Below are 109,272 nucleotides of genomic sequence, written 5' to 3' on the forward strand. Positions count from 1 at the left end.
CAAGGCCTGTTTGGGCCTGTGTCTCTGGTTTTACCGTCCTTGTGGGGAAACCTCACCAGGCAGGGAAGACTCACCCAGTGGGGAGGTCTCGCTGGTCAGTTTCCTCCTAGAGGTTCCCCTCAATTTACAGCTACTGCTTGGGCTGGGCTGCCTTCCTCTGCAAAGTTTCCAGGGGCCCGGCCCTACCTCCTGGGCCTGGGAGCCTCACCCTTCGCAGATGAATCTCCTTAGGCTGCCCCTCCTCAGAGAATTTGCCCATAGGCCTGGAACCTTCGCTCCGCCCTAAGCCTGTCTCTGTGCGGCTCTTCCACCCAGAAGCCTCCTAGATCCTGGGACCCTGTTCTGCACCTAATCGCCTGGCTGCGTGGCCCCTCCTCTGAGCAGCCACCTGTGGCCCCGAACAATCGCTCTGAGTCCCAGAGACCTGCCACAGGCCTCTTCCTCCAGACAGCCGCCCAGTATGCCGGTGCGGTCACTAGGAGTCCAAGAAACTCACTTCGTGCCTCCTCCTCCCACCAACCACCCGTAGCCCGGGGCAATCAATCACTCCAAGTCGAAGTGACCCTGCCCGTTCCTCCTCCTTCTCCAGATAACCCCCCGGGTGTTCAGGAGCAGTCCCTCTGAGTGGCTCTGAATCCACGTGACCCGCTGCACGGGTCCTCTGGGCAACCGCCCGGAGCTCTGGTGTGGCCCCTCAAGACCAAGCGTCCCACCACGCTTCTCCTCCAGGCAGCCCCCCTGTGTTCAGGAGCTGTCACTTTAAGACCAAACAACTCACCACTCGCCTTCTCCTCTGAGCAGCCGCCTGGAGCGCTAATGCAGTCACTGCGAGTCCAAAGGACCCGCCGCGCTCCTTCTCCTCCTTCTCCTACTCCTCCGGGCTGGCCCCGGGGTTCAGAAGTGGTCAGAGTCCAAACAGCTCGCCACGCAGCCCCTTCTCTGGCAACCGCCTGTAGTTCCCGTGTAGTCACCCGAATCCAAGCGGCCGCTCCTCTTCCTCCTTGTCCTCAGGGCAGGCCCCGGTGTTCAGAAGCGTCGTTCTGATTCCAAACAGCTCGCCACGCGGCTTCTCCTCTGGCAACCGCCTGCAGCTCTGGCGCAGTCTCTCCGAATCCAAGTGGCCACGCTCCTCTCCTCCTCCTCAGGGCAGGCCCCGGTGTCCTGAGTCCACACAGTTCTCCCCGCCACTCCTCCCCCGGGCAGCCGCCGGAGCCCCAGTGGCTGCTCCGAGTCCCAGCGCTGTGCCGAGCGGCCTCCTCTATGGCGCTCCAGCGGGGGGAGGGGCGTCTCGCCGGCAGTTCTACTTCACAAAGTTTCCTGCGTTCCGGGACCCCCGTCCCATCCGGGATGCCCCCCCAGGGGGTGAGAGTCACCCGGCTACTTTGAGTTGGTCCCAAGCGTCTCAATATCTCCTCTCTTGAATCTTGAGTTCTGGAGCAACACGTAATGCAGCCACCCTCTAGGCCGCCATCTTGAAACCTTCATAGTGTAGTTTTTCTTTCTTTTTTCTTCTCCTTTTTGAAAATTTTAAAGTTTTTATTTCTTTACTTTTCTTGCTCTCTTTTCCTTTTGTTTACCTGTTCCCTCAGAGTTTCTTTCTCCCTTTTTTGCATGCTAACATCCAATTTCTTTTGATTACACTCTCACATTTCTATTATCTAGAACTTCTGTATATTCTTTTCTTATCCCATTAACAGCTACATTCTACATCCCTCTGCATCTTCTTTGTCCTCCATTAGAAACTGAAAACCTTATTGCAAATCTATTTGTTTTACTGAAGATAATATTTAAACTCATTCTGTTTACTATGACAATATTGTTATTGTCCTCATAGAGGCTATTTGGTCTAGGATTGCATAGCCTCTGAATTGGGCACTCCTAATATTGATCTCTCCTTAAAGAAAGGGTTTTGGAAACCCATAGGGCCACTATAAGCCTATAGGGGGAAATCTGCAATACCCCAGATCTGCACTGCTAGAGGGGAAGATACATGAACAACATGAAAAAACAAGGGAAGAAAATGATCCAAACAAATCTAGATTCTATATTAATAGAATCCAATGACAGTATGGTAGAAGAAATGTCAGAAAAGGACTTCAGATTATACATGATTAAGATGATTCGCGAAGCAAAGGATGAGATAAGAGAGCAAATGCAGGCAATGAATGATAATACCAATAAGCTGAAAGAGCAACTGGAGGAAGCAAAAGATCATTTCAACAAAGAGATAGAGATTCTCAAAAAAAACCCAAATGGAAATCCTTGAAATGAAGGAAACAATAAACCAAATAAACTATTCAATGGAAAGCATCACCAAAAGACTAGACCACTTGGAAGACAGAACCTCAGACAATGAAGACAAAATATTTAGTCTTGAAAATAAAGTTGCCCAAACAGAGAAGATGGTAAGAAATCATGAACAGAATCTCCAAGAACTATGGGACATCATGAAAAGACCAAATTTAAGAATTATTGGGATTGAGGAAGGCACAGAGATACAAACCAAAGGAATGAACAACCTATTCAATGAAATAATATCAGAAAATTTCCCAAACCGGAAGAATGAAATGGAAAATCAAATACAAGAGGCTTACAGAAGACCAAATGCACAAAATCACAACAGATCCACACCAAAGCACATTCTAATGAAAATGCCTAGTATTCAAAATAAAGATAGGGTTTTGAAGGCCGTGAGAGAAAAGCATCAGATTACATATAGGGGGAAACCAATATGGATAGCAGCAGACTTCTCAACCCAGACTCTAAAAGCTAGAAGGGCCTGGAACAACATATTTAAGCTCTGAAAAAACATGGTTGCCAACCAAGAATCCTATACCCAGCAAAACTAACCTTCAGATTTGAAGATGAAATAAAATCCTCCCATGATAAACAAAAGTTAAAAGAATTTACAAATAGAAAACCTGCACTACAGAATGTTCTCAACAAAATATTCCATGAGGAGGAAATGAAAAACAACAATGTAGGTCAGCAAAGGGAGGAACTACCTTAGAGAAAAACCACTCAAAGGAGAAACCAAGCCAAATTAAAAACCAAAAATAAGCCCAAATGATGGGGAATACAAATCATATCTCAATAATAACCCTGAACGTTAGTGGCCTAAACTCATCAATCAAAAGACATAGACTGGCAGAATGGATTAAAAAGAAAGACCCAACAATATGCTGCCTGCAAGAGACTCATCTCATAGAAAAAGACATCCACAGACTAAAGGTGAAAGGATGGGAAAAAACCTATCACGCACATGGACTCAGTAAAAAAGCGGGGGTTTCCATCCTTATATCAGATAAAGTGGACTTCAAGCCAAAGTTAGTCAGAAGGGATAAAGAAGGACATTTCATACTGCTTAAGGGAACCATAAATCAGGAATATAACCATAACAATAGTAAATATTTATGCTCCAAAAAATGGTGCATCCCTGTACATCAAACAAATCCTTCTCAATTTCAGGAATCACATAGACCAAAACACAATAATTCTGGGTGACTTTACACACTGCTGTCACTACTGGATAGATCTTCCAAACAAAATCCAACCAAAGAAACCATAGAACTCAATAACACAATCAATAACCTAGACTTAATAGACATATATAGAATATTCCATCCATCAATGAGCGGATTCACTTTCTTCTCAGCAGCACATGGAACGTTCTCGAAAATAGACCATATGTTATGCTACAAAGCAGCCCTTAGAAAATGCAAAAAAATAGAGATACTGCCTTGTGTTCTATCAGATCATAATGGACTGAGAGTAGAAATCAATGACAAAATAAAAAACAGAAATTACTCCAACACCTGGAGACAAATAATATGCTATTGAATGAAACATGGATAACAGAAAACATCAGGGAGGAGATAAAAAAGTTCTTAGAGGTCAATGAGAACGACGATACAACATATCAAAATCTCTGGGACACTATGAAAGCAGTACTGAGAGGAAAATTCATTGCATGGAGCGCATTCCAGAAAGGAATGAAAAGTCAAAAACTAAATGACCTAACATTATAGCTCAAAGCCCTAGAAAAAGAAGAACAGAATAACAGCAAAAGTAGTAGAAGACAGGAAATAATTAAAATCAGAGCTGAAATCAATGAAATTGAAACAAAAGAAACAATTCAAAAAATTGAAAAAACAAAAAGTTGGTTCTTTGAAAAAGTAAACCAAATAGATAAACCCTTAGCCACACTAAGAGAAGGAGAGAGAAAAACTCAAATTACTAAAATTCATGATGAAAAAGGAAATATCACGACAGACACCACTGAGATACATAACGTAATGAGAAGCTACTTTGAAAATCTGTATTCCAACAAAATAGAAAGTACCGAAGACATTGACAAATTTCTAGAGACATATGCTCCTCCCAAACTGAACCTGGAAGACATACACAATTTAAACAGGTCAATATCAAGCAATGAAATAGAAGAAGCCATTAAAAATCTACCATCCAAGAAAAGCCCAGGACCAGACGGATTCTCAGCCGAGTTCTACAAAACCTTCAAAGAAGAACTCATTCCAATACTTCTTAAAGTATTCCAGGAAATAGAAAAGGAGGGTACCGTACCAAACTCATTCTATGAAGCTATTATCACCCTCATACCCAAACCAGGAAAAGACACATCAAGGAAAGAAAATTTTAGACCAATATCCTTGATGAATATAGATGCAAAGATCCTTAACAAAATATTGGAAAACCGTATCCAAAAACATATTCAGAAAATTGTGCACCACGATCAAGTGGGGTTCATCCCTGGAATGCAAGGATGGTTTAACATCCGTAAATCAATAAACGTAATCCATCATGTCAATAGACTGAAGGATAAGAATCATATGGTTATTTCCATTGATGCAGAAAAAGCATTTGACAATATACAACACCCTTTCATGCTGAAAACACTAGAAAACACAGGGATAGTAGGAACATACCTGAACATTGTAAAGGCTATTTATGCTAAGCCCATGGCCAACATCATTCTTAATGGAGAAAAACTGAAACCATTCCCTTTAAAAATGGGAACAAGACAGGGATGTCCTCTTTCACCACTTCTATTCAACATTGTCCTCGAAACTCTAGCCAGAGCAATTAGGCAGACTAAAGAAATTAAAGGGATACGAATAGGAAAAGAGGAACTTAAGCTGTCACTATTTGCTGATGACATGATTCTATATTTAGAGGATCCAAAAACCTCCTCCAGAAAACTTCTAGTCCTCATCAATGAATTCAGCAAAATAGCAGGCTATAAAATCAACATGCATAAATCTACAGCATTTTTATACGCAAGCGATGAAACAGCTGAAAGGGAAATGAGAAAAACAACTCCATTTGCAATAGCCTCAAAAAAAAATAAAATACTTGGGTATCAATCTAACCAAAGAGGTAAAAGATCTCTACAATGAAAACTACAAAACACTGAAGAAAGAAGTTAAGGAAGACCTTAGAAGATGGAAAGATCTCCCATGTTCTTGGATAGGCAGAATTAATATTGTCAAAATGGCCATACTACCAAAAGTGCTATACAGATTCAATGCAATTCCAATTAAAATCCCAATGATGTACCTCACAGAAATAGAGCAAGCAATCATGAAATTCATCTGGAAGAATAAGAAACTCAGAATAGCTAAAGCAATCCTTAGCAGGAAGAATGAAACAGGGGGTATCGCAATACCAGAACTTCAACTCTACTACAAAGCAATAGTAACAAAAACGGCATGGTATTGGCACCAAAATAGACAGGTAGATCAATGGTACAGAATAGAGGACACGGACACAAACCCAAATAAATACAATTTTCTAATACTAGACAAAGGTGCCAAAAATATGCAAGATAGCCTCTTCAACAAATGGTGCTGGGAAAACTGGAAATCCATATGCAACAGAATGAAACTAAACCCCTATCTCTCACCCTGCACAAAAATCAACTCACAATGGATCAAGGACCTTGAAATCAGACCAAAGACCACTGCATCTTATAGAAGAAAAAGTAGGTCCAAATCTTCAACTTGTTGGCTTAGGATCAGACTTCCTTAACAGGACTCCCATAGCACAAGAAATAAAAGCAAGAATCAATAACTGAGATAGATTCAAACTAAATAGTTTTCTCTCAGCAAAGGAAACTATCAGCAATGCGAAGAGAGAGCCTACAGAGTGGGAGAATATCTTTGCCTCTCATACTTCAGATAGAGCACTAATTTCCAGAATATATAAAGAACTCAAAAAACTCTACACTAAGAATACAAATAACCCAATCAACAAATGGGCTAAGAATATGAACAGACACTTCACAGAAGATGATATACAAGCAATCAACAAACATATGAAAAAATGTTCACCATCTTTAGTAATAAGAGAAATGTAAATCAAAACTACACTAAGATTCCATCTCACCCCAATTAGAATGGCGATTATCAAGAATACAAGCAACAATAGGTGTTGGAGAGGATGTGGGGAGAAAGGTACACTCATACATTGCTGGTGGGACTGCAAGTTAGTGCAGCCACTCTGGAAAGCAGTGTGGAGATTCCTTAGAAAACTTGGAATGGAACCACCATTTGACCCAGCTATCCCACTCCTCGGCCTATACCCAAAGGACTTAAAATCAGCACACTACAGAGATATAGCCACATCAATGTTCATAGCTGCTCAATTCACAATAGCCAGAATGTGGAACCAACCTAGATGTCCTTCAACTGATGAATGGATAAAGAAACTGTGATTGATACACACACACACACAATGGAATATTACTCAGCTATAAAGAATAATAAAATTATGGCATTTTCAGGCAAATGGATGAAATTGGGGAATATCATGCTAAGTGAGATAAGCCAATCTCAAAAAACGAAAGGATGAATTATCTCACTGATAAGCAGATGATGACATATAATGAGGTGTGGGAGGGGAGCAAGAATGGAGGAAGGAGGGATTGTATAGAGGGAAAAGAGGGGTGGGAGGAGTGGGGGGGAGGAAAAAATAACAGAATGAATCAAACATCATTACCCTATGTAAATGTATGATTACGCAAATGGTATGCTGTTACTCCATGTACAAACAGAAACAACATGTATCCCATTTGTTTACAATAAAAATAAATTTAAAAAAAGAATATTGGCTCTTGTGTTTATTGAGTAGATAAGTTTTTGGTTAATTGAGTGATATACTGCCAACACCATCCTCTGGCAGTTAACCCTTTTCTCATCCATATGGGACATGGCAGAGAGGCCCCCCACATAGTGCTGACCATTCTTTCATGTGTTTACCAGCCATTGGTTATGTCTTCTCTGGAGGAATGTATATTCAGATCCTTTGCCCAGTTTTTCAAATTAGGTTGTCTCTTTATTATTGAGTTGTAAGAGTCCTTTGTATAGTCTAGATACAGGTTCCTTATCAAATATATGATTTGCAAATATCTTTTTCTGTTCTGTAGATTCTTTTTATTTCCCTCATGGTGTCCTTTGAAGCACAAAAGTTTTACATTTTGGTGAAGTCCGGTTATTTATTTTATTTTTGGTTGCTTGTGTTTTTGGTGTCACGGATAACCTAACCTCACAAAGATTACTCCTATATTTTCTTCTGAAAGTTGTATAGTTTTAGCTCTTATATTTAGGTCTTTGATCTGTTATGAGTTATTTTGGGGGTATAGTGTAAGAAAGCTATTCAACTTCATTCTTTTATATGTGGATATCCAGTTGACCCAGCACCATTTGTGAAAAAAATCATTCTTTGTCCAATTAATTGTTTTGGTACCCTTAGCTGAAAATCAATCAACTGAGAATGCAAGGGTTAATTTTGGATTCTCAATACTATTCCATTAATATACTTGTCTGTCCTGACTTTGGATTACTGTAGATTTCTAAGAAGTTTTAAAGTTGGGAAATGTGGATTCTCCAACTTTGTTCTTTTTCAAGATGGTTTTGGTTATTCTTGGTCTCTTGTCAGTTTTTCAAAGAAGACAGCTGGGATTTTGATAGGGACTATGTTTGCTCCATAGATTCATAAATCCATAAACATGGGGGGCTTGTCTTTCCATTTATTCAGATATTCTTCATTTCTTTCTGCAATGTTTTATAGTTTTCAGAGTATATGCTTTGCACTTTTGTTATATTTATTCCTAGGTATTATATTCTTTTTGATGTTCTTAAAATTGAATTGTTTTCTTAATTTCATTTTTAGATTGTTCATTGATAATATACGTAAGTACAATTTATTTTCAAGTCTAGAGTTACAGCTCAGTGGTAAGAGTGCTTACCTAGTGTGCACAAGGCACTGGGTTTGATTCCAGAACTGGAAAAAAGAAAACAGGTACAATTTATTTTTTATTTTTTTTAATTTCAATTTTTTAGTACTGGAATTAACCCCAGGGGCACTTGGCCACTGAGTTACATCTTCAGCATTTTTAAATTTTTTATTTGGAGACAGGCTCTCACTAAGTTGCTTAGGGCCTCGCTAAGTTACTGAGGCTGGTCTTGACCTTTTGATCCTCCTGCCTCAGCCTCCCAAATTGCTGGATTATAGGTGTGTGCCTCCATGCCTGGCCCAAAGCTAATTCTTTGAGATCAATTGTAATTGTATTACTCAGGGTACTCCAGGGAAATAGAACCAATAGGATAAATGTAGATCTATATGAGAAGATTTATGATAGAAATTGACTCACACAATTAGGGATGCTGAGGAGTTCCATGATATACTATCTGCAAGCTGGGGATTCAGGAAAGCTAGCATGTAAATGAGCCTGGGTTCAAGGGCACAAGAACAAGGACAGCCAATAGTATGATTTCCAGTCGGAAGTCAAAGGTCTGAGAACTGGGGCAGAGGGTAGGGAAAAGGGTGTAAACCCTAGAGTTTAAAGGCCTGAGGATCAGGAGTTCCAGTGTACGAGGGCAGAAGATGGATGTCCTCAAAAAGAGAATTCAACCTTCCTATGCCATTGTGCTTTACCATGCCCTCAAAAATTGAATAAGGGTGGGTTTTTATTCAGTTTTCTGAATTAAATCCTAATCTCTTCTAGAAACACCTTCACAGACACATTCAGAAATAATGAATCTAAGTGTCCCTTAACCCACGCAAGCTGGCAGTCAAATAACCATCACAGCAACAAACCTCTAAAATGAACAGGGGGAAAAAAAGACACAAATCATCAGAAATGAGAAAGGTGGCAATATTATAGAACTATACATACTACAGTGATCATACGTTTATGTCAACAAATACCACAATTTAGATGAAACAGACCAATTTCTTTTCTTTTTCTCTGCCCCCACTCCCCCACCCAGTACTGGGGATTGAACCCAGGGCCTTGTGCATGCTAGGCAAGTGCTCTACCACTCACTGAGATACAGCCTCGAACTGAGTGTGTTTGTGGGTGTGTTACTGAAGAGTGAACCTAGGAGCACTCTACCAGAGACTACATCCCCAGCCCCTTTTTAAATTTTTATTTTGAGACTAAATTGCCCAGGTTGGCCTCCAACTTTCGATCCTCTTCTCTCAGCCTCTGGAGTAGCTGGGATTACAGGCATGCACCATTGCTCCAGGCTTAAACAAATTTCTTTTTTTTTTTTTTTTTTAATGTTTACTTAGTATTGTTTTGTTTTCAGTTGTCAATGGACTTTTTTTATTGATTTATTTATATGTGGTGCTGAGAATCGAACCCAGTGCCTCACATGTGCTAGGCAAGCGCTCTACCACTGAGCCACAACCCCAGCCCCAAATTTCTTGAAAGACAAAAAGTACCATATTTACTCAAGAGGAAATAATTCTGTACAGCCTTTGTCTACTATATAAATTGAATTTGCAGTTTAATAATTTTCCTTCAAAGAAAGCCTCAGTGTCAATACCCAGTGTACATTATCCTCAAATCTTTCTACACAGGCAAAGGGAAGCAGCAGCAACACCATCCTTCAGTTGACATTAAAAACACTTAAATCCATGAGCTAACTGTAAAATGTATGTTATTAGAAAAAGCTAAAAATAGCATGCTACAAATTAAGAAAATGTGCAAGCTAATTATGTCAGCACTAAACAATTTACTAAAAATGAACTCCAGGAATATTTTCAAAACTAGGCCATAAGACTGACTGGATTCCTCTAACATGTGGAAACCGGATCTTGAGAGCTGGCAAAATATCAGTGTAGGAAAGAAAGCACAGAACTATTGTATTTGTTGGGATAAAATTAAAGAAATGGTGACTCATACAAATAAATGGTTTTCTACTTTATAATGAAATACATCTTCTGCCTAAGAAACAGACACTTTTGTGACCCTGTCAAGAACCTTAGCTTTGCCCAGACTCAGCTGCCTTATTTATGAAATATATGATAAAAAGTCTGACTAAAGGCCAAGGTTATACCAAAGGAGTACTCGTACTGGCCTTTCAACTCCAAGAGCTATAATTCTATGAAACCTGCAACACCAATGCTAAATCAGTGTAAGAACATTGCCATCTTTATGCAAAGTCCAATCTCCAAGCATGGTGGCAAATGCCTGTATCCCAGTGGCTCAGGAGACTGAGGCAAGAGGATCCCAAGTTCAAAGCCAGCCTCGGCAATTTAGCAGGAATCTAAGCAATTTAGTGAGTCCCTGTCTCAAAATAAAACACAAGGGGCTGGGGTTGTGGTTCAGTGGTAGAGCGCTTGCCTACGGTGCGTGAGGCACTGGGTTCAATTCCCAGCACCACATAAAAAACGCTAAACAAAATAAAGGTATTGTTTCCATCTACAACTAAAAATATTTAAAAAAAAAATAAAACACAAGACAGGCTGGGGATGAAGCTCAGTGGTAGAGTGCCCCTAAATTCAATCCCAGTACCAAAATAAGTAAATAAATAAAATAAAAAACAAAAAACTAATCACCAATCAGGAGCAATGGACACTGTAGACTTTGGATGTGCTTCCTGTGGAAAGAACACAACATGACTTATGCCACGTGACATGTTCCAGATCAGAAAGCATAACCTGAATCTAGTTTTAAGAAAACATTGGGGGAAAAAAAACAAATGGATGCTGGGTGTGGTGGAACACTCCTGTAATTCCAGCAACTCGGGAGGCTGAGACAGGAGAATCACAAGTTTGAGGCCAGCCTCAGCAAGGCCCTCAGAAACTTAGTGAGAACATGCTTCAAAATTAAAAATTAAAAAGGGGCTGGGAGGCTGAGGATATAGTTCAGTTGGTAGAATGCTTGCCTCACTTACACAAGGCAAAAAAAAAAAAAAATCAACGCGCATTCTCTAACATTCTATAATGTAACTGTCCTATATTGTTTTTAATGTCAATGTCATTAAATAAAAAAGTCTGAGGAACTATTTTATATTAAAGGGATAATCTCAAATGCAACAAAATGTACTATGTAATTCTGGACTGAATACTGTGTGAGGGTAAAAATACTATAAAGGGAATTACTGGGACAATTGACAATTTTGGAGTATGGACTTTAGAGTGCCAATATTAAATTTCCTGAATTTGATAACTGTACCATGGTTATCTTAAGAGAATATTCTTGTTCTTGGGAAGTATGCATTAGAGTATTAAGAGATAAAGAGACCAACTCTCGAATATTTCAGAAAAAATGAATATAGTACATATGTAGAGAGAATAATATGTCAAAATACTAAAAATCAAAAATCTGAGGGCTGGGAATGTGGCTCAGTGGTAGAGCACTTGCCTATCATATGTGAAGCCTGGGTTCAGTCCCCAACACTGAAAAAAAGTTAATAAATCTGGACAAAAAGCACACATAATGGGGTGGTCTCTGTAACTATTTTTGCAATTTTTCAATGAGTTTGAAATTATTTCAAAATAAAAAGATTTTTTAAAGGTACATAGACAGAAGAGGAATAGCCAGACGAGGACCTAGGATACATAAAAACAGTTCCAAGAATCCAGTTACATGCTGACTTGATTGTAGCTTGTCCGCTTTCATTCACTTTCCTAAAAAAAAGGGCTGAGACCCAGTTGCCACATCACCACGGGTCCCCTGACCCCTGGCTTTTCAGCTTCCCAGCACTGCCCTGCTACCCTGTGAAGGGCACCGTCTTCCTTTTGCCTCTGGAAGACTTTCACTTCTTTCTATTTTGTTTTGTTTTGGGCATTGGGGATTGAACTTAGGGGTGCTTTACCACTGAGCTATATCCCCAATCTTTTTCATTTTAAATTTCAAGACAGGGTCTCCCTACGTTATTGAGGCTAGCCTCTAACTTGTGATCCTACTGCCTCAACCACCCAAATTGCTGGGATTACAGGAGTGTGCCACCACACTCGGTCCAATGCCTTTGTTTTCCCGTTTGCTAGAAATTCAATTTCCATGCACCAAAGGCAAGATGGGTAATTAAAACTTCAAATGGCCTCATCCTTCCAACAAGCACTAGATACATAGTATATGATTAATAAAACAGTCCTAATACCCACACCTATAAATGATACACACTTGTCAATAGAAGCAGGTTCGATCCATGTTTAAGAGCCAAGTGAGATAGATGGTCCTAGTATCTTTTTGGGTGGGGGCAGTACTGGGGATTGAACTCAGGGACACTCGACCACTGAGGCACATCCCCAGCCCTATTTCGTATTTTATTTAGGGTCTCCCTGGGTTGCTTAGTGCCTCACTTTTGCTGAGGATGGCTTTAAATTCTAGATCCTCCCGCCTCAGCCTCTTGAGCTGTTGGGATTACAGGCATGCACCACCACACCCAGCGAGATGGTCCTAGTTTTTGATTCCACAACTTATAAACTGTATGACTGAAGCTGGGTGCGATGGAGCACACCTATAATCTCAGCAACTCAGGAGGTTGAGGCCGGAGGGTCACAAATTACAGGCCAACCTTGGTAATTTAGAACGACCATCTTTTAAAATACAAATAAAAAAGGGATGGAGATGTAGCTCAGTGGTGGAGCAGTACTGCATTAAATCCCCAGTACTAGGGGAAACAAAAAAAAAAAAAAAAAAAGGAAAAAGAAAAAAAAGATATATGACTGAGAGTAAGTTAACTGGTACCTGAAGGTCACTAACCATTCACTCAGCCATAGTACCCAACTAGAAAGTACCAGATACCATTGCTGGAGGCAGCAGTACAAAACATCCACTCTGATAGCTTGCATTCTAATTGGGCAAGACAGAAAATTAAAAATAAATACTTAAGAGTATGCTAAATGCTATTCATGCTTTAGAGAAAAACACGGCACATAAGGGGACAGGATCAGCAAGAACAGGAGATGCAAATGTAATTTTAAACACTCAAGGAAGGCTTCACTGGAGAGATGACATCTGAACAAACGCTTAAGGTAATGACGTAGATGGAGGAACACTGAAGCGAAAGAGACATTGTGTGCAGAGGTCCCAGAGCAGAGATGTGCCTTGGGTGAAGGATAACTGAGATGGAATCAGTCCTTCTTTTTTCTTTATTTATTCTTGGTGCCAGGGATTGGACCCAGGGGGTGCTTAACACTGAGCCACATCCCCAGCCTTTTTTATATTTTATCTAGAGGCCACTGTGCCTGGCTGGAATCAGCCCTTCGATGGCAGGAAAGGGAGTTACACCTACCAGGTATTCAAAGGAAAGAGGGAGGGGAGAGGGGAGAGAAAGAAAGAGATACTTTGAGGCTGAATTTTGGGAACAGAGAAAAGAAGCACTAGTGTCATAAAGATGAAGAAAAATAGGCGATTACCTTTTTTTTAGGTCCTGTACTTCTGAACTTCTCTTAATAATGTTTCTCAAATGGAAAAGATTCAAGGAATTTGAAAATTTTTAGTTTTGTTTTTGCTTTATGGCTTTGCTTTGAATTGAAATTCCCCCTTTTAATTATATTTTGAGACATTTTTCAGATATCCAGAATCCTTTAAGATTAGGGTTTGACAAAATTTTTTAAAGATTAGGATTTGAAGTTCATATTAATATTCTCAAAATAATTTTCTCATTTGAAAGTAAAATACCATTTATATAAGGAATGACAAGTTTATAGGAGAATTACTAGTAATTTATTAACAGAAAGACTTTTTTTTTCCCAAATGGACAAGAGAATTGGGTCTGATTTTCATGTCCTTTTGCTGTGGTTTGTACAGTCTGTATTTGCCTCTTCAAGTAACTTTGGATGACTTCTACATGACCACATTATTGTTTTCATAAATGATATTTTTAGGAATTGGAAATAACAAAAAGTTCTGGTAGACTTGCAACTTGTCCTTAATAACTTGTGTAGCTCAATTCTTTCCCAAAAAGTGACTGAGAAGCAACATCAGCCAAGATTTTAAGTGTTAAATGAGGGGGGTGGATGGGGGGGTTGTTTTCTTTGTATTTCTGGGGATGGAACCCAGGCCTCAGACAGGTTAGGCAAGTATTCTACACCCCAGTCCTTAGATGGATGTTTCTATGGAAAACAGTAGCGATTCCAGAAGACAGAACAGTGGTTTAGTTACTGGTTGGTTGTTGCTGCTATTTTTGTTTCTTGTTTTGTTTTTCACAGTACTGGGAATTGAACCCAGGGCCACTTTACCACTAAGCTACATCCCTGGCCCTCTTTATTTTGAGATGGGGTCTTGCTAAGGTGCTGAGGATCTTGCTAAGCTGCCAGGGCTGGCAGGTATCCTTCTCTCTCAGCCTTCCCAGTGGCTGGGATAACAGGTGTGAGCTACCACTCCCAGCTTGTTATTCCTTTAAATCCCCTTTATATATTTATATTTAGTTTAAATTACAGAACTTTCTTTAGGGTGAGGATATTTCAAGGGTGGTAAGTGGACAAGGTTCTGGTCTCAAGACACAATCAGTGCCCATTTTGTCTTTAATGTCACCAAAGAATAGTTAGGCTTTTCTCTCCCCTAAAGAGTTTAGGGGAGTGTGGTGTGGTGGTGCATGCCTGTAATCCCAGTGGAAGGCTAAGACACAAGGATCACAAAATCAAGGATAGCCTCGGCAATTTAGCAAGAACCTAAGCAAATCAGTGAGACCCTGTCTCAAAATAAAAAACAAAAAGGCTGGGGATGAAGCTCAGTAGTAAAGTGCCCCTGGATTAAATCTCCAGTGCCAAAAAATTAAAAAATGAAAATAAATAAAAATAAAAAATAAATTAAAAGGATTGGGGGACTGGGGTTGTAGCTCAGCAGTAGAATGCTACAGGAAAAAAAAAAGGAGGGGCGGGGCTGGGCATGTGGCACAGCAGGGTTAAGTATCCCTGGGTCCACTCCCCAGTGCCAAAAAAAAAAAAAAGTTTTTTTTTTAGAGAAAAAAAATTGTTCCTTTATTTAGCCTTTCCTACCTGCCTTTTGTTTGGATTTTTTTAATACTTTTTTTTAGTTATAGATGTACACATATCTTTATTTACTTATTTTTATGTGGTGCTGAAGATCAAACTCAGTGCCTCACATGTGCTAGGCAAGTGCTATACCACTGAACCACAACCCCAGTCCACTGCCTTTTGTTTAACTAAAGTTCTCCATTATTTGGTTAGAATAAACTTTAAAACATACCAAGGCAATATACTTGAAATTTTAATTTTATTATGCTCCTATTACATAATTCATATTCATTACATAGTAAAAAGAAAAGGCACAAAAGCAAAAGGGGTCAATTTTAAAAATGCCTATTATCTCAACCCAGGGAAAACAATATTCTGGCATAGTTCATTTATCAGCCTTTTCCTATGTACTTCTGAACATTGCTCTGATATTACTAAATATAGTCTCATATCCAGCTTTTTCAACATATTATTTTTCTCATATTAATAAAAATTCTCTGTAAATATAATTTTAATGAAAGAATAACATTGCATACTATGGATATAACTTTTTAAGCATTCTCCTAATGCAGATATTTTAGCGAGGAGATTTAGTGGATTAAAACAGAGAGAAAAGGTTAAGGCTACTTTGTTTCCTAGAAAGGCTTTTTTGAGAACATGGGAGGCTCACAGGTCCTGGCCTAGCCGCTCCAGCTCGTTGAGGAGGAAGTCTATATCAGCACAGGTCAGAGTGGGGTTAGCCACCACCATGCGGAAGAAGTTACCGCGGCTTCCATGGGGCTGGTAGCCGATCATCATGGAGCCCTCCTTTACCATGCGCTCCTTGAGCACAGGGGCTACCTGTGGGCGTGGTAAAGAGAGTCTAGTTGCAGCCGGTCCGGTGAGAAGGCCAGCTGCTTGAACTACCCAGCTGGCCGCAGAGCTGTTTTTCCCTCCCACCCTGCCATCTTCTGGAAATACCTTCACTGCTTAGACCCTCACCTTGGCCCCAGTTTACTTTTCCACCACATCCAACTTGATTGGCCTTCTTCACCTTCTGCTTTATTCCTTATTTCTCCTACCTCCAAGATAGCTATATAGGCAGGGTATCTTCTGCCAAATCCTGACTTTTCTGATTTCAACCTTGCTTCAGTTTACCTCTAAATTTTAGACATCCTGAATGCCGCCTTCTCCCCTTTTCTGGTTCTTGTCCTTTTTTTTTCCCAGGGATTACCTAAGGTTACTTTACCACCAAGCTACATCCCTAGTCCTTTTGTGCTTTTTATTTTTTAATTTGAGACAAGGTCTTGCTAAGTTGCTAAGGGTCTTGCTAAGTTGCTGAGGCTGGCCTCAAACTTGTGATCCTCCTGCCTGAGCCTCCAGAGACACCAATTATAGGTGTGTGCTACCACTCCTGGATCCTGTAATATCTGTAATATCTGATCTGTGCCATGTGATCTAGTATGTAATTTACATAACTGCCTTGAACATACTGGCTTCAAACAGATAACTCTTGCTTTCCACAATAACAACTCCATGAGGGCAAGAGGACTTTTGTCCTTTCAAATCATCTGCAGCATCTAATACTAGTACCCCCATTCTTAGGGACACAGACAGAACATACTTCCTTACCTCTAGAAGGTATGTCAGATTGGCCTTTCTGTGTTTTCTGTCCCCAGCATCATTGAAAAGACTCTTCCTGATATTTCTGCCTTACATCTCTGACCTGGGCCTGAGTTCCCCCCACAGGGGTCTGTGTGCTTCACACTGACTTTTCTGGATTCTCCTGTGATGCCTCTTTCTGTCATCTTATTTCCCAGAAACATACCTTGCTCCTTATCACCACCCCCACAACAAAGGACAAGTTGGTGTTGTCTTCCAGTTGCCTAGCCCCCCTCAGGAGCAAGAGACCAGTACCAGGACCTGAAATATCAGGTATGGGCAGCAGGGGGCAGAAGCGCACCAGCTGCATCAGTTCCCTAACTTGGGTTACCCAGAGCCAGAGAAAGCCTACCTGAGACAGCCTTTCACTGTAATCTGGACTCGCCTGCTTCCCCCGCAAGCTGGGGGGCACGAACCAAAAACACACGTTGACAAACTCAGGCTGAGGGGAATGAGGAAGGGGAAGTATGAGCTGAGAAAAGGGGACCATATTCCCTTTCAGTGCCCCTCTTCTTCCATCAGAGCTTGCCGTGTGGGATAGGCTGGATAGGTAGATGCAAAAGAACATGGGACCATACCTCCATGACCAACTCAAACCCTTCCCTCTTCTTTATTTCCTCCACCAGGTACCTGGAAACAAAAGGCGATAAATTGCAGATGGAGGGGGAAAGGCAGACATGGAAACAGAAGAAAACCACAGAGAAACAGGGAGGAAAGTAATCCCTAGGGCAGAAATGGAGAAATGGTGGACCCTGGGAGGGCATCTGGGACCCCCTTGCCTACCGGGCAAGGGCAAAGGCCTGGTCGATACGATGCTCCAGCCCTTGCCCACCCTGTGCTTTCCACATGAGCCACAGCTTCAGACAGTCTACACGACGGCCACACTGCACCACCTTGTCACCCGTGTCCAGAGCCACATCATAGAACTTGTCTTGCTGGAAGAGGTAGCTGGCTTGGGATCCATGGCAGCGCTTGAGCAGGTTCTATGTGGGGAAGAGGCTGTCAGACCCTAGTCCCTCCACCCAGGCTCTCCCCCAGGGCTGCACCAAGGGTCAACTGCCAGCTGACTGGATCCCTTTCTCTGGACTTTCTCCAACACCCAGAGCCTGTCCCAAACTTTCCCAGGATCCCTCTGTCTGCAACCTTAAGCTGGATACCTTTTCCTTTGCATGAGGGCTCCTGAGGAAGTGAGGGAACCCAATGTAGGGGTAGGGTGGTGCCAGGTGGGATGGTAAATGGGACACAGTAAGTCCTGGTCCCCCTCTCAGGTGAGACAGAGAAGACAACAGGACTCCAGAAAGGATATGGGCCAGGGTCAGGCCAAGGACTGGGGCAGACCCACCGAGGTGTCCTGGAGAAGAAGAGCGGAGCACTGCAGGCCTGCAGCAAGAAGCTTGTGGGGGTTCCAGGCCACGGAGTCAGCCCTGGGTGAGGCAGAACAAAGCCAGGTCAGTGGCTCATCCTCAAGTTACCCAGCCAGAGGTTCTTCTAGACCTCCAGTAGTAGGGTCTCACCCCCACCCCAGCAATCAGAAAGAATTCCCCTGCCTGCCTTCCCAGTCCAAATCAACCATCCCATCTCCAGTCTGTATCCTAGCACCCTCTTCCCTCCACCCCATTCTGAGTTCCCTACTCCACGACTATTCTGAGGATCAAGGATTTGAAGGGTGGGGTTCAGGAAGAAAGGAGCCATATACACCTCTGGATCCCATCCAGAAGATGCCTGTGTGTCTGCGACAGCAGGACGCTCCCTCCCCAGGCAGCCTGTGGAGCAGGAGGAACAATGTGGGCCTTGGCTTCAGTTCAGCTCACCCCACCCACAAGATCCAAATTGCACTCACATCCACATGTAACCACAGTCCATGATGCTGGCACACATCAGCAATTGCATCTAGGGGGTCAAATGCTCCCAACACAGTGGTGCCAGATGTAGCACTGACCAGGAATGGCACAGCACCCTGTGAAAAGAAGATCTGGAGTCACCTTTGGAGCTACCTAGAGCCTAGTGCTGGGACGGAGTACTAAGTTCTTTCCATGCCCTACCTGGCCCGTTTCAACTTTAAACACTGCATTCATGTCCTCTTTCACTTGTATGCAGGAATGCCTTTCTCACATCATACCCCAAAATTAACTCATCAAAGATCAAAGACCTAAACGTAAGAACTAAAATTACAGAACTCTTAGAAGAGAATATAAGAGCAATATTTGTGCATTTGAGTTAGGTTAGCTATGACTCCAAAGCACAAGCGGCCAAAGAAAAAATAGATCAACTGGACTTCATCAAAATGTAAAATATCTGGGCCAAATACAGTGGGGCACACCTGCAATCATAGCTACTCAGGAGGCTAAGACAGGAGGATCTCAAGTTTGAGGCCAGTCTGGGCAATTTAGAGAGATCCTGTCTCAAAATAAAAAATAAAAAGGCTTGGGGTGTAGCTCAGTGGTAGAGCACCCCTGAGTTTGATTCCCAGTACAAAACAACAAAAAAGTGAAGTGTAAGCACTTCAGTAGGATCCCAATAGGACAGCTGCTAGCAAAATAACACAAAAGGAGCTGGGGCTTAGTTCAGTGGTGGAGCATATACATAGCATGTACAAGGCTCTGGGAAGGAAGGGACGGGAGGAAAGGAAGAAGGAAGAAAGAAAATAACAAGTGTTAGGATGTGGAGAAACTAGAACCCTTGTGAAATGCTGGTGGGAACATAAAATGATATAGCTGCTGTAGAAAACAGCAGGGCTGTTCCACTTCTGGGTATGTACGTCCAAAAAACTTAAGTAAGGTGTTACAGTTTGGGTATATGATGGTTTGAACGCATACCCCAAGGATTCCTGTGTTGACATTTAATACCCATTTGAAGATATTAAAAGGGTAGAAATTAAATCTATGGTGTTTTGAGGAGGGGTCTTTGGAGGTGATGAGGATTAGACAAGGTTATCAGGGTACAGGCCCCATGATTGAATCCTGATGGTTTTATAAGAAGAGAGAGACCAGAAGAAATACAAACAGACTCCTGGCTCTCATCATGTGATGCCCTATACTGCCTTGATATTTTGCCAGCAAGAAAGTCATCATCCATTTTGATCCTTGAACCTTAGACCAGAATTGGGAGCCAAAATAAACCTCTTCATAAAATTACTCAGCTTTAGGTATTTCATTATAGTAAAAAAAAATGGACTAATACAGGGTCTTTTTTGGGGGAGGGGGTGCTGAGGATTGAACCTAGGGGTACATGGCCACTGATTCACATTCCAACCTGTTTTTATTTTTTATTTAAAGACAGGGCCTCACTAATTTGCTGAGGCTGACTTTGAACTTGTGATCCTCGAAGTCTCCCAAGCTGCTGGGATTAGAGGCTTGCACCACCATGCCCAGGTGCACAGGGTCTTAAAGAGATATTTTATACACCTGTATTCACTGCATTATTCACAACTGCTAAATCATAGATGCAACCCGAGTTTTCACTGATTGATAAATGGATAAGCACAATGTGGTAAATACATATAATAGATATTAAATTTCAGCACACAAACCATCGGGGAACACATTCAGAGCATATCCAAAACATAGTACCTTGGTTTCCTCTCAATAAATGTAATAATGGTCCCTGGGTCACTCACAGAACAAAACAAAATAAAACAGTTCTACACACTTCCAAATGCTCCCTTGATGACAGGGAGAGTAGGGGTGGAGGCAGCACCAGCCCCAAGCAAGTATTCTAGAATAGGGAAGGTTACCAGTGGTGGGTGGAAACATTCAGGCAAAAAGAGGAAGCTGTCTTGGCTCCATATTTTCAATTCCAGACACATCCCATGTCTTCTGTATAAGCATAAGGTGTTCTTGTCCATCCACAATACCCACCACGTAGTTAATTCCTCGTCTGCCTTCAAGTATCAGCTCAACATCACTTCGTTTTTGGTACCAGGGATTGAACCCAGGGGCACTTAACCACTGAGCCATGTCCCCAACCCCCAATCCCTTTATTTTTTAAATCTTTGAGACAGGGTGTCCCTAAGTTGCTTAAGGGCCTTGCTAAGTTGCTCAGGCTGACTTTGAACTTGAGATTCTCCTGCCTCAGCCTCCTGAGTCACTGGGATTACAGGCATGCACCACCATGCCTGGTTCAACCATCACTTCTACGGAAGGCCTTTGCTGACTCCCTCACCTTCTGATTCCATCAACTCTCCTGTATTATAGCTTCAAAGAGCACCATGCACCTCATGTTCAAAGTACATGTGCAGCTGTTTACATATATATATGAATGTCAGACTTCACTACTGGAATAAAAGCTCTATGAAAATAAAATGGGCAAAAGTTCTGAATAGACCCTTCTCCAAAGATGCGCAAATGCCTAATAAACACATGACAAGATTCTCAACATCATTAATCACCAAGGAAATGCAAATCAAAAGTCTAGTGAGGTACTTAACACCCACTAAATAACTACAATGAAAAAGAATATCAAATATTGGTGAGTATGTGAAGGAACTGGAGCTTTCACATTATTGCTGGAATTGCAAACTGGTACAGTCACTTTGGAAAACAGTTTAGTGGTTCCTCAAAGGTTAAATACAGTTATCATATGATCCAGCAATTCCATTCCTAGGTATATAACTAAGAGTAATGAAAACATGTTCACACGAAAGCCTGTAGGCAAATGTTCATGACAATGTTATTTGTAATAGGCAAAAAATGAAAACATGTCAACTGTCCATCAACTGATTAATGGATATATAAAATATAGTATATCCATATGATGGAATGTTATTCAGTCACAAAAAGAAATGAAATAATTAGTATATGTGACAACAGGATGAACCTTAAAGACATTATGCCAAGTTAAAAGAAGCTCACTGCAAAAGGCCATGTATACTATGAGTCCAGAATCCAGAACAGGTAGACCCACAGAGACACTAAGTAGATTTTTGGTTGCCTTGAAATGAGAAGTTTGGGAGAAATGGAGAGTGATGGCCAATAGGTATGGGATTTCTTTTTTTTTTTTTTTTTTTTTTTTTTTTTTTGCGGTACTGGGGATCGAACTCAGGGCCTTGTGCTTGCAAGGCAAGCACTCTACCAGCTGAGCTATCTCCCCAGCCCTGGGATTTCTTTTTGTGATGATGAAAATGTTCTAACATTAATTGTAGTAATGGTTGCATAACTCTGTAAATATGCTAAAAATCACTGAATTATACATTGTACGTGTATGTATGTGTGTGTGTTATACTGGGGATTGAACCCGGAGTACTCTACTACTGAGCTACATACCCAGTCCTTTTGTTTTAAATTAAAAAATGGAGTGTCACTAAGTTGCCCAAGTTGGCCTCAAAGTTGTGATCCTCCTGCTTCACCTTTGAATTATACATTTGTTTATTACCTGAGTAATATCAATCATATAATAAATCTATGCTAAAATAGGTATATTCAATGTAAAGTGGAACTTCATTATTCTAATTGCTGCCCATACTGCCAACTGCCACATATAAATAAATATATACTGTTCTGAATAACAAAAATAGGCTTATACTGTCCACTGTATACTAAACTTACAATATGTATTTAACATATATAGTGGAGGTATTTTCCTGTTAGTACATATTTTTTCTACTTTATTCTCTTATTTTCATTGATTGATGATTGATTGATTGACTGCAGTACTGAGCATCAAGCACAATGGTGCTCCTACCACTGAGTTATATTCTTACCCTTTTTAATTTTTTATTTTGAAACAGTGTCTTGCTGAGTTGCCCAGGCTGAACTTGAACTTGCAATCCTCTTGACATAGCCTCCTGAGTAGCTGACATTATAGGTATGTACCACTGTACCTGGTGTTTTTTTTTTGTTTGTTTGTTTTGTTTTGTTTTTTCTTTTTGTGGTACCAGAGATTGAACCCAGAGGTGTTTAACCACTGAGTCACATTCCCAGTCCTTTTTCTTTTTTTTTTTTTTTTTTTTTTTTTTCCCATAATTTTGAGACAGGGTCTTGCTAAATTGCTTAGGGCCTTGCTAAATTGCTAAGACTGGCTTTGAACTTGAAATCCTCATGTCGCAGTCTCCTAAACTGCTGGGTAATTATTACAGGCGTGTGCCACCATACCCACCCTACCCAGTTTATTTTTATTTTTTGTAATGCTGGTGATCATACCCAAGGTCTCATGCATACTAGGCAAGTGAGCTATACCTCAGGCCCATCCTACCTTATTCTATATATTTGTTGTTGTTGTAGATGGACAAAATGCCTTTATTTTATTTTTTGTGGTGCTGAAGATCAAACCCAGGGCCTCAAGTGTGCTAGACGGGCACTCTACCACGGAGCCACAACCCCAGCCCCTACCTTATTTAAAACGGCTACATAAGCCAGGCACGATGGTGCACACCTGTAATCCCAGCGGTTCAGGAGGCTAAGGCAGCAGAATCATGACTTCGAAGCCAGTCTCAGTAACTTAGTGAGACCTGTCTCTAAATAAAATATTAAAAAGGGCTAGGGATGTGACTCAGTGGTTAAGTGCCCCTGGGTTCAATCTCTGGTACAAAAAAAATACAGTTACATGATACTCTTATAGCAGTAGTAGGAGTAGTAGTAGCAGAAGCAGCAGCAGCAGCAGTAATGACAACAGCCCACAACAACTAATGTTTATATAATGCATCTACATGCTAGTCACTGTTCTAAGTGCTTGACACACTAATTCATTTTTATTTAACCCTTACAACAACCCTATGTGGTAAGTTCTGTAGTATTTCCATTTTACAAAAGAAGAATAGATACACAGATAATACAATAATTTATCTACTGATATAAACTTTGCTCCAGGAAACATTCTCATGCACAGAATTCTATATACTTGTGATGATGGTTGACAGCACAAATTCTAAGCAGTGGAACTCCGAATAAGCTTAAAATTTATACAGATCATACCCAAATGTGTTCCCAATTAATACTTCAGCCTAGATACCACCTCCAGTGGACACCCCAGCCTGCATCCATCAGTGCCACTGGAATATCTCCCTCAGCTTCTCCCTATACTGACCCCCAGCCCACAGAAACCTTCCACACTATGCTCCGGGTTGCAAACACCCTCCCTGCAGTGCTGCCTGGGTGGTCATCTAGTCAGTCATCTAGTCCCACCTCTCAGAATCCCACCCTGCCTTTGTGTCTTGGCAGAGTCCCCAGGAGCAACATGGTCTCCTTACCCGTCAGGCTTCAGCCCATTGCAGTATGGGCACAGAGATAGAGGAGAGGCACAAAGGGTACCTTGAGCAGGAGGAGCCCAAATAACCATCCACAGAAGGGACAGAGTGGTCCCACTCCACTCACCTCAGCTTCAGCCAGACTAATCTGCCTCTCCAAATCCTCAGGGATCATTTTACCTCTGAAAAAGAAAAATGAGTGAATGGAGAAGTTATAGGTCCTCTAGGCCAGGAGGCATTACCCTGTTGAAGAATGGTAAGGTAAAGTTGGCAATGCAGAAGCCATAATGCTCTACAGGTCTCAGGGCACAGGGCAGGAGACTCTGGCAGGCACTGGGAAGCAGGAGCAGCAATTCTACAGGAAGAGTTAGGGACAGAAATCCACCAGGGATATAGGTCTGAGGCCAGAGTTTTCTGGAGGCAGGAAGGTACACTGTGCCAAGCTGGGTCAGGGCCATGTCGGCAGGACCTTCACCTCTCATCAGCCTTGACCACTCGGACACTGTCAGTGCCAAGTCCCAGAAAAGCAGCTCCCTTGTTGATGGAGTAATGACACTGTGGAAGAATGCAGACGGCAGGTTAGTGTGACCTGGGCTAGGGACCAGAAGGTCGGGAGGATGGGGAGGAGAGTGACTGGAAAAAGTCCAGTGTGAGCTGCAATAGATGGGACCCCAGAGGCCAGGGCTTTTCAAATGTTTATATGTATGAATTGCCTGGGTATCTGGTTAAAATGCAGATAAAGCTTCAGTAGATCTGGGTGGGGCACTTGCTGCTCCTGTCCTCTCCGACCAGAAGGCAAAATGAACATGGCCTCCTTGATTGGAAGGAAGGGTAGGGCAGGAATAGGACCTGAAGGGTCTCTGACTGAGGTGGCTAGAGATGAGAGTCGGGAGCCCAGGGCTGCACCTATACTCTTCCCTACCTCCTCTGATGTGAAGAGGGCCAATGGTGGCAGTGCCCGGAGGCCCCTCTGCTTGCAGTCTGGGTAGCGCTGATAGCGGGCCAGGTTTATGGCATACATGTTGGAGATGGAACCACCTATCACAAGGAGGAAGTGGTAGCAAGAGAGAAGGAAGGTGAGTCAGAATGGAGCTTGCATCCCCTCAACTTTCCACCCAGAAGAACTGACCAAAGCAGTATGTGTTATTGGCTCCCAGGTCACAAATTTCCAGAGCTCTACAAATGGCATGGGAACCCAGAACAAACCGGGATTCAGCAGATCCTCCCAAACACCCCCTACATATCCGGGACTGGCCCTGGAGACAGTCCCTCACCCCTGCCCCCAGAGCAGGCACAAAAGCACTGATCCTAGGGACTGTTGGCAAACACCAGGATAAAGGGGACTGGGCAACCTCCTTGCTGGTCTGGCCCTGGCCCAGCTGGAAAGGAAACAAAGAGGAATCTCCCAGCCAGCAGCTTAAAGCAAGAGAATGGTATGGAAAGAGGAATCATAAGAAAGTCCCCCTCCTCCTCACATACCAGGGCAGAAGATCCCATCCCCAGAGCTCCAGCCCACCAGGGCCCGGAGTTTCTTCAGCACCTCCTCTTCCATGAGTACAAACACAGGGGCGATCTCATATGTGTACCTGCCAGAAATGCAACGATGAGAAAGGGGAAGAGACGGGAGGGACTGCCAGTTCAGGCTCTTAAATTACAAGAGTCAGAGAGAGAAGATGGTAAGATAACCACGGAAGGGTCCCAAAGACAATGAGCTGGTGACTAAGAACCAGCAAAGCACAGATGAGAAAAAACTAGGGTCAGGATGCATGAGAAAGATTGCAGAATCGGAGCCCAAAGGACGGGGGAAAACCACTCTGCCAGAGATATGCCCAGAAAATACAGAGGGGCAAAACCCATTCTTCTCCCCTATCTCTAAGACACCTTCCCGGTAAACCTAAGTTCTCCATGGGCTGGAAGGAGGGGCTTGGGATGGCTCACTGGCTGGTGTTGAGGCTCTCAGTGATAATGCGCCCAGCCAGAGCATGGGGATCCAACCCTGAGAAGAGCTGGTTGAAGAACCGGGGGTGACCTGGAGAAGGGGGAGCAGGGAACGGAACTCAACATGGAGCTGGGTGCAAATGCTGGACACTCCTCCCTTCAGAACCCTAAGCCCACCGGTCTTGACACTGTAGCGAATCACAGCGCGGCAACGCTCCAGGATCTGTTCTTGTGACTCGCCCTGGCTCTGCAGCTCCAGATCCAGCAGCTGCTTGAGCTCCTCAGGCTCCTTCCACTCACAGACCTAGGAGAAGAAGCCAGGGATGCAGGGACCTCAGCCCCTGAGGACTCACTGCCCCAGAAGACACAGGACATTACCAACCTGTACTTCAAACAATTTAAGAACCAATATATTAAATCTATTGTATTTAAATGGAAAAAAAAATTCAAGAATATTTTCAAAATGATACATGAACAAGGGTAAATAAACCTAAGACCCACTATGCAAATTTCTTACTTTTTGGTACTAGGGATTGAACCAGGGGCCCTTTACCACACAGCTATCTCCCCAGCTCTTTCAGTGTTTTACTCTGAGACCAGGTTTTGATAAGTTGCTCAGGGCCTTGCTAAGTTGCTGACCCACCTTCTCAGAGGCACTGGTCCCTTTCCGAATGGCCTCATCCACAACAATCCCAAACACGTCCTGCAGCAAGGTTTCCACAGCCACAGGGTCCCCATCAAGAGAAGGGAGTAGTTTTGAATCAGCCATCAGGATAAGTTCTGTGAGCAGAGTAGGAGTCATTCTCCATTCAGCCTCTGTACCCCACCCAGACCTAACCAGTAAGACCTTCCATCCTGTAATGAGCATGAGACCCCAAGCACTGGTGCTCAGTCCCGGCCTCCAGTGTACAAGGCAAGTGACAGCATCCAGGGAGAAAGCCATAGGACACAGGAGGGAGAAAAAAGGCAATTAATGCTGAGTGGGGGGAATCAGTGGCCACTATCCACCAAAAGCAAAGAGGAAAAGCTTACCTTCTGCTCAAGTCTCCGTTCTGGTGAGCTGGCCACAAGATACACAATTAGCTTTTCAGAATAGTAGGACCAAGACAGCAGAGGGAATGCGATGAAACCAGCAGTCACATGGCCATTGGACAACTCTCATGACCCTTGCCCGAAAGAGAACTTTCACAGATTTGGGACAGGGACAGCAAGTTAAGTTCCCTGAATAATCATTAGCTGACAGAAGGTGTGGGGGGGGGGGGAGACAGGTGGCATATTAACCTCAGGATTGAGGGGTATGGAGAGCCCTCACGTGTGGAAGCAGGGATTCCCACTGAGAATTCAAGAGGCCAGACTAGTGGTGTGGTGGATGTCTGAAGGGTGAAGAGAGCAGCGGGCAGGTTGGGGGGCAGAGCAGGAAGCCCCAAGGGAAGGGGCCTGAGCCATGGAGGCAAAATGGTTTAGGCAGACCTCAGAGATCAATCTCTTTTGTACCCCAATGCTGTGTTTTCTGAACTGTCCTGATTTCTGAAGCCCTCTCCTAGAACAGGAAGGAAAGAATGTTCCACTGAGGAAGAATTACATTACCCAGGTGTAATCCTGAGTCTTTGACCCTACAGGATGACACAGACACACATGCAATAGTTACAGCTCAGGGCGCAGCTGGGGGCTAACCCTAAGTGTCCTCAGAATCAGGAAAGGAGACCCAGGAGACTGAACACTGAGGAAGGCTCATAGTAGATAGGAGCTGTGTCTTAAGAGTGGGCAGGAGAAATGGACAGGTGAAAGGGAGGACAGAAAGTTGAGTTTGGTTAGTAAGGCCCCTGAGTAGGTCCCAGCTACTCAAGACACTGAAGCCAGAGGATCACTTGAGCCAGGAGTTTGAGGCCAGCCTGGGTAGAAAGGAAAGACCCTGTCTGGAAAAACAAAGAGAGAGAAGGGGGGCCGGGGGGGGGGGGGGGGCGCGCCAGGGTAGAAGGGAGGGAAAGAGGAGCACTGGGGTAGGGAGAGGAAGGCCAGCAGCTTTCGAGGGTAGTGAGCAGGGTAGGTCCTGAGGTCAGGGAAGGCACTGCTGACTGGAATACGGGAGCAAAGGCAGAGTAGGCAGAGTAGGCAGAGCTGGGTGAGATTATGACAAGTCTTACCTGCCAACCAGGCCTGCAGCTTTGTCCTGCAGAAAATGGGAAGTTACTAAAAGACTCTTTGGCAAGGAATGTGAAAAAAAAATCCGATGCTCTCAGATTAGTAGACCAGTTTATAGTAGCAGGATGCAGGAGAACTGGCAGGGTGTTGCAGTAAACCAGGCAAGAGGTGACCTACACATGAATAAGGGGTAGGGAATAGGTGTGGTAAGACAGGGCAGAGAGAAGAACCTGCAGCTTTGGTCATTCCTGGAGTATACTTAATAAAACACTCAGACAATGTACGTTGGAAAAGTCAAAGATAAGCCTGGATGTTCAAGTCTGCACAACTGAGAAAATGGCATCCCGAAAACAAATACGAATACAGAAAGGAGAAACTGGATGAAAATTAAAATAGTGATTTCTTAGAAATACTCATCCAAGCAGAGACTTCCTGGGACTACTGATTCGCATATGAGGATGGTCAAATCTAGAATTCTGATGAGATGCAAGCATTGAAGGTGATTTAAGAGTTGGGACAGATGAAGCCTCGTGATAGGCTCCATTCCCCAAGGAAGAGAATGTTCAGAGAGAGGGCTAGGGAGAGAAGGACACGCACTGAGGCCTGGATGAGATGAGAGGGGAAGAACAAGAAGAGAATCTGGAATAGGGCCAACTTCCTGAAAGTGGGTTGCTCTGATGTACTCGGCCGTCAAGAGCCACTAACCTCCACTGGTTAACAGAGGTTCAAGGGAGCCAGGTGGTCTGACCCTTACACATTTCCCGAATAGAATGGGTTTGGAGACTACCAGAGTGCTGAACCAGGCCTGGAGAATGGAGACTCGGTCCTTCACCAGCTCTCCTGCCAGCTCCCGACAGTGGCAGCATGGAGTATAGAGGTCAAGAGGCTAATAATAGGCCCTGAGGCTAGGGGTGGAGTTCAGTGGTAGAGAGCTTGCCTAGCATATGCAAGGCCCTGGGTTCAATCTCTAGCATCTCAGATACAAACAAAAAATAGGCACCATTTTAATACGTACCAGATGCTACCTTCTGTACTTAAAATGCATTTTGTCCTAACCTTCACAACCATTCAGGGTAAACTCACACCCACATTTAAAGGAGGAAACAGTTTCAGAGATACTGTGTAACTTGTCCAGGACACAGAGCCATTACATGTTTAAGCCAGGTTAAGCCCCTAGCTGTCCTCTCTGGCCTGTTTTAGGCTGTGCCCTCCTCTGGCCTTCCAAGAAAGCTGATGTTTTCATTTCTGAGCCTTTCTGGGCTTCTGCCCTCAAAACCAGCTTGTTTCCCACTGGGCCTCTGCAGACATACTAGATTTAACTTTCTGCCATTGGTTATATTTCTCTGCCTTTTAGCTTCTACAGTTATTGATAACTCTCACCTCTTGTCCCTTTTCTTGTTTGTCCTATTTTACCAGATTTAAAATTCTACTGATGTCATTTTAGTGAAGTTTCAGGACAGAGTGATGGCAAACATATGTGTTTAATCTGTTGCATTTAATTAGAATGAGTACAGAGGCCACCAATTTACAGCAATGCCAGTTTGCAACATTGTGTGATTTTGACTAGCAGAAACCAGCAGGTCAGGTGGATTTGGTTAGGACAGGCAGCTGGATTGGGGTTTTGGCCAGTGGATTTGGTGGAAAGACAGTAGGGCTGCGGAATTGAGGATACTGGAAAGAGAGGAGTTAAAACAAGGACCACGTCATCTAGGTTGAATAAGCGAAGGCAAGAACAAGATAAGAGAGTTGATGGTTAGAGAATTTACAAACTAGAGATCCTAAGAAGTCAGAAAAACACTTGTGCATTTTTTTACCTTTTTTTTTTTTTTTTTTTTAATTGTTATGTGGTGCTAGGATTGAACCCAGTGACTCACATGTGCTAGGCAAGCACTCTACCACTAAGCCACAAATTTTTAAACAAACCCTGCTTTGTCCTATCAGCATCTTCTCAGCCAGGGGCCAGAGCACTGCTCCTAATTCTATTCTTATTTCTTTGCTTCTCTCTTAGATTAGATGAAAATCTGTATAAGGACTATTAGAACCATATTCCTATTCCCCCTGCCCATTCACCCAGCAACTCTCTTCCAACTTTCTTCTTCCAAAGAAGACGAAAGTTTGTTGTCTGGAGAAACAGGGACAGAGAGCCCAGCACGGAAGGATACCAGAAGTTGGAGGCGAGGCACTATACTGAACACAGGAGGATTAAGAGGAAGCTACATGTCAAATCAGCCCCTTTCCCCAATCAGCACCCATAATTAGTAACCAGGGGTAAACTCTCCAGGGCCAGAGACTAGAGGAGTCCTCTTTGAAGAAACTGAACAAGACCAGAGAAAAGATCTATTGGCTCATTTTCCCAATCACCTGTCAGCAATGCCACCAGTCAGTACAGCCTGTGCAGGGACTTGGACCTGCCAATATATTTTACTGCCTTGCTCTTAAATGTGGGCAGATGACCAACAATGATCAGACACTTGAAGAAAGTTCCTAACAAGAGCCACAGTGAGGGCTGGGGTTGCGGCTCAGCGGTACAGTGCTTGCCTAGTATGTGTGAGACACTGGATTTGATCCTCAACACCACACAAAAATGAATTAATTAATTAAACAAAGTTATAAAAAAGGCATATATGATGGAAGCACAGAAATAAAAAGGGTGAAAGAAAGTTGCACACATCAAGAATTTGCACCCATGAAAAGATAGGTTGCTTTCAACAGGGTGTGATACATGCCTATAACCCCAGCAACCTAGTTTAGTGAGAAATCTAATTCCTATCTCATTCCATATGTCCCATTCTCACTCCCACCCACACAGAAAACCACTAGAATTTTTAATGCAAATACTTACAAATATAAATATATATTCTTATTTTCTCCCTTTTCATACAAAAGTTAGTACATAATCATTCTTCTGTACCTTTTTTCAGTTAATAAAATATGGGTAATCTTATTATCAATACATATAGAACTTCCTCATTTTTTAATATAATGACTTAAGATATAACTTACCCACCACAAAAAATATTCCTTTAAAGTATACAATTCAGTGGTTTTCATATATTCACAAATTTGTACAACCACCACCACTAACTTCAGAATATTTTCCTTTTCCCAGAAAGACACTCAACAACAGTCACTCCTTGTTCTTCCACTCCAACCTCTGGCAACTACTAATCTACTTTTTCTCTCTATAGATTTGCCTAGTCTGGACATTATACATTAAAAAAAAAAAAATCATACACTACGTGGGGTTTTTTGTTTGGGGTTTTTTGTTTTGTTTTGTTTTGTTACCAGGGATTGAACCCAGGGGTACCTAACCACTGAGTCATACCTCCAGTCCTTTTTTATATTTTAATTAGAGACAGGGTCTTGCTGAGTTGCTTAGGGCCTCTATAAACTGCTGAGGCTGGTTTTGAAGTCATGATCCTCCTGCCTCTGCCTCCTGAGTGGTTGGGATTATAGGCATGCACCACCATGTCCAGCATTATGTGGTCTTCTGCAAGTAGCTTTACTTAGCATAACATATTCAAGGTTCATCCGCATGTATCAGTACTTTGTTGTTTTTTTATGACTGAATCATATCCATTATATGGACACACACTTTTTTTTTTTGGTACTGGGATTGAACCCAGGTGCACTTAACCACTGAGTTACATCCCCTGTCCACTTTTTTATTTTGAGACAGTACTCAGTAAGTTGCTTAGGACCGCACTGTTACTGAGGCTCGCTTTGAACTTGTGATCCTCCTGCCTCAGCCTCCTGAGCTTCTGGGATTATAGGTATACGCCCCCATGCCCAGCTACAACATGTTATTTACCCATTTACCCGTTCTTGCGTATTTCAATTGTTTCCACCTTTGAACTATTATAAATAATGCTGCTAGGAACATCTGTTTACAAGTTTTCGGATGTGGGCATATTTTTAATTCTCTTAGGTACATATCTGGTGGCCTAATTGCTGAGTCTTATGGTAACTATATTTAACCTTTTGAGGAATTACCGAACAGTTTTCCAAAGTGGCTGCACTACCTCATACATTCCCATCAGTAATGTATGAGGGTTCCAGTTTCTCTACATCCTTGCCAACACTTGTTATTATCTTCTTTTTTATTACAGTCATCTGCAGGGTTTGATAGGGATTGCCAATATCCACAAAGGTACCATATATGAAAATGCCTGTGTGCTCAGCCTCAGCAAGAGAGTATGCTGTTGAGCTTTTGAAATGGAGGAGTAAAATATGATGTCTCAGCACTAAAGATATAGCTCACTTATATGTGATATGGGTAAGGCCCTCAGTTCAGTCTCTAGCACAAAAAAATCTCAGTATAGTTGTAATTTATTTGAATGTCTGTATTAGTCAGTTTTGCTGTAGTAACACGGGCTTCAAAATTCCACCTGCCCATGACAACAAAAGCTTTTGCTTTGTTTTTGAGATAAGATCTCACTGTTTCCCAGGCTGATCTTGAATTTCTGGGCTTAATTAATCCTCCCACTTAGCCTCCTGAGTGCTAGGACTACAGGTGCATTCCAGTGCACCTGGCTTAACAACAGAGGTTTATTCTTCTCTTGTGGCTTACTCTGACGGTGGTGTCGGCTCTAGTTCTGATTTATGCGACTTCATTCCAAAACCCAGACTGAAAAAACTATCTGGGACATGCTGTTCTTATGGCAGAGGGAAAACAACAAAGGCAGAGAAAATCAAACAGACTCTTAAAACTTCTCAAACCTGGCATGTGGCACATTTCCTCCTATCCCACTGACCAAACTAAGTTGTACTTGGAGTCCCGGGCAGCGGGTGAGAAATGTGTGTCCCTCCCATAGGAGGACACTGCAAATCACATGGCAGTGGGTGAGATAAACCTCCACAAGATGGCAGGACACTGGCCTGTGGCAGTTTCACATTCTGCTTCACCTCAGTACTCATTGATGACATGACCCACCTGACCCTCAGGATATGTGAGTTTGAGCCAAGGTCTAAAGGTTTCCTCTCCTTCCCCCTCAGAGATACCTCTTGATTGTTTCCTCTCCTTTCTTTAACCCTCATCCTCTAACTATTCCTCACGGCATTTTTTTTGCTAAAACCTCTCATAACATGCCTGTTTCCAGTCACCTCCTCTTCACAGCCTTTTTTCTGCAGTCCTGGGAATGGAACCCAAGGCCTCAGGCATGCAACTCTATTGCTGAGTTATGTTCCCAGCCCCTGGTCTTTTTAATTTAATCTTCAAAGTCTATTGCATCTTTTTTCTCTCTCCTTCAACACACACTAAAACCTAGATAAAGCTTCACTTTTTTCCTCTGAGTTGGGCTATGCTGTAACTTTTTTCTCCTTAAAAATAGCTCCTTAAGGAGCCAGGTGTGGTGGCACATGCCTGTAATCCCAATGGCTTAGGAGGCTGAAGCAGAAGGATCACAAGTTCAAAACCAGCCTCAGCAAGGCCATACACAACTTAGTAAGACACAGTCTTAAAACAAAAAATAAAAAGCTGGGGATGTGACTCAGTGTTTAAATCCCTCTGGGTTCAATCCTGGTACCAAAAATCTAAAAAGTTCCTTAAAGGGCCTTGCACAGTGGCTCTTGCATGTAATCGCAGCAATTCAGGAGGTTGAGGCAGGAGGATTACAAACTTAAGGTCAGACTCAGCAATTTAGCAAGATCCTGTCTCAAAACAAAAAGTAAAAAAGACTGGGGATGTAGCTCAGTGGTACAGTACCCCTGAGTACAATCCCCAGTGCTGATCACTCACACACACACAACTTCAAAAGGAAAACAGTAACTTTACAATACAGAAACCTAGTGGGCACTTTACCCAAATGATTAAAGTTCACATCACCAATAATGGAACAGATTAATATCATGAACCTTCTGATGTGAGGCACGGAGAAACACTCAACATCACTTGTGTAAAATTTCTGCCCCAAATGCATAACCAAATCTAACTATGATGCAATAAATATATCTAAATTAAGGATCATTCCACAAAACAACCAACCTGTATTCTTCAAAAATATCAGTGTTGGGAGCTGAGGGTATAACTCAATGGTAGAGCATTTGCCTTGCATGTGAGGGACCCTGGGTTCAATCTCCAGTACCACAAAACAAAGTCAATGTCATGAAAATCAAAGGAAGGCTGAGGACCTACCAGCTCCAGATAGAAAATGACTAAGGTATTACAAACAAAAGCACAATCTGAGTTTGGTTCCTGGATAAGGAAGGGGGAAAAAAATTGTTACAAAGAACATTATTGGGGGTGTACAGGGTGGCATGTGCCAATAGTACCAGCACTTGGGAGGCTGAAGTAGAAAAACCACATGAGTTCACAAGTTCAAGACCAACCTGAGACTGTCTGACAGGGGGAAAAAAAGATTATTGGAACAATTGGTATAATCTGACTAAGGAGGTTACCATAAATATTAGTATTAAATCAATATTAACTTCCTTCATTGATAGTTGCATTAACTTATGTAAGAGAATGTTCTTGTTAGAAAATATGCTAAAACATTCCAAAGTAAAGGGGCATGGTATCTGCAACTTTCAGACAGTGCAGAAAAAGACAATACTATGTGTATATTTCTACAGGCATTTAAAAAAATAAGTTATTGAGATATGATTCATTTACCATAAAATTCATTCTTTTTTGCTTTTGTGGTGCTAGGAATTGAATCCAGGGTTTCACACATGCCAGGGAAAGACTATACCACTAAACTACATCCCCAGCCCCATAAAAATCATTCTTCTGAAGTAATTTAGTGTTTTGTTTTTTGTTTTTGTATATTCCCAATGTAGTACATTGGTCACCACTATTTAATTCCAGAACATTTTCATTACCCGCAAAAGAAACCCAGTATGGGTTAGCAGTCACTTCCTGTGGTTGGTTTGTTTGCAGCATTGAGGATTGAGCACAAGTGCACTCTACTACTGAACTACATCCCCAGCCCTTTTTAATTTTTGAGACAGGGTCTAAGTTACCCAAGCTGACCTCAAACTTGTGATCCTCCTGCCTCAGCCTCCTGAGTAGCTTTACAGGTGTGTGCTACCCTGCCTGGCCAGTTAATATTTTGAAGTCTTAGGGATATAGTTCAGTTGGTAGACTGCTTGCCTCGCAAGCACAAGGCCCTGGGTTTAACCCCCAACACCACAAAATGAAAAAAAAAAATTGCAAATATTTTGAAATCTTTTTGAATCTTTAAAAAAAAAAAAAATCCACAGGGGGCTGGGGATGTGGCTCAGTGGTAAAATGTCTACCTGGCATGAATGAGGCCCTGGGTTGCATCCCCAGTGCCACGCATCAAAAACAGCACAGGGAAGCCAGGCATAGTGGCATACACTTGTAATCCCAGCTACTCAGGAGACTAAGACAGAAGGATCACAAGTTTGAGGCCAGTGTCAGCAATTTAGTGAGGCACTAAGCAAATCAGTGAAAACCTGGCCCAAAATTAAAAATAAAAAGGTCCAGGGATATAGTTCAGTGGTAAAGCAGTCCTGTGTTCAATTCCCAGTGCCCAGCAAAGAAAAAAAAAAAAAAAAAAAAAAAAAATATATATATATATATATATATATACACACACACACATATGTGGTTATTACCATTGGAATTATGAATGATTTAAATTTTATTTATAAACTTCCATATTTTATATAACAATTTCATATTATTTATGTAACTAAAATAAACTTATTTTAAAACAATAAAAAAATTAAGAAGGAATTAAGAGGTCACAAGAACTCCAAAACAGCCAGGTCAATGGCACCCACCTGCAATCTTAGTGGCTCAGCAGGCTGAGACAAGAGGACCACAAGTTCCAGCCCAGACTCAGCAACTTAGCCAGGCCCTAAGCAACTTGGAGAGACCCTGTCTCAAAATTTAAAAGCGGGGGTGGTAACAAGGGGTGTACCTATGTGGTAAAGCACCCCTGGTGAATGTTCAATCCCCAGTACCAAAAAAAAAAAAAAAAAAAAAAAAATTCCAGTGGCTGGGATTGTGACTCAGTGGCAGAGTGCTTGCCTAGCATGTGTAAGGCACTGTGTTCGATTCTCAGCACTGCATATAAATAAATAAAATAAAGGTCCATCAATAATTTTTAAAATTTTTTTTAAAAATCTAAAACATACACATTGCCAGAACCAAGGAATGTCCCTTGTTTGGTTTCCCAACTTCTCTATACACAATCATCAAAGATCTAACAGGTGGCAAAGGGAGCCAGATGCTGCTCATTTTGATTACACAACCCATGCTGGCTCAGAGGGGAATGGGTTCAGCTTGTTCGGCAAACATTGACTGACTGTCTACTTCTGCTGCCTGGCTGGCACTGCCCCAGATGCTGCGTCTATCCTGTGGACTCCAGCCAGCAAGGGAGCCTGGGATGCAAACTGAAGGCATGATTACCGCAGCAGTGTGCAGTGCTCACCAAGGAAAGGTAGGACTGCTTCAGTCTGCTCTACTGGCGCAGCCTAGGTTTCCAGGAGCAAGAACAGGAGCCAGAAAAGACTAATCAGGAATCATTACATCTATATTTGGGAAAAGAATGAGTGGGCCTGATTCGGGGAAAGTCTCATAGCAGGAGGCTTGTCTGGGGGCAAAAGGATCCAGCAGTTGCAGTTGCCTCAGGCTGATTACAACTAGGATTACAAGTGTGCATGTCCACGCCAGGCTGACAGTGCCTCTTTTTGAGGGTACTGGAGACTGAACTCAGGGGCACTCAACCACTGAACCACACTCCCAGCCCTATTTTGTATTTTATTTAGAGACAAGGTCTCACAGAGTTGCTCAGCGCCTCACTTTTGCTGGGACTGAATTGAATTCGAGATCCTCCTGCCTCAGCCTCCCAAGTCCCTAGGATTACAGGTGTGCACCACGGCACCCGGCTGACGGTACCACTTAAAGTACTTTCAACCAGTCTTGCACAAAGACTATCAATAAATATTTGCTGAATTGATCAACTATTTACAGGTACTAAAAATACTGCTGCATTCCACTCACATTTGATTCCCATCAGCCAGGAATCTATACTGATGGTAACTTAGATTAGAACAGGGTTTTGTTTTTTTTTTCTCCCTACTGAAAGCCTTCTAAATCCATTATCTCACTAATACTCATAATGGCCCTAGAAACTGGCCAAAATAGGTATTCATTCATTCTTGTCTTCAAAATGGACTCTGGAGCCAGAAGAGTGAATGAATTGTCCAAATTACAAAGGCAATACAGGTGATTTTTGCTGATCTTCTGACTTCTAGGCTGGTCTGTCTACATTAGGTCTGGCATCTCTATTTCTTCCCATACGTACACACAAGAACTGCAGCCAGTATAGAAAGTGAAAATATCCAACAACCAGAATACCAGAAGAAAGTACAGCAAAACATTGTAATAATGTCAAGGTAGCATAACACAAATATTCAAAAGCCACAGATTTAACAATGTGAAACTAAAAATTTTGTGTAAAGAGACACCATGGAAGTGGTGAAAGCTAACTCTTAGCTTTCTATTTCTCACTCTTTATTTTACCCATTCAACTGTTTTCAAAATGTTCTTTGTGCCAGGTGCAATGATGCAGACCTATAAATCCAAAGACTAGAGAGGCTGAGGCAGAAGATCTGCAAATTCAAGGTCAACATCAGTAACTTAGACACTGTCTCAAAAATAAAACAAAAAGGGCTGGGGGAGCAGTTCAGCGGTAGCTCAGCAGTAGAGTGTCCATGGGTTCAATCCCCAGTACCAAAACAACAACAGCAACAAAATGTTCTTTGCTCTCTTTGCAGTTATTCTTTTCCGTGTCAATTTTTAAAAATATTTTTAGTTGTAGATGGACACAATATCTTTATTTATTTATATTTTTGTGGTTCTGAGGACCGAACATAGTGCCTCACACATGCTAGGCAAGTGCTCTACCACTGAGCCACAATCCCAGCCCTCTAGGACAATTTTAAAATCAGCTTAAGTGTTGGGATCTAGTTCAGTAGTAGAGCACTTGCCTAGCATGCTCAAGGCCCTGTGTTCAATCCCCACTACCAAAAAAAGTCAAAACAGTTTAAATTCCATGCAAAATCATGTTTTAACTATAATTTAGTTTACCTTAATCTATAGCAAGAATTGATCTCTACAATATCTTCCTATTAAAGGATGCAGTAAAATATCATTTAATTAGGCCCTTTATGATTGTCATTAAAATAGCCTTTTTTTTCTTTTCAAGACAGGGTTTCACTATGTTGCTCACACTGGCCTAGAGCTTTCAATCCTTCTGCCTCAGCCTCCCAAATTGCTAGGACTATAGGCAAGAACCATAGCATATGACTTAGCCAGGTGTGGTATGCGCCTGAGGCAGGAGGATTCCAAGTTGGAGGTAAGTCTCAGCAATTGAGACTTTCAGCAACTTAGTAAGACCCTGTCTCAAAAAGTAAAAAAGGAGGATATAAGTCCCTGGTAAAGCGCCCCTTCATTCAATTCCCAGTACCAAAAAATAAATCAATCTTTCAGTTCCCTATTAATTTTTTTTCTAGAAATGTAATATTTTTACTGTAAATGAGATTGTTCTATGACATTTCATGGTTACTGTTCTTATATTTTATTTATATAATTTATTTTCATGCTGGAGACTGAACTCAGGCGTGCTCTACTACTGAGCTACATTTCCAGTCCTTTTTATTCTTGATTTTATATAATTTTTGTTTGTTGATCTTCATCTGGCGATGTTGCTGAACTCATTAGTTTTACTATTTTGTCAATTGCTTCTCTTTATAGATGAATACATTAACATAATGACACTTTTTGGGGGGCCAGGAGCTCTACTAAATTATTAGGGTTTTTTTGGTTTCTGCTGGGCTAAGGATTGTACCCAGGGCCTCACACATACTAGGAATGCACTACATTTGCAGCCCTAATTTTTAAGTGATACACAATAGAATATTAGTGTTAATGGTAAACATTCCTGACTTGTTTCTCTTGTTGATATGTGTCAAATATTTGTCAATAAGAAAAAGATAAATGATCTATTTTTTAAATGGACAAAGGATATGACTAGGCAGTTTACAAAAACAAAATGGTCAAAAAGCAATAAGAGATGATTAACTTCATTTTGGGGGGGGGTACTGCAGATTGAACCCAGTTGCTAGGCAACTGCTGTACTGCTAAGCTACATCCCCCAATTTTTTTTTCTTCTTTTTTCTTTTTTTTTGATAATTAAAGATTTATTTCTGGAAACGTTTTGCTCTCTCTCAATCATATTCAATTTTGGAGTGACCCTAAAAGCACAAACTTGCTTTCAATGACCCAAAATGTTGAAAGTTTGGGGAAATAAAATTTGTGTACAAAAAGTGGTTGGAATTCCTTGTTTTTTCATCATTTTCATTTAATATCATCATTAATTTTCCTAAGCTCACAACCTGATAGCACCTTGCATCTTTAGTAATGGCTAATGTTGGGAGATTTGAAGATGGGTTCAACTTTCCATTTTTCTAATTCAGCCTGGTCCAGGGGCCAAACTGTATGCCCAAGTCTTCAACAAGGCTAGTCCTCTACTGAGGTAAGTCCTATGTCCTTTTACAGGGAAAACAGGGCTGGACAGCCTGGAATAAAAAGGGTAAAAGATAATCGTGCTGGCCTCTGACTTCTGAGAGGGCATAAGCAGAACAGTCTCGGGCTACTCAGGGAACGCTTCTGAGACCTCATTTTCAGATTACGGTTGAGTGTACATGGCAGGACTGTCCAAAAAAAGTTAATTCCTTCTTCCAGCTGACCCTAAAATCTGCAGGTCTAGCCCCTTGGCAAGCTAAGGGAAAGACAAACCTGACCGACTTAAAGGAAAAGATAGTGAGTAGGAACTATTCTAGCTTCTCCTTAGGACTCCAAGCTTAGCAGCACGGAAGGGAGAGAGGTGGAGCTTTTTCAAGTAGACTTAGTCAGATCTCCCAACAAGCCCTCTCAACTAGGAACCAGCGCCTTGAGATTTCAGTGCTCCGTTTCCTGCCCTCAGTCAAGATGGCAGCCCGGGCTCGCATGTGCCACGGCGCACGCGCCGGCCCTCAGCCCACCCTCCTCCCATCTTACCGCGCGCCTCACGGCAGGCTCACCAGCTGCAGCGCTCCGCGCGTCCTCAGCCTCACCCCTTTTCAGGCTGTCCCCGCCTGTCCAGGCTCCCGAGCCCGGAAGTGGATGTTGCCGCTCGGCGGAGAGGGGGAGGGGGAGGGGGAAGTGCTTCCGGGGAAACGGGCCCCGGGTTGGTGTTTGTAAACTTGCCTCGATCCCGGCGGGGACAGTGGCGGCCGCAGGGTTGGCACGGAGTGCTAGGACCTGGAGAAGGCGCCGCGCGGCGGGGGAGGCAGCGGGGAGTCGTGCCTGGCGAGGTAGGCGCAAGCCCTAGGGAGCCCAGCGTCGTCCGGGCGGACGGCAGCGCTTCAGCAGCTCGCAGGCCGTGGGACGCCGCGCGGGAAGGGGGAGGGGAGGGGAGGAGGGGCGCGTGGCGAAAGGAGGGGGGCCCCGGGGGAGGGCCGCGCGCGCACCGCCCCCCGCCCGTGCCTGCCGCCGCGTCCCCGGCCCAGGAGACGAGGGCTTGCTTAGAGGGGACGCGGGCGCGAGCACGCACCTCGCGCTCTGTTCTGCGCTCTCGGTCTTTCGTTTAGGTTGGTGCGGCGGACGCTGCGGCTGCCAGTCTTGATGGCTGGAGGGAGGGAACGCGATATGCCGGGCTTCACCTGCCCGCCCTCCACCTCCGCGACGTGTTTCCGTACCTTCGGGCGGACTTGGAGAATGTACACGTGTGGGCACTGCCAGTCTGGTTTCTGTTCGACGCTTCAGTGCCCAGCGACGGCCCCCGAGGTTTCCTCCAACCCGGGTCTCTCTGCCTCTGTACAGTGCCAGTTTTGCGGGCCAGCCCACTTGGCCCAAAAGCCCTGAAGGGCCTCCGCCCCCTTCTTCCGTTCCTAAAATGGCAAATCCAAGCCGTAACCCTGTTGACAGAGTTCCTCCCTAAGAAGTCCCAGTTACTTTTGGCTGCCCATCCTTGCCTAGGAGACCAATTTCTTCTATTGACCTAGAAAGAAAGCTCTTCTTGACTCATGTCCTCTGAGATTCAGTGTGTGCCCAGCAAAAAAAAAAAAAAAAGTTAAGCTCCTCCTCACTCTAAGGCCTGAGGATGTTGCACTTAAGGGCCCCATCTCCCTATCTGGTTTCAGGTTTCTGGAAGAGATCAAGAGCTAAATCAAGAGAATTCAACTGGAAAACCAAGACTGGCACTCTCTTTTCTTCAGACAATAGGCAGAAGCCAGGCAGAAACCAAGGAATCTTGGAACTCCTGTTTTCCCTTTGGAGGACACAAAGTTCTTTTGAAAGACAAAGGCAGTTCAATATGGCAGCAGGACTGAAAGGACATGAAGGAGCCATTACCGTGATTTGGTGACAGTTCTTCAAAAGGCAGTGTCTTAAGGAAAGCTGGATCAAGGAACTCCTGAACTTTTGGGTTGCATTAAGTGAAAAGTCAGCATGGCTCAGGTAAAAAACTCTAGAGTCCTCCTTCAAGATCACTGGGAAGTCTCTTTGCAGTTTCACTCTTGAATGCTGCCCTAGTCAACAATATTGACCAACCCAGTGAGCCAAGCTCTGTATTAAGCACCAGGGGGAGATCTAGAGGAAGGAAAGGAGACAGGCCACAGCCCCTGCCTTCAGGGAGCTTCCAGTCAAATGAAGGAGGTAGGCTATACTGCATCACAGGCACTCATGGGGCATTTGCAAAGCAACATGTACTCAGTGTGCATTTGGTACATTAAGTGCTGAGGGGCATGAGGGAGTACATAGTCTGGTGAATGCTTCGTTTGTTTTTGTTTTTTTCAACAGGAATTTATTGAGCTCCTGTTACATGCAAGGCATTGTGCCGGGAATACAAAGATGAATAAGATTGTTCTTGTCCCCAGTAAGCTTCCAGGCTACTTGGGTTGGGGGGAAGGGATGGAAAGACAGTCTATTATTTTTATATTCACAATGCCTTGCATAGTGGCTGGCTTGTAATAGAGACTGAAACTGTTGATTGTAGGAATGTGCAAAACAGAGGTATGTACACTGCAGAGTGATACTTCTGCCTAGATGGAAGAAGATGAAACTTGAATGCATAGGATTTTGCTAGATTAACAAGCAGAAGGACAATCAGATAGCGGGTACTATGTAGACAGAGGCTTAGAGTATGAGAGAATGTGATGAGGTATAGGTGTGCAAGTAGTTTGGTAATTACGAAGCAAGGATTTAAATGGGAGATCATTTGAAAGATAGGGTAGATAATGATGGGGAAGGATGTTTTCCTGGAGAAGTAAGCAGAGTATGGCCCCAGGGCCTTTTATGCCTTGCTAAGGAATTAGACCTTATTTTGTAAGGAATGAGGCCTCCCTAAATAATGTTAAGCAACAGAGTAATATCAAATCACTGTGTTTAGAAGGTAATTGTCATTGTGTAAGTGGAGGATGGATTGGAGGGACAGGATGACCAAATAAACTGTTACAGTCATCTGGATAGAAAAGCTTTGTGCACACATTCTCAGAGCTGCTTCTAGCTTTCTTCCAGGGAACCTCCCCTACCAGTCTCACCAGGATGGCAGCCTGATTATAGTGTAATTGGCTTTCTTCCAGCTGCTTCTGCATGCACAGCTTCCCTCTTTCCCTGCAGAGTAGGAACCCTTTGGTTTCTTCTTCCTTTGTCTGTTTGCAGTCCACTCCACAACATTGGGTTCACTCTTATTTTGAAAAGATTGCCTTCACAGATTACCATTCACTAAACTCTGCACTAGGCACTGCTAAGCATTTTACATCTTAGTTTGATTCTCATCGACCCTGTGAGAATGGGCACTATTTATTTAAGGGGACTGAGAAACTTAAAAGGTGGAGTAACTTACCCAAGATTACAGTACTAACAGCAGTGCTAAGATTTTTAACTCTGGGCCTTTAACTACAAATTCCCTGAAAGTGAGAGAAGGGATCCCACACTGATCATTTATAAAGAAAGGAATTTCCTTATAAATTTGGGAGTTTCCTGACCATTTAAGTTTTTTGTCAATAAGAGAAGCATATATCAAGTGCTGACTAAACTAAGTCAGTTTAAGAATGTAGCAGTGGCTGGGGATATAGCTCAGGTGGTAGAGTGCTTGCCTTATAAGCACAAGGCCCTGAGTTCAATCCCCAGCATCGCAAAAAAAAAAAAGGAATGAAAGCAGTGAAAACAGATTATTTGCTTAAATATACCTTGTTTAAGTAACTCATTAACTTTATGTAGAGCAGAGAATATGAAAAAATGTGGGTATGCATGCATATAAATGGCCTAAAGGGTCAAAAGAAATTGTATATTCAACTCCAGAATCCTTCCAAGTAGTTTAATTTTTATGTCTGCTATAACTGGCAACACTTAAGAAATTTAAAATCTAAAGGAAGAGGGGCTGGGGTTGTGGCTCAGTGGTAGAGCGCTTGCCTAGCACATGTGAGACACTGGTAGGCACCACATAAAAATAAATGAATAAAATAAAGGTCTATCAACATCTAAAAAATTTTTTTAAATCTAAAGGGAGAAATAATCTCATAGAATATATAGTTGGCACCAGCAAGATCTGCCAATCAGAAATGGACTCTGAAATTGAGGTCATTTGAGAAACAGATGAGAAAAGTCCTCTAGGCATTGCCCATTTCTGTGGGTAATTTTGACAGACATTATATCTACTCACTGTGAAGGCCTAGAAATACTTTTCAAAGTAACATGTAGCCACATACACTCTACCTAGCACAGTACTACTGACAAAAGTGTTAATACTACTTGATTATTAATGTGATGTGTGTTTCAGTGCTGAGGGACAATAGAAAAGGAACTAGCATTGGTGAAATTAGTTGGAGGACTCTTGAAGGAAGCAGGGTTTGGCAGTGAGTAGGACTGCTCCCTGGAGAGAATCAGTTTGTCTGCAGCTGGGTGTAAAAGGCAGTTCTTGTAGAGGATGGCAGCCTGTTTTTGCCCTGCCTTGCCAGGTGACCTGACACCTCCTCTCCTTTCAACTTAGGCAAGTCTCCTGGCTTGTGAAGGCCTAGCAGGTGTGAGTTTGGTTCCCACTGCAGCCAGCAAGAAGATGATGCTGAGCCAGATTGCCAGCAAGCAGGCCGAGAATGGCGAGCGGGCAGGTAGCCCTGATGTGCTGAGGTGCTCGAGTCAGGTACAGCACTTGAGTCCGTTGTGGTGCTTGGGGATCGGGTGGCCCAAGCTCTGTGCCAGGAGACATCAAGCTTTGATTTCTTAGTGCTTCCGTTTAGGGAAGTGGGAAAAGGGAATATAGCTGGGGAATGAATGAATGTGGGTATTTTAGAGAACTGAGGAAGGTCTTTAGGTACAGTAATCCCTTGAGACCAGGGTACATAGAAATAGATGAGTACTTTTTCTAAGCCTTTGGAGCAGGTGGTTAATTGTCATTTATAAATTGTCAGAAAGCAGTATCTGGTCTCTTATTTTCTGAGATGGACTGTGAGTTTAGGTTTAATTTGTCTTCAAAGGGCCACCGAAAAGACAGTGATAAGTCCCGGAACCGGAAAGATGATGACAACTTGGCTGAGGCTTCTCACTCAAAAAAGACTGTTAAAAAGGCAGGTAATGGGGTAATCCCCCAAACCGTACAGTTTAGTAATGGGTTAATCTTCTTTCTTTCCACTGTGACTCTCCCTGGAACTTTCCCTAAATGTTTTCATCCTTCATAGCCAGTGTGTGTCCCCTGATTTCACCTAGAGTCCACTTTAGTAGTTATGTCTACCCTTGCTGGAACATCTTTGGTGCAGTTTGAGGAGCATGACCAATACTATTCCCTGTGGCAGGGACAGACCAACTCCAGCTCAAGTCATACTCAAGACTTGGGTGTGACAAGGCAGGCATCTTACCCACTCTACCTCCTTTCCCAGAGGAGCTCTTAACCCTGAGGAATGTGGGAGACAGTGGCATCTTTAGATAGAATCAGAGAGGTTCTTCCTCCAGCAGCTGAAAGTGGACCCAGAGTGGAATGATCTCTAGGAAGAGGGCAGAGGGATAGCCTCATGACATGCCTGATTGTTGCCCCCAGGTGGTGGTAGTGGAACAAAATGGTTCTTTTCAAGTAAAGATTCCCAAAAATTTTATTTGTGAACACTGCTTTGGAGCCTTTAGGAGCAGTTACCACCTCAAGAGGCACATCCTTATTCACACTGGTAAGTCTCTTGTTTGTATTCACAGGGGGAGAACAGCCTATAACTTTTGTTCTGTGAAGAGATATAGCTGTCTAGTTGGGTTTACTTTACAGGGGAAGCATTAGAAATGGAGGAAATGAATAAGTGAATGAGGTAGAAAGATGGCATAGCTGTTTCTGGTGTCACTGAGACCAGCAGCTTTGGGGGCTCCTCCACTATATGATAGCTTAGGTGACTTCTTAAGAAGATAGCTGGAATCCTGTCCCTTCCACATACACCTCTTGACATTCACTTCTGTCTCCACCTGGGCTAGGTGAGAAACCATTTGAGTGTGATATATGTGATATGCGATTCATTCAGAAGTACCACCTGGAACGCCACAAGCGTGTACACAGTGGTGAAAAGCCTTACCAGTGTGAACGGTGTCATCAGGTAAGGCTCACATGTCATCCAGCCCCACTGCAGCCCCACACATAAATTTCCTTCCCCAAGAATGAGGGCCAGCCCCACTCCTGCCTGACCTAGGCCACCCGGTGTTCCTTGCCATAAGAGTTAGCACCTCAGAATGAGGTTCATCCCTCTGCCCTTATGCAGCTGCTTAGGGGAAGGGGTTGTTAGAATATTAAAGTAATAATAGCCTTTCTTGAGCACTTAATCTGTGCAGGCACTGTGAGAACATACTTTACATAGATTTTTTTTGTTTGTTTTTTAGTAAATCTTCACATTAACTCCATAAAGTAGCTGTGTCGTCCTCATTTCAATTATGGGGAAATTGAGATTCAGAGAAGTTAAGTTTCCCAGGGACACAGCAGATCAAGGGCAGAGCCGGGATTCAATCCAACTTGAGAGCTCCTGCACTTTGGAGGAAGAGATGTAATCTTTGCCCTGAGGTCAGCATCTGATCTGATGAGAATGTCAATGCCAGGACCAAACAAGACAAGAACAAGAGATGAGAATGATAGTAGTAACACTTCCTGGATGCTTTGCTAGGTTTCAAGCTTTGTTTCACACTCTTACATGGAATCTTCCAAACACTAGAATGAAAGTCCCATGAGGGCAGTGACTCTGTCCATCTCATTCTCCACCCTGTCCTCAGCCCCAAGAACTGCACCTGCTTTGAGATAGACGCTCAGTAAATATTTGATGAACAAAGCAGCTATGGTGTGAGTAGGTACTTTTAGCCTCATCGTACAGATAGAAGAGTGACAGATTCAGGGCTGTGAAATAACTTGCCAGGGTCACACAGCTCCTAAGTGGTAGTCAGGATTTGGTGCCAGGCACTCTGGCTCCTGCACCTGCTTTCTTAAACACTGCACTTGTGCCATCTGTGCATATGCTGAGGGGATGTGGAATGTGACTTGTGCCTTCTGTGTGGTGAAGGAGCATGTTAATGGGCCGCTGAGTTTCTCCCCCCTTTCTTCTCAGTGTTTTTCTCGGACAGATCGATTACTCAGACACAAACGGATGTGCCAAGGGTGCCAGTCGAAGACTTCCGATGGGCAGTTTTCTCTTTAGGCGCAAGGGGCCCTGGGTGGTGGGAGTGATCAGAAGAATCTACAGAAGAGTGCACACCCTCTGGTCTGATGGTCCCACCACCACCCCATCTGAACCTGTCCCCCTCCTGGAGGAGTGGACCCAGGAGACCAGAAGAATGCGTCGGGACAGTGGCTTCAGAGCCTCAGCTCTGTAAATAATCTGAGACTATGAGTATCTCGGGGAAGTTCCTACAGCATTCCTGGGTAGGGAAGCTAGTCCCTGGACCCTTGACTGAGGTCAAAAGTGGGGACTCAAGGTACAGGACCAAGACTGAAGTGTGGCTCCCACAACCTTGGACTCCAGCTGGCAGCTGAAATGGAAAAGATTGGGGAAGGGGATTTGTTTGTTGTGTTCTTGTCTTTGTTTATCCGAAAGCAATTTCAGCAGGTAAACTGTGGACACAGGTAATCTGGAGGCTTAAAGTCCTGGTCCAAAAGCAGGGACTGTTGGCTAGTCCAGCCCTACCCCACGATTGAGTTTTTAGTCACAGTAGATCCTCGACGTTCCACAGCCCTGCACCTCACCTCCTATTTGAAGGAGAATAGGATCAGGGATGGCAGCTGAGCTTACTTTGGCTTTCTTATACACTGTAGGGACAAAAGTAAAGATGGTGGGAGGAGCAGACAAGGGCTGGGTCCAAGAAGAGTGGAGAGTACCACTTACCTCCTCAAAAGCAAGAATGTGCCCTTGGGTGTTGTAATGGCCCATGTTGCACCATACATGATGGGGTCAGCTCAAGTGCCTTCTGGAGGAAACTTGGGTGAGAGTGGCCCATGAAGCCCTTTCCTTCTCTCTGGGCAATTGGTCTTGTATATGGTTTATGGCTACCTCACTGTCATTGACTCCTAAAGCTAGACAGAGGGTGTTGAGCAGGGAGTCATGGATGTTAAAGTGGGTTCTCTCCTTGTGTCCTCTAAGGAACAACCCAAGACTAGTCCCAAATTGGCTAACAGTAGTTGAAGAAACAAAGGAATCGGGGTCCTGACGTGACTATTAAGCAGTAGGAGCAGTTCTTCCTTCCTGAGTCCTGTATTCAGGTAGAGGAGATAGGGGTGTGGTCTTATGTCCCAAAGAAGTAAGAATTTGGCTCCCTTCTTGATGACCATTCCTACCAACAAAGATGGGGAAAGAGGGATGCTGCAGAGGAAGGACTGCAGGAAGAAACCTACTTTAGGTTTCATTCTTAACCGTACTCTTGCTCCTTTATGCTCCACCAGCACTCTCCACCCCCAAGAAAGTGATCAGATGAGAGTGGTATGTGAGTGCTCGTGTTTGTGTGCTTGGAGGAGATGGCATATTGTTGAGCCAAACCCTTCTTTGGCCCTCAACTTAGGGGAGGGTGTGCATAAAATAGCCTCCTGTCCAGACCTAAAGGGTGCTTGGGGTCCAGGCAGGAGCTGAGAAACTCTTAGGGAACAAAAAGGCTTTGTTCCAGAGGAGGTTTTTTTAGACTGATTCAATAGGATGGTGGTTAGGATGTTTCTAACCCAAGCCAGGGCTTGTGAACATGAATTTTCGAAGGTGAAATAAAAACAAACAAAACCCTCCTTATGCTAAAGAAAGGATCCTTATGGAAGGTTCTGGAGTTTGGTTGACCCCATGTGGCCTGCATTGACCCTTGGGGACAGGGCACTATCTTACGTGTAATCATGGAGACCAGGTGAACTTGAGCACCAAGCTGTCAGTGGAGATCTGGAATGAAACTTTCAGGAAGTATGGTTTCATTGCCCAAAAAATGTTAGGGAATAAACAAAGGCATCAATCTCCTGGCTGTTACCTTTTCCAAAGGGGTTGGGGGCAGGGGTCCTCCATATCCCTGAGGTAAGGGTATTTCAGGAAAAAAGGGAGACCTGGCACCCTTTAACTTTTCCAGCATAGCATCTGAGACCTTTGCGGGGATATGTTTCCCACCATGTGTTGTCCTAGCTTTATACTGACATTCCCATTTGATATGATCCCTGCAAGACAAGGGCCAGCCCCCTACCCATTAGAGGGTTCAGCTGGGACTGGGATTTTTCTGTTCCTCAGCTCTGGGAATGAAGATAACTTGAGAAAGCCGTCTTTTTGAAAGTCAGAGCTCTCTCCCTGCCACTTGGACCTAATCTGTTTCAAATGAGAGAATCACATCGGTGACCTGTGCTCCTTTGTGTTCAAATGTGTGCTAGGTCAGAATGTGCCCTGCCCCGACTCCACATGCGCACATACCTCGAACCTGGCCACCTGTCTGGGTGGGTGGGAGTGAGGGAGCTTGTGAGCAGTGCAGGTGGCCACACCAGAGTCATTCCTGCTTGGGAGTGGTGGTTACTCCACATGCTGATGTGGGGCAATGGATGTGTGAAGAGATGAGCAAAGGGATGAGAGGAGTGAGCACTCACAGGCCCAGGAGCCTCACAACCCAGGGAACCCATAGAATTGGGATTGTTGCAAAGCCTCCTGGACCCAATACCCCACCCTTCCTTTGCAGGGCTGGGGCCAAGCACTGGAAAGATGCCTCAGGTGTGTTTGGAGTGAGGGGAAATGGAGATAGGGCAGGCTCTCAGAGACCAGGATATGGAGTTGGAGAACCTAGGAAAGAGTAGTGCCAGTTCCTGGGTGAGCTCCTGCATCAGGCCATACCAGCCCTGCCCTTCTCATCTTTTCCGTCCACCCCCAGCAGCCTCTCTTCTTCACTTAGCTACTGATTGTGCCCCACAGCTTGACATTGGAGGGTTAAAGGAGTGGAGTCCCACCACAGCTTTTAGCCCTCTTCCCAGATGCTCTTTGCCTCTACTGTGTCCCTGGGGTTTTTATCTTACAACAATCCCCCTCCTATCCTTCCTCTCCACTTTTTTTTTTTTTTTTTTTTTTAATATACTTATTTTGCTATGGGGGTGGGGACTATCCAATGAACAAGATCACTTTTAAATGGTAGTTTTTATAAGATGTTATAAACTTGTATCTTTTTACCATTAAAGTGCAGTGTATGTTCCTTCGTGATATATTTAGGATATTTAAATAAAAATAATGGGGCTTTTCTACATTCCATCTCCTCTTTGGGAAGATTGTCTTTTGGGGGAAGTGGTTTTTTACTGGGAGCTAGAGTGGTTTTAGTAGTTTTCCTTTTCTCTCCCCAATATAACCACCCACAACTTCCAGTATCCTATAAGCCACTTTTAAAAAACCTGCAGAGGAGCAAAAAGTAGAAGTAAAAGCTGCATCTGTTCTGACAGCAGGACAGAATGTCAGACACTAGAAGAAGCAGCGTCAGTGTGATTGGTTCCTTCTGCCTAGCATCATTGGTCACCTGAGAATCCAGGCCCTTCTGGCTGTTGGAGTTGGAACCAATTGTTCCCAAGCCACTTCCTGCCCTCAGGTGGCCAGAGGAGGAATGGACTTGAACTTTGCTGAGGCCTGGGCTGAACAATTATTTTGGCCTTGGTTGGATTAAGCAAAGTGACAGCTACAGTCTGAGGGAAAACTTTATTGTATACTTGAGTAGGAGACCTTATTTTTTTGAGGTGGAAAACGGTCACAGCAGTAGGAGCAGCTGAGTATCACTCTGAAAATGAAGTCGGGTGGCCACAACTTCTCACCAGCAGGTTAGTTCCTTAGATAGCTGCCTGATAATTGTCCCCTTTTCCAATTCCCACTGTCATCCCAGAGAGAAAAGCCCTAGGTAAGATTTGTTCCCCCTCAGAGAATGGGACTATCTGCTCCTTGAAAGCGGGGATTGATAGTGGTGGTGACAGCACTTGTGTAGAGAGGATTGCTGTCCTGTAAGAAAAGGTTGCAAATTATGAGGGGAAACCTTAGGATTCCTCTTCCCATTTACCTAATCCTAAGAGCCCAACCTAGAACTTGAGCAAGATCCTAGGAGCTGAAGGAAGACAGCAGAGAGATTGGTTAAGTCTGCAGAGGATGCACCTAGATAGGAAGTAAGGGCTGAGTGTGTTATGGAGAAGTAGACAGCAAGAAAGGGATCCAGCCAGTGGGATAGGAAGCTATCTCTTTACCTGCTTCCAGTTGGATTGTTGCCGCTCCTTCTCAAAGCGACTATATTCCCGGCGGTCATAGATTTCCACTGAAAGCCGATAAGCCAGGACCAGTCCCAGTCCCACGGCCACAATGCCCCCTACACAGCCCAGCACAATGGTCTGGGTGTGGTCTGCTCCCTCTGGGGGGGAAGAAACAATATAGACTTCTAGAGGCACAGGGACAGTTCAGCAGGTGCCCACAATGAGTCCTGTCTCCCAAACTCTCACTGAAAGCAAATGGAATCCAGACAGGTCCAAGGTTATCCTCTGCCTGGGTCAGCCTCATCATTTGGTCCATCACTTCTGCCTTTGCACTAGATTTATTTACAGCTCTGCATAAAATCCACCCTGGTTTTCTGTTATTATCACATCCCATCCCCAGCTCTGAGACCCTGCATATCAACTCTCCAGGATCCATTTAGCATGTCCATGGCATCCCCACCCACTTACTCTCTTGGGGTTTCACTCTCAGCATCACTCTGCCTCCAGCCTCATCCTCCACCAGGAAGAAGAACAGCTGGTTGTCTAGAGTCTTTTCTTTGCACCAGCCATCATCCAAGATAGGGGTCAAAGCCAGGGTCACATTGGCATGGGCACAAGCCATGCTGCAATTGGCAGCCAAGGGACCTGTCCCAAAGGCTCCACACTCTGCACAGTCCCTGTGAATACCAATAAGTTAGCAGCTAAGCACTGTTACTTACTGGCTCTCCCACACCCCACTGGAAGAGCAGGCTGGTAGGAGTGCTCAGCAAGCCCCACTGAGCCCCTGCTCTCAGGATGCAAGACCTGAAGCCTCACCTGTGTCTCTCACATGGTGTCTTGCAGCCTGGGCACTGGTCACACAGAGCACCATAGTAGCCATCCAAGCACTGGCAGCGATTGCATTTGCAGTATCCATGCCCACTGCAGAGCTCTCCCTCAGGACTGACACAGCTGTCCATGTCCCCACTGCACTCACATGCTCTGCCCGTGCGGTTGGCATGACAGTGACATACTCCACATTGGCAGTGGCCAAAGCCTAGGGTAGAGCCATGCACAGAGTGACAACCATCCTCACACACAACTGGCTGTCACATACCAGCACATGCACCCAGACCCTCTCAAGTGTGCTTGACACAGCCTCCAATTCATATACCAAAATATTGGACACTTGCCCTCAGTGCCCTGAGTCTCCCAGAGTGCCCTTGGGAGGCCCTCTCTGACCCCACCCTCTGCCAAAAACTCCAGGTACCTCCACAGAGGATGCCCTCATGTCGCTCGCAGCTGGCATCATCACACTCGCACAGATGCCCAGAGCTCTGTCCACTACAACTGCATCGTCCACAGTGGCACCGTCCCTTCCCACTGCACAAGGGTCCCGTCCCATTGGGAGCCCGGCACCCAGATTCCAGATCCAGAGAGGACAGCTCAGCTTCAGAACATTCACAGAGTCGACCCAGGCGGCCAGGGGCACAGCTGGAAGGGGGAAGCCAAGGGGATAGAGTTGGACAATTTCCTGACTTCTCTTTCCCAGGATCCTCAACCCAAGTCCTTGAAAGAGTTGGAGAGAGATAGCAGGGTACAGTGGAGCACGAAGTGTGGAAGGAGGGGAAAATGGAGAGGTTCTGTTGAGGGGAAAGCCTGGGTGTATTCAGGAAGCACAAAAGCATGGCATTCAGTTCTGGAATGTCGAGGAGATCCCAGTGGGAGGGTAGGAAGCAAAGAGGAACACAAGGGATGGTCACTTGTAGGAACCAGATGGGTAAAGGGACCAAGAGACTCACCTGCATATTCCACACTGAAGGTCTCCCTGGCCATCACTGCAGTGGGGAGCCTGGGGCTGGGTGTCACTGCAGTTACAGTCACACAGTGTGTGCAGCTCCACAGTCAGCTCCTCAGAGAAGCCAAGTGCTCGGAGTCTCAGGAACTGGGGCTCTGGGAGGCAGTTATTAGCTTGGAGGGTAACCCAGAAATTCACCTGAGGACAGAGTGGGCAGGAACCAGAGTAAGTTATACACACATGCTCGTGTGTATAACACACCCCAAACCCGCCAATCATGCAGATCCTATCCTTTAGTAAATTAAAGGATAGGATCATGCTAACACCATCTCCTAGAAACTCTTTTGGGGAAGGCACTCACTGAACCCCCTCAGAAAGGACAGGTGGAAGACTACCTTGCTTTTGCAAGGTAGGCTTCCTTCCTTTTGCCTGTCCTGGCTGGCTCTTACCGTCTGGTTGATTTGGACGTGGTTGCACTGTCCACGGTCCTCAGTCTCACCTTCACTCTTCTTAGAACCTCCACACTGGGATTCATAAGAGATGTTGACCCCAGGAGGGAGTGAAAAGTGTTCCAGGGTCACAGTGGATGACAGGCTCTATGGTAAGAGAGGAAGTAAGTAACCAGATGGAGGCAGGAATCCCAACCTCTGCCCTCTCTGGTCATGACCAGTTCTGTCAGAACCCTGCCCTCTGTTGCCCTTGGGCTCCTTCCCTTCTGCCCAGGAAGGAGACCTTACTGGAGGAAGGAGAACTGTAAGTAGACTACCCAGGATCCAGAGGCCTCTACCACAGTATGGCAACTGCAGGGGCTGATCAAATGCCATAAACATGCAGTGACCCTGTTTGTCAAACCCCAAACCAGGACACATAACCAGTGTGCATATGAGGTTGAAAGGGTAGATTCATCACTGAGTTTGTTCTGAGAAATCTGACACTGTCTCAAAACTTTTTCTTGCCATTGTTCAGAAAATGGTCCCTGTCATCAAGAGGCCAACAGTCTAGATGTGGAGCTATGACCTGAGCCCAAGAGATACTTAACATTTAAGACTTTCATTGGTTCCTTCCACCTGCAAAAGCCTATGGTTCTTTTTTTTTTTTTTTTTTTCCTTTTTAGTTGTAGATAGACACAATAACTTTATTTTTTTACGCAGTGCTGAGAATCAAACCCAGTACCTCACATGTACTAGGCAAGTGCTCTGCCACTGAGCCACAACCCCAGCCCAAAAAGTCTATGGTTCTAAATTGTTTACTTTTTATTTTCTATTTTTATTTATTTATTTATTTATTGGTGCTGGGGATTGAACCTAGGAGTACTTATCACTGGGCTACAGCCCCAGCCCTGTTTATTTTTTATTTTGAGAAGGGGTTGCTGGGCAGGGCTCTGGCTTGAGATCCTTCTGCCTCAGTCTCCCATGTAGCTTGGATTACAGATGTGCAGTACCACACCCAGCTGTCTGAATTGTTTATAAACAGTAAACACAGGCTCTAGTCTTACATTTTGTATGTACATCCCTTTCATTGTTATCCATGTGAACTTGGGCAAGGCCCTTAGCCTCCTGTGTCTGTTTCCTCATCTGTAAAACAGTTAGGAAGCACATGGGGTTAAACTCGATAGTATGTGCACTAGGACAGCACTTGCCATGAAATAAAAGTTCAGGGATTGTTACTGTCCTTCCTTGCCCAGAGCAGGGCTCAGCTACTGAGGTAGGAGGATCTCAAATTAAGGCCATTCCAGACACTTAAGATTTGTGAATGTGAGAGGGGGAATGAGTGAACTACCAATGACGGCCATGTGTAAACTGTAGGAAAGAGCACGGAATGGTAAAACTACAAAGTGATCATGTCTAGTTAGTTCTGCCACTGCACCTTGAAGACCCCTTTCCATCTTTCCCTTGTGCCCATCCTTGCCAGTCTCCCTCCCACCCTGGTGCTCACATCATAAGCATCCATAATGAGCTGAACCACATTGCTGGAGTCCTCACTCAGCTCCCCGACTGCAGACTTGGGAATCAGCTGACTCAGCTCCTGAGTTAGGAGGATTTGAAGAAAATGTTTGCACACAGATCTGAGAAAATGGGCTCCTAGGGGCTGAAAGGAGGCATATGGGGAGCAGAGAATGGGTCTTTGGGGGAATTGAAAAAGGATAGAGTGGACTTGGGTGGTCTGCATTCAGACAACTCTCACCTGATAGATGGGCAGTGTAGTACTGGTGACAGCAAAGATGGGCTGTATGTTTGCGGCAGAGAGGGCCTGGGCTACCTGACCCACAGAGGGGTAGTCCTGGGACAGGAAGTGGGGACAAGGTGAGCACCACAGGTCTCCCATAAAACATACTACGTACCCTCATCCCAAGGAATCTGGGATCTAGGGTACCACCAGCTAAAGGAGCCTGGAGGCTTGGCAAAGCAGGAAGGAAGTAAGGAGTGGAGGGCACAAGATTCCTGTCTGAGCAGTTGGGGTCATGGAGAGGAGGGACTGCTAGGGAAGACAGCAGGGTATCTAAAGGATGGTCACCAGCAAAGAACGCGAGGCAGGGTGGCAATGGGGGTGCCTGGAAGGAGAGGAGTTGTGGCTCAGGTAGGGAGGTCAGAGGGTACTCACAAACTCTGGGCTGCGACTGTAGAGGCCATTGCTGTCCAAGTGGCAGTGCCCATCACTGGGCATGAAAATTCCACCCAACTTTCCATCCCCAGCTGTGTGAAATGTGTCATCTGAAGTGAACACCAGCAGCCGGGACACATTTCTCCAGCCAATCTGCTCCTAGGATGTGGGAAGGAGGGGGCTATGCACCTGGGTATGGCTCCTGAGCTACCCTAGCTAGTCCTGTAAGCCGAGGATGTGGCTTGCCTCCCTCTGCATCTGATGTCCAACTCCCTGCCTCCAGCTCCCTGCTTATCCCCCCATTCCTGCAGTCCCCAAAACAGGGTTAGTGGAGGGCTCCCTGTGATTTAGAAAAATGTGCCTCTTCCTCAAGATATTTTACTCCAATCCACCAGACAATTATAAAAATAAACATACAGCCAGACACAGGTGGCACACACCTGTAATCTCAGCTACTTGGGAGGCTGAGGCAGGAGGATCACAAGTTCAAGGCCAACCTCAGCAACTTAGCAAGATCCTCTCAAAATAAAAAATACAAATAAATAAAAAAAGACTCGAGATGTGGTTCAGTGGCAGAGCACCCTGGGTTCCATCCCCAGTTCTGCAAAAATAAATAAATAAAGCAAACTACAATGACAATATGAATGGCACCCCCTGAAGCTGGAGGATATTGGGGGTGTAGCTCAGTGATAGAGTGCTTGCCTGGAACTGGCAAGACTCTGAGTTCCATCCTCAGCACCATGAAAACAAACAACAATGAAAACCAACCATAGGGACTGGGGCTGTGGCTCAGGTGGCTCAGTGGTAGAGCACTTGACTAGCATGTGTGAGACACTGGGCTCGATCCTCAGCACCGCATATAAATAAATAAAATAAAGGTTCATTGACAACTAAAAAATATTTTAAAAAAAATAAATAAGAGGACAGTCCTAGCCCCAAGCAATCCTTCAAGACTGAGATCCGGTCCCACCTCTCACCTGGCAGAGGGCAGCCTGCAGAATGGCATCAAAGCCACCTTCAGGTGAGTCCAGGTTACCAGAAACATTCTGGCGCCCCACCTCCCGCTCAAAGGCTTGAGCATCCCCTGTCAGGGACAGCACATGGTGAAAACTGAAGGGTGGCTGACAGGGCTCCAGTCGGCTGGGGCAGGGGTGGCGCAGCTTGGAGGGCACTGTGCTCACAAAGGGAAGCACTGTTTTGTCCACAAAGGAGCCGAAACCTGGGAGGGGATAAACATGAAGGCTGAGCAAGTGTCACTGGGAATGGCTGGGAGGAGTCATTGGTGAGGACTCAGAAGGGAAGGAAAGAAAGTGATGGTCTCAGAGGAGCTGATGGGACGGTATGCATAGGAGGGAGGACCCAGTACCCAGCAAAGGTGAAGGGGTGGAACCATTGTCACAGGGAAGTAAGGGGTGCAGGAAACTAAGAGGAGGACACAACAGGGGAACTAGGTCTTCCTGAAGGCTGAGGAAGACCAGAGTGGAGGGTGTAGAGCAGCAGGAGACACAGGGCTCTTGAGCCGAGAAGGATGAACATGGAATGTGGAGCAGAAACAGTGGCATCTAGGCCTTGTCCAAGAGTCACTGGGTTGAGATGGTGACATCAGGACAGTGACTGGGTTGTTAGGTCCAGGGCATCTGTCTGAACAATCTCTCCAGACTCTGGGCTTCGGTTAGCCCGCCTGTAAAGTGAGGGGTTCCAGTGAACAGTCAACCCTAAGTCCCCTCCAGCTCTGACCTTGATGATAGGTGTCTCAGTAGAGAAGTCAGGATCTTGTGGCCTGGCTAGGTCTGTTAAACACTTGGAGAGGGCAGGTGGTGGTGGCCCTTCTGAGTCCAGGACGTTGGTGGAGGCTAACGAGGTTGTTGAAGCTGGAGGCAAAGGCAAGGGCTGGCAGGGTGGGGGCCGGCCACCAGCTCACCTATGCGCACCGAATGAGTGACCTCCTGTAGCCGGACCAGCAGGGCGTGCCCGAGTTGGCGCACGCGTTCCAGGTCGTCCTTCATTGAGTAGCTCAAGTCCATGAGGTAGTACAGGTCTACCGGGTAACCCGCGGCCCGGAGGAAGCGGACCCGAAGCCGCTGGGGCTCCCCTGGGCAGGAGAAGAAGGGGCGCGGGTCAGCCGAGCGCACTCGAACCCCAGCCCAGACAGGTGCCCCGGCCGCGCCGCCCGGACTCACTCGGCCGTAGCACGACCCGGACCCGCTGCGGCGCCAGTTGGGTGGCCCCCTCGCCGCGGATGCCCTGGCTGAGAGGCTTGTCCTGCAGCACCTCCTGCCGGCCGCGGGGTTCCTCCAGCTCCTCCCGCGGGCAGCCCCGAGCCAGCAGCTCCTCTCGTCTAGCGCAGCGTCGCGCCTCCGCCTCGCCCGAGGCGGTGAAGTTCTGTGCCACAAGGAAGGTTTTCGGACCCCGAACCACACAGCCCTTCAGCCCCACTCCCAGAACCACCCTGCAAACCTGGTGGCCTCTAGTCACTCCTCAGCTCCGCTCTGTTAACCCCATGAGCCCCTCTTCTTCCCTCCCCTCCTCTTACCCTCCAAGGCTACCCTTGAACTGCGGCCCTTTCTTCCTTGTCAGACCCACTTCCTATAGCAGTTCTCCCTCTTATCTCGACTCTCCCCTCCCCCAGCAACCCACCCTACCCCTCCCCTACAGCCACAGACTTCCTGTTGAGATCTCAGCGACCTTGCTACCACACTAAAAAGGACCTCCTAGTCTAAAGGCCCAGCCTGCTTAGATCAAAATGGGAAGGCGGTCAGGCTAAGACCCACAGTTTGGGAAGGAGGATAGGGACAGAAGAAGAGACACCCTTCCCGCGTGTATCTGGTACCCCTGCACCAGCTCGGCAGCCGCAGGGGAAGGAAATGGTTAGAGCGGCTTCTCAGCTGGCAGGGGTGCCAGGTCTGGGGGTTGGAGGAGGCAGACACAGAACCTATTGTCCCAAGAGCCTCATCTCCACAGCCATAGCCTCGCACCTCTGCCTCTACCTCCCACAGATCTGACTCTATGTCTACTCTTCCTGTCCTCCGATATTCATTGTGCGCCTTTCTCCTAGGCCCTCAGCATCTGTAGCTGACTCCCATGATTTTCCCTCATCTCTTACCCAGGGCCTGAACTGATCTAACTCTCCATCTTCCTCTGAGACAGTTCTGCTCCCACCCCCATCTGGGGTAGCCCTCAGTGCTCTCCTGTGAGCTGCCCACCTCTTTAAGTTCTAAAGAATAACCTTGTCCTCTGGGCCCAGAGGACACATGCCTGTAATCCCAGTGACTCAGGAGGCTGAGGCAGGAAGATCACAAGTTTAAGGCCAGCCTCAGCAACTTAGTAAGACCCTATTTCAAAATAAAAAGTACTGGTGATGTGGCTAGCAATAAAGTGATCCTGGGTTCAAATCCCCAGGACTGGGAGCAAAGAACAGCCTTGGTCGACCAGCGAGGGAGACCACATACTCCCCAGCATCCTCCTTGGTCACTTAGGTAGGTAGCTCAAGCCTTCCTGCCCACTCCTTCCCCCTCTCCCACCTCAAACCCCTTTGGAAACTTTCTCATCCTCTTGCTCAGTCATACAACTCAGAACATAATAAACCCCATCCAGACTCAGATTCAGAAACCCAGTCAGACACAAATTTTCTGTGTTGAAGCCCTAACCCTCAATGTGATTGTGTTTGCAGACCAGGCCTTTGGGAGGTAGTTAGGTTTAGGTGAGGTCATAAGGGTAGGATCCTCATAGTGGAATTAGTGGCTTTATAAGAAGAGACACCAGCCAGGCATGGTAGCACACGCCTGTAATCCCAGCGGAGGCAGGAGGAGGATCCCAAGTTCAAAACCAACGTCAGCAAGGCGCTAAGCAACTCAATGAGAATCTATCTCTAAATAAAATACAAAAAGGGGCTGGTGATGTGGTTTAGTGGTCAAGTGCCCCTGAGTTCAATACCTAGTATCCCCCCAAAAAAGAAAAGAGAGAGAGAGAGAGAACTCATTTCTTTATCTCTCCACCACATGAGGCGCTAACATGAAGGTGGTCAGTCTGCAAACCAGGAAGAGAGCCCTTGAATGAGAACCAAATCAGCCAGCACTTTGGTTTTGAACTTCCCAGCCTCCCAAATTATAAGAAATAAATTCCTATTGCTTAAGTCACAGAGCCTATGGTATTCTGTCAGTCCAAATTGGCAATATGCTTTCTCACATGTGTACATGCATAGCAGGCCCTTCTACATACACAAGCGTGAAGTCCCACAAGCACATCCTCTTTTGAATTCATGATTACAAGTCCTCTCCGTATATACACAAATAAACAGATGTTCAGACATAATTATATGTGCACAGGAAATGTGTATGCACGTAGATGCACACCCACATGGTCACATGCAGGAGTTCTATGTGCAAAAACTCAGTCACACATGAGACTGCAGAATATACCCAATAAAATCACACATGTGCCCACACAGTCACACACATTTATCCAAGCTGTACATACAATACACATGGTTCAACGGCCACAGGTCTATCTTTACCAGTTGCTTGCACCATGCACAGCTGGGATGTGAGAAGATGCACTTCTTGCAGGAGGGGGCTGGCTGGCAAGACCCTGGCAGAAACAGGTCAGGATCTCCCAGCTTTGTGGCCTCCCCTGAAGACGAGCTCTTGATATCCACCTGGCTTTCACCTCTGCCCAGGGCCAGCAGGAAAATAAGAGCCATCGACAAAACCACCATTGCCTGTAATAGGATGTAAAGTAGGAGACATGGGTCCTCAAGGAAGACTCCCAAGCTCTGGGTCTTCTAAACTTAACTTGTGGGGTGCCACTCTCAAAACTATCCCAAGTCTTCCTCTCTCCTCATTGTTTCATATTTCCCTGTGAATTCAGCAGTTTCTTAAAAAATGGTAAGAAGGGGTATATACAAGATTGGGATGGGGGCTTCAGAGAAGACCTGTCCTTCTTGTGTGCAGACTTCATGTGGCAAGGTGACAAAGGGGGCTGAGAAAGAGTCTGGGGACTGTGTCTAGGGGCACTGAGGACTACACGCAGGTGTCTTCACCAAGATTTCAAGCTATAGTGGAGATAAAACTAAATAGTAAGCACACCAGATTCTGTCCTGTCTTGTTCATTCACTGGCTGTGTGGCATGTCAGGCTTTCTCTCTAGACCTCAGTCTCCACATCTGTAAAATGAGGGAGTTCAATAAATTATCTGACAGCACTTGCTGAGTTCATAGTCTTGTATTCAAAAAGGGAAGAGGGTCAGTAAGTGGGAGTGAAAAGAAAGAAGGCTGGAGCAGTTGAGGGAGGGTGAGGGGAGAGCAGTCTCACTTGTTTGACATGGTAGCAAGAGGAATGGGTAGACTACAAGAACTTTCTGAAGGTCTGTAATAAAAGAGGAAGGATAGGTAAAGGGTTGATAAAAATTTTCTCTTTTTAGCCAGGCACAGTAGTGTATACCTATGATCCCAGCATCTTAGATAGATGAAGCAGGAGGATCCCAAGTCCAAGGCCAGCCTCAGCAACTTAGTGAGGCCCCAAGCAACTTAACCAGACCCTATCTCAAAACAACAAATAAAAAGGGCTGGGGATTAGCTCAGTAGTAAAGTGCACCTGGGTTCAATCCCCAGTACCAAAAATAAATAGATAAAAGACAAAAAGAGCTGGGGTGTAGCTCAGTGGTAAAATGTGTCCAGTACCAAAAAAAAAAAAAAAAACGTTGGGGGAAAGCAGGGTAGGTATAGCCCACCTGATGGCAGTATACCTACCTGGTAGTAGACCTCTCGTGTGAGACTCGGTTTGATCCCTAGTACCACACACACAAAAAAATTTGTTCTCTCTTTTCTGTGCTTTGTACACAGGGAATCTGGTTCGGTGGCAAACCCTAGGTGTAAGGTGATTCCTGGAAATTCCTGGAATGACCTCTAGACAAAATAGGCAAATTTCTGCTTTTAAACAACTTATTTGGGGTTGTAGCTCAGTGGTACAGTATGTAATTACATGATTAGCATGCAGGAGGCCCTGGGTTCCATCTCAAATTATATAAAAATACAGTTCATTACATGTTCAAAAATCAAAAAGTTAAATCCATGGATGGTGAGGGAGGAGAAGAGGAAAAGATGGGAAAAGAGGATTTAAATCAAAGTCCTTGCATGTATGATTTTTGTCAAAATGAACTCAACTACTGTGTATAACTATAATGTTCTAATTTTTAAAAAGGTTAAATCCCATGATGCCTTTTCCCACAAGAAATGAAAAAGCTGATCATAAAATTCATATGGAATTTCATGGAACCCCATATAAACAAAACAATCTTGAAAAACAAGAACAAAGTGGAGGATTCACACTTCTCAACTTCAAAACTTATTTTAAAGCTACATTAATCAAGATAACATGGTTCTGGCATAAAGACAGATGTAGAAACCAATGGAATAGAATTGAGAGTCCAGAAATAAGCCCACCCATCTATGGCCAATTGATATTTGACAAGGGTGACAAACTATTCAATGGGAAAAGAATAGCCTTCAACAAATGGTGCTGGGAAGAAGAAGAATGAGGGGCTGGGGAGATAGCTCAGTCGGTAGAGTGCTTGCCTAGGCCCTGGGTTCGATCCCCACCACCCAAAAAAAAAAAAAAAAAAAAAAAGAAGTCAGACCCCTACCTCATACAAAAATTAAGAACAAAATTTAAAAAATAAAAATAACATAATTTATAACCAATTATAACAAATAAAAAATTTTTTAAATAACATGTTGATAGGGATTTGGGTCTTTATATATTACTGGTAAGTTGTAAACTGGTACAACCACAGTGGAAAACAGTTTCATTCCTCAATAAGTTAAACACAGAATTACCCTATGACCTGTCAGTTCCTCTCTCAAGTATATACCTGAAAGAAATGAAAACAGATGTGCAAACAAAAACTTGTGTATTGACCGAAGTTCATAGAAGCATTATTCACAATAGGTGGGAAAAAAAACAATTGTACATTTGTGCATAAATGAATAGATAACCAAAAAGTGGTATATCCACATAATGGAATATTATTTGGCTATAAAAAGCAAAAAGGGATGCTACATGTACAACATGAATAAATCTGGAAACTATTATGCTAGGTGAACCACCTATTGTTTGAGTTCATTTATATGAAAGATGTAAACTAGGAAAATCTATAGAGACAGAAAGTAGATTAGTGGTTACCAGAGTCAGAGGAGAAGCAGGATGGGGAGTGTCTGCTTAACTGAGGACAGTTATTTCTGAGAGTGGTGAAACAGTTTTGAAATTAATAATGATGGTTACACAAATTATAGATTTAAAATAGTTGTGATAAATTTGTTTACTTTTACAGCTATATTTCCATTGCATGGGTACACCATATCATAGTTAATTAGTCCCTAGCTACAGGCATTGAGATTGTTTGGAGGCTACGGATGTGGCTCCGTGGTAGAGTGCTTGCCTAACATACGTGAGGCCCTGGGTTCCATCCCCAACACCACAAACATACATACACGTAAATTAATTTATTTTTTTATTTTTTTATTTTTTTGGTAACAGTAATGAAACCCAGGGTCTCACACATGCTAAGCAAGTTCTCTACGACTGAGTCACATCCCCAGCCCTACATTAATTAATTAAATAAATATTTTCTAATTGTTCCCTATGACAAACAATGCTGCAAGGAAAAGTCATGTAGTTATCATTTCACATTTGTGCAAGTTAATCTGTAGGATAAATCCCTGGAAGAGGATGTGCAGGGTCAATAGATAAGTATCCTCTGCAGTATTGGTGAGTGCTTGTCAATATCAGTGAGTATACATAAGTTCCCTGGGGGTTGGACCAGTTCACATTGCCATCAGCAGCAAAGAGAAAGGTCAACTAATGCCTTGCCATGAAGCATGTGCGTCCTCCTCAGCCTGGGCCAACTCAGGTCCAGATGTTCTGCAGGGATTGTGGGGAGGGGTGGGGTGCTAGGGCTTTGAACATCCCCATCCTGCTCCCCACCCTGTGACCTCAGGGGGATGCAAGATATGAGAGAGCCTCCACCCCTCTGGGAGCGGCCAGCCCAGGGCTCAGCGTCAGTGTAACCTCAGCCCTGCTCACTGTGTGCTGTGCTCAGAGAGGCTGGAGATGCTGCCCCACAAAACCCAGCTTTGACTCATCTCACAGGTGGGTCCCCACTGCCATACTGGTTCCCAGGATAGGACAAACCCAGAGGAGACCTCAAGCCCACTCATTTTCCCCACAGGGGAACCTGGACTCTGGACGCCCTCCTCTTCTTCCTCTCAATTGTTCCCCCTTCTCTCCTCCTTGGGGACCCAAGCTCCCTGTCCTTCCTATTCAACAATTTGATTCCATCTCTCTATGGCTCTTCTTTACTTCTTTATAGTTGTTTACTTCCTTTTACTCTCTAATGGAAGACTCTTCTACATCAACCCCTCGTTTTGGAAAATGAAACCTATATCCCCAAACGGTAAGCTAAGGTCACACAATGAACAGGAAGCAGAGCAGGGATAGAGACAGGCCACTTGGCACTTGGTCTTGCTGTTTCCTTCCCTCCAACTCTGGCAGCAGTGCCATCACAAATTGTCTTCTCCCCACTGGCCCTGGCAAGTTTGACCTAATCCCATTTCTCTTTTGCTGTGGGTCTCCTTTGGTCTTTGCTTCTCTCCCTGGGAGCAAGTGCTTGTCCCATTTTCCTAGACTTGATTCTGACTCCAATACACACCCCATTGCTCTGTTTTGATGAGCGTTTTACTGTGTTATGATTCTGAATCTAAATAAATTTTTCCCCAATGTTGGGGATCAAACCGAGGACCTTATGCAGCCTAGATCGGCACTCTACCACCGAGCTACCTCCCCAGCCTGTAAATTGGTCTTTTGACTATGCTTTGACAGCACTAACTCCATTTTGAGCTTTCTCTTGTAACACAAGTTGCAAATGCACAAAGTGACTGCTGACTGACAGCTGTATCGACAATTATGTGCCAATATGCAAAGGAGAGAGTTTGTGTCCAGGAACTTTTCCTCCAAAAATTAACTTCTGGAAGCCAAGTTAATACACCTTCTTGAACTATAAATAACAGTGCTTTCAGACTGCCATTTAAGACACATCTCTCTGTGACTTCACCCTTTGTAGGTATTCACTCTGAAAAAGCATGGGCTACTGAAGGCTGTGCTCAAGTGAACAGTGAACAGGCCCTGCTCTTTCTTTGATTTCCCTGTTAGTAACTTGACAGCATCTCAGGCCTGCATGAGTGCCACCTCAAGGGGACCAGTCCCTCAGACATTTGGACAGTTTCTCTCATGCGTGCACAGTGTTCAGTTCATTACTAGTACTCTATGTTGGAGTCATTTTCTTATATCTACTTTTCCCTTCATTTTCACACGTTCCTTTTCTTATTTCTGCTTTACCTTGCTTTGTACACCTTACAATAAATTGACTCAGAAACTGTCTTTGCCTCATGTGTTTGATACTGATTAAAGGATAAAAGAACCTGCTCCTCTTGGAGAAGACATAATACTTAAGATGAAATTGTCACTAGGTATTAGAGAACCAGGCCACACTGAATGTTCCAGTGTGAGTGCCCTTTAGCAGCTGAGAAATAGAGCCTCTTCCCAACCCATCCACACCTCCCAAGTCAAGCAGAACCCTCTCTGTTCCCAGCGGGAAGCTGAGCTGCTGGGCCACAGTCTCCGAGGAATATGAAATTGGTGGCCAAGGTGCCAAATAGATAGAAGCCAGAGCTGGGGACAAAGCATGAGACAGCAGGGATGGCAGCTGCGGGTAACGTGGGGAGAAGCGTACCCTGGTGTAGCCCTCAGCTCATGACAGGCATCACAGTAATAGCACTCAAACATCATCCCCATCCAGCCCCACTCTGAGGAACCTGATGAAAGAGATGGGGTGGTAGTGCTAGAGGAGGGAACAGGGACAGGGGACTTCTAGGGAATGCAGAAAAGAATTCACAAACTGTCTCAAGATGAGAAAGAACCCTGTGTCCAAGTCAGAACTTTCTTAAGCAATTGGGACCGGGTGGGCCTAGGCTTGTTGGGAGATGAGTGGGAGAGTGGGGGGAGGTGCCCGAGTACTCACAGGTGCGTGCAGAGCAGCCTTCCTCTGGTGGCAGCAGCAGCCTTTGTGTACTGGTCTGGAGGCTGCAGAGGAGGAAGTGACACGCCCTGGGGTGGGGGAATCTTAGGGGTGGCTGGGGTGGCTGTTCTAGGAGAAGGTGGAGCAGATAGGGGTGGGGCTGGGCCAAGAGCATGAATGATGCAGAGATCTGGAAAGAGAAAGCTCATCTATTGAGCACCTGTCAGGTGCTGGACCATCAAGTTAGAGTTGATGGTCACAGCAATTTCATTAACTAGGGGTTAGTACCCCTGCCCCCCTCCCCACCCCCAACACCAATATTACAGATGCAGAGATTGAGATCTGGAGGCAAGAAGTAAAGAACTTTGCCTGAGATTATGCAGCTAGTAAGTAGCTGGTCTCAGATTTAAATCTAGGTCTGCTTCCCTCCAAAATTGATTTCTTCACTTCCTCATATAGGAAGGAATATGGGACCAGAAAGTACTGTAGAGAGGAGGAAGTCAGAGACTTGATCATTTTGAAAACCCAGGGACCACGGTATCTTAGTGTGCTTAACTACAAGGGCTCTGGAACCAAACTGCCTGAGTTCAAGTCCTGGCTCTTTCTTACTAGCAGGAATTCTCATCTGTCAAGTGGAACTCTAGGATCACTGAGAATTGAATTAAATAATTCGTACCAATTGCTTACAAGAGTACTTGGCACATACTAAGGGTATGATAAAAGAATCGCCAGGAGTGAAAAGGAATGGAGGCAGGTGGAACAGCTTCGAAAAACGTAAGGATCCGACAGCTGGAAAGCTGGAGAGAGAGGCACGGAGCCAGACTTGGAGAATATGATGGAGGGCGGAGGAGCCAAGACAGTAGTGGAGACTGGGAAAGGGTTGAAGGCAGGACAGCAAAGAAGCAGAGTGCAGGAATGGCAGCTGGAGGGTGAAGACAGGGTGAAGCCTGTAAGAATGGGTTGTGGAAATATAAATGGGATTGGTTTCTGGCCCACACCTGAACACAGGGAACTTTGAGAGGGACCTGGACATTAGGTCTATGTTCATAGGAGCTATACCCGCTACCAGAAGAGGCCCCCCCTTGGCACTGGTTCTTAGGCTCACTGCTATAGCCACACCACATAGCCAAGTGCCCATCTTCTAGCAGGTGCTCGATAACGTCAGATGGATCCTAGGAGCATCGCTGCCAGCAGGAGACAACTGGAGAAGAGGGGTTCCTTCCCTGGGTGGGCTCTTGCTGGCCCCAAAGTTATGGGACAGCTAGGACTTTTTACCCTTCCCCCACAACCAGGGGTTACCATGGCAATGACCCTCTTTACCCACAGGCCCTGTGGTTTCCTCTAAATCTTCTTTCACTTTCCTCTTCTGCTTTCTCCCCACTCCTCTCTCCTCCCCTTCTCCCATATCCTCAGCTTCTTTCCCACAGGCACAAGTCACCAGTGGAGAAAAGCCAGGAACAAGGTAGGCAAAGCACTGACCAGGGAAGAGTGGGCAGGGTGGGGGAGATACAGGAGAGTCACAGAGGCAAGGGGATGACAGGAAGGACATAACGTGGAGGCCAAAGGTCTTTGAAAAAGAGGTGTTATAGAGGTAGGCCTATAGGGGGAAGGAAGGGCTATCGGGAGAGAAGGTAACTGGGGCCATGGGGTAAGTGGAGGTCATGGAGGAAAAGTGGGCTCAGGAGTGGAGGGAGTCAGGGTGTCAGCCTGCCACAGAGGGTGGGAAACCTCACGGAGGGGCTGGTGTCAAACAGAAACATTGCAACACGAAGTGGGCTATGGTTTTTCTCTTCTGGGGCCAGAGACAACCATGCAAATGAACCAGAAAAGAGCAAACAGGCACTTTTAAATATATAAAGTGAGGCCTGTTGGGACAAGAGCTCAACTGGTGGCCATGCAAGGCCTGGGCACTCAAGGGGACCCTGCAAGCGCCCTACCCCGCTCGGCAGGCCTATCCAGTGTACTTCATCCTATTTCCCTTGCACCCCTACGAAAGTTGCAAAGTACAACAGCTTAGGAGCTCTCCCTCCCCACCCTGCTATGCCTAGAGGGAGCCACATCCCACGAGTTTCCATCACTTTATTTTGCAAAAATAGAAAACTCAGCAATATGCGATACAGCGGGGTAGAGGGGAGATGTAAACAGAGGGGAAGGGACAGCACTCTGACCCCCCCAGAGAAAAAGGAGAGCCAGTGGGAATCTTATTTGGCAGCTAAATACAAACTGGGGATTGGAGGAAGAAGGGAGGGGTCACAGAGGCCCTGGGCTCCCCCTCCCAAGACCCCTGGAGGAAGGGGTCATACCAGGGTGTAAACAAAAGCTAATAAATAAATAGAGGCTTCCTCTGGGTCAGGGTGGGATCAGCTAAGCAGCATCTCCTCTCCCTGGGCCAAGCTGCTCTGGGGATCAAGGGTGGAAGGCACTAGGAGAGGGATCCCTGGCTCCTCTGTAGTGTAGGAGGGCCCCTGCCCAATGGCTGAGATGTGGGGCAGGAGGAGCCCAAGGCACATGGTGGGGCTGGAAAGGGGTTTGTAACGGAGGACATGGGGTAAACACTGCACCCCAGCAATGAGGTGCAGAATGGACCTGCATCTGTCCCTTTCACCCTCGGGTCCTGTCCCAGAAATGCAGGGCCCAGCCTGGCACAAGGATGGGGCACCAGAGCAGGTGCATCACATAACGTTAGGCACCAAGGGAAGGGGCAAGAAGGATGGGCTCAGCCCCTGCCATGGCCCCTCTTTTGGTCTCTAGTGTTCCTGTTTGCTCCCAGAGCCCAAGCACCTGGCAGAGGAAGGGGCTATGGTATGGCAGGGTCTTCCTCCTGCCCTGGGGAGCTGAGGACACTGACATCTGAGGGGCAGTGCTGAGATTTTAGAGTCCAGACCCAGGCTCACCTCTCCGCCCTCTCCTGGTGGGAGCAGTATAGGCCCCTGGGACTGGAGAGGGAGCCAGTTAGAGTAGAAAAGGGATGAACACAGAGGCACCCCTGGAAACTTTGGCAAAACAAGGAGCTCATTGGAAGGGTGGGGAGAGGGCAGAGCAGGTCCTCCCCCAGTCACTGGCGGCATCTGGGAGATGGTCAGTCTGCTGCATGGAGCCCAACCCCACGGCGGGGGAGGTCAGGGGCCCTGGTCAGGCTGGGGACTTTGGTCTCCTTTTCCCTGGCCCCTGGGAGTCTCATCCTCGTTGGAGGCCTTGGGCTGGGGACCAGGCTGCGAAGAATCGTCCTCAAACATTTCGGGGTTCTCCAGCATCTCTCGGATCAGTGGGGGCATTGGGCCTGGAATCTCCATCTTCAGGGTAATGGCCCTTTCTGCTCCTACAATGGAGAAGCAAAGAGGCTCAGAGGGTTGAAGGACATGGTCCTTGGGACTGCCTCTGTAAGCTTTCTCAGTTGCCCTATGGCTCCCCTTTGGGCATGCCCAGCACAGTCTGGGACCACCTTGGTATTCTCTGCCCGCCTGCTGCCCATCCATCTCATTCTTTCAGGATGTCTTCTTTCTTTTATTTATTTATTTATTTATTTATTTTTCTTTTCTTTCTTTCTTTCTCTCTTTTTTTTTTTTTTTTTTTTTTCTTGACAGTACTGGACATTGAACCCAGGGGCACTCTACCACAGCTACATCCCCACTTCTTTTTATTTTGGGACGGTCTCAGTCAGTTTCTGAGGTGGGCTTGGAATCTGTGATCCTCCTGCCTTAGCCTTTTGTTGCTGAGGTTACAGAGTGTGCCACCACGCCCCACTATAAAACTGTAGTTTTCTTTTTTTTTTTTTTTCAGTTGTAGATGGACACAATACCTTTATTTTGTTTATTTATTTTTATGTGGTGCTGAGGATTGAACCCAGTCTCACATGTGCTAGACAAGTGTTCTACCACTGAGCTACACCCCCAGCCCCTGTATTTTTCTTTCCATTATTTCTTTGTTTTTGTACTGGAAGCTATTAAACCGTATTTTTCTTTTCTTTCTTTTTTTTTATTTTTGGTACTGGGGATTAACCCAGGGGTGCTTTACCACTGAGCTACATCCCCAGATTTTCTTTATTTTTAATTTTGAGACAGGGTCTTGCTAAGTTCCTGAGGCTGGCTTCAAACTTGTGATCCTTCTGCCTTGACATCTGAAGTTGATGGGATTACAGGCATGTGCCATCACACCCAGCTTAGTACTGAATTTTTAGTTCACATTTTTAAACACATTGTAAATCAAATCGTTTAGTCCTCACAGTTAGTTTATATGGTAGGCATAAGTTAACAAACATTAAAATGAGGTACAAAAAGTAAAGGAAGTACTAGGGGTATAGTTCAGTGGTAAAGCACTTGCCTAACATGCAGGAGACTCTGGGTTTGATCCCCAGCACTGCTAAAAAAAAGTTAAAAAAAAAAAAAAAAAATTGCCCAAAGTTTTCTCACTAGGATGTGGCCAAACTAGGACTCCAATGTAGGTCACCTGATTCTCAATCACTCTGTTCCTGTCTCTGCCTGTCCAGCTGTGTGACCTAGAAGACCTGCAGCTCTGGGAACACAGAGAGGGAAGGCTCACTGGTGACTAACCCTTGGTGCTGATGCCCCGGAGATCGGTGATTTTCATGAGCATCCTTGGGAACATGTAGGGCTGGCTGGGCCTCCGGCGCCGGGCATATAGCCTCAGGGCTTCCAGCAATGGCTCTTGCAGCTTGTCTACTTTTTCAGGTTCCTCCAGGTCCATGCGGTCTGTGAGGACAAGCACAATGGAGTGAGAGGGAAAGAAAGAGAGGATGAAGACACAGTAACAGGTTTCTAATCCCCAACTGGTCCTGCCCTATGGACTTCTAGGTCCCAGACTGTCCCATCAACCCTTCTCCTGTTGTTCCTGAGCCCCACCAGAGTACTTCCCCTGCCCTAAGCCCTATGTCTTCTCCCGTTCAGCAAGGGGCTTTCTCTGGTAAATCAATACACTCAGATCCCTATCTCAACACCAATATTTAGGGTGCCCTCAGCTCCCCCTGGCTCTTCTCCCTTTTTATGTCCTATGTTTGAGGTTGCTAGGAAGTTTTACAGGATCTGTGTCTGGGGCCAAGGGCTACAACTCCAAAGGAAGAGACCACCAAGGTCTCCCACCTGGCCAGAGATCAGGTGTGGAATGTGGTGGGAAAGGAGCCCAAGCAGACACCAGGGGGCGCCTCCGCACCTCCACAGATGAGGCAGATTGCACTAAGCAGTCCTGTCTCAGTGTCATCCATCTCCAGTGGCAGGAGCTGCCCAGCAAAGGCAAAGACGAGGTCTGTGAGGGGCCCAAATCCAGCGTTGTGCATCTGGGTCCGGTTCAGGGTCAGCCCGTCAGAAAAGGTCATGGTGTCCTGCTCTGGGGTGTACCTTGTGCAGATCCGTAGCATCTGCAGATGGGCACAGGGGGGAGTTAATGCTGTGGCAAAGTTGGATGGTGGGGCGGCGGGCGGGGGCTTCATACAGGATGGGGAAAGAGGGAATGAATGGAAAGTGAGGAAGTTAAATCCCCAAGAAATGCAACCTGAAACAGGCATGGGAAGGAAAGTAGAGAGGAGGAGGACCTGAGGCTAGAGGAAGGGAGGCCCTAAAAAGTCAGGAGAGGCAGGGCATCCAGAAAGCCATGAACAGGTCCTAGGGGCAGAGCCTAAGACAAAAAAGAGCTTGGATTACCAGGTGTGGTGGCACAGGCCTGTAATCCCAGGGAATTAGGATCCTGAGGCAGGAGGATCACAAGTTAAAGGCCAATCAAGCCAACTTGGCAAGATCATATCTCAAAAATCTACTATTGTCGTCTAATAGTAGACTGCTTGCCTAGCATGTGCAAGGCCCTGAGTCAATCCCCAGTAAGTAAAGGAGAAGAAAAAGTACGCTTGGGGAGAAAAGATGTGGGGAGTCCCAAATGGCTGGGAGGAGATAATTTTTTTTTTTTTTTTTTTTTTTGGTACCAAGAATTGAACTCAGGAGCTCTTGACCACTGAGCTACACCCCAGCCCTCACTGAGTTGCTTAGCACCTTGCTTTTGCTGAGGCTGGCTTTGAACTTGTGATCCTCTTGCCTCAGTCTCCTGAACCACTGGGATTACAGGCATGTGCCACTGCGTCTGGCAAAGAAATCTTTTTGAAGCAAGGAATTGTTGAAAGTCTCATATGAGGGTCAGGCTGAGGCAAGACCCACAGGGCCTAACATACCAGGATGTCCAGGCAGGCAGCCTTGAGCAGAGTGATCTGGTCAGCAATGCTGAGCCCTGTGAAGCCAGGCAACCGCTTGGCAAACTCCACAATCTTAATGATGCACTTGGTGGCCAGCTCACTGAACTTGTCCCACAGCCCCAGATCTAGCTGCACCCGGTGGTCTGCACTGGAGTTCTGCAGAGGAGAAGGAGGTTAGGATGCAAACAAAGGCCACCTAGGAGTTGTCTTCTCTCTGCCAATACCCCAAACTCTTTCCTCTGCATACTGTTGCCCTCTTTGTCCTCAGTCCCAGACCATGGCCTCCTACACAGCCTTTACCCATTCCCGAAAGGCACAGTCCCTGCCCTCATTGGGGCTCCGCTCATTCCTCACCGTGGTATACTTGCCCAGCTGGCAGAGCGAGGGGAAGGTCTCCTGATGGGCTTTGCTGACCTTGGTGATGAGCTCTTCTAACTGGGGGCTCAGCTCATAGCTGTCAGGAGACCCTTCTTCCTTAACCTCTTTCTTCTTCTTGTTCCGGTCATTCCGCACAGCTTGTGGGGGAAGCACAAGAGGAGGGTCAGGACACTCAGAGACTCCTTTTAGATGTCCTCCCTCACCCAAACAATGAACTCAGGCCTTACCATGAATAGCTATTCCCTGGCACCCTAATTAGTGCCTCAGTTGCCCTATCTCCTATGTTAGTTCCTATTCCCAGGCTGGCTCTCCCCAGCCCCACCCAGGGCCTTCAGCCCCTGCTCTCTCTCCAGGCCATTCGGCTCCATCCTGCCCTTCCTGTCACCCTGCAGGAGCTGGGGGGGGGGGGGGGGGGCAGGATATGCAGGCGGCAGGATATCCACTTATAGCCTTGGCAGCACAATGGGGGGGGATGGAAAGGAGGGGCCACCCCAGATCCATCTCAGGTTCAGTCCTGGGAACAGCAGAGAAGAGTGAACCATCATTGGGAAGCCCACTCCCCTGCATAATGCAGAGGGAATGTGAAGTCCCATACCCATTTACTCATTCAGAGGAAGGGTTAAGAAGAGAGGAGAATGGGAAAGGGTGGGGCCTCTTGGGTGAATGGAGCTAATCAAATAGGACTGGTCTGAGAGGAGACAACAGAGGTCAGGGAAGTGGGGGTGGCCACAGGGAAGACAAGCAACCACAGGGTAGGACAGGACTGCTTCTGCCCAGGCTAGGGATAGGAGCCTACCTTCCTTGGACATGCCCACTTCAAAGCACTTTTGTAGCCTACAGTACTGGCAGCGATTCCTGGTCACCTTGTTGATGATACAGTTTTTGTCACGGTGACAGGTATACACCATGTTCTTCTGGATGCTGCGTCGGAAGAAGCCCTGGAGTTAAGGAGATAGATGAGTGTCAATGAAGCAGGATGCTGGGAATACCCAAGGCCTGCCCTAATCTATTAACCAACTATGTATGTGCAAAGCAGCCCCTCTCCCCACACATGCTCACTCACATACAGCACCTGTGTCCCAGGTAACTAGGGATCCCCAATCAGCTCACCCCATATGTACACACCTTGCAGCCTTCACATGAGCTGACCCCATAGTGGTAGCCAGAGGACTTGTCATTGCACACGAAGCAAGGCTTGTAGACCCGAGGAGGTGGCGGGGGTGAGGGCGAGCTGGGCACCATCTCCTCTGAGCTAGTGCTCTGCGTCTCCACCGCTGTGGGGACAGTGATGTGAGGGTCAGGGGAGGGCCCCCAAACCACCAAGCCTCCCTATCAACCCTATGCCCATTCCTCCTCTGGCCCACTGCTGACAGCCATCACCTGCACAGTGTACTACCCCACCCTGCACACACTCCCAGAAAGTCCCAGGCAGCCACTATCACTGTGTCTTGTTGGGGTCCAAGTCCACCCCACAGTCTGGCCAACTCCTCCACAATAATGCCAGTCCTAGCCCTACATGACGCTGTTCAATTCCCCAAATTCCAGATCAAGGTCATCCTGGAAGTTAACTTTTCTGGGCCTCAGTTAACCCAATTATAATATGGGTAGGGTGGCAGGGTTAGGGCCCTACAATTCTGAATTCTCATCTCTTTCTGTCACTCTGGAAGATCCTTTTAGGTAGTTGGCCTCCCACCACCCTCCCTGGGGGCAGCGATTGATATGGGGGCAGGTAAGGCAATATAGGCCACCTGCAGCTGGAACCTGGCTGAATGACCTGCTGGGACACTCAGAAATGAAAACAGGACCTCATTTCTCTCAAGTAGTACAGGTAATCCTTGATCTTTTCCCCTCAACCTGCCCTCCAAATAACTATCAAAGTCCTTTTCTCCAGAAGTCACTGAGACAATGGACCTCACTGGGCACAAGTGTCAGAAAAGAAATCAGGCAACAGCCTGATTTCACACCTAAAGGAAATGAAGCCGTGAGAGGGGACAGGATGGGCTCAGTGCCACCCTGCCAGCTGATGGTGGAGGCAAGGCTCTGGGTGCTCTGACTAGACTTAGGTAGCCATGAGTTGCAGAGGCTGAGGCAGGAGAGACTGAGGTATTTACTCAAATTCTCAGGTCTAGAAGCTGTTGGGGATATAGCAAATGGGAGTCTAGTGACAGTGGGTAAACAGAGCTGATGGGGGAGGGAACCTATCTCTGGACCCTCTCTTAGGCTGTCTTCACTCCAGAACTGCCTCTGAAAATACCCAATTGCAGTTCACAAGGTGGAGGATGTGCTCTGTGCAGGAGGCTGCTGAGTAAATCCTTTGAGTATATGGCTGATCTGCAGAGGTTCAGGCATCTGTAAATTTTTCAGTCTATAGGACCTGTTACCTAAACCTGAAGAGTCCAAATTATTTCAAGACCCTCCCTAAGGAGTGTCCCACCAACGCACCTCATGAACACCTCCTTCCTCCTAACAATCTATGCCCAAATGGTCAGAAGTTTGCCCCAATGCAGCTGAAAGAGCAGAAGGATTGTCCTAAGCAGGGGCTCCAGGTCACCTCACCGGCCCCAAGGGAGGGAAGCCAGGGAAGCCCTCCCCAGCCCCCCAAACAAACACTTCTTTCTCTTTTTTTCTTTCTCTCTTTCTCTCTCCCCCCCCCCCCCCTTAGCATAAGAATCCTGCCGGAGTGAGATTCCCCAATGAAAGAGGGGAGGGGGAGAAGGTGTCAAAAGACTATTCAAAATTGGGGGTGGGGGTGGGGGCGGACTCTAGGAGGGGCTAGTGCTGAGAGTTGTGGGGAGGGATGGAATGCCTTTCAGGACCTCCCCTCGCCCCTCAGGCCCACCCTAGTGTCCCCAAGGGGCAAGTGTCCTGCCCACAAGCCTGTGCGTGGGGTGGTGCTTTCTCCAGCGCTGCCGCCCTCCCTGCCCGCAGAGCGCTGCCTCATTTCCTCTTACGCAAGGGCCTGGGTGCGGTCGGACTGGCATGGGGCAGCGCCAGCCAATTATATACTGGGGGCCCCAGGGAGACCAGCCGGGGAGGGGGGGGGGTCAGCTTTTCCCATCTAAGTGGTACTGTCACTCATTCTCTCGACACCCCTCTAGCATATCCCCCCAACCCTAAAGTTCAGTCCAGTGGCTCTGAGGTCAGTCTGCGAGTGGAGGACTGGGAAGTTAATGAGATCTATATCCCTCCTCTGCCCAGGGCTGAGACCCCACCAGGGATGCTGGTGCAAGGCTGGGCAGGGACCCCTGCTGGGGAGGCGGGGGTGGGCTCTGGTTTTTTCTCCTTTTAAAGCCCAAATTGCTGAAATTGAGGAAATTCCTGGCCAGGCTAAGCGGAGCTTCAAACAAACTCTTTATAACCGGCTGTAAACGCTCCCAGCTGCGAGGCCCAGAGTTGAGTAGCCTGGACTTCCAATCTAGCACACACCTCCTTGGAGACATACATACGCTCACAGGCCAACACCACACAGGGCACAGAGACAGACATATTCACAAGGGCTCCTTTAACCCCGACCCAATCCTGGCACAGAGGAACTCACAACCCAGCATTCAGGCACTAACTCCAGTCACACCGCGGAGGTGGATGGCAAGTCACAAGGCTGACACACAACACCCAGCACTTGGCTACACATTTACAAGCAAACAGCTCAACCACCAGACAAACACCTCAGCTTGCCAGCACAGCACCTCGACACCAAACCCTGGGAGCATGCACAAACATACAGTGCTCCCCTCTCTAAACCCTCTGAAAGTTGTATGCAGACAGGCCTAAGGCTGGCTTTGTGAGCCCACCAGAACCCCAGAGGTCAAAATTATTAGTCCAAATTGAAATGTAAAAACACTCTGCCAGCCGAGTCCAAGGGGCTTCCAGGGACCTAAATAATGATAGGGTCTCTGCCCAGGCCCCAACCCTGCAAATCTCTCCTGGAAGATTCTCTCCACCTCAGATACCCCCCTCAGCATATCCCAATTCCCCATCCCATTGGACAATGAGAAGCTTAAGAATTCACAAGGCTTTGGTGCAAAGCAATAGTTCCATGCTTTCTCCACCCTTTAAATGGCACTCTTTAATTCTTGCCCCGCCCCACCCAAAGTACGGTCTCCTGTTTGCCACCTCCCTCTTCCAGTTTCCCAGTTGCTAAATCTGAGCAGCTCTGCCCTGGAACCAAAAGACGAAAAAAAAAAATCTGAACTTGTAAACAGCGCAGCCGAGTGCCAAGGAGCGAGGCGCGTTGGCGGGGGCTCGGTGACCCGGCGTGCGCACTCCCCCAGCGCCCGCCGCCCCGCCCCGCCCGCTGCCCGCCCCTTCCTAGCGTGCCCACAAGCCCCCGGTCCCCCAGTCATCCGCACCCGGGCTGTGAGCGCTTCCCAGCCCCGGGTAAATTTGGGGGGTGCTCCAGGCTCCCCTCCCGGCCCCTCCCCACACCCCACCCCCGCCAGGCACTGCGGCCCAGGCTTCAAAGCCGCCTCTCATCTGGACTTCATTTTTACTGCCTCTCAGTCCCCAGCTTTTTATTACCGCTCTGGAAAGGGGTTCCAGGGCCCCAGGCCTGGCATCTTCCATTTCACAGAGGGGGAAGATGGATATTTGGGGACTCCAGTAGTGCCACTCTCCTGCCACTGTCATCTCCAGGCCACCCCACCACCACCACCACACACCCAGACTTTGCTTTAAACTTTTCGCTTCCTGCTTAAGTTGTGTGTTGGAGCCACTGAAAAAAAGAGTCATTTCTCTCATACAACCCAATACACGTTTCCAAACATTTGTTTTTAAAAGCGGGGTGTGTGTGTGTATGAGCGCGCGCGCATAGAGCCCACCTTCTACTCTCTTATGTGTCTAACCCCTTGCACTCCACACGCAGAGCACACAGGATGCACTCTGGGACACAGCACTTTCCAAAGCCGCCCCCGCAGCCACACAGGGGCACACACCCTCCCAGCCTCACGCCACAAACATCCCCACTCAGGGGCCATGCAGATCTGCCAACGCAGTCTGAAAGCGACAGTGCAGAGACCCCCTACTCCCACACCCACACTACCAATTCAAGGCGCTGCGCACGCCAGGGAGTCACACGCTCTGCAAATAATATTTTTCACACTCCCAACTTCGCACATGGACTTTACGAATGCCATCCACCGTCCTAGGTGCCATATCCAACTGGGGCCAGGAACCTGAAAGCACAAACTCCCAACACACTTCGGTCTCTCCCTATCTCCAGGAACTTTGGAGTGCATCAACCACAGGTCCTAGCTAAACACCCACCATATAAACCACACACACTCCAAACACTACTGCACACACGCAAAGGAGACGCCGAAGCCCCCGCATTTAAAGGGACAGTACTTCACCTAGAAAGGACCAGAATCTCCGCTTGCACCCCAGTTCCAACCTTTACACACGGAAAGGGTAAGCCTCAGACTTTCTTGCACCCCGCACCCGACCCCCGGGCTCGAGTACCTACATTGCAGACTGGAGGGTTGCGGCCAGGCAAAAGATTCAAGTCCGGCGAAACAGGAGCTGCCGGTGGCTCTGCGCAGCAAGCCGGCCCCGGGCCCGGCCGCCCCATACAGTCGTCGCGGACCCGGGGCAAACGATTCCATGCAGTCGTACATCGCGACCCGGCTTGGAGGGAAGCTGGGTGCTAAAACACCAAGGACCCGCAGCCGATTCCCCCTCCTCCCCCGGCGGCGCCCCGCTCCTGGAGGGGGGGAGGGGGAGGGCTAGCATAGGGCGCTGGGCTGCATGGGGGGTAAGGGAGGGCGGAGAAGAGGGGGATCCCCAGCAAGGGAAAGGGACTGGGCGGGGCGCGAAGCCCAGGCTGCCGCTTCAGCCTGGGTCCCGCTCACTCAGGGCGCCTCGGCAGCTAGCACTGGGGAGACCTTTTGTAAAAGCAAAGCCTGGAGGGGTGGGGGGTGGGGCTTGGAGAGTGAAGGGGGCCGGGCACCAAGATGAGCAGAACTGGGAGTGGAGCGCTCACACACACACACACACACACACACACACACACACACACACATACATTCGCTGCGCGGCGCGCACCCTTACTCAGACACACATCCATCCACGCATGCATTTATCTTGGCAAAGCACTACGCATTTGCAAAAATGCAATAGTGCACATGCATGTCTGCACGCACATAAATTCATAGGTGCACATATGTTTGTGCAAACCCATGTGGCTCGGAAAAAAGCTTGTAAGCATTCTCTCTCCACAGCCCGGAGGCTTTTGCACGCATTTGCCCTTAGGCGCGTGCCCAGGTCGGGGTGGGGGGAAGGAGTAGAGGAACCAAGCACACGCGTTTCCTTTCATAGGATTCTCCCCCTTTCCTCAATCCTTCCTTTTTCACACAAGTTAAAACAGGCAAGGGTGTTAAGGATGACTGGGAGAAGAGAACGTGGAGGTTCTCCGCGCGCAGCAGCTCTCCAGAGGACCTGCACTACCTCCACCCCCCTCATTCCCAGGCCTGGCTCCTCCCTCTCCCTCCGCGCGCGCACTTCAGGGCCGAACAGTACATTCCTGCGGCTCGGCGCGCGCTGCCTTCTCCTTCCTTCCCGTTCACCCCACCCCCGGTCCAAGGGCCGGAGCGCGCTCCCGCCGTGAACTCTCCGGGAACCCCCCTCGGGGCGGGTGGCCGGGCGCGCTCACCTCCTCCTGACCCGGCCCCGCCCCGCCCCGCCCAGGCCGTCGCCAGCGCCGCTGCGGAGCCCCCCCCCCCCGCCCCCTCCAGCTCAGCGGAGAGTCCGCCCCTCCTAGCCCGAGCTGTCTGTCCTCCCTCCGCTGCGTCCTAGGCCGCCTCCCTTCAAGTCCCCGAAGCCCCATCCCGCGACTGACACTCCCTAAGCGCCTCCACTGCCTCTCTCAATGCCCTCTCTTCCAATCTAACTTAACTTTCAGAACACAAAACTACCCCCAAATTGTCCATAAAGTGCCAACTGCACCTTAGACGAAACTGCCCCCTAAATGCCAATTCCCCCAAGTTTCTAACGTGCCAGCTGCCCAAAGGGCCAATGCCCCCCACGTCAATAATCGCTGCTCTTTATTTCCACGGTCATTTATACCCCCACCATAGACAAGAACTGCCCCCTCCTTCCTTCAGCGCCACACTGAGTGCCCCTCTGAGAGTTTCAAGGGCCGCCTCACTGTTCCCTTAGTTGCCCCTTCCGGCACTGGGAGCTCACGCCGGACAGAGAAGGGGACGAGGGGGCGGGGGGTTGGCCACGTCAGAAGTTTGCCCTTGCCGGGCCGGGCTGAATCGGGGACCCTGGCCCCGGGACAGCGCCAGCGGCGGCGACTCCCGGAAACCACCCCCTCCCCCGCGCCCCGCCCGCCGGCCGCCCGGCCGCCCGGCCGCCCGGCGGGCCGGCCCAGCCGGCTCTGTCAGCGCAGCTCACACGGGGAGCGCTGGGGGAGCGGGAGCAGCACCCGGCCCGACCCCTTCCCCCGCCTCGCGGCTGTGGCTGGGCAAGGGCGGGGCACGCTTTTCTAAGAATCTGTTGTACCGGGTGGGGGGGCGCGCTGGGGTGCTGCAGGAGTGGGGCGCCTTTGGAAGAATAAAGAGCAGGAAGGGGTGCCAGAGTAGGCAGGGAAGGCGGGAGCGGGGGAGGGGCCCGGGTGGCTGCCAGGGACTGAGGGGGGCAGGGCTGGGAAGTAGGGCCTGAATTGTGGATGGGGGGGTTGAGGTGGCACGGCTGACGGGGGGGGGGCGGGGCGGGGCTTGAATCTGGGATGGAGAGGGAATGCGGGGCTCTTCCAACCCAGGGTGAGCTCCCCCTTCATGCTCCAACCCAAGACACCCCATTTGAGTCCACCCCAACAATGAAAAAGAAAAAAGGGGGGATGGTGGGCTTCTGAATCAGAATATTGCCAGTGCAAAAAAAGTGCAAAATGGGGAGTACCCCCAAAACAAGAGGAAAGAGTCCTGCTTAGTCAACTTCAGGCTGTCAGCTGTCCCCCCCACCCCACCCCGCCCCCTTTTCCCCTCCGAAATCTGAAAGGTCCCAATTAAGTCAGGCCTGCCTGGTTGGTAATTAGAACCAGAAGTGGCCAGGCCACAAGGAGGGAGGTAGGGAGGAGGGCACAAGAGGAGGGGGAGGAGGGCTCCAAGAAGACATGAGTCCTCTATAGCCCCCCCTTTCTCTTTACCAAATGCACCCCACTCCTCACCACCCCATCTGTGTTTTCTTCCCAGGCACTGCAGGGAGAGGGGGCCTTAGATCCAGGCTATTCAGGGTGTCAGGCCCATCCTTCCCATCAACCCCAACCCCCCATTCTGGATAGACAGTAGAGCCTTGGGTAGAAGGCAAGATGGGGGGATCTAGTGCCCCCTCTTTTCCCCATAGTTCCCCCAGCCCTTATTGCAGCAATTAGACCCATTAGCCTTCTAGCATTTCATGGGAACCAGATGTTCTCCGCCAGCCTGGTGGAAGTATGAAGGGGGGCTGCTGCCTGACTCACCCCTTTCCTATGATCCCCACCACCAGGGCACCCCCCCTCCCAGCTAGATCCCCACAAAGGAATGGCCCCAGAGGCAAAGAGAGTATAGCCCTCACACGCTAACAAGGCCCTTAACACTCAGACTCTAGCATTGTCTCCCCACCAGCCCTACCACCCTGGCAAGGACAAGTTTGGCCAGGTCTGGGGAAGAACCCAGGACAACTAACTCCATATACATCCCTACCCCCGCCAGCTCTGCCACCTTCTGGATGAGGCTTGAGGATAACTGGCTCTGAATTCCTCATGCTAAATTTTCCTTTTCTTCCAAAACCCTCCCTCAAAAAACTGAAAAAGGGGTATTTCAAAGCGAAGCAGGCCCCGCCCAGAAGGGTAAGTCCTAACTGAGGAGTCCCACCTGAAGGGCAATGGGAGGGGTCTTTGGAGGAGGAGGGGGCGGCAGAAAAGGGAGGGGATAGGGAGGTGTGAATAAGGGATGAGGTCCAAAGCAAGGATGTGAGGATCGCTGGGCAGGAGGGGGCTGGGACCGGGTAGGGGGCCAGGAGAGGGGGGTGCAGCCTAGGCCCCATCCGCGGCGGCTTGCCCGGCTCCCCCCGCCAGAGAGGTTTCCTGTTGCAATCAAAGCCCCGTTTGTGTCGGCCTGAGGCTGGAGCCTGAGCCGGAGGAGGAGAGACCAGTAGGGGAGGGGAAGGAGGCAGTCACTGGGGTTTTATTCCTGGAGGAGGCCTTGCTGCCGCCTCGCCTCTCGCCACCCTTACCCACCGGCTTGCTCTCCTTGCTCTTTCTCCCAGTGCCTGGCTCTCTCTAAGTCTCAACTTTTCAGCCTATGTAGCTGCCCTTCATGCCCTTGTTTTGGTCTGGGGGGCTCTTCTTCAGTTCCTTTTCAGTAGAACTCCTTTTCTCCCTGTTCCAGTCTGTCCTCAGTTTCCCCACATGTGGTGAAGTCTGGGCTTCCTACTCCAGAGATAGTGACCCCATGGCCAGGGCAGTCGTCACCCGGTTCAAAGGAAAAATAGCCAGGTCCCCAGGACCACAGTTATCTCCTCAAGACAGGAAGGAGAGCAATGCTTCCCTTCCCTCCTTTCCCTCCCAGCACACTCTGTTCCCTGTAGTCTTGATAAAGCAAATACACAACACACAATGTCTACAAACAGAGAGATACACAGGGACATGGACAGGGGTTTCATGCACATGCATGTATGGCGCGCACGCGCACACACACCCCTCTGTTTTCCATGCACGCAGGCCCATGCTTGCCTCCACCTCAGCAGCACATACTCCCCTCACCTTTCCCCTCCTCCACTGTGTAGTTCTAAGATCTGTCGCACCCACTGAGGCCAGAGGAGAGCCCCAAGAAGGGAAACAAGACTCAACAAGGATGTCCCCAAGGGGCAGGGAGACTCTACAATAAGATCTGAAAGTCAGCCCTAGGGAAAAGTTCCAGGCTCCTTCCTTATTCTGTGTAAGAGGGTGTCCACAGAACAAGAGAAAGAGTGATGAGAGAGGCAGACTCAAGGCGAGGATGGCTTTGGCATCAGATTTAGGGCTCTAATCCCTGTCCATTAAGATGGCCCCAGCCAAAAGGGACAGCATGTCAGAGAAATGAGAGATGGCACTCTCACCCTTTGGTTATTCTCCCATAGGAGGTCTCTGAGACGCCAGATCCCATCCTCTCCCTTGCACTACCACTAGAATCTGTGTGTTTCACCCCCACACAAGCTGTCTGGACCCAAGCCTTCCTTTCCTCCCTACCCCACCTGCCACTTCCCTGCCCAGACCTGTCCCTCCATGCAGGCCGCACCCTCCCTAGCTACCTGCCCTGGTTCTGGCTCCTCCCTCAGATTTCTCCTTTCAGCCCAACTCCTTCAGAGAAGTCTTTGGGGCTGATGCCTCGCCTGGCCCCTTCCCCTACCTTGACTTCACTTTGAACCCTGACCTTGACCTCCATGTGTCCAGGAAACAGAGACATAAGAAGAACTTCACTGAACACTGGCCCCTGACTCTCAGCATTCTTCCCACTCTCATCCTCTTTCTCCTTTCCCCCTGTACCTCAGCTCCTTTAGTTGCCTCTCCCAGAATCTGGAACCGTCAAGTCCCAGGAGATTGAGTTGTATGGTTTTCTACAACAAGTACATTCACAGAGAGAGAGGGTGGTTTCTTTCCACTTCCCCCAACCCCTAGAACAGATTCATGGGGTGAAAATAAGGTAGGGGAAAGCCCAGTTGAAGTTTCCAAAAAAGGGGCTTTGTGCTCTCTCATTCACCTGCGTGCTACTCAATAAGCCCTGCTGGACTACAGACATGCCACTGGCAGACCTCACCAAACACCAGACACACCACCAGCGGCCCTATTAAATACCTCCTCTCTCCTCACACTGACTCTTTGTTGCACACACTGGAATTCTGTACATGAACAGAGTCTTAGGGAGATGCTGCACACACACAACTACATATGGTTGGGGACACACACACCTTCTCCAGATGCACATAATCCAGAGGAGCTGACAGTTCAGTCTAGTGCATACACAGCTCTCTCAGTGCCCCCTCCTGAAGGCAGGCCTTTTTTCTTCCACCTCAGTCTCTGAGTTTGTTGAACTTGTACAGCTGTAAAGGCTGTGTCTCTTCTCACCCAGCTCCCTTTCTCTTTCTCTCTCCTCCAGTCACCTTCCCCTCTCTCCTTCTGAGATCTTCTCTTCACTCATTTACCCACTGACACTTTACCCTTCAGAGCCCTGTAGCCCAGCCTCCAGCTCATGAGCACCCCCACCTATAATGGTCTGGCCAGGAGGAACAATGACCAAGTGGGTTAAGAGGGGTCCCCAAGGAAGCAAGGGAGGTCCAAGCCTTGCCTGCTGTCAGCACTCAAAGGCTTAACCCAAAGAAGGCAAGCCTGGGGGACAAGTAGGGATCTGCACAGCACGCAGGCACTATGCCAGACCTGGAGGGAAGGGAGGAGTCCAGAACCTTGTGGCTGGAGGAGAGGATGCTTCTGGAACACCCCCTCCACCTCTCTGGATAGCTTTAATGGCTGTTTCCGATCTCCCCAAAACCTAGCAGAAGAGTCTCCTGACACCACACATCTTTGGGCACCTGGTACTAGGTTTCTTTCCTGGCTTTGCAGCCTCAGAAAAATCTTACCTCTTGATCACAGAGCCAGCTGACTGGCCTCCCAGATCCCTTGACTTCCCAGTCTGCCCCCCCACCCCACCCCCCCGCCCCACCTTCCAACTGCATGCAGGCAGCAGTCTCAGACTAGGCTAGACTGCACCCATGGCTGTCCACACACAAGTGCTCCCTCTGCTAGAGGGCAGACAGGGGGCACATTTAGACCTCCTGATTTTAGGCCTGCGACTTCCCCATCCCATTTGAGCAGGAGAACTCTCATTGTAAACATTCCTTTTAGTCCACATACACCCATCCTCGCCACCACTACTGCTCTTCACTGCTTTCCACTACTCCATTAGACCACACCTCCACCTTCTCACCAGCCTCCCTTTCCCTCTTTAGGTCCCACCCACCTTCCTAACTGGGATGCTAATGTTCTACATCTTCCACCCGCCAAATGCCCTGTTTCCATTTTCCCTCATCCCCCCAAATCCCTGAGACTCACACAGTGAGGCCATCTCCTTGGGGAGGTCAGGCTGGCCCAGGCCCCGGAAGGTAGGGCTCAGCATCTCGAATGGTGGAGACCCCCTGAGTGCCCCTGGGAAGGCAAAGGGGAAGCCTGCCCCTGGGTAGCCAGATCCAGGCCCCAGGGCACCAGCCACAAAGAGTCGCTCCTTATTGGTAGCCATGGCAGTTGCGATGTGGGAGTCCCCCAGGGTCTGCAGTGGGCGGGGGTGGTCTTCAGCCACAGCCCCCGCCCATGCCCACTGCCCTGGCCTGGGAGGCTCCGTGCCCACCCTGCCTGGCCTGCCCACTGGGTCTCCAAGGATCCTAGGGAGAAAGAGAGATGAGAGAGTGATCACTCTGAGTTCCCAAGCCCCATGGCCCTCCCTCAGTGCAGTGTCTATACTGCCCTGGCCCGAGGCACTTTCTATGTGGTAGAGAGGGAAGGGAGGGAATTGTACAGGCTCTGAGAAACTCTCCAGATTAGTTCCAGGGAGGGGCAAACAGGTTGTAAGGTGAATGACAGTCTGAGGACTTCTGGTGGAGAGGGCTTCTTGACTGAGTAGTGATCAAGAAGCACACAACTGGGCTAGATATCAGACTTAACCCTCACACCACACTAATCCCATGAAGTAGGAATTATGATTCCCATTCTGCAGATGAGGAAACAGGTTAAGTGAGTGGCTTAAGGTCACATGGCTATAAATGATGGTGTGGAAATTTAAACTCTCAGGCTAGAGGTTATAACTCAGAGGCCTCCTAGCATCTTGCCTACTTACATAGCATCTGTGAGACCTTAGATTCCATCCCCAGCACCACAAAACAAACAAACAACAACAACACACACACACACACACACACACACACACACACAAACACATCTCTGTTGTAACTTTGGGGCCCTACACTTCACCTCTTTGAAGAAGAATATGGTGATCCTCCTGCCTTAGCTTCCTGAATTGCTGGAATTACAGGCTATTGCCACCTTGCTGAAATAGCATTTTTAAAAATGGCTGGGCTTAGCTGGGCACAGTGGTGCATGCCTATAATCCCAGGGACTCTGGCAGCCTGAGGCAGGAAGATTGCAAGTTCACGGTTAGCTTCAGCAATTCAGAGAGACCCTGTCTCAAAATTAAAAAATAAAAAAAGGGCTGGGGATATGGTTGAGTGGTTAAGTACCCCTCGGTTCAATAAAACTCAGACTCTGTTTCTTAATTATTATTATTTTTATTTTTTGGTACCGGGATGGAACCCAAGGATCTTCTAGCACTGAGCTATGTCCCCAGACCTTTTTATTTTGGGTCTTTTTTTTTGGGGGGGGGGGGGATGAGAACGAAATTTTTTAAAAAATATTTTTAGTTGTAGATGGACACACTAACCTTTATTTTATTTATTTATTTTGTGGTGCTGAGGATCAAACCCAGTGCCTCACATGTGTCAGTCAAGCACTCTACCACTGAGCCACAACCCCAGTCCTAGTTTTTATTTTGAGGCAGGGTCTCTCTAAATTGTTGAGTCTGGCCTTGAACTTGTAATTCTGCCTCAGTCTCCAGAGTCACTGGGATTACAGGTGTGTGCCACTATGCCTGGCTAGGAGCCCAGATTCTAGAGCTAGATCACTGAACTGATATCCCCACTATCTGCTAGCTGTGGGGTTTTGGATGAGTTAATCTCTCTGTGCCTCAAATTCCTCCTATGCCATTTAGGAATAACAACAGAGACCTCATAAGTTTTTTGTGAGGATTCGACAATTTAACATGTGTAGAGTGCTTAGGATAATGCAAGGCACATTCTAAATACTATGTAAATATCTCATTTCTCTTTGTGCCTTCTCTTCCTCTATACTTTTTTTTAATTATCATTTCCTTCTCTATCTTCCTCAATATTCCTTCTTCCTTTCCCCTCCTAAATCTTTCTGTCTCCAATCATTCCTCAATCCTTAAGCTCTCTCTTGTACCCTCTCCTTCAAATCAGGGATGTTGACGGACACCTAGTATGTGACAACTATGATGCCAGAAAACTCCTTGTCCTCAGTTTACTTGACTTCTCCGTCTCCTTTTCATTGTTTTTTTTTTTTTTTTTTTTTTTTTTGTTTTGTTTTGTTTTGTTTTGTTTGTTTGTTTTGGTACCAGCTGAACACTGGGACACTCGACCACTGAGCCACATCTGTAGCCCTTTTTTTGTATTTTATTTAGAGACAGGGTCTCACTGAGCTGCTTAGCACCTCACTTTTGCTGAGGCTTCTGCCTCAGCCTCCCAAGTCACTGGGATTACAGGCATGAGCCAACACGCTGGGCTCCATCTCCTTTTCATTCTCATCTTCGGGCTGCCTACTTTTGAAAGCTCTCCCTGTATCCTCTCCCTTGAACATAGCTTTTCCCCCTGAATTTTTTTGTTTTTATTTGTTTTGCAGTATTGGGGATTGAACCCAGGGCTCTGCTAATGCTAAGCAAGTTGTTTGCCACTAAGTTATGTCCCCAACACACTTTTTTTTTTTTTTTTTCCTTCCAGTACTGGGGATTGAACTCAGGGGCACTTAACCACTGAGCCACATCCCCAGCCCCTTTTTGTATTTTATTTAGAGACAAGGTCTCACTGAGTTGCTTAAGGCCTTGATAAATTGCTGAGGCTGGCTTTGAACTCATGATCCTTCTGCTTCGACCTCCCAAGCCACTGGGATTATAGGCACGTGCCAGTGCGCTGTGCTCATTCCAAACTTTGAGATGGGGTCTCACTAAGTGGTCCAGGCTGACCTCAAACTTGTAATCTTCCTGCCTGCTCAGCCTTCCCAGTAGCTGGGATTACAGGTGTTTTAGCCACTTTGGCCCGGGTCCAGAAGATTTTTAACCTGAACCCAGGGAAGAGGAAGAAAAGCAGGGAGAGGGAAGAAATGGGAATCCCAGGATTGGCAGGTGGTTCCTCTCCTGATGCTCTGAAAAGAGAAAGGCTGGCTTTCCCAGGAGTCCCCACAACCACCTACCTCTCAAGGGAGTTGATGGGCTGAGGAGGGAGAGTCACCCCAGCCTAGGTAATTCCACCTGCCAGAACCATAACAGAATAACACGAAGAAGGGCAGAGAAAGACCAAGAGAGAGTGAAACACACTGAGCCCACAGGGTGGGCAGGCACAGAGGTAGGCAAGAGGCATTTCTGATTCTATTGCCATCAGTATTTGCTTCTAGTACAAATATCGCTCAGTCTTTGTACCTCTGCTCTTTTTCTTTCTTTCCTTCTCTACCTTGGCCTTCAAGACCCTGAGAGTAAATTGTCATGAGGTTACAAGAACTCACCCTCCAACACCATTATCCTTCACTCAGCATGAAGCGGGCCCTGCGCCTCACCAAGCACTACCCATATCCCTAGGACCCTCCAACTCTTTAGCCAGTGTTTCACCAGGCCCTAAAAATCTGAGCCCTGAGCTCCTAGGCTCTCTCTCCTTTTCCTTCCCCAATTCCATGAGGTCCTCATCCCTAGTTAAACCCAGGTAGAGCCAGGAGTCCTGGGCCCCTGAGGCCCCTGGGCCATAGCTCAACAGGCTGGGCCACATTCCAGGTGGATTAACCCCTCCAATGCCAAGGGTAAGAAGCTAGTAGAGCACCCCCTGACACACACACACACACACACACACACACACTCTCTCTGCCATCTGTCCCAGACTCTGCTTATAGACTAGGAATGGAGTTATCTGCTCCAACTTCCATTATCTTTGTGTCTCACCTACAGATTGGAAACAGACCTTAAAAGCAGGGCAGAGGACTTCAGCAAGGGGTCCCAGAGAGGATGCTTAGACTCCCGGTTCTCACCGAGGAAGGAGGCTATAAATGAGCAAAGGACAAACCTACTCTCGCTGGACTTCCTCCTATACTGCCTCAGAGAAGGGCCTTGGGAATCCACTGAAGAGAAGAAGGTGACAGAGATTCCTCCCCTCTGTAAGCCTCAGTCTATCTACCTAGGCTGTGAAGGGAAGGAAGGATCTTTAATTAGGGTAGAGGAAGATGGCAAGGAATTAAAGACAGTGCAAAGTAAAAGGGAATCCTAAACAAGGTCCTAGATGCTTGGTTCTTTGGGGGACCTGTGGAAAGGAGACAGCACTTCTCCAGATGCCACCTCAGATGGAGGGAGGGGCAACTGACTAGGGGAAAGGGGCTCTTACAATGCTGCTTCTCTTAGACCTGAGGTGGAGTTGAGGGGAGGGCATGGATGAAGGGGGCTGCCGGATGGAAGGGGGCGTCTCCTTGTTGCCCTGCCCGCTCCAGAGCCTAGAACAAAGCTGCTCTTGTAGGCTGCTCTCCACCCGCCGCCCCCCTCCCCTCTGTATAAACACGACCACCTTTTTCCATGACCCCATCTCCAGGCTGGGCAAAGAACCCAGGCATCCTTTGCTTTAGCTGGGGCCTTCTGTCTACTCACCAGGAGGCAGCAGTGGGCCTAGTTTCCCTGGCCCTATGCCACTCTTGGGGGAGTCTAGACCCTTGAGCCTCCACCTCTCATCCCCAGGTGCCCTCCCTCCACCCCACGGGCCCCAGGGAGGGGCAGTGCCCAGGAGGTAGGCAGGCAATGCAAGTGGAATGTGTGTGGGCATCGGAGGGCACGGGCAGGGTGGGGCAGAGGGGGGAACTGGAGGTGCCAGTTAGGTGGCTTTCTGAGCCAGGGGTGGGGGTGTGCCGGGTTTGGGGGGAGTGCCCTGTACTGCCTACCAGGCTCTAAGCCACAGTGTGTGTGTGTCTATGTGTGTCTGTCTATTTGGGATAACCAAGCTCCAGGCACCCTGCACACACTTCCAACCCCACCTCTCCCCTGTCTTCTATCTACTTCCCTCAAGGATATGAGACACTGGCTGTGGTCCTCAACCCTAACTCAGCATTTGAGGTGTGACCTTAAGGGCTGCAACCTCAGATTTGAGGACTGGATCCCAGCTGCCCAGGACATGAGCCCTGAAAGGGGACAATTATCTCAGCTTCTTGACATATAGACCCCTTCTCAGGCTTCCCTGCCCACTCCCAACCACCATCATCAACCATGTATATTCTTACCCTCTTGGCCACCTGCAGAGATTTCCTCCTACATATTGGGTCAGGTTGAGGGGACTGGGCTGTAAGTGCTGAAGAAAGAGAGGCAGCGTCAATGGGACTCCAAGACTAGGACTCCTGGTTCCTTGTTCCAATCTTCCTGCTCTTCTTTTGTTCCATTTGGGCTCCCCTAACTGCAGAGGATCTCCCACCTTGTGACAGGGAATCTTGAACTGGCAGTTCAAGGAAATTTCACAGGCCCCTCTCCTCCCTCCAACTTCTAGACCCAGACAGCCAAGACCACTTACTAAGCCACCTTTCTTCGCCCTTCTGACGTCCAAGCTGTGCCATTCTACTGGGGAAGGAGGAACTCACCAGCTTGAACCATCAAATCCACGCTTCGGAGCACCCAGGGCCTGTGTCTCTTCCCACCAGAGGAAATCCCAATCTCCTCTCACATTCCAAGCACAGGAGAAGGACAGATGCCCCTCTGCCTGCAGACTCTTCCCAAATGCTCTCCCCACACTATTCAATACCCAATTCAAGGGCAGACAACCCAGCCCATCCCCAGCCTCTCTAAAATCTTCCCATTCCCTTCTCACATCACAGCTGACCCCAGTCGGGGCAGGAAGGCCCCTCAAGTCCTACGGACAGCTTGGCCAGTCCCGGAAAGGAAGGGACCGGCGTTGCTGCGCAGCGCGGCCGCCCCCAGCCCACCTCAGCGGAGGACCCAGGCGTCCGCGGGCGGGCGAGCCGGCTTCCCCGCCTGACTCACCTGGAGGGGGAGGGCGGGGGAAGGGAGGCCGCGGAGCCCCGAGGTCCCGGCGTCGGGCGGTCTCCGGGATGGAGCGTCGCGGTGTCAGGGGCTCGCGGTAATGGGGGGCGCCAGGGGGGGCACGGCTCTAGGCTGGGACTGTCCCGGGGCCTCTCGGAGCCCGCCCGCCCACGTGACCGCCCCAAAATATCCGACACATTTTCTCCCAAACCGCACACTGACTCTGCAGGCGGGGACACGGAAAATATTTTCTTTCTTTTTCTCCCTCCCTGCCCCCCCACCTCCCTCCCTGCCCAGCTCCCTCCTCCCCCTCCCGCCCTCGCTCCTCCCTCCCCTGCCGCCTGCCCCTGCCCGGCTCCCTCCTCGGTGCCCTGGGGCTGGGGGGCGGGGGTTGGGTGAGGGGGCTGGGCGGAGCGGCCCAGGACGCCTGGGTCTGTGCCCCTCCCATTTGCTGGGCTTCCCTGGCTCCATCCCCACGGAGGCCGGGCAAGGCTGGCAGAGAAGGTCAGTGTCCTCAACCCCGTGATGCCAGCCCTTTCTCTCTGGCGCTTTTCCCCTTTCTGCCATTTGGGGGGACTAGATGAGCTGCCTAGTCAGGCTGTGTTCTGGAAGGCCAGTGTCTGGTACCTCCCAGGATAAGCAATGGGGACTGTGTCCACGTCCTCCCAAGTGTGGAGTGAGTGATGGGGCAGCAGTATGTTAAAGCTGATGCTGATGTCCTTACCCTTTGCTTATCCTCCACCTGCAGGTCTTCTCCTAGCCTCCGAAGTCCTTTGCCCCAGGAAAGAACTGGTTTAACTAGTGAGGGTCGCAGGGGTACTGAGACCTGGGTTCACAGACCCCCTTCCTCTTACCCTCCCTGAAGGAGCTCCAGAAGTGTGGGCACTTAGGTCCCTTGCTGCCAACATTGTCCCCACCTTTAGGCTTGGATTTGGAGAGGAGAAAGGCTGGGAGGAGGGCAGGATGAACTGTAGGAGGAGCCCGGGGTTGGGTGTGAGGGAGAAAGCCCAGGCTGAGGGTGTGTGTCTGCCTCAGCCCTCTGGGCCTGCGGGGCTGCTTGGTAGATGCGCCACGAATGTTGTTGACTCTGGGTCTCTGAAAGCTCAGAATCAGTGTTTGTGTCTGATGGGACACATATGAGACATCAACTGACCAACACAGACAGACTCTTCACCTAAAGTGGGAATCCAGCAATTTCACTCTATTCTACTGAGCACAAAGCCAGAGTAAAGAAGGGATCTGAAGTCCAAGGTCTGTGCACAGACCCTAAATGCTCCCACAGGGACTGAGGTTGGGAGGGAGGAAGAGGAGAAAGGAAACATTATAGGGGCTGGGTTAGGCTCTAGCCCAAAGGACCTTCCCCAGCAACAGTCCCAGGGTGGCCAGCACCTGGGGCATAGACTCCTGGGTTATGTCACATTTTCCATACTGGAATTACTCTGCTCTGTCCTCACTGCTACCCTGGGGACCAGGTATCCTCCCTCCTGGGAAAGGCCACTTTTGGTAGCCAGAGTTAGGTGAAGGAGAGAGGAAAAGAAGAAGCATGCTGTGTCTATCTCAGGAGACCAGAGATGTCAGTGGGGTGAAGACAAGCCCTCCCTTTCACTCCAGAGCTGAGGAAAGCTGGGAATAGGTACTCCAGGGTCCCGTCCCCAGGTGGCCTGCCTGCTGTTGACTTTGCTGATTACCCTGGGAGCAACTCTTAGCAATGTGGGAGCGGCGGCTGTCAGGGAGTTAGACCCTGGCGTCCAGGCTGGGGTGGGATGGCGCCCTGCCTGTGTGGCAGGGATCCTGCCAGGAGGCTGTAAAGTTAACCCCTCCTGCCTAGTCCTGGTGGTGGCTGGGGCAGGGAGGGCGGGCCCAGCTGTGGTTTGGGAATGTGGCCCTAATCCCCCCACCCCCACATCCCCATCCCTGCCCAGCACATCTGAACTTGGTTTACAGTGAATGAATCTCCTGTCCTCATGAACCAGGCAAGGGCACCACTCCCTCCATGGACAGGCATTCTGACACAGATCCAGGCACCAGCCCCATGACACTGTCCCTGCTGGGTATCACCTCTCTCCACTCTTCTTTTCCCCTTCTTTAGAGGGAGTAAGAGACTGGTGCTAGATACTAAGAACTAGAACTGAGACTATGTGGCTGGGGTAAAAAATGGGGACAGAGAATCTAAAATAGGGCAAAAAAAAAAAAAACACTTGGTGTAGATTCCAAGGGGAGGGTGAGCTGGAGAATTCCATTTGTCTCTTGCTTCCCCTTTGTCTTGGTTTGTCCGTTTGTCTGCCTCTGTCTTTGTCTCTGATGGGCGTTTGTCCATCTATCCGTCTTGGTAGCTGTAGCTCCTCCCTTCTGTCGTCCTCCTTGTCCCCAGCCAACGACAGCAGCCAGGGGGCGATGCCCAGGAAGACCTGCCCTATACCGGCCCCATCCCTCGGGATTGCAAAGCCTCTGCCCTGACAGCTCTGCTCTCCCTCCCCAGGACCCCACCTTGGGGAGGGGTCCATGCATAGAAATTTTTTCCCTTCCAAATTTTTCACCCCTGTCTTGCAGTAGAGCCAGCTCTCTGTCCAGGGATTCCGGGAGGAGGTTTTGGAAGAGGGCTTTCACTCTGGAAACTGGTGGAGGGGTCTCCCCGTATTTCTCTTTCCCCAGGGTTATGCCTACTTCTAGGCTTTGCTCTGTTGGTGGCTGCTCCACTCTGTCACACTGGTAACTTGGAGAAATGATATCTTGGGCACCCTAGGACCAGGCTTCCTTTGCTTCCCTCATCACAGAGTAAAGAGCAAAAGGAGAGACTGTAGGAGAGGGACAGGACGCAGTGTCTGCCCCACTGCCCTGCCTCTGCCCTATTGCCCCACCCCTGGTTTTCACCCTTGCCCCTTTCCCATCAGGACGCTGACTAGGTCATTTTCCCATGCCCAATCTGGTCCTACAAGATGTCCCATGCCATGCTTAGAGGTGGCTGGCAGATGTCTGGGGGGTGGGGGAGCTATGTTACAACCTCCAAGGACATCATTAAGGCACAGAAGTGCTACAGGGGCTTGGAGACTAAGGCACTCAGGGAGAGTGTGATGAAAACATGTTTTGTACAGCACGTGGCCTCTCCATGTCCCTACTCCCTCCCCTCCTCTCCCAGTCTCCCAGTCTGTGCCAAGACCTGTGCCAGCCCTGCCCCCAGTGCTTGCTCAATTTCACTCCTCGTACTGAGCCTATCCTGCTGCTTGCCAGCTTATTGACTCCTACTGAGCAAGTTTGTATGTGGAAGGTCCTTACCAGCCCCGGGGTTGCCCAGATCCCCATAAAGAATAAGGCCTTAGTTTTGAAACATGTGCTTTTAGGACTACCCTATACAATTCTAGGAATTTCTTCCCTGAACATGCACCATTCATTAATTTGGCAAATTTGTATTAAACATTCACTATGTGCCAAGCATCCTTGCTAGGCCCTGGGAATATCTAGTCCTTGCAGACTCACTCTGATGGAGGAGTAAGATGTTAATCAAACAGTCCATAGGATAATAGGTATGGAGAGGCATGAGGTACTAGGAAAATTAAGCAAAGGAGCATCTGCCCCCAGCCCTCTGGACAGCCTTCTGGTAAACAGTGAGAGGAGAATGGAGAGAAAGCGATGACAAGAGTATGTGCCAAGGCCCTGGAATTGAGGTCCTGGCTGTCAGTCAGCCTTCTATCCCAGAAAGAAGAAGGGACTTCCGTTCCTGTTGCCTACCTGGATCCAATATTCCACAAGGGAGGGGTGGTAAGCAATTCCTCATGGCTAAAGCAGGATATGCGACACCTGATAATTCTGTTCTGAAATGATTTCACTCACAGTTTCATCTCCTGCTCCAAAGAGGGAAATCGAGACAGAGTGAAGAGGAATTATAGACTTAGGTCTGAGAGTATAGTACAGAGCTCAAGGCCTCATGCTGGCAAATCCTTCAGGGTGAAGATTCCTGCATTTGCCCAGCTAGAGCCTCCTCAAGCAGAAAGCCTTCTCTTCCTTGCCTGCTCTACCTTGCACCCTCCTCCCACCGGTCCAGCCCCAACCTGTTCCACTCCCTGGAGCTAGCTTGTCTGCCTCCACAGTTGCCTGGAGTGTGTGAAGCAAGTGCTCCAGGTGTCTGCCAGCTAGCGTGTGGGTGGATGTAGCTGTCTGTTTTGCACATAACCTCTGTGCAGAGTTCTAGGGGGAAGGGGGTCTTTCTCCTCTCTTATTGGAAGCTTCCAGTTCCTCCTGCCCAGGCACCTTCCTTTCTTCTCATCTCATTCTTTTCCTCTTTTTTTTTTTTTTTTTCTTTTGGTAACTAAGATAGAACCCAGTGGTGCCTAATCCATGAGTCACACCCCTGCCCCTTTTTAAAATTTTATTTAGAGACAGGGTCTCTCTGAGTTGCTTTAGGACCTTGCTAAATTGCTGAGACTGGATTTGAACTCACAATCCTCCTGCCTCAGCCTCTCCAGCTGCTAGGATTAGAGGCACGTGCTACTACTCCTGACTCCTCTCTCATTTTGCTTGGTGCTGGGGATCTACCCCAGGGCCTCATGTATGCTGGCAAGCAGTTCGTCACTGAGCTATATCCCCAGCTCCCAGCCCCAGCCCTAGCCCCCTCAATTGGGTTTTTCTTTCTTTTCTTCTTTTGGTACTGGGGATTGAACTCAGGGGCACATCACCTTTTACCCCTGAGCTACACCCCCAGTCCTTTTTATTTTTTATTTTGAGACAATGCCGTGCTACGTTGCTGAGGCTGGCCTAGCAATTTTGATCCGCCTGCCTCAGCCTCCCAACTGACTGAGATTATAGGTGTGGGCCACCACACCTGGCTTAAGTTTTTCCTGAAGAAAAGGAATTGAAGGCCCTTTAGAGGAAGGAACAGGCCTCTGTGGTTCTGCCTCCTTTGGAGCTGGCAAAGAGGTCATGGGACCAACGGGGTTAAGTTGCAGCCCTGCTCTGACCCACTTTCCTCCCTGTGCCCACATCCCCTGGGGCCAGGGTGTTGGGTGGGGCCAACTTGGCACCCCCGCATACACACACCTGGGACTTCCCCTGGATGGAAACTCCCAGGACCCAGGCATCCTGCTTGCCCTGCCAACTCCCACCAACTACTTAGGTTCAGTTCACCTTCAGTCAGATCTCTCTGCTGCCAAACTATATCTCTGTGCCAACACTAAGGGGTGCCAAGGAAGTCTAGCCCCTTTGGAGCTGGCTTTGATGTCTGGCTGTCCCCCATATGATGTGCTCATTTAAAGAAATGATGTGGGGCTGAGAGGAGAGGTTTTGGGGAATCTATCCTTTGTTGAGTACCATGCATTGTGCTATGCATGTACAGTATCTCATTCAATCTGCAGGGTAAGGCAGCCCAGAAAGCTCCAGTTACCATCCTCATTTCACAAAGGAGGGAACTGAGAACTGGAGAGGTCAAGTGACTGGTTAATTATCACACAGCTAGGAAGTGGAAGAGTTAAGATGGGAACCCAGGTCTTGGTGGTCCTGTGCTCTCTTCACCACACAGCTTCTGACCCTTTTCCTGTTGCTGCTTATCTCTTCATGGAATGACAGACTTGGGAAATTCAATTCAGTACAATTCTGCAAATACTTATTGAGCATCCAGTATATTCCAGGCACAGATAGATGATAGAAATAAAGAGAAGGTCACTGTTCTCAAGGTCTGGTGGAAAAGATGGGTATAATGGATTAAGAAGTATCTTGGGCTGGGGTTGTGGCTCAGTGGTAGAGTACTCGCGTAGCACACCTGAGGCCCTGGGTTTGATCCTCAACACAACAAAAAAAAAAAAAAAAAGAAAGAAAAAAGAAATAAAGCTACTGTGTCCACCTACAACTAAAAAAACATATTTTAAAAAGGGTGTCTTAACTTCAGCATAATTTGAGAAAATTATCGTGGCACCCAGAAATGAGAGGTACTTTTCTTTTTTCTGTACCAAGTATACAAGTATATTGTGAACAGTGTATAGAATAAGCTGGAATAAATTGAACACCTATTTAATTGCTATCCTTGTCAAGAAATGGAGAATTTCCTGCACTCTGGAAGTTCCCCACTTTGTCTCTTCCACAATTCCCTCCCTCCCCTCAAAAAGTAGCCATCATCCAAACTTTTGTAATTATAAACAAGGAACTTATTTTACCTGGTTATTTGTGTGTGTGTGTGTGTGTGTGTGTGTGTGTGTGTGTGTGTGAGAGAACCCAGTGTCTCATGCATGCCAGGTAGGGCTCTACCACTAAGTCACATCCCAGGCCCTCAACTTCTTGTTTGTGAGATATATCCAAGTTGTTGCACAGAGCTGTCTTTTGTTGTTGCATGGTATTCATTGCATGAATATACCCAATTCATTTTTTTGTTCTACTGGTGGTAAACTTGTGTTTCAGTTTGAGCTATCATAAACGACACGGCTATAAATATTCCTATTCTTGAACAAATTTCCCATACATACATACATACAAGTTTTTTTTAGGATATAGAACTAAGAGTCAAACTATACACAGGTCAATTTTATCAGATACCAACTGTTTTCCAAAATTATTGTACCAATTACATAGGTAACAGAACATTCTAACCCAGGGCAGGTGTAGGACTAAAAAGACCCACCCACTCAGTTGCCTAAAACTGTCAGTGATTTTCCCTTTTCACTTGGAATAAGATCTAAGTCCCTACCTTGGCTCACAAAGCCCTGTATGATGAGAACTCTGCCTTACACTCTGAGCTGTGCCATTATGAATCTTCCCTTTGCTTGTGGCACTCTCTGGAATGTTCTTCCACTAGACATTTCCATGGCTTGCTCCCTTACTCCCTTTAGTCTTTCCCTGACCACTGAATTTGAGACCGTAACCTCTAGCATTCTTCATCCTTGTCCTTGTGTTTTTTTTGTTTGTTTGTTTGTTTTTCTTTTTCTTTTTTCTTTTGGTGCTGGGGATCAAACCCAGAGCCTTCCTTATCCTTTTCTCAGTTTTTTGTTTTGTTTTGTTTTTTCATAACCCAATCATCTTGATTCCCTTGGTTCCATCAACCTCAGGCAGCTTTCTGTCCTCTGCCAGGGCTCCTCAGAGTGTAGCTCCCCTCATTCCTCACGGATCACCATACCTGACTATTTCTGTGGTATTAGAAATTGAAGCCAGGGGTGCTCTACCACTAAACCACATGCCCAATCCTTTTCATTTTTTATTTTGAGACAGGGTCTCTCTAAGTTGCCAGGTTGGCCTTGAATTTGCAATCCTCCTGTCTTATCCTTCCAAGTCACTGGGATTACAAGTGCCATGGGCCTTGCCCTACCTGTTGGGGGTTGTCTAGCTGCCCCTCTGATTGGTTCACCTCTGAGTCACTTTTTATCACATCACCCAGTGATAGTGAGAATAGCCATTCTCATGCTCTAAAATAAGCTAATTTTTTTTACCTGTTTGTTTTTTGTCTTCACATGGCTCCACCCCTCCCTTCTTTTGGGAGCTCCATAAGAGACGAAACTCGGTTATCTTTTTCGCTACCAAGGCTAGTGATTGACCCATAATAACTATTATAGCAAATAATAGTTTTCCAGATCAGCTGTCAGTTTCCCAGAGACAGCCAGGCACCCCCACGCCCACACCTAAGACTTGCTCTCTCTGGAAACTCCGAGAACCCAGGCATCCTAATACCTCAACATCATCCCTGACTCAAGTCTCTCAGAGTGCTTCTACTGATGCTACTGCCTCCCTGAGCCCCCTCTGGGAGCTGTTTGGGGCTCTGAAGCAGTAGCTCTGGCCACCAGGGTTGGAGAAACTCAGGCAGGTGTCAGTACCTAGAGTATAAGAAATTCTTTGTGATTAAATAGAGGGGAAGGCCTCAGAGATATAGGACCTAGCCAGGTGAAGAAGAGAGGAAGGACATTCCAAGCTGAAGGAACAGTGTGAACAAAGGACTGGGGGCATGAAAGTGCACGTCCTGTTTGAAGAACATGTTCTGGTCTGGTGCAGTTAGAGGATTGTCAATGGCAGGGAGGGTGGCAGGGGAGCTTTGCTGGGCAGATCTGGAAGGGGAGGGCTGGCTGGGGAGGGCTGAACTCCCTGCAGGATCTGCAAGGCTCAACGTGTCTTAGATTTAATCCTGCCCCCCCCCCCCAGTCCATCCCTCCTACTCCCACTGTCCTCCCTTCAACCCAGGTCCCAGCCTGCCTGTTCCTACAGCTGGATGGACTTCTCTGTGGGCCTACGCTTGGGGCCTAGGAAAAAGAAGATTTCCTACCAAGAGCCCCCTACCCACTCTGGTCACGGTGCACCAGCTGCCTCTCCCTGCCTGCCCTGTCCCCCCTCTTCCTGTACCTGCTCCTGCCCTGGCTGTCCCCTTCCCTCCTACTCCTGCACTGCCTGTCCCTCTTACGCAGCTACCTGCCCATCCTGTCCCAGCCTCCCTGGGCCACCCTGCACCTGCCCTTGCCCTCCTTGCCCTGCCTGTCCTCCCTTGTCTTGTCCCCATATCTCCTGTGTCCCCTGCTCCGGTCCACCCCTGACCTGCTGCCACCCCTCCTCTTGCCCCATTTACCCTTGTTCCAAGGGCCAAGCTGCCTGTCGAAGTTCCCGAAGTTCCCGCCTGGGCTGTAGTGATAGCTGTGGATGTGGCCAAGGGGCCACCTGGGGGCTCCCAGGCTCCATTGGTTGCTGTAACTTCTGCCTAAGGAGACAGCGCCCATCTCAGGGGCGATGTCTGATTGTCTAGGTGAACTGCTGCCCTCTGAGAGACAGTGGAGCACTTCTGAAGTTGCTTTCTCAGACGGGAGCTCTAAGAAGAGTGGGGAGAGGGATCAGCTGGACCCCTACCCAGGCAAGGAAAGGCAGCAGGCTACACAGAACCCCTCTCCCCCAGGCCTGGGGGACAGGGCGAGTCTGCTTTGAAGATAGTTTCTGGGCATGCTCATGCTGGTTCCAGAATCTCCTTCTCTGCAACTTCTGGAATGGAAAGTGAAGCGCCCTGAGAGCCCCTGAAGGTGAGCAAGTTGGCTATTTCTTCCCTCCACCCTCCAGTGGAAGCCTCCAGTGGAAACTGTCTCCTCTGTAATTCATATGGTTAAGATTGAGCCTTTGGGGCTGGGGATATAACTCAGTTGGTAGAGTGCTTGCCTTGTAAGCACAAGGCCCTGGGTTCAATCCCCAGCACCGCAAAAAAAAAAAAAGATTGAGCCTTTGTTCAGAGGCCACTCTGGTCCTTTGGACCTTATCCATACCCCTACTTGCCCCAACAGTTTCTGAACCTTTGACCATTTTGAATCAGGTAAAGAGGTCAGCAGCCCTTGGCCCAGAAGTGGTACCTGAGCAGATAGGGCCCTGGATCCTCTCTCCTTGAATAGCTTTGCCATCCTTCCCTGGTCCTTCACTTTTAGCCAGGAACTCTCTGCCTGGATATCTTGTTTTTTAAATCTCTCAGAGCTCTCAGCCTTATGACCTCAATCTTGTAGCAGTAATCCCATCTATGATAACCATCTCATCTAGCATGGGGATGAAGGAAGCTGGGGACCCTTGACTCAGGGTCAAATAAGTCCCCTGTCCCTGGGGTGGGGGCTGGGAGACAGGAGAAGTCACCAAGAGACATCTGGAAGTCACAGACTCAGGTATCTATTGGGCCTGCTTCTAAGCCAAAAACCCTAAGCCCCCTCCATGTTTCTCATATTCTCTGGCTCCTATTTCAGTCTTCTTTTTTCTTCACTCCTTCTCTAGAACTCTCCCCCACTTTTTTTATCTTGTTCTTTTTTTCACTCTTTTTTTTATTGGTGCAGAATTGTACCTAATGATGGAATTTGTTGTTTAACATTCACACATGCACACAATATAGCAATATAATTTAGCCAATATGTTCTTTTCTTTCTGTCTCTGTTTATTTTTTCCCTACATTTATACTGCACTCTCTCCATACCTGTTTCCACTGGGACATTTTAACATCATCAAACTTGTGTCTGTCTACATCTGTCTTCCCCATTCTCTATTTCTCCTGATTTAAAAACATATATGTCTTTTTCTTTCCCCCTTCCCTGTCTCAATCCCACCTTCATTACTATTTTCTTCCTTGGTCTTCTCTTCACATCTCTCTGCTCTTCTGTTTATTCTGCTTCTGGGTGCCATTTCATTCTTGATCTCTTCTGTTTCTATTTCCCTTTCTGTATTTGTCTCTCTTCTGGTCTTCTGTGCTTGCTATTTTATCATTTCCTATCTCTCTTTCTTTTCTTTCTTTCTTTCTTTATTTTTTTTTTAGTTGTAGATGGACACGATACTTTCTTTTATTTTTACGTGGTGTTGAGGTTTGAACCCAATACCTCACACATGCTAGGCAAGCACTCTACCACTGAGCTACAGCCCCAGCCCCTCCTATCTCTCTTTCTCCTTTCCTCTCCTCCCTCTCACCTACTCTCCCTCTCTCTTCCTGGGTCCTTCAGCTGTCTGCACAACAAAGCAAACCAGATCTGTGTCCTGTCTATATCATCGTGTCCAAGGGCCAGGACACTGACTCTCCAGCATCTGTCTGTATTACATACCATGCAGTGGAGTGAGCGAGGGGCAGGCCCAACTACCAAAGTAGCCCCCCACCGCCTTCCCCAAGTACTACCCAGGTCACCCATTCCTGTTCAGCTCTAAGCCCAAACATCATCATCATCATCATCATCATCATTTTTTTAAATTTTTTTATTTTGTACCAGGAAATTGAACCCACTTAACCATATCTTCAGACTTTTTTTTTTTTTTTTTTTTTTTTTTTTAATTTTGAGGGTCTCACCACTTTGCTGAGACTGGCCTTGAACTTGCAATCCTCCTACCTCAGGCTGCCCGAGTCACTGGGATTATAGGCATGCACCACTGTGCCCAGCTAATTAAGCTTAGCCATTTTTTAAAATAATATTTCAGCAAGGTGGCACAAGCCTGTAATCCCAGCAATTCAGGAGGCTAAGGCAGGAGGATCATAAGCTGGAGACCAGCCTTGGCAAGTTAGGAACACCTTGTCTCAAAATAAAAATAAAATGTCTCAGGATGTAGCTCAGTGGTAAAGCACCCCCAGGTGCAATCCTCAGTACTGGAAAAAAAAAAAAAAAAAAAAAAAAAGATATTTCAGGAAAGGAGATATAACTTAGTGGAAGAACACTTGCCTAGTAATGATCAAGGTCCTGGGTTCTATCTCAGCACCACAAAAAATAAAAATAAAAAATAAAAAAAATAGAAATGATGCCTCTTTGAACTTCTTATTCTGAAAGTTGGCAATTAAAAAGAAAAAGTGGCCTATGGGTGTAGCTTAGCATGCTCAAAATTCTGAGTTGGATACTATAGGAAAAAAGTTGAATTAAGCACTTATGATTTATGTTGCCTGTTCTATATAAACTATGTTTCAGGATAGCCAAATAGCTCTAACTGGTGGAGAAAACCTCTTATTTAAAGAAGAAATCCAGCTAATGTAGAAGGATTATGAAGAAAAAGTCACCATTTTGCAATTCCCAGTGAATTCAAGCAAGAATCATGTATGGATGAATCAAAGATGATGACTGATAGAGAACTCTGCAATGGAAGAACCAAGGTGCCACCATCTGAGCCTGCTGATGAGTTGTGTCACTAAAAGTGACACAACCTGATGCTGGGGACCTCCTGATGTGATAGTCTGAAGCACTCTGCACTGAGGAAGGGTTCTTCCCAAACAAGGAGAAAACCAAGACGAGAATGAAGATGAATCTGATTAAACTTCCAGAGCTAACTTCCATTTAATGGGAAATTCAGGAGATGGAAGTCCATGAGAAATGACACATGAGGAAGTAAGCAGACACATCCAAAATGTGGGACATTCTAAAGGAAATCTGACCCAGTTTCCTTAAGTAGTCAATGGCTTATGCGGGGAGAGTGAAAAGGGACTTAAAAAGACAACTATAGGGCTGAGAGTGTAGCTTGTAGAGGTAGAGGCCTTGCTTAGTATGTGTGTGAGGCCCTGGGTTAATCCCTAGCAACACACACACACACACACACACACACACACAAAAGACTCACTACTTACACAGAACACACAGAACATATGAATTTCTTTCAGTTCATGATTTGTAGAGCCAACTATAAAAATACATTTTCAGGGCTGGGGATATTGCTCAGTGGTAGAGCACCTGCCTAGCCTACCATGTGTGAGGCACTGGGTTTGATTCAGTACCACATATAAATAAATGAATAAAATAAAGGTCCATGAACAACTAAAAATTTTTTTTTAAAAAATACATTTTCAGACAGTTGGGAACATTTACTTGTGGACTGGGTATTTATGATGCCAAGGAGTCAGTGCTAATTTTGCTAGTTGTAAAAACGGTCCTGAAAAAAAAAATGATCCTGAAATTATATAAGAAAAGGTCCTTATTTCCTAGAGACAGATGCCGATGTATGGAGTAAAGCAACTCCTTTAATTTTAAATATTTCAGAAGAGAATTAAGGACAGAAAGAAAAGAGTGGAAGGAATAAAAAGTGACAAAATTCGTAACTGTTGAATTAAGTATATGTGGGTTCACAGAACAATGCTATCTTTGTATGTGTTTCAAACATTTTCATAATAAAAGTTTTAAATGAAGTTCCTCTGTAAGCCTGGTTTCCAATAACTCCCAGAGTGTCCTTCCCAACTATCCCGAGATCCAGGACCCCCCCCCCCCCCTTGGTTCCTTACACACAGATCCCAGCCTTCCCTCCCACCATCAGAAGTATGTCCTAGAGATAGATTGTGGGACCTGGGAATATAGCTCAGTTGGTAGAGTTCTTGCCTTGCAAGTAGAAGGCCCTGGGTTCGATCCCCAGCACCATACCCTTCCAGTCCTCCACAGACAATTTCCCATTAGGATTTTTCCCAACTATGCCTCACAGCTCTGAGGGGCCAGGGCAACCTTAAATATTCCACAAATATTTTGATTAGGTATTACAGTAAACTAAGATAATCCAGAATAATATAATCTTGCTTTTGGTCTCTGTTAAATGCTTCTAAGCAAAATGCAATACGATAATGGTAGAAAATTGGTCTCTGCCCTGTGAAACAGAAAGCAAAAAATGAAAAGTCATCCTATTATATTCATTATCTTTATCTGGGACAATCTCCATATCCAAAGAAAAGACCATCTAGAAATTAGAAACATGTCATGAGTTCAAAAGGCTAATTCTCAGCAATAGGATGGAGGGCACTCAGTTTCCAATTCCCCCAGTAACTGAGTGACCTTGGAGAAGTCATGAGTTTATATTAATATTTCTGGATGAAAGCCTGGGAATAATAACCCCTTTCTACGCTCCAGTAGTTTGACAGCTAGTAGTGAAGATACTTTGGGATTTGTAAGATATAAATCCGCTGTTTATCCTAAGAAAGTTTTTCTCAGGATGTCATCCCTGACCCTTGCATACTACAATCTCCAAGCATTAGTATGAACAAAACCAACATTTACTGATCACTGTGCAGGTAGTTAGACTCATTTAATTTTCTCAGAAACCAAGTGAGCACAGAATTAGAAAGATCTGGGTTCCAGTTCCTATGTTACCTCTTACCATGGGACTCTGGAGATGTGAACTATCCTGTCCAACTCTGGGAGATAATAGTAGTATCCATCTTATAGGTTGTTGGGACAATTAAATGAGATATTTCATCTATAGCAGTTGGCCCAGTATTTTTTTCTTTTTCTTTCAGTACTGGGATGGAACCCAGGGTCTTCATTTATCTTTAAATTTTACTTGTAGACAGACACAATACCTTTATTTTATTTATTTATGTGGTGCTGAGGATCAAACCCAGTGCCCCACACATTCCAGGCAAGTGCTCTACCACTGACCCACATCACTCAGTCCAACCAGGACTTTTTTTTGGGGGGGGGTGGGTACTGGGATTAAACCCAGGGGTACTTAATCACTGAGTCACATCCCCAGCCCTTCTTAAAATACATTTTTTAAAAATCTAGAGACAACGTCTCACTGAGTTGCTCAGTGCCTCACTAAGTTGCTGAATCTGGCATTGAACTCACAATCCTTCTGCCTCAGGCTCCCAAGCCGCTGGGATTACAAGTGTGCACCATGGCGCACAGCAACCAGGACTTCTTAAAAAGAGCTTAGGTACAAAATAACTAGTAAATGTTAACAGTTAGGATGAGTCAATACTTTCTACAATAATTTCATGGATTAATTTATGCATTCATTTATTCATAGAATATTTATGGAATATTTATGACATAATGCTTTAAGCATTAGAAACACAGGTAAACAAAACAGATAAAAATCTGTAGGGAGGCTGATGACATGATTGTATATTTAGAGGATCCAAAAACCTCCTCCAGAAAACTTCTAGACTTCATCAATGAATTCAGCAAAATAGCAGGCTATAAAATCAACATGCATAAATATAAAGCATTTTTATATGCAAGTGACAAAACAGCTGAAAGGGAAATGAGGAAAACAACTCCATTTGCAATAGCCTCAAAAAAAAAAAAAATACTTGGGTATCAATCTAACCAAAGAGGTAAAAGATCTCTACAATGAAAATTACAAAACATTGAAGAAAGAAATTGAGGAAGACCTTAGAAGATGGAAAGATCTCCCATGTTCTTGGATAGGAAGAATTAATATTGTCAAAATGGCCATACTACCAAAAGTGCTATACAGATTCAATGCAATTCCAATTAAAATCCCAATGACGTACCTTACAGAAATAGAGCAAGCAATCATGAAATTCATCTGGAAAAATAAGAAACCCAGAATAGCTTAAGCAATCCTTAGCAGGAAGAATGAAACAAGGGGTATCGCAATACCAGAACTTCAACTCTACTACAAAGCAATAGTAACAAAAACAGCATGGTATTGGCACCAAAATAGACAGGTAGATAAGTGATACAGAATAGAGGACATGGACACAAACCCAAATAAATACAATTTTCTCATACTAGACAAAGGTGCCAAAAATATGCAATGGAGAAAAGATAGCCTCTTCAACAAATGGTGCTGGGAAAACTGGAAATCCATATGCAACAGAATGAAACTAAATCCCTATCTCTCACCCTGCACAAAAATCAACTCACAATGGATCAAGGACCTTGAAATCAGACCAAAGACCACTGCATCTTATAGAAGAAAAAGTAGGTCCAAATCTTCAACTTGTTGGCTCAGGATCAGACTTCCTTAACAGGACTCCCATAGCACAAGAAATAAAAGCAAGACTCAATAACTGGGATAGATTCAAACTAAATAGCTTTCTCCCAGCAAAGGAAAGTATCAGCAATGCGAAGAGAGAGCCTACAGAGTGGGAGAATATCTTTGCCACTCATACTTCAGATAGAGCACTAATTTCCAGAACGTATAAAGAACTCAAAAAACTCTACACGAAGAATTCAAATAACCCAATCAACAAATGGGCTAAGAATATGAACGGACGCTTCACAGAAGATGATCTACAAGCAATCAACAAACATATGAAAAAATGTTCACCATCTTTAGTAATAAGAGAAATGCAAATCAAATCTACACTAAGATCCCATCTCACCCCAATAAGAATGGTGATTATCAAGAATACAAGCAATAATAGGTGTTGGAGAGGATGTGGGGAAAAAGGTACACTCATACATTGCTGGTGGGACTGCAAGTTAGTGCAGCCACTCTGGAAAGCAGTGTGGAGATTCCTTAGAAAACTTGGAATGGAACCACCATTTGACCCAGCTATCCCACTCCTCAGCCTATACCCAAAGGACTTAAAATCAGCATACTACAGAGATACAGCCACATCAATGTTCATAGCTTCTTAATTCACAATAGCCAGAATGTGGAACCAACCTAGATGTCCTTCAATTGATGAATGGATAAAGAAACTGTGGTATAGAATATTATTCAGCTATAAAGAATAATAAAATTATGGCATTTGCAGGCAAATGGATGAAATTGGACAATATCATGCTAAGTGAGATAAGCCAATCTCAAAAATCCAAAGGGCAAATGATCTCACTGATAAGCGGATGATAACGCATAATGGGGGGTGGGAGGGGGGCAAGAATGGAGGAAGGAGGGACTATATAGAGGAAAAAGAGGGGTGGGGGAAGGAAAAAATAACAGAATGAATCAAACATCATTACCCTATGTAAATGTATGATTACGCAAATGGTATGCTGTTACTCCATGTACAAACAGAAACAACATGTATCCCATTTGTTTACAATAAAAATAAATTTTAAAAAAATCTGTAGGAGAAGAGATAGTAAATAAACAAGTAAAACATATAGTATTCCAGATGATGTTAAGTGCTATGGAGAAAAAGCAGCAAAGGAGAATAGAGAGTTGGAAGGAGAGCAGATAGATTACTGCGGTAGAGATGGTCATGCTGCTGTTTTAAACAGCAAGGTCAAGGATGGCTCTGCTAAGTTGACATTTGAACAGAGAACTACAAGAGGTTTAGGAGGGAACTAGGTTTATTTTGGAGAAAAACCTTGCAGTTAACAGTATGGAAAGGCCAGGGTGGAGTTGGGTGCAGTGGGGCACACCTGTAATCCCAGAGGCTCCAGAGGCTGAAGCAGGAGAGTCAAGAGTTCAAAGTCAGCCTCAGCAAAAGCGATGTGCTATGCAACTCAGTGAGACCCTGTCTCTAAATGAAAACAAAAAACAAAATAAAACAAAAAGAAACAAAATTGGGCTGGGTATGTGGCTCAGTGGTTGAGTGCCCCTGAGTTCAAACCCTAGTACTGCCCCTACCTGCAAAAAAAAAAAAAGGCCAGGGTGGTAGCCAGTGTAGATGGAAAAGGAACAAGAGTAATAGAGGATGAGGAGAGAAGCAGCAGAAGGTCAGAGGACAGGGGTTTTATAAAGATTTTTGTTGGAGGGAAAGGGGAAATATTAGGAGAAAAAGATTCTGGTTTTACCCTTAGTGAGAAGGGGAGCCATTAGAGCATTTTGAGGATGTATTTCAGATTAGAGGGAGGTTAAATAACTTTTTCAAGGCAGAACAGCTCCTAAGTGGAAAAAGGTGGAACTTCAGCTTCAGGGCTGCACCTGCCTTTCCCTCACTGGGTTAGAACCCAAGAGCGCTTTACCACTGAGCGACATCCTCAGCCCTTTTTATTATTTATTTATTATTTGGGGGGGGGCGAACTGTACCAGGGATTGAACCCAGGGGCACTTAACCACTGAGCCACATCCCCAACCCTTTTTTATATTTTATGAGAGACAGAGTTTCACTGAGTTGCATAGGTCCTCGCTAAGTTGCTGAGGCTGGGTTTGAACTCACAATCCTCTTGCCTCAGCCTCCTGAGTCATTGGGATTATAGGTGTGCACCACCATGCCCGGCTTTTATTATTTATTTTTAAATTTTTATTTTATTATTTTATTTTATTTATTTTATTTTATTTTATTTTATTCATTTCACTTCATTTCATTTCATTTCATTTCATTTCATTTCATTTTATTAGTAGTACTGGGGATTGAATCCCAGGGCACTTTACCAGTGAGCTACATCCCCAGACCTTCTTATTTTTTTGAGACAGTGCCTCCCTAAATTGCTGAGGCTGGCCTTGAATTTGTGATCCTAATGCCCCAGTCTCTCTCTCTCTCTCTCTCTCTCTCTCTCTCTCTCTTTCTTTTTCTTTTTCTTTTTTTTTTTTTTTTCACAAGGGATTGAACCCGGGGCACTCAACTACTGAGCCACATCCTCAGCTCTTTTTATTTTTTTTATTTTAAGACAGGGTCTCGCTGAGTTGCTTAGGGCCTTGCAAAATTGCTGAGGCTGGTTTTGAAGTCTCAATTCTCCTGCCTCAGCCTCCCAAACTGTTGGGATTACAGGCATAGGCCACTGTACCTGGACTGCCTCAGTCTCTTGAGTAGTTGGGATGACAGGTGTGTACCACTGTACCCAGCTTGAAAATATTTTTTAAGTTCATTGTGAAAATGGCATAAACTTTTACTGCACAAGTTCTTATTAAAGCTCAACTGAACAAAATATTAGGTACCTGATATGTAACATAAGATATGTATTCTATTTTCTAGATATGTTAGTGTTGTTTCAAGGAATGCACCGTATTTCAAATGATTAATGGTTGAAGCAAGCATAGTGGGGTACGCCTATAATTCCAGTGACTAAAGAGACTGAGACAAGGAGAATCTCAAGTTTGAGCCTGAGCAACTTAATAAAATTCTATCTCAAAATAAAAGATAAAAAGTGCTGGGGATGTGGCTCAGTGGTAAAGCACCCTTAGGTTCAATCCCCAGTACAAAAAAAGAAAGAGAAATTGTTTTCTAGAAACTGAAAAGTATGGTACATAATGAATGGCAAGAGAATAGTGAAGATAAACACTTTAAAATTTATCCTCTAATAAATATGATTCAAAAGTCATGCATGAAATTTGGTATCTTTGAAGAATCTTTGATAGTGGATGAAATGATTATCACCTATTACAGATACAATTTGCCAAGACAAATTATAAGATGTAAAACCAAAAGATTTAGTTATAAATTCTGGGCACTGTATGGAGTATCAGGATATTGCTGCAACTTTGACTTATATTGTAGAAGAAGTGCTGGAGAAGGATCTGACAAAGATCTTTTGGGTAGGAGTAAGGTAGTTCTACAAATGCTTGAAGTGGTAGAGAATCCACAATCACACTCCCTCAATATCTATTTGCTGGTTATGACTTATTGGTATATCTTTAATACTGGATTCTAATCTACAGGTACCTTAAGGGAAAACAGACTTAACAAGTGTCTTCTGAAACCTACAACACTGATGAAAAAAACAAGCAAGAGGGTCCTATAATTATAGAGTCAAATAATGAAATTCTCATTGTGAAATGGTTAGATAATAAATGTGCCATTGTTGGACTGAACCTATCATACAGTGGAATCATTTGGCAAAGTTCAGCTATGAAAGAAAGAAAGAATAAAGCCAATGTACCTCTACCAAAGGTAGTAGATACCTTAAACAATTTTCAAAAACAATATAGATAAACACTATTAGTTGGTTTCCAAATATTCCACTTCTATTAGAGGTAAAAAATGATACTGGCCTTCAGGCACTCAATAATTGAAGTGCATTGTAAATTGCATGAATTATTCACAAATTTGGGAACAAAGACAAGAAAGATATCATAAATCTGCTGGATTTCAAGAGACATCTGAGCAAGGTGCAATGGCCCTGTCTATAATCCCAGCAGCTTTGGAGGCTAGGGTAGGAGAATTGCAAGAGGCCAGCCTGAGCAATTTAGCAAGACCCTGTCTCAAAACAAGAAAATGTAAAGGGTTGGGACTGTAGCTGAATGGTAGAGTATCCCTGGTTTAATATCCCTATTAGGGTGCAAGGAGGACATCTGCTTAGCATATCTAAAACAATGCAATGAGAAACCATCAGGAGGAAGATCCAGACTTACTACTGTCCAAGATATCAGATTGGAAATGGAGGTTAAATTACTTTCAAACAAGAAGAATGTCAAAACAAGTCCTGTCTTGGGAAACAGAAAACATATTGTCAAAAATGTAACTCTTTGAAGTGTTTGGCTCCTCTCCACCAAAACAAATATTTTTGGTAGTGGGTACCAGGGATTGAACCCAGGGGCATGCTTAACTTCTGAGCCACAGCTTTAGCCCTTTTTATTTTTTGAGACAAGGTCTTGCTAAATTGC

The 109,272-nt window shown here is 46.5% G+C and overlaps 5 protein-coding genes across 20 annotated transcripts; 2 read left to right on the top strand and 3 right to left on the bottom strand.

The window, feature by feature from the left end:
• Positions 1-15,476: 15,476 nt before the first annotated feature.
• CSAD (cysteine sulfinic acid decarboxylase) lies at positions 15,477-40,969 on the bottom strand. 5 transcript variants are annotated; one of them, XM_079140905.1, is made up of 16 exons: positions 40,847-40,966; positions 40,702-40,776; positions 26,637-26,773; positions 26,171-26,297; positions 25,994-26,084; positions 25,535-25,641; positions 24,978-25,093; positions 24,531-24,610; positions 24,183-24,237; positions 18,716-18,832; positions 18,574-18,638; positions 18,218-18,299; positions 17,659-17,858; positions 17,454-17,505; positions 17,228-17,317; positions 15,477-16,074 (listed from the first exon to the last, which is right to left on the bottom strand). In XM_079140905.1, the coding sequence occupies exons 3-16, from the start codon at positions 26,760-26,762 to the stop codon at positions 15,901-15,903; spliced, it is 1,482 nt and encodes a 493-aa protein (XP_078997031.1). In that variant the 5' UTR covers positions 26,763-26,773; positions 40,702-40,776; positions 40,847-40,966; the 3' UTR covers positions 15,477-15,900. The 5 variants fall into 5 exon arrangements, with proteins under 5 accessions (XP_078997031.1, XP_078997029.1, XP_078997030.1 ...); XM_079140903.1 differs by adding an exon at positions 40,167-40,475 and having other exon boundaries at positions 40,702-40,945; XM_079140904.1 differs by lacking the exon at positions 40,702-40,776 and having other exon boundaries at positions 40,847-40,969.
• A 303-nt stretch (positions 40,970-41,272) lies between these two features.
• ZNF740 (zinc finger protein 740) lies at positions 41,273-49,795 on the top strand. Of its 5 annotated transcripts, none has more exons than XM_079141002.1 (6): positions 41,273-41,606; positions 44,140-44,289; positions 44,624-44,713; positions 45,181-45,304; positions 45,597-45,715; positions 46,709-46,934. In XM_079141002.1, the coding sequence occupies exons 1-6, from the start codon at positions 41,598-41,600 to the stop codon at positions 46,796-46,798; spliced, it is 582 nt and encodes a 193-aa protein (XP_078997128.1). In that variant the 5' UTR covers positions 41,273-41,597; the 3' UTR covers positions 46,799-46,934. The 5 variants fall into 5 exon arrangements, with proteins under 5 accessions (XP_078997128.1, XP_078997129.1, XP_078997126.1 ...); XM_079141003.1 differs by lacking the exon at positions 46,709-46,934 and adding an exon at positions 45,996-46,702; XM_079141000.1 differs by lacking the exon at positions 45,181-45,304 and having other exon boundaries at positions 46,709-49,795.
• Positions 47,350-65,388, bottom strand: ITGB7 (integrin subunit beta 7). Of its 4 annotated transcripts, XM_079140851.1 has the most exons (15): positions 65,263-65,387; positions 59,706-59,909; positions 57,373-57,574; positions 57,114-57,284; positions 56,170-56,411; positions 55,193-55,351; positions 54,776-54,871; positions 54,527-54,616; positions 53,041-53,187; positions 52,596-52,789; positions 52,064-52,287; positions 51,631-51,850; positions 51,283-51,491; positions 50,812-50,972; positions 47,350-50,572 (listed from the first exon to the last, which is right to left on the bottom strand). In XM_079140851.1, exons 2-15 carry the CDS (start codon positions 59,904-59,906, stop codon positions 50,492-50,494), a joined length of 2,397 nt encoding a protein of 798 aa, XP_078996977.1. In that variant the 5' UTR covers positions 59,907-59,909; positions 65,263-65,387; the 3' UTR covers positions 47,350-50,491. The 4 variants fall into 4 exon arrangements, 3 of the variants coding, with proteins under 3 accessions (XP_078996977.1, XP_078996978.1, XP_078996979.1); XR_013763946.1 differs by lacking the exon at positions 51,283-51,491 and having other exon boundaries at positions 65,263-65,388; XM_079140852.1 differs by lacking the exon at positions 54,776-54,871.
• Positions 65,389-67,902: 2,514 nt separating this feature from the next.
• On the bottom strand, positions 67,903-90,551 carry RARG (retinoic acid receptor gamma). Of its 5 annotated transcripts, XM_079140944.1 has the most exons (11): positions 90,398-90,551; positions 89,674-89,896; positions 88,923-88,990; positions 83,892-84,217; positions 72,956-73,104; positions 72,627-72,768; positions 71,807-71,967; positions 71,432-71,608; positions 70,426-70,630; positions 69,810-69,968; positions 67,903-68,578 (listed from the first exon to the last, which is right to left on the bottom strand). In XM_079140944.1, the coding sequence occupies exons 4-11, from the start codon at positions 84,073-84,075 to the stop codon at positions 68,379-68,381; spliced, it is 1,377 nt and encodes a 458-aa protein (XP_078997070.1). In that variant the 5' UTR covers positions 84,076-84,217; positions 88,923-88,990; positions 89,674-89,896; positions 90,398-90,551; the 3' UTR covers positions 67,903-68,378. The 5 variants fall into 5 exon arrangements, with proteins under 5 accessions (XP_078997070.1, XP_078997074.1, XP_078997071.1 ...); XM_079140948.1 differs by lacking the exon at positions 83,892-84,217 and having other exon boundaries at positions 90,398-90,548; XM_079140945.1 differs by lacking the exon at positions 90,398-90,551 and having other exon boundaries at positions 89,674-89,917.
• Positions 90,552-95,869: 5,318 nt separating this feature from the next.
• On the top strand, positions 95,870-102,298 carry LOC306661779 (uncharacterized protein). Its single transcript, XM_079141009.1, has 2 exons — positions 95,870-98,639; positions 101,025-102,298. The coding sequence occupies exon 1, from the start codon at positions 97,847-97,849 to the stop codon at positions 98,369-98,371; it is 525 nt and encodes a 174-aa protein (XP_078997135.1). The 5' UTR covers positions 95,870-97,846; the 3' UTR covers positions 98,372-98,639; positions 101,025-102,298.
• The last annotated feature ends 6,974 nt before the right edge of the window (positions 102,299-109,272 follow it).

Source organism: Sciurus vulgaris, assembly GCF_902686455.1.
Source record: "Sciurus vulgaris genome assembly, chromosome: 5".
Classification (NCBI taxonomy): Eukaryota; Metazoa; Chordata; class Mammalia; order Rodentia; family Sciuridae; genus Sciurus; species Sciurus vulgaris.

Coding starts and splice junctions, on each gene's coding strand:
- ZNF740 (XM_079141000.1), top strand. Junction 44,714..45,596: donor CAAAAAAGACTGTTAAAAAG/GCAGGTAATGGG, acceptor CACCTGGGCTAG/GTGAGAAACCATTTGAGTGT. Junction 45,716..46,708: donor AGTGTGAACGGTGTCATCAG/GTAAGGCTCACA, acceptor CTTTCTTCTCAG/TGTTTTTCTCGGACAGATCG.
- RARG (XM_079140944.1), bottom strand. CDS start 84,075: ATGGCTACCAATAAGGAGCGACTCTTTGTGGCTGGTGCCCTGGGGCCT. Junction 71,609..71,806: donor AGCTGGGCAAGTATACCACG/GTGAGGAATGAG, acceptor TCTCCTCTGCAG/AACTCCAGTGCAGACCACCG. Junction 68,579..69,809: donor CCGGGGCATCAGCACCAAGG/GTTAGTCACCAG, acceptor TCTCCATTGTAG/GAGCAGAAAGGGCCATTACC.
- ITGB7 (XM_079140851.1), bottom strand. CDS start 59,906: ATGGTGGTTTTGTCGATGGCTCTTATTTTCCTGCTGGCCCTGGGCAGA. Junction 55,352..56,169: donor TGCAGGCTGCCCTCTGCCAG/GTGAGAGGTGGG, acceptor CCCACATCCTAG/GAGCAGATTGGCTGGAGAAA. Junction 50,973..51,282: donor GAGAGTGAAACCCCAAGAGA/GTAAGTGGGTGG, acceptor CTTCCCCCCCAG/AGGGAGCAGACCACACCCAG.
- CSAD (XM_079140904.1), bottom strand. CDS start 26,762: ATGGCTGATTCAAAACTACTCCCTTCTCTTGATGGGGACCCTGTGGCT. Junction 25,094..25,534: donor GGATGGGATCTTCTGCCCTG/GTATGTGAGGAG, acceptor TCCTTGTGATAG/GTGGTTCCATCTCCAACATG. Junction 24,611..24,977: donor CCCTCTTCACATCAGAGGAG/GTAGGGAAGAGT, acceptor ATTCTTCCACAG/TGTCATTACTCCATCAACAA.
- LOC306661779 (XM_079141009.1), top strand. CDS start 97,847: ATGGACTTCTCTGTGGGCCTACGCTTGGGGCCTAGGAAAAAGAAGATT.